The sequence below is a fragment of the Hemicordylus capensis genome, chromosome 6 (genome assembly GCF_027244095.1).
Source record: "Hemicordylus capensis ecotype Gifberg chromosome 6, rHemCap1.1.pri, whole genome shotgun sequence".
Lineage (NCBI taxonomy): Eukaryota > Metazoa > Chordata > Lepidosauria > Squamata > Cordylidae > Hemicordylus > Hemicordylus capensis.
The window spans coordinates 31439068-31561479 of NC_069662.1; the positions used below are offsets into that span (position 1 = coordinate 31439068).

A 122412-nucleotide genomic window follows, 5' to 3' on the forward strand; every position below is an offset into this window, starting at 1 on the left:
TAAAAAAATTAAAAAGCTGAAAAAGCCTGGGTGAAGAGCTGGGTTTTCAAATGCTTTCTAAAAATTGTCGGAGACAGGGAGGATCATATTTCAGTAGAGAGCGCATTCCACAATCTCGAGGCAGCAACCGAGAAGGCCTGTCCCTGTGTGGCCACCAGCTGAGCTGGCAGCAACTGGAGACGGACCTCTCCAGACGATCTCAATGGGCGGTGGGGCTCATAATAAAGAAGGCATTCTCTTAAATACCCAGGGCCTAAGCCATTTAGGGCTTTATAAGTTATAACTTAGTTATAATAATTATAACTTCTATAATTTAGAAGAAAAAGAGAAAAGTATATAAAACGGAATTATATCCTGAATTAGGATGGGCGAGTATGAGAATAGATTAGAGCAGAAATCATTTTGCAGAGCATATCAGAGGCAGACAGTTCTTGAAGCTTTGAGTACATGGTTCCAAGGGGGCTGGGGGCTGTCAAAAGCCCATAGTTTGGCAAAAAGCAAGTAGACACTGATTCCCCTGGATCTTCACCCAGACGTTCCGTGATGTCCCCTACTTTTGCAGCTGATCTCTTCTTGAACCCTCTTTCTTCTTTGAACCTGTTATAATTAATTGATTAAAATCCACCCTGAGCCACTTTTGGAAGGGTAGTATATAAATCAAGTAAATAAAGAGGCTATTCCCACGATCCATGGAAAGCGGGCTAAGGGAGCTTAGCCTGGTTTCCGTGGACCGTGGGAACCATTGGGCTCTCAGGCGAGCCCGGTGCTCCCAAGGCAGCTAGCCCATCTAAAGCATGCTCCCTTTAAATGAGGTTAACAGAGCAAGCATTCCATTTAACCGTATTTCGTTGCTTGTGTGTTGCTGCGGCATGCAGCGGCACACGAGTAAACCCCTGACCAGGAGGCTGCAAACAGTGGCCCCCGATCCCTGGAGCCCCCACTGGCTCCATGATGGGGCCGGCAGTCATCTGGGTGGCCGATCTGGCCACCCAGGTATGAGCGGCTGCTCATCTGTGGGGAGAGTGGGCTAAGCCCATTTTCTCCGCAGAACCCCTCAGGCACTTCACACATGTTGTGTGAAGCACCTCGGTAAGTATTATCATAGGCAGCAATTGTGTTTGTTAATGAAATTTTATACATTCCTGGTGTAAACCCATTAGTCTCAGAGTGCAAACTGCAGTGTCCTTGGGTAAAAAAGCAACAACAAAGAAACACCTGGCATGTCCATCTCCGTATGATCTTTGAACCATTAAGAGTGAGAAAGGGGAGGGAGTTAGGAGCTGAGTTAGCCGTGGTACCTGTGATTCAGCCAGGATTAAGCAAAGAAACATTTCAAAAGGCAATACATGATACCTTTAAAACAGAGGAGAGCAGGTGCAGGTGCATACCTGCTTCTCCACCACTCACTGCCACTTCATGTATCACTGGTGCTTCCCTCCAGCTATCACCGCACACTGGCAGTGCTCTCCCCTGTTGCCCTCGTGTGATGCTGGCACACTGTCACACTGCAAATCGTGACTTGTGCAAAAGCCAACTGGCCCATAGGCAGTTAAACAATTCTGAGATTCATTTGCAGCAATGTCTCCAAGCAAACAGGTTTTTTGGCTCATCCATCTCTTACAATCCCATAGTTCATAGTCATAATCAAAGTGGTTCTGTTCACATGTTGGTCAAAAATATGAGGCAGATGGACAGGCCAACCCATGGTCCATGCTAATATTAGATAGTTTTAAAAGCTCTGCTGTTCTAAGAACAGAGTACCATGTGATCAGTAATAATGTTGTGCAATGTCACCAATTGTTCTTGCTTACAACTTGTCCTCCATGTGTACCAGTAGACCCTCCTTGCCTTCAGGGGTGGGGGTCTACCAGTAAAGGGGAATCTTCACTGGATTCCCCTTTGCCAGTAAAGGAGTTGTGGGGCAAGAGATTAGGCTGGAGGGGAATCAGGGTTTCCTAACTCAATTTTTGGATGGAGCAGCAACAGCAGCCGCATCTCCTCCTACCCTTGATGCCCCTCCCCCCAGCAGACTGGGCCAGTGGCAGCCTGGTTTGGTCTTCTCCTGCCCAATCTAGTGACCTCCATGCATTAGAACGGGCCTGAGAAGGCTCAAACCAGAATGCTGTTGGCCCAGGCTCCCCTAGGGGAAGCCGGAGGGAGTGGGGGGGAGCTGCTGTTGCCCCTGCTGCCGCCACTGCCCCACTCTGAAAATTCAGTTACGTTCCCCTGACTCCCCTCCCACCCCAGCTCTAGCCTAAGGAAAGCCACCTTGCCCCTTTACTGGCAAAGCAGAATCCTCACTGGATTCCCCTTTACCAGTAGACCCCCGAACTAGTCCATAAACTGGTCCAAACTGATCCAGCAGTTGAACTACATTGTGTCAGAGCTCAATGGAGTTGGCTTGGTTAGAATCCAGTTTGGATTTTAACCGAACTGGCAAAACTGGTTCCATGCACACCCCTAGCAATGTATCTCATACTAGAGAATTTTTAACCAAAGTGGCCCATATTTGAAAGGTAGTGAAGATCACTGACCAGTGAGTTTTCCCACTGATCTCACTGAAGATCAGTGAGTTTTCCAACTGTAAAAAACCCAGACTACTTTGTTAAGCATGCTATCAGCAGGGGATTTTGGATGAAAAGGTTGAAAATGTTGTAGAAGTGATCGGACCAAATCCAGAGAACCACAGAGAGAACTAACTCTACACAGCCAGGAGAGAGCTTATTTTAAATGTCATACAGTAAATGCTCCCTTCCCCAATTCAGCCTTATAATGCTGTCTTATATGAATTCAGAACATTTCCTGGTAGGCTGGATTCAGAAAATTAACAAGATTAAGCACCACTGAAATCAACTAAATTAGTCATGTTAGTTATTTAGTCATGTTGCCCCATTCCCCTTTTCAACCAGAAGTGACAGGAACTACCATGCGTGCATTCATGTCAGGTGCGTGCATGCACATGTCACACTTGCTGACATGCTCGCACCAATGCACACTCGCACTCCGCTGGACCCTTTTGAAATGTAGCACTGGTGGGAGAATGCAGTGGGAGGGGTAAGAGCACCCTCCCCCACCCTTAAAGGTATCCCCCCACCTTCGAACTGGCCTCTGCCGGCTCCTTGCACATCCCTATCCATCACCCTCACAGTGAGCCATTATGCAGTTCTTTCCTAAACCTATTGTGTAACTACAGTTCAGGCTGAAAGCAACATCGCAGCTCTTAAACTGATCCCTGATCTTCTTAGTCTTCCCCAATAGGGCCAAGGTTTTGTACATTGGGTGATACCACCAGCCTTACCAGGGCTGCTGTGGTGGCAACTTCAGGGGCCAGCACAATGGAGGCCAGTGATGGTAAGGGCGGAGCAGAGCTACAGTCAGAGGTGCACCTAGGCAATTTAGGAGCCTGGACCTAAGGGTCTTTGTAGGACCCACTGCTGAATGTTAAGCATCATTTTTTATCACGTAGATTAAGGGCACAAACCACACCAGCCAGGACAGACTAAAGAAGATATGGGGCCCCCCAGGAGCTTTCCCACACATAGGTTCCAGCTCTCAGGGTAAATGTTGAGCAAAGCCACTTCAAATTACACTTACAGCATGAGGGAAGCAGCCCCTCCCCTCTGATCTCAGGTTTCCTTTTGGTACAGGTTCACATTGTTGCCTCTGGGTCTTTCTTCTAGCCAGTGGAGGGGGGAGAGAGAGAGAAAGCTTCTTGGGTAGGAACACAATGTGCCTTCAAAACCTTGTGTCCTAAACTGGGAGCATTTGTATACACTAACAGATTTCTTCCCTTTTCCCCAACACATGCATGGTGTTTTAACCAGCAAAAACCTTAAGCGAGCAGATTAATATTGTTCAAAAAAGTCAACTTGAGCAAACAAAGAAGTTTTAATTTTGTAACAAGAACTTAAAGAGTTCACCCCAGATTCAGACTAAAAAAATTTGGAGATTTGGACCTCCATTTTGTGGCAAATGTGGGTTGGGTGGTAGTTCTCAATGGGTAGAATTTGCCACCCAAATTTCAAATAAATTGGGCAAACGGGTGATTTTTAAATAATTTTTGAAGTTGGCACATCTTTAAACTTATAGTTCCATGTGGGGGGCACCAGGGTGTCCCAGAACAGGTTGTGGTGGGTGGTAGTGCCAGTGGGTGCAGGGAAGCTACCACTTATATTTCAAAGAAATTGAGCAAAGGGGTGTTTTTTATTTTTTATTTTTTACATTGGCATGTCTTTATGGCAGATTCAGGGCAGAAAAAGGGTTTCAGGGGTCTTTGTAGAGTGCGTCCAGTAGTAGTGCCCCATTGAGTGCCTGCTACTACCCAGATTTCAAATAAATTGGTGAAAGGGGGTGATTTTTAATTTCCCCCCTGAAGTTTTCACATCTTTAAAAAAAAAATTCCATAGGGAGTAATGGGGAATTTCAGCAGCCCAATAGCTCCACTTGGGGGGCACCAGAGTGGCTCAGAGTGGGTTGTGGTGTCATACACATAGGGTGCCAACCACCCACCCCGCAAACCACAAGCCCATGGGGCACTGAATTTTGTTGTTTTCAATGTCTAGAGTTCTGAGAGTTGATTCTCTGGTAGGAAATAAGTCATTTGCAGCTGGTAAAAAGCATTCAGCTAAATCTACAGCTTTAGCTGAGGCACCAGAATGAGACTCAAGTCCAAGACTGCTCCGAGCTAAGAACTTGTTCATTCTCTTCCCTCCCTCCTTCCCTCTCTCTCTCTCATCCATCCAAAGCAGGAGGTTCTATTCCATTATGACCCCCAACATTCAGCACCTCCATCTTGCTGGGATTCAGCTTCACTTTATTATCCCTCATCCAGCCCATTATTGCAGGCCTAATGCCATTTCCTGAAATTGATGACAAGAGAAATAGATTTGGGTGTCATCAGCATATTGATAATACTCAGCACCAAATCCCCTGATGACCTCACTGAGCTCATTCATGTAGGTGTTAAAAATCATTGGTAACAGAATGGAGCCCTGAGGGCTACTATATACACATAGTAGCTCCTGTTTAGAAGAGGAACTGTAACCAAGCACCACCATCTGAAATCTACCCAAGTCATAGTGGTGGAATTCTGTCAATTCCCTGGCAAAGGTCATCTATCAGGCCAACTAATGATATCTCAACCCCATAGTGTTAGGGGTCCCCAGCAGATAATCAGCAGAGCAGTAATGAAGGGCACCCACTCTGGTTATAGAGCAGTTTGCAGAGTTCGGTTGTTGCAGCTATTTAGAGTAAACACATGGAGATTCTTATAGAATAAAATACTAAGTAGATTTATTATTGAAGTACACCTTTGGATAGGAAAACCCTAACCCTAATCTATAGAACTACATAATGAATAGGTAGGGAGAGATATAGATATTTCCACCTGCTCTCTAAGAGGAAAAGAAGGGATTCTGACTCTCAACAGGAAATATCTGAAGAGTAATATCAGGGGTCATAGAGTAGAGACAGGTAGAACAGTTAGGGAGACCCTTACTCATTATCTCTACTCCCAATGGCAGTAGTGGTCATTAGGATAGTTGGTGCAAAAGGTCAATGCACTGGAAGTTCATCTCCAACACATAGCCCATCCTAAAGCCAGTTTGAAATGGATCTAGATAATCAGTTTCCTCCAAGACTGCTGGGAGCTGGTCAGCCCACCACCCTCTCAATCATCTTACCCATTCATAGGAGGTTGGAGACTAGCCTATAATTATCTACCTCCTTCAAACAAGGTGACATCCTGCCCTTCCTTAGTGAGGTATTAATATCAACTATGCCAACTCCAAAAATCTCCCTGAAAAATGAAATCAGCCATGTTGGGCAAGGGTCCAAAAGAACAGGTGGTAGGCTTAGGAGCGGTAGGCTTAGCCTGCTCTCCCTGCACACGAGCAGTAGTCTGCTCTGGGTGGCGACAGTGGCCACCCCCATGACTGCCGGCTCTGTCATGGAGCCAGTGGGGGCTGGGGAGTTTGGGGGTCATGCGGCCCCAACAAACTCCAGCATGACCTGCACGAGTGCACAGGGCATGCTGGAGAGATCCCTGAGCCGGGAGGCTGCTCTTTAGCCTCCTGGTTGGGGGTCTCCTCGTGAGTAGACATGGGACGGAGCCACACCGTGGTAACTCACGAGCAGAAAAAGTGGGTTTCACTGCCGGGCTATTTAAGCAGATGACCCGCTTAAGAACCACTAGGCTCGCAGCCGAGCCCGGTGGTTCTCACGATGGGATGAAATCTGGCTAGCTTCCCCTAGCCTGATTTCCTCCCATTGTGTGAATAGTCTCATTGTTTCTGGAAACAGGTTTGAAACAGAAGGGGCTTGAGTCAGTGACGTAGCTAGAGGGGGCTTGTGTTCGCTCCTCTCCCTAGCAGCCTCTAAGAGTCAGAGAGATAATGAAGAAAATGAGGAGGGGTGGAGCTGGGGCCCCCGAGTTCTTTGAATCCATCCACGCAATTATAGCTACACCCCTGGCTTGAGTTAAACTCCTAACCATCTGGAACAGAAGAATGAGAATTTGCAGATGCAATAAGCACAGAATAGAATTGCTTCCTTGCTGCACATATTGCCACAGCATAGATCTTCAAATGTGCAGATTTCCCCAGATTCCCTTTCATTAGTAGATCTCAGAGCCATTCCAGAACGTCTATGTTCAAACTCGAACCGGGTCCACTTTGAAGGTGCACGGAACCAAACCGGGCTGGGTCAGCTTGAATCTGGATTCAAGCTGAACCAGCTTTGCCAGTTTTGTGCACATCCCTAGCAGACATGAAGTGGGTGGCTAAAGGACAAAACTGTATTAACCATACAAGGCTGAGCTGCAATTTGATTATCCATTTCACTGCTGGATGAGAATGCAGACATAGCCTTCCTGATGCCCACACTGGTCAAGTGATCCCACCTGGCACAAAATCACAATTTGTTTTTCATTGCTCATTGCTTTCTGCCAAAGTTATAAGTACCCCTTGTTGGTAAGCTGGAAGGGAGACAATGAGTTTAGTTGGGCCCAATGATGTTCATTGCCCCATGCCCCTTTAGGCTCATGAACTGTGAAAATTTGGATTGTGTCAGCCATTGGTCACTATGCACTGGCCACAGGGCATTTATCATTTTAGTCTAATCTTTTCTCTACATTCACACTGAAACTGTCCTCTGTGACAATTTAATGCACCTCATTTAAAAATTAATTGCTAAAAGATTAAGGATAAAAATGGAGTATTTACTTGTGTAGGTTCTCCTAAACCATGAACTGGATGAAAACCATTTGTTCACTTCTATATCTACATGAATGATGATCAAAGAATATAAAGTATGGATATAATAAGAATGCCCCCTGGCACTTGTGTCTGGGAGTAAAGTCCTTTGAACTAGAATGCCAGCAGGAAGTCAAGCTGAATAATTAGTGGCAAGGCAGAAAGATTTCTAGGCTCCGTACTCATAGTAAAAATGTAGAGAAATACATTGAAAACAATTTTCATTATAAAGCACTGTAAAATCGTTGCTATATCACAAAGTCAGGAGTATTGTAGTTTATTTCTTGTTTTATTTATTGTTAAATTTATATACCGCCTTTCATTAAAAACAATCCCAAGGCGGTTCTTTCCGCACACCCTTACCCCCGATTTTTAATGGTTTCTATGTAGCCTCCTGAATGTTTTCTTTACTGCTTCCTTTACCTCTTTGTTTCTCAAGCTGTATATGAGGGGATTGACCAGGGGAGTGAGCAGAGTGTAGAACAGAGAAAGCAGTTTCTTCACATCATTCAAGGAACTCACATTTGGTAAAACATAAACAATCATCAAGGACCCATAGAAGCAAGCTACCACTGTGAGGTGTGAAGAACAGGTAGAGAATGCCTTTTGTTTCCCTGTAGCAGATGAAATTCTTAAAATGCTTCTGATGATGCAAATGTAAGAGGTCAGGGTTATTAACAATGGAGGCAGAATGCCGAAGGAGGAAACTATGAAGGCAGTCATTTCAACCAAATGGGTATCACTGCAGGAGAGTCTTATCACTGGGATCAAATCACAGAAGAAATGGTTAATTTTGTTGAGTCCACAGAAAGTCAGTTGAGATACCAAAAATATGACAACATTGATGCCAAATGAGCCAGTTATCCATGATACAGCAATCAACTTGACACAAATTCTGCCATTCATGAGCATTGTGTAATGCAAGGGTTTGCAGATTGCTAAATAATGATCATAAGACATCACTGCTAGGAAGCAACATTCTGTAGTTGCAAGATAGCCAAAGAAATAAAGTTGTGCAAAGCATCCACCAATAGAAATGGTTCTGTCCCCACTCAGAAAACTGACCAGCATTCTTGGCATGATGGTTGAGCTATAGCAAGTCTCCAGGCAGGATAGGTTCCCCAGGAAGAAATACATGGGGGTGTGAAGGTGCTGATCAGTGACCACCAGGATAATAATGAGGATGTTCCCAGCCATGGTTACTATATAGATTGGTAGAAACAAGATGGCAAATAAAAACTGCAGATCCTCACTGTTGAAATCCAGAAGAATAAATGCCAAAGGAGCTGTTTGGTTTCCCTCTTCTTGGTTGATAGTCAGGTGCATCTAAATAATAACATTTTTTCCAGGAAATAATTAATTACTGCAGATTAGGTAACTGCTATCACTTGTCCATGTCTTTCTCCCTCTTGCACTTTGAACACATGTCCAAGGATGTTAGGAAAGTGAAACAAGCAAAAGAAATGTACAGTAACATATTTTAATGTTGTTCACACAACCTAATTGCATGGGGTTCGGGAGGGTGGGTAGAAGGCAGGATTGGACCTACTTCCCCCTGCCAGATGATCTGGCCATCTTCTTTGGCCATGACTCTTGCATGCTCACATGGGCCACACTGCCGGGAGCAGCGTGGCCATCTGGAGGCAAAGGAAATGAAGCCTGGCCTCCAGAAATCCCACAATGCACCATGAGGCATCACTCAACACTATAATTTTAGTATTGATCTTTTTTTATCATTCTTCCCATGTCCCTTAAAGTAAACTGCAACCTTAATAGGTAAGATCTCAATCTGTATTTAAAATATAATTAACCCAGTTGTGAATCTGGCTGTCACATTGGTGTAAAAGAGTTTTTGGAATGCTTACCTTAAAGTCAGAATATCCTGGAAACTTGGTGATTTTGTTTTACTGATCACATAAACTTGTGGATTATGTAAGAAATTCTACACAAACCATTATTTCTGTGGGTCTTCAGAACGCATCAGCTCTCTAATTTATGGTACACAGAAGCCATCCTATTAGAGACAATTTGCATTCAGTAGTACCACATAGCAAGAAGATCTTGATGCTTTGGTGACCTTGCATTACAATGTAAATGTGGATGTCTTTCTCAGTTAGGATTCCATTGTTGAATGGAATCCTACAGCTTATATAAAGGTAAAACTCATTCAATCAGCCAGAAAAATCTCAGTGTGAGCTGAACATGGAGCAACAACATTCAAATCATAAGGGAAATTAGTGACTCTCCTGTGGTTCTTGGCAGCTTTTTCTTCCTGTGAAATTCCCATTGGTCAAGGTCATGAAGAACGTCCCCCCCCCCAAATGTCCTAAGTTAGAGCTAGGGAGATAGAATCCATTTATTATATGTTCATTTTCTGTTTCTCTTCTACTTTCTGCAGTGAAAATAAATATATATATATATATAGGGAGACTGCTATTCAAGCCAAGCTATTCTAACCAGACTGATGCTATCAATAAACTTGTGCCTGAAATAGGGGAAACAATTGCCTATATTCATGCCACAATTGGGCATTATTTATTTATTTATTTATTTATTTATTTATCTATCTATCTATCTATCTATCATATTTATATACTTTATCATACTTTTTATTAGTCTACTTTTCTGTAGGCTTATGAGATCACCCAGCATTGTGTGTGTGTGTGTGTGTGTGTGTGTGTGTGTGTGTGTGTGTGTGTCCCCGTGTGTCCCCCCCACCCTCAACTTTGCAATGCTTGGACCAATATGAACCAAATCGGGTACAGTTGTAGGGACACATAGGGACACCTCAATGGCATAGTATGTGATGATATCATCCACCCCAGTCCAAGATGGTGGATGCATAAACTTTTGATGTGCAGGTGGGCTAACTTGTGAACCGCTTAACCAATTTGAACCAAATTTGCTCCAGCTGCAGGGACACCTAGGGACACCTCAACATGACCACATGTTGACCACATGTAAGACACATCTTTTGAACTTAAGCCAGCATTCCCCCAGCCATTATGGTAGGTCAAGTAACCTTCTCTGTCTTAACCCTCATCTGCATTTTGAGGTAGATTTGTACTCCCAGGAGTACAAATAAAACATAAAACAAAAACAAAAAACACTGCACTCTCAGGTATGCTCTTGTTATCAGAATTTTACCTGCACTCTGGTATGCAAGACATCCACAAGTATGCCCCCTCACCAATTAGGATATTTATGTTCTTGATAAAAAATATGACACAGGATAGAAAACTACCAAAAATGAATGGGTTTTCTACAGTGGGGTGGTTTCTATCCCATTCCCATGTCAAGTCAATTGGAAGAAAAACCATCCCAGAAATGGGCATTCTATGGTGGGGGTGATATCTATCCCATGCCCATGTTAAGCGATAGTGGAATTTCTCTAAAGCTTATGGGGGGACAGTGCTGGCAATCCGACAGATGACAGTCTATTTTTATAAAGTTTTCTTTAACCATGGTGGTGGCACCCATAGCAGCCATGTGGGTGTACCTGATACAGAAATGAACACAGTTTGGCAGCCACTGCTATAACTATCCTCTTCCTAATATAGAACAAGACATGCAAATATTTAACTGAACAAATGCTTTTAAGTATTTACGATACTCTTTTTGGCTCATGGTTCAGGGGGCGCCAGGTAGGTGGGCAGCAACCGGATGTCAGTCTTCCAGGGGTCAGTCTCCCCCCCCCCTTTTTTGCCTGTCCCATCTTTAGTAGTGATGAATAAAAACATGGCTGCCACCAAGATGATGTGGGAAGTAAGTAAGTTTGGAAACCTCCACTTTTTTTTAATCCTCTTCAGAGCACAGAACAAGAGTTCTATTAACTGAATGACTGCTTTTTGACATTTAAGAAGAAAATGCTCTCTTCTATAACTGCTAATATTTGTCCTCCTGCAAATCCAGCAAAGGTTATGCTTATTGGGACCCCTACATATCGGCAAAGGAGTAAGATAAGGCTGTATACTTTCTCCTTATTTATTCAATATTTATGTTGAATGTATACTGAGAGAAGCTGGACTGGAGGAAGATGAGCATGGCTTTAAAGTTTTAAAGTTGGAGGAAAAAACTTCAATAACCTGTGCTACACTGATGACACCACTCTGATAGCTGAGAATGTGGATGATCTTCAAGCTCTAGTAATGCAAGTCAAGGAGCACAGTGAAAAAATGGGACTATGACTAAATGTAAGGAAGACTAAACTAATGACAATGGGTACAGCAACGAGCCTCAGAACTGATAATGAAGACATTGAAGTGATGGATAGTTTCTGCCTCTTAGGATCGACTATCAACAGAAATGGATCCAACTGTCAAGAAATACACCACACACTAGCACGTGGTAGGGTTGCAATGAAGGCCTTGGAAAGGATATTTAGATACTGTGACGTGTCCATACTTACAATGATTAGAATCATTTGGACAATGGTTTTTCCCATGACACTCTATGGATGTGAAAGCTGGACTTTGAAGAAGCAAGTTAGAAAAACTATTGATGCTTTTGAACTATGGTTCTGGAGAAGACTTTTGAGGATAACATGGACAGCCAGGAAAACAAACAAATTGATCATAGAACAAATCAATCCATAATTTTAACTCAAGGCACAAATGACTAGGGAGGTGTGAAACAATTTGAGTACAAAACTATTTGTACCTGAATCTGGCTGATTCGGGTGATTTGTAGACAAAACAAATCATGCCTGTGCTCAATTGCTCAATTGCCCAGATTCGGGTACAAAACAAATCACCTCAGATTCGGACCCAAAAAATTCAGAGATTTGGACATCCATTTTGTGGCCAAAGTGGGCTGGGTGGTAGTGCAATGGGTGCAAGAAAGCTACCACCCACATTTCAAAGAAATTGGCCAAAGGGGAGATTTTTAAAAATATTTTTGAAGTTCATGCATTTTAAGCTTTTTCCCATAGGGAATAATGGGGATTTCATCAGCCTTAGTTATAACTACCTGGGGGGTGGGCATCAGGGTGGTCCAGAGTGGGTTATAGTGGGTGGCAGTGCCCAATGGTTGCAAGGAAGCTACCACCTGTATTTCAAAGAAATTGGGCAATGGTGCATTTTGTTTTGTTTTGTTTTTTAAAAATGAAGTTGGCATGTCTTTGTGGGAGATTTGTGACAGAAAAGGGGTTTCAGGGGCAGAAGAGTGGGTCAGGTGGTTTTGCCCCAATGGGTGCCTGCTATCACCCAGATTTCAAATAAATTGGTGAAAGGGGTGATTTTTAATTTTTTCCTCAAGTTTGCACATCTTTAAGCTTTCCCCCATAGGGAATAATGGGGAATTTCAGCAGCTGCATAACACTACTTGGGGGCACCAGGGTGGCCCAGAGTGGGTTGTGGTATAGTGCATATAGGGTGCCGAACAATCCCAAAATGACAAGCCCAGGGGGCACTGGGTTTTGTTGTTTTCAATGTCTGAGGTGTTTTGAGAGTAGATTCTCTCATAGGAAATGAGAGAATCCACTCTCATTATAACTAAGGCTGATGAAATCCCTATTGTCCCCTATGAGAAAAAGCTTAAAGATTTGTGAACTTCAAAAATCTTTTAAAATCACCCTTTTACCTAATTCCTTTAAAATATGGGTGGTAACTTCCTTGTACCCATTGGGCATTACCACCCACCACAACCCACTCTGGGCCACCCTGGTGCCCCCCACATGGAGCTACAAGACTGCTGCAATCCCCATCATCACCCCTTTGCCCAATTACTTTGAAATTTGGGTGGTAGCTTCCACCCATTGGGAACTACCACCCACCCCACTCTTTTGCTCCTGGAACCCCTTTTTACCCCAAATAAATTTGGATTTGGATTTGGATTTGGAAAATCCGTGTACAAATCTACTCTGGGGTGATTCGGGGGGGGGGGGGCAGATTCAGACCCAAAACAAATAAGTGGTGCTTCAATTTGGGTAAAAATTGAATCAAAAAAATTGATTTGTGCACATCCCTACAAATGACCAGGCTCAAACTATCTTACTTTGGACACACTATCTGAAAATCCAGCTCCCTTGAGAAGACCATTATGCTGGGGAAAGTTGAAGCAAAGAGAAGAAGAGGATGACCAGCAGCAAATTGGATGGACTTGATTATGACAGCAATGAATGCACCACTGGCAGACCTTAAAGGCCAAGCTGAAGACAGATTATCCTGGAAAGAATCTATGTGGTCACTAAGAGTCGACACCAAATTGACTGCACTTAATCAATCAATCAATTAATATATCAGTTGGGCTCTATCAATTTGAACTAAAAGCACACATCTATGCTTGTTCACTTGCAAGTAAATTCCACTGCTTTCAGTGAGACTCACTCCCAAACCTAAATCCTATTCAATTGCTTTCATCTGAATGTATTCATTTTAAAAATTACTCTGACTTGTGCCCAATAGCTCTGCCTGTATGACAGGCTCGAGTTTGGGGTTGGAACTGAAATGCATCCAAAGAGAAATTGAAAGAGAATTTTAGGGTTCTGCCCAAGAAGAATTATCTGAGAATGTTACCAAAATTGTTCCATCTTAGCAATTGTATTTGTTTGTACATTTCTGACATTGTATTTGTTGTGCATGGTATGATTTCTATACTGCTTTTTTGTTCGTGGTATGATTTCTATACTACTTTTCATTAAACTAACCCCAAAGCAATTTACAATATAATTTTATATTATATACAACACACAGCAATATACAACACACAATTAAAATACAAAAAGTACAGATATAACATATACATGTAAATATAATATATCTCTACTTAAATGTTTAAAAACCTGTATAAAGCAGTAACACAAAAGACACAAAGCAGCAGTGTTAAAAATGCACTCATATAAATGCCTGTATGAATAGCCACATTTTTACTTGTTTTCTAAAAACTGTGATTGGACATAGCACCAATCTCATTACTAATATTCTAACAGATAGTTAAACAATGAGTAAATATTTTTAAAGGATCATAGAGAACACAATCCCATATCTCCTATTTATTTTAGTTTCTTGCTGGTTTCCTTTCACAGACTTAAAACAAATTTAAAAACATCTTCATTCTTGAATCGTTATACATTCTTAATGGCTCCACAGCTGTGCTGTGCTGTCATCTCCTTTGTACATTAAGAATGCTTGCGTTGCAGCTAAGGGCGAAACTGAATATTATGTATAGTTCCATAATACTTGGAGGTTTTTTAACATTTCATAAAGAATAAAGCTTCAGTTTGATGTGAGTGTGACACTGGGAGAGGGGAGCTTAACTCATTCACCACATCATCTTTTCCTGCTTAAAAAAACAAAACAAAAAAACCCAAACTAATTTTTCCCTCCACTTGCAAAAAAGAGGTCATTCAAGCAATCAGAAATTGTGTTCAAGGTTTGAGAGTAGTTTGTGCTCCCAGTTTTTGGCTGTGTGAAAGCAAGGTAAGAGGATAACCAAGGTAGGCATGGTAGTGTAGAAGCAAGGTAGGAGGGGACCTGGGGTAGCTTTTCCTCCTACGTTGCTCCCACACTAGAACTTCTAACCAGATTTTCCCCTTAACATGCTTCCACAGAACCAATGAGGCTATTCACACAAGTGTGCAAAACAGGGTGTGAACCACAGGATCTAAGCTGAGAATCTGCGGGGAAAGTAAGTTGAACCCTCCTTCCCCAAGGACAGCCCGCGTGCTTTTCTCACTGATCATGAGAAGAGTACTGCTAATAATAATTGGGAGCACACAAAGCTCCTAAACCTGGGTAGAACACAGCTTTTGATTTTGTGAATGACCTCATAGGCTTTCCTTCCAGCTTCTGGATAGACAACATTCATTTACATATCACATTCATAAACAATCTTTAAACATTCTGATCATGAACATGAATGAGGTTTACAAAGCATCTTGAAGGTTTTATTTATTGCTCCCTTTACTTCTTTGTTCCTCAAGCTGTATATGAGGGGATTGACCAGTGGGGTGAGCAGAGTGTAGAACAGAGAAGACAGTTTCTTCAGTTCACTCAAAGAACTTATGTCTGGTAAGCCATAGACAATTATCAAGGAGCCATAGAAGCAAGAAACCACTGTGAGGTGAGAGGAGCAGGTAGAGAACGCTTTTTGTTTCCCAGTGGTGGACGGGATTCTTAAAATGCTTTTGATGATGCAAATATAAGAGGTCAGAGTTATTAGGAATGGGGGAAGGGTGCCTATGGAGCACACTACAAAGGCTGTTATTTCAACCAAATAGGTGTCATTGCAGGAGAGTTTTATCACTGGGGTAAAATCACAGAAGAAATGATTAATTTTGTTCGGTCCACAGAAACTCAATTTGGACACTAAGTATATGATGGCACTGATCCCCAGTGAACCACTTATCCATGATACAGCAATTAGCTGGACACAAATTCTGCCATTCATTAGCATTGCATAATGCAATGGTTTGCATATGGCTAAATAACGATCATAAGACATGACTGCGAGGAAGTAACATTCTGTACCAGCAAGAAAGCCAAAGAAATAAAGTTGTGCAAAGCATCCACCAATAGAAATGGTTTTATCCCCACTCAGAAAACTGACCAGCATCCTTGGCATGATGGTTGAGCTATAGCAAGTCTCCAGGCAGGACAGATTCCCCAGGAAGAAATACATGGGGGTGTGAAGGTGCTGATCAGTGATGACAAGAAGAACAATGAGGATGTTCCCAGCCATGGTTGCTATATAGATAGTTAGAAATAACATGAAAAGTAAAATGCGTAGATCCTCACGGTTGAAGTCCACGAGAATAAATGCTGCAAGAGCTGTTTGGTTTCCCTTTCCTGCATTGATGATTAGGTGCATCTAAACAACAGCAAACAATTTCAGGATATAATTAGAGATATTATTGCTAGACTTTATTATTGATAGACTCCTTAATTTAAGGCCTATCAGTGGATGGTTGCCTGTCTATAGCGAAAACTGACAAAACAAGCTGAACAAACAAGCCAATGCAATCCCTTTCAGCCACTGGAAGACAGAGGTCATCCACAGAATCAAAATTGGTGTTCTACCCGGGTTTGAGATGTGTGTGTTCTCTCAATATTCTGTTAGGTAGAAACAAGGTTGGAGGAAGACCAGTGTAGAAGTGATTGTGTGGAAACAAGGTAGGAGGAAAAGCTACCCAGTGTGATTGATTTATTCAAAAGATACTTTTAAAAACAGCACTTCTCATCAGGTGAACACCGCCAGAGCAGCTAAAGAGCAGAAATACCAGCTCATGCCAGATAAATGTGATTGCTGGTAACTTGTGACTATTTACTTGTCACTGGTTGTCTGAACCCATCAATACACATTGATTTGGTGTGGGGAACTGGTTCATTTCTATTATGTTTATGAGCAGAGAGAAAATGATAGAGCATTCAGGTGGTACAACTTGTGCAAGGCTGTACACTTTAAGACTGTGTGGGGGCTGCAGATTTGACTCAAACTTTTTTTAAAAAAGCAGACAGTTTATCTGTTAAATTTTTTGGGAAGACTACTAGATGCTAACCATTTTTCTCTGGCTTTCTATATTCAACAATGATTTGTTTTTAAGGAAAAATGAGGAGGCCATTCCAGCATGCATCCTACCCCTAGAGACTGAAATGGCACAGAGTCTTGTGGTGCAAATTAGTAAACAGAGCCAGATATTCAGGTCTTTGACAGGACTTGCAAACTCCAGTGGTCTAACACAAGCCCATAGACGTAGATGCCACCACCACAAAGGAAAATAGGAAGCTGCATTCGATCATTGGTCCATCTAGCTCAGTACTGTCTACACTTACTGGCAGCAGTTCTCCAAGGTTTCAGGTAGAAGTCTTTCCCTGCCCTACCTGAAGATGCCAGGGATTGAACATGGGATCTTCTGCATGCAAAGTGATGCTCTACCACTTATATGCCTCCCTTCCTGGAAGCACGGATGAGATACAGCTGCATCCCTTTACAGCAGGCAGTGTTTGCATGTCAAGGTCCATCCAGATGCAAACCAAGTCAAACACTACTTAGGAAAGAGTACAATTCATGCTTGCTACTGCAAAACCAACACACCATCCTATTCCTTCACATATTTCCTTTCACTTTTCAAGAGTGAATAACTTAGGAGCTTTGAGGGACATAGCAGGGGTTTCAACCTGAGTACAATTCATGCTTGCTACTGCAAAACCAACACACCATCCTATTCCTTCACATACTTCCTTTCACTTTTCAAGAGTGAATAACTTAGGAGCTTTGAGGGACATAGCAGGGGTTTCAACCTTGAGTCCTCAGAGGGTGTTGATTACAACTCCCATCCTTCTCAGCCACAATGGCCAACATCTGGGGACCCAAGGTTTTAAACCCCTGGTTTAGCCACTTAGCTTTTTTGAGCCTGCTCCTTGAAATCAAACTGGAATCCATACCAGCAATACAAATCAAAATGCTTTAGCTTATCAGAGTGTGATGGATCACATCACCATATAGACAGAGAGTTAACAGGAGCCCTTACCTTAAAACCTTAATATCATGGAATCATGATTCGTTGATCTTTACCATACCAATCTCTGTCATGAAACCTCTTCAGCACACATCACTTCTCTAAGATAGGTTACTTAGAAGCCATTATATTAGTGATGATTCTGCATCTAGTGCTTCGGAACTTCCATTTCAACCATTTCCACAAAACCTTACTGATCTCATTCTAGAATGAACACTTGGCTGTGTCTATTGATTTGTGCCTTTCATTGCATTTATGAGTCATATCAACATCCATATTAATAAGCTTGAATAATCTCAGTGGGAAAGAAACATGGAGAAAACATAACATCCAAATAGCAAGGGAAATCTGTGACTCCCCTAAAAATTATTGGTGTATTCTTCTACTTGGAAAATCCCAGTAGGTTTCTTGAGGTAAATAAACATTTCAAGGACCCTGAAGAAATATTTATGAAAAATCCTCTGAGCTATCCAGAGCTGAGGATCACAAGAAAGTATTTGTTCTCCCCAGACCCTAGCCCCAAGAAAACACTGACAACCAAATTGTGGATATAAAGGGCCACAACTTTATTAACCAAATTAATTTGAGTTAGCAGACTGTAGGAGGGTAAGCACTGCACCACCACCCCCGACAGTGCGGACCTTAAAAGACCGGGTTCAGAATTCACAGTCCTGATGGCATCCCAGTACCCTCCTCGATGTCACATTTAGTGTTGATTCTAAAGAGACAGTGAATTGCATTATATTTTCTATATTTCTAAAACATTTCTAGGATATTCTGTCTTATAGTAAAGACCTATAATCATTGTGATATACTACAGTATTTACAAGAGTATCTTGGAAGGTGCATACAGAATGCTGGGAATTATACTCAATTATCATTACATTGATTTTAGTCTTTGACCAGCATAAAGTACAATACAACATATTTAAATATTTACACAGTTTAAATGTATCAAGATTTGAGCATCCTGGAAGATGCATTGGAAGATTGCTGGGAAATTGAGTCTTTCCCAGCTCATTCCCCATAAATTCTGTGGGGAAGATGCTGGGAAGGAGTACAATTTCCAGAGCTGTGTGTAAACCTTTAAAGATAGTGCTCAGCTGGACAGGGATGTGTTATTCTTACACCAACTTCTTGGCCAGCACTGGGGAAAGCACAGCACTATGTGGAGGTGAAAACAAACTGGAGTTTTTCCCAAAAGTTGCTCCCACTTGGATAATAGTGAATATCACTGACCTATGGATTTTTCTTGCTGTAAAAACAAAGATCCCCTTGCCCCAATGCAAGATTTAAGAGATAGAAGAGATAGATTAATAAAATGGGAATTGCAGGATGAATTTAGTTTTGTAAATAGGCAGGGTAAATTTCACTGAGATTACCTCAGAATTTGTTTTTTTTTAATAGTTGTAATAGAAGTCAATGGGACCTTCTTATCACCGAAATCAAATGCAGTTCTTCTGTCTGACACTAAGGATTGGGCAGCAGCACAATGACAGCTTAAAGAACTGAGAGGTAATTCTGAAGAAGTGTGAGGGAGTCATTGTTTGCCAGAAAGACAATAAAGGATGGGGGGGCAGGAAGGAAAGGATGCTTCAATCTTGGGCAATCTTACTCAGAAGTAAGCCCTTATGAACAAAGAGGGACTTGAGCTAAAATGTCTGGGATCCTTTCATTTCTACACATCCGCAGTCATGTGCACGTAGTGCCTTTGCATTGTTTGTTAGTGTGTTTGTGTCGGTGGTTTTGTCTCTTTGTACACATTTGTTTATGTTTCTGTGTGTTCTGTAAGTGTGTGTATGTTTCTGTGTATCTGTGTTTGAGATTGGGCAATGCATATGTACACGTGCATATGTACATGTGTATGTGTGAGCAGAGATGCATGTTTGTGTGGGTGTGCGTACACAGATGCATGCATGCATGCGGATGTGACCAGATGTGTGTGCATTCATGATCACACACTGTTTAAATATTTGTATCAAAAAGACGATGATATTGAGGTTCTCTATTTTCTCCTGGATTTTAATAAATTCTACAAAGCATCTTAAAGGTTTTCTTTATTGCTTCCTTTACTTCTTTGTTTCTCAAGCTGTATATGAGGGGATTGACCAGGGGAGTGAGCAGAGTATAGAACAGAGAGAACAGTTTCTTCAGTTCACTCAAAGAACTCATGTCTGGGAGGACATAAACAATCATCAAGGAGCCATAGAAGCAAGAAACCACAATGAGGTGTGATGAACAAGTAGAGAATGCCTTTTGTTTCCCAGTGGTGGATGGGATTCTTAAAATGCTTTTGATGATGAAAATGTAAGAGGTCAGAGTTATTACAAGTGGAGGCAGAGTGGCTAAGGAGGAGACTATGAAGGCTGTCATTTCAACCATATGGGTATCATTGCAGGAGAGGCCTATCACTGGCATAAAATCACAGAAGAAATGATTAATTTTGTTGGGTCCACAGAAACTCAATTTGGACACTAAGTATATGATGGCACTGATCCCCAGTGAACCACTTATCCATGATAGAGCAATTAGCTGGACACAAATTCTGCCATTCATTAGCATTGCATAATGCAATGGTTTGCATATTGCTAAATAACGGTCATAAGACATTACTGCTAGGAAGTAACATTCTGTACCAGCAAGAAGCCCAAAGAAATAAAGTTGTGCAAAACATCCATAAACAGAAATTGATTTTTCTCCAGTCAGAAAACTGATCAGCATCCTTGGCACGATGTTTGAGCTGTAGCAGGTTTCTAGGCAGGACAGATTGCCCAGAAAGAAATACATGGGGGTGTGAAGGTGCTTATCAACGACCACCAAAATAACAATGAGGATGTTCCCTGCCATAGTTGCAATATAGATAGCTAGAAACAACATGAAATGTAAAATTTGTAGATCTTCAGTATTAAAGTCCAGGAGGATAAACTTGGCAGGATCTGTGTGATTTCCTTTTTCTGGCTTGATGATGAATTGCATCTGAAGAAGAAGAGACAGTTGTAACATATTAAAGATATTTCTTGCAAGTATCAGTTTATTTCAAAATATATCAAAAGATGGTTGCCTGTGGGCAAAATTACACAACAAAGGTTAGATATGAGACTAGAGTTGGCTCTATTAAATGTATTTTCGGGAGCTAATTTGGCATTATTGTCTAAGGATCTTATAGTTTTTATGTTAACTGTGGCTAGATTATCCATCGCACAATACTGGAAGAATAAAACTATGTCTTTGACATCTTGGTACCAGTCTACGTGTCATATTGCCATATCTGAAAAAAATGACCTATATTATTTGTCTTTGAGTGGGTCAAGCTAATTCTAATGATTTTTTAATGATATGGTCAGATTTTATTCTGTTCACAAATCAAGATAATTTTAGTCCTTCTCCTCCATCTAATTATTTACATATCTGGAAGGATGGTTAATGGATGTCATTATGTATCATTTTTTAATTATTCATGTTTATGTATTGTCTTATTAAAATAATAATTAAAAAATTGATGGTTGCCTGACCATAGCCAAAACTAGCAAAACAAATTAAACCAACAAGCTAATGCAATCTCTTTTAGTTATTGGAAGATTTTGCATGCACATCACACCAAAACTTCATTTCTGCTGAGAGAGAAGAGGAACAAATTAAGGGAAGGGGGGCAAAGGTTGTATGAGGTTTACAACATTCAACACTTATTAGTGGTATTCCTGTGATAAATAACATTTGCCACATAATCCAGTGCATTTTAAATCAGAATTAAGTCCCACATTGTTCAATGGGATTTCATTCCTCATAAATGTGTTTATAATTGCAGCCATAGTTTCTCAGGGTTAGGTCACACAACTAGCACACAATTTTCTGAGGAGTGGCCAGAGCCTTCATGAGCACTGAATGGCAAGGCTTGTGTGAAGGCAACATTTTCTTAGTGTGCTGCATGTGACAAAAACATAATAGTATGAGAAGATGAAATGCAAGGGATTGGTGTTGCTTTTTTGTGTTCACTACATCTCCCACATGCAAGCTCAAGTTTGACCAATACACCAGCCACACAAAAATAAACATGCACCTTCCCACCCCAACTCCAGTCAGTCTAGGTTGTATACAACAACTTGGCTATCATTCTCTGGCAGTAGTTGGAGCTAAGTTCAAATTTTAGTAAAGAGAGGATGAAGAAAAGCTCTATTGACTATCATATCACATAAGGGTTGACTCAGCCTTCCATCCTTCCGAGGTCGGTAAAATGAGTACCCAGAATGTTGGGGGCAATATTCTAAATCATTGTAAACCGCTTAGAGAGCTTTGGCTATAGAGCGGTATATAAATGTAAGTGCTATTGCTATTGCTATTGCTATAATTGTGTGATTTATTTAGTTAAAAGATACCTTTCTTACTGTTCATCAGGTGAACACCTGCAAATCAGCTACTAATAATTAAAACACTACAATCTATCCAAATCCAATAACTTAAAAACTGCAAAATTCACATACAAACAAGCCTATCAGCAGAAAAGAAAAAATAGCCAAAACTGGATATAACTCAGTATTTCAAAGGCATGCGGGATTCACAGGATGCTCATCTGATGTCCAACGGGCACCTAGTGACCTCTCTGGGAAGAGCACTCCAACATTTAGAGGCCACACTCCTCTGCCTGCCTTACTTCTGAAGGCAAAGGGACCCCAAAAATGTCTCCAAGGAAGATCTTAGTAAGTACTATGCCATTTTTCCTGGTGTCCTTAACATGTTCGCATTGCAAGTGATCTAGGGCCTTAGAAATTAACACCAGCACACTGAAATAAACTTGGATCAAGGTGTCTCATAGTACAAAAAACATACATGCTATCTCACTAACAGATATGACTCTTCTAATCCTATTAAGGATTAGCATCATCCTGGAAAGGTTTACAAGTTCAGAAATATTAACCATTTGAATTCTGTGCTGCTCTCTGACGAGTTTCTACAAAAAGGATAGAGATATGGCCTCCTAGGAAATGCAAAGATTTGCAGTGAGTCTTTCTTGGATCATTTTAATCATGTATCAAGTTGTGTGTGGCTGATGTACAATCATGAGTACCTAAGGAATATAAGCAAGCAGCAGACTTGAGTGAAGGACTGGATAGTGATGTCCGAAATGATTCAGATACAAAACTATTTGTACTCAAATCCCCTCTCATTTCCTACCAAAGAATCAACTCTCAGAACAACTCAGACATTGAACATAGCAAAACCCAGTGCCACTTGTCATTTGGGGGTGGTTGGCACCCTATGTGCACTACACCACAACCAGCTCTGGGCCACCCTAGTGTTCCACAAGTGGAGTTGTAGGGCTGCTGAAATTCCCCATTGTTCCCTATGGAGAAAAGATTACAGATGTGCAAACTTCAGGAAAGAAATTAAAATCGCCCCTTTCATCAATTTCTTCAAAATCTGGGTGCTAGCAGGCACTCTTTGGGGCACTACCACCTGACCCACTCTTCTGCCCCTGAAACCCCTTTGCTGCCCCAAATCTGCCACAAAGTCATGCCAACTTTAAAAAAATCTAAAAACACCCCTTTGTCCATTTTTAAAAAAAATATGGGTGGAAGCTTCCTTTCACCCATTGGGCACTACACCCACCAGAATCCACTCTGGACAACTCTGGTGCCCCCCATGTGGAGCTATAAGGCTGCTGAAATCCCCATTATTCCATATGGTGAAAAGCTTAAAGATGTGCCAACTTCAAAAATTCTTTAAAAATCACCCCTCTGTCCAATTTCTTTGAAATTTGGGTGGTAGCTTCCACCCATTGAGCACTACAACCCACCCCACTCTTTTCCCCCCAGAACTTCTTTTTGCCCCAAATTTATTTGAATTTGAATTTGGAAAATTTGAGTACTAATTGAATCTTGGGTGATTGGGGTGGGGGGGTCAGATTCAAACCCAAAACAAATCAGGTGTGATTCGATTTGGGTACAAATCAAATTTTAAAAACTGATTTGTGCACATCCCTAGGACTGGTTCAGTTATATTGTGCCCAAAGGTGGAGGAGAAAAAACGCATTAGAGTATTCAGATGGTACAGCTTTTGAAGAGCTGTACCATTTCAGACTGTATATGGGGTTGCAGGTTTGAATTACCACATATTAGCAGGTAACGTGGAACCATTGGTCCAGTGGACGAGTGGATCCACTTCACCCACACAACCCTCCAGTACAAATTCAGACGTAAAAGAGAGCAGGGAGCCTGAAGTCAGTGAGACTGCAGGGAGGAGGGGGAATGGCTGTGTGTGCTTCCTTCTTTCATGAAGGATTGTCAGCACAGCCAATCACAGTCAAAGAGAAGCAAGAGCTTCCTCCCTCAATTCCAGTTTCCAAAAACACAGTCTGTAGTACCGCATTTGGACATATTGCAGGCTGTGTTCAACCTCGTGTTGGGGTGGTGAATTATTTGCTATTCAGTGTCCAAAAATAAATTACTACTACTACATTTGGATGTAACACAGGCCGCATTCACTCTCAGGTTGGGATGATGAAACTCACTACAACCTGATGGTTCAAACTGGAGTTTGAAGAGTGGAACCTTGGGCCACTTGCTTTGTGAAACCAGAGTTTGGAGCAGGTGTCCTGCATTTGGATGGTCAAGTTTGGCAACCTCCATCCCTTTCAACTCTGGTTTCACATTATGTACAAATGTGGCCAGGTTCTATGATTTAAGAGAGAGAGAGAGAGAGAGAGAGAGAGAGAGAGAGAGAGAGAGAGAGAGAGAAGCTTTTGTGTTCAGTAAGTTGAGAACAATGCTAGACTTCAAACATTTTTCTCTGTGTTTCTGGTTTCCTCCACATAGGAAAGATGTTTTAAAAACAAAAAATAAGGAGGACTATTCCAGCGTGCAACTCATCCCTAGAGTCTGAAATGGCAGGGTCCAGTCAGTTACAGATGCTTTAAATGTGATTTTTTTTTTAATGCTCTCAGACTTCCAAGTACTCGACTGAGTTCAGAAATGATTGTGTCAATGCAAAGACAGAAGGATTTCCAAGAAGCATAGATTAGAAAAGAAAGGAGTATAGGGGTGTGTGTGTGTGAGAGAGAGAGAGAGAGAGAGAGAGAGAGACAGACAGACAGACAGACATCTGGGTAACAATTTGATTCCTTGTAGAGGTAGCTTATACATAGAGTCAGGTGTTAAGGAAAAGGAGCCTGGCTTCCTTCCTTCCTTCCTTCCTTCCTTCCTTCCTTCCTTCCTTCCTTCCTTCCCTTCCCTTCCCTTCCCTTCCCTTCCCTTCCTTCATTGTGTATTTACTTAGTACATTTATATACCAGCCCATTAAAAAAAAGTACCGGGGTGGTTCAAAATATCTATTTATATATTTCTCCTGGGTGTGCCAGGGAAAATGTGTCCCAGCAGCCCAGCTGATTGGCTGGCACCCTCAGGAGGATGAGAATTGGCCGCTGCGAGCCATGGCCACTGGTGGGCCCGGCCTGGCGATTGATGGTGGTTGCAGGCCCGGACTGGCCGTGGCGAAGCGGTGGCGGGCCCAGCCAAGGGCCGAGGTGGTGAGGCGGGTGGCAGGCAGGCAGCAGGGGGTTGGCGGCTGGCCCCAATACCGGGGCAGAAGGTGAGGGTGGGGGAGAGGTGGCTGGCCTGCTGCTGGCCGCAAAGACTAGCTAGCGGTGGCAGCGGGCACGGCAGTCCGCGGAGGCGGCACTTGGTGTGGTGGGCCCACCAGCGGGACAGACCATGGAGGCGGCTCTCAGCCAGGTGCGCTGGCCAGGCCAGGAGGAGCCCGTGGGAGACTGGGGTGGGAGGGAACCAGGCGGCGTGACTTTCCTGTTCACCGCCCAGGAGGAGGAGCAGTGGCGGTGGCCTGGTAAGTAGAACTTTTAAAAATGCAGGGGGAGGGGGAGGGCAAGAGGGAGGGGGAGGGGAGGGCAAGAGGGAGGGGGAGGGCAAGAGGGAGGGGGAGGGGAGGGCAAGAGGAAGGAGGGAGGGGGAGTGGAAGGGGAGGGCGAGGGAGGGGGCAGGGGGAGGGGGGCAAGAGGGAGTGAGGCAGGGGGAGGGGGAGGGCAAGAGGGAGGGGAGCAGGGGGAGGGGAGGGCAGGAGAGAGGAATAGGAGGAGGGGAGGAAGGGCAGGAGAGACTGGGGCAGGAGGGTGAGAGGGAGGGGAGGGGGAGGGAGAGGGGTGGGAGGGGGAAGGAGGCCATGAGAGAGTGGGGTGGGAGGGAGGGGAAGAGAGGCAAGAGTGTGGGGCAGAAGGGAGGGAGGGAGAGTTGGGCAGGAGGGAGAAGGGAACAGCCAGCTCCAAAGAGCGCACAGATGCTCTGTGCGGTTTGGCTAGTAAAACCATTAAAACATTAATGTTATTGATAGCCCAAATGTTATACTCAATTCAGATCTTCCCTACAGGTAACTTTTCTATATTGGAAGCTGTTCAGGCGGGCTTCCTTTGGACTATTTTTCATCTTCCTAAATGTGTTTCCAGTCCTGCCTTACACCTTGAATCTGGCGTGATTAGAGTTGAAGCCCAAGCATGGTTATTTCTGATTAATCTTTGGCTTAAACTCCACACCCGCCCCTTGGGCCTTGGGCCATTACTGTTGGAAGCTGAATTCCAGTCATCCTGGCAAAAGAACTCACAGGTCATCCTTGGTAAGTGTGGGTTCTCATGGCACTATCTGTCACCTTTAACACCTGATGCTGCTAAAAAGATAGTTAAGCAAAGAGTGCTAGATATGGAGAAACAAAGAGAACTAGGTTTGATTACTGCAATGAACACCTTAGGCAGTTTTTCAAACTACCCTCAGCCAGCAGGATATTTAATATGCCTGACCACTTTCATAGAAGAGCTTTCTCACAGGCATGCTTTAATGCATTACCTTCTGCGATGCTAGAAGGGAGGTTTAAGGGAATTCCCTTAAGGAACTGGTTATGCCCTTGTGGCACTGGAGTTGTTGAGTTGGTAGCACACGTCCTTTTACACTGTGCTAGGACTATTCACCCTATATGGATAGAACCTCTTTTAAAAGATATACTGGGTTATTCTGATGATTATCATGTATCTTATTTTTTAATGGATCTCCACATGAGGTTACAGAGCGGATTGCAAGGTTTTGTGCTGCGGCACGTAAAATGAGACTAGATATTTATCGAGATATGAGCCGAGATATGTATGACCTTGCTACCTTTGTAACTCAGTTTTATCTAATTTATCCTTTTGATGTTGTATATTTTTACTGTATTGTATTGCATTGTTTTTATTCCTTGTTTTTCTTGGTCATGAGCCGTAATAATGCATTTGATTTTGATTGATTTTTTAATTAACATTATTGAAACAATTTAAAATACAATAAAAACTCTCAAACTGAAGCTTTAAATAAAAGACTGGCTAAACAGGTATGTTTTTAGATCCTTCTTTAAAAATATTCAGAGATGGGGAAACTCTAATTTAATTAGGAAGTGTGTTCCATAGTCCTGGGGCAACTCTAGAAAAGGCCTGGTTTCTAATCACCACCAACCAAGTCAGTGGCAACTGCAACCAGACTTCCCAGATGATCTTAACAGATGGTGGGGTTGATGAAGAAGAAGGCACTCTCTTAAATACCTTGGACCCAAACCATTTAGGGTTTTATAGGTAATAACCAGCACTTTGTATTTTGCCTGGAAACTTAAAGGCAACCAGTATAGGTTTTTTAAAATGGGTATAATATGATCTCTTTGGACAATCCCGGAGACCAACCTGGCTGCTGCATTCTGTACTAATTGCACTTTCCAAACTGTGTAAAAAGGCAGCCCAATGTGATTTGATTTGACAGCCTAGTGATCTGAGGGCAAATAAACACATAGGCACAGATTCCATGTCCTTCACATAATGTACTTCCTCTCACTCCTTCGGAGTTAACAACCTAGGGCCCTTCAATGGCATATCCCTATTAGAGACAGTCTAAACCAGGAGTTTCCAATCTTGGGTCTTCAGATTATATTGGACTACAGTCCCCATCATCCTCAGTCACAATGGCCAAAGGCCAGGGACAATGGGATTTGTAGTCCAATATATCTGGGGACAAGGACCCAAGGTTGGAAACCCCTGGTTTAAACAATTACTTTTTTTTCATCCTAACCATCAACTCCTTTAAATTAAACTATACCCAGCATTACAAATATTTTAAAAAATAAGTTTCCCAGAGCATATCTGACTATATAGATAAGAAAGAGTTAACAGGAGCTCTTACCTTAAAACCTGGATATCCTGGAATCTTGATGAGCTGATTGTTCCTTACCATAACAATGTCTGAGTCATTAAAATAACTATTTTCTCCAAGTCATGAAATAGTTATTTTATTTAAAATGACTTATTTTAAATAAATATAAATAATTTATTTTGCTTTTCAACACACTCTCTAAGATAGGTTACATAGAGGCCATTACATTAGCAAAGATTCTGCACCTAGTGCTTCAAAGCTTCCATTTCAAATATCTCCTCAAATCCTTAGTAACCCTTTTCTACAATGAACACTTGGCTGAATCTCTTGGTATTTGCTTTTCATTGCATTTATGGGTTACACCGACATCCAAATTAATTGTCGTGAAAAATCTCAGTGGGAAAGAAACATGGGCGGGGGGAAGACCCAAATCACAAGAGAAATTGGTGAATCTTCTAAAATTATTGATATATTATTTTGGTTGGAAAATGTCAATAGATTTATTAAGGAAAACAAATATTGCAAGGACCATGAAGAACTATCTTAGAAAAATTATCTGAGCCACCCAGAGCTGAGGATCACAAAAATAAATCTGTTCATTCCCCCACTCCCAGTTTCCTTTTATTTTCCAGGATGTAAATCACATCATAAGGGAAACAGCTATTAAGGCCAGGCTGTTCAAAGATTATTGCTAATGATAAACATGTGGGGAAAAGAAGTCCCTAACTAGACATTGCATTAAAAATATAATCTCTCTCTCTCTCAATATCAGGCACAAGGGGGTAGGGGTAGGAACGGGCACAAGGACTGACCACAGGAAAGGCTGTAAGGCAGGGTTTCTCAACGTGTGGGTCCCCAGATGTAATTGGACTTCAACTCCCATAATTCCCAACCAAAGGCCACAGGGGCTTGGGATTGTGGGAGTTGAAGTCCAATAACATCTGGGGACCAACACGTTGAGAAACCCTGCTGTAAGGTTTCCTCCCTAGCAGCTTGAGGAGCAGAATTTTCATTGGGTCCATTCTATCCATCTCCAGCACAGCATCCCTCCAGTGGTTGTTGTTAGTGTCCACCTTATGTTTATTTTTAGACTGTGAGCCCTTTGGGGACAGGAAGCCATCTTTAGTTATTACTGTTTTTCTATGTAAATCACTTGGATAACTTTTGTTCTCAAAATATATAACTATTTGTTGTTGTAGTAGCAGTAGCAGTAGCAGTAGTAGTAGTAGATGACTGAATAATACCCCAATCCATATAGAACAATCCTATATCATCAGTCTGAGTACCATCGCCTGCTGATCCCGTGCTGGCTGCAACCATGGTCTGAGTGCCCCAACTACCTTCAGCTGTGTGGGGGCTGTTGCAGCAGCCAGGTTCCAGAAGCCCATGTGAGAGGTGGGGTCTGGGGGCTCTTTGGCTTAAATAAGGACCAGGGCTAGCCAGAGGCACAGCTGCTGTCACAGGCCGCCTGCAGGCAGCTTTAGTGCCCCTCCAAGGGGGCCGGCCTTTGGTGGTAGCCTTCAGGGGTTGGACTGAGGGCTGGGACCAACTTATTGTTTTGGATCATTGGAAAGAAGAGTCCTTCTCACTTCATTGATGCTAAGTTTTTAGTTAGGCTTGATACAGGTATGTGTCTTGGGTTGAACAGAGATGGGGAGGTGGGGGATGACCATGGGGCAGCTATACCAGTGGTGGTGTGTAATCGATGAAGATATGGTGTTGGTAGGCCAGCGGGTCATTATAGGGGAATGGAATTTAGAAATTTAAGTTCTATTGCCTCTTCCAGCAGGCCTACCACCTCTTTGACCTTGGAGAGAAATCCCAACCACCCACAGAACCTCACCTTGTTATTACTCTATAATGCCAGGTCGGTTCACAATAAATCTGAGGTAGTGCATGTCTTCATCATGGATGAAGGAGCTGACTTAGTATGTATCACAGAGACCTGGTCAGGAGAAGCTAGTGGTTCAGTTTGGTCCCAGCTTCTCCCAGAGGGTTACTCCATGGTGGAGCAGGTGAGAGGATGTGGCCAGAGAGGTGGGGTAACTGTGGTCTATTAGAATACCTTCTCCCTTACTAGGATTCATGTCAGGGATTTGGCCTATGTTGAATGTGTGTACCTAAGTCTAGGGACCAGGGATAAATTGGGACTTCTGCTGGTGTACCGATCACTCCACTGCCCAATGGAGTCCCTAATTGAGCTGATGGACCTGGTTGCTGATTTGGCATTGGAGTGGCCCAGGTTGCTGGTGGTGGGGGACTTCAATGTTCATTTTGGGACTGGGTTGTTGGGAGCAGCTCAAGAGTTAATAGTGGCCATGATGACTGTGAGCCTATCCCAATAGGCTTCTGGACTGACACATGATGCTGGCCGCACACTCAATTTCGTTTTTTGCTCTGATCAGGGTGATGTTTGAGTGGGGACTCCTGTCATCTCCCCATTGTCATGGACAGATCACCATCTGGTTAAGGTAGAAGTTACAGTTTTGGCCCACCTCTGCAGGAGTGAAGGGCCTATTAGGTTGGTCTGCCCGAGGAGGTTATTGGATTCAATAGGATTCCAAGAAGCCTTGGAAGGGTTTAGGGTTGGCTCTGTTAGTGCTTTTGTTGATGCTGTGGTGCAGACATGGAACAATGAACTCACTAGAGCAGTAGACAGAATAGCTCCTAAGCATCCACTCCAACCTGCTTTAAAGACAGCCTGATGGTATTCAGATGAGTTACGGGAGCTGAAGCAGCAAGGTAGACAACTAGAGCGCAAGTGGAGGAAGACTTGGCATGAGTCTGATCGGATACTACACAGAGCACATTTGAAGATCTATGCTCTGGCAGTACAGGATGGTGAAGAAGCAGTTCTTTTCTGTCTGCATTGCTTCCGCAAACTCATGTCCAGTTGAGTTGTCTATGGTTGTGATGGGGCTATTATGTACCCCTCCCCCTTGAATTTAAACATGGAACCACCGGTTACTCGCTGTGACATTTTGAATGACTTTTTTGAAGATAAAATTTCTCACATTCAGGCCAAGCTGGATTTCATGGTTATTGCAGAGTCTACTGTGGAGTTGTCCAGCAACTCCTCTTATGGGATGAGATTGGACCATTTTCAGTTTGTGACTCAGAAGTGGACAAACTACTTCAGACCGTGCACCCTACAACCTGTCCTTTTGACTTTGCCCAACTTGGCTTACCTCCTCTGATAATTATATTATCAAAGAGTGTCTAGTAAATATTATAAATGCTTCTCTGATGGAGGGCAGAATGCCTCCTTGTCTTAAGGAGGCTATTATGAGATAACTTTTGAAGAAACCTGCACTGGATCACTTGGAGTTGGCTAATTACAGATGTGTTTCTAACCTTCCATGGTTGGGCAAGGTGATTGAACGGGTGGTGGCTTCTCAGCTCCAGGAAGTTTTGGATGATACAAATTATCTAGATCCATTTCAAACTAGCTTTCATGTGGGCTATGGGGTTGAGACTGCCTTGGTTGGCCTGATGGATGAACTCCAACTGGCTATCAACAGAGGGAATGTGACTCTGCTGATCCTCTTGGATCTCTCTGCAGCTTTCGATACCATTGACCATGGTATCCTTCTGGACCGCCTGAGGGAGGTGGGATTGGGTGGCACTGTTTTACAGTGGTTCTGCTTCTACCTCTCTGGTAGATTCCAGATGGTGTTGCTTGAAGACTGTTGCTCTGCAAAGAAAGAACTAAAGTATGGAGTTCCACAAGGCTGCATACTGTCTCCAATGCTCTTTAACATCTACATGAAACTGCTGGGCGAGATCATCAGGAGGTTTGGTGTGGGGTGTTATATATGCTGATTACACCCAGATTTACTTCTCCATGTTAACCTCATTAGGAAATGGCGTATCTTCCCTAAATGCCTGCTTGGAGGCGGTAAAGGGCTGGATGATGTATAAAAAACTGAAGTTGAATCCAAATAAGAGAGGTGCTGACTGTATGGGGTTGGGACTCAAGAGATGGTTTAGATATGCCTGTTCTGAATGGAGTTAGACTCCCCTTGAAAGATCAGGTACATAGCTTGGGAGTTCTCCTGGACCCAAAGCTTTCCCTGGTTTCTCAGGTTGAGGTGGTGGCTAGGAGCGCTTTTTATCAGCTTCAGCTGATACATCATCTACGTCCATTTCTAGAAATGAATGACCTTAAAACAGTGGTACATATGCTGGTAACCTCCAGGCTTGACTACTGTAATGCACTCTACGTGGGGCAATCTTTGTACATAGTCCAGAAACTACATTTGGTACAGAATGCGACAGCCAGACTGGTCTCTGGGACAACACAAAGGGACCATATAACACTGGTTTTGAAAGAACTGCACTGGCTGCTGATATGTTTCCGGGTGAAATACAAAGTGCTGGTTATTACCCAAAACCCTTAATGGCTTGGGACCAGGTTATTTAAGAGAGCGCCTCCTTTGTCATGAACCCTCCTGCCTTTTACAATCTTCTGAAGAGGTCTGGTTATGGTTGCCAACAGCTTGTCTGGTGGCAACTTGGGACCGAGCTTTCTCTGCTGCTGCCCCAGGGCTTTGGCATATGCTCCCGGCTGAAATAAGAGCATCTCTTTCTCTGTTTGTTTTCAGGAAAACCCTCCAGACTTTCCTGTTCTTGCAAGATTTTAGTTAGAATTTTAATAATTTTAATAATTTTTAATATTATTTTTATCATGTTTTATGTATTTTAACATGTGTTTTTAATATTGGGATTTGTCACCACCTAGAAATTTACATATCAGGCGGTATAAAAATATGATAGATAGATAAATAAATAAATAAATCCTGACTGCTGCTACCCCTATTAAACCTTAAAACACACACAGGACCAAACAATGTGTGACATCCAAATATCCATGAATTTCAGACTAAAGCAGCATGAGAAGGGGAAAATTTTGCTGATATGAACATAGGAAGCTGCCATATACTGAGTCAGACCATTGGTCCATCTAGCTCAGTATTGTCTTCACAGACTGACAGCGGCTTCTCCAAGGTTGCAGGCAGGAATCTCTCTCAGCCCTATCTTGGAGAAGCCAAGGAGGGAACTTGAAACCTTATGCTCTTCCCAAAGTGGCTCCATCCCCTGAGGGGAAGATCTTACAGTGCTCACACATCAGGTCTCCCATTCATATGCAACCAGGGCAGACCCTGCTTAGCTAAGGGGACAAATCATGCTTGCTACCACAAGACCAGTTCTCCTTTCCCTTTCCCTTTGAAACTCTCAGGGCTACCTGAAAATATGCTCTTGAGGGTTACAAGGCACTTGGGGACATATTTTTGGTGGCCCAAAAATATGTCCCTGAGAGACTCAGACTTCAGTGACTCTGACTCAGAGACACCATGTATCATGTGAAGCCACCAACCACCAACCCATGCTGAATTACCAAGATTATTCTAACGTAGCCTGTCAACCTTCCAATGTTCAGTGGAAGTTAATAGAACCTCAAAAATGCAGTGCAGGAGCTGGAGACTGGCAGCTTTGTATGACATACATGCCAGAAACTTGTGGTCACCAACTTGATGGCAATCATAATCTGCCCAATGTAAGCAATATTTCAAGAATTATCCATGGCACTGATCATAACTATCTCTTAATGCAAACGTTGTACTATTTAAAGACTAATAAACTTCAGTGTGCATTAAGATGCATTTATTTTCTCACTATTTTATTTGTTCAGCCTTCTACATGAGATCTATACCATCTCCTTGCAGGCTCTCTTCTTCTGCTTTCACCTTCACCCACATGTCTACTGCAATACAATTTTTAGCCTTTTAGATTGCGTCCTTGATCTTTCATTAGGTAGGCAAAACCAGAATGAGAGGCACAGTAAAAATAATCAATATAAGACAACCAAATGTGTGCATATTAATTAGATATTCCCTCCAGATGTGTGGCTCCATGTACAACTCTGCTTTCAACATCAGCCTATCCCCAACCATTGTGTTTTGCTAGCATGTGTGTGTTTTTATGCATATATGCTTGTGTTTGGGCAGTGTATGTGTGTACATGTGCACATAAATGTTTGCTTGTGTGTGCATGGGTGATGTGGGAGCACAAGCACAGATGCATGTTTGTATGAGTAAACGTACACAAATTCAGGTTTACATGGACACACACAGAAGAAAGTGCATTAATCATCAAAAAGTTGGTGGAATGGAGGTCCCCTATTTTCTCCAAAATTTTAATGACTTCTACAAAGCATCTTAAAGGTTTTCTTTATTCCTTCCTTTACTTCTTTGTTCCTCAAGCTGTATATGAGGGGATTGACCAAGGGGGTGAGCAGAGTATAGAACAGAGAGAAAAGTTTCTTCAGTTCACCCAAGGAATTCATTTCTGGTAGGACATAAACAATCATCAAGGAGCCATAGAAGCAAGAAACCACAGTGAGATGTGATGAACAAGTAGAGAATGACTTTTGTTTCCCAGTGGTGGATGGGATTCTTATGATGTTTTTTATGATGCAAATGTAAGAGGTCAGAGTTATTACGAAAGGTGCAAGCGTGACTATGAAGCAGACTACGAAGGCTGTCATTTCAACCATATGGGTATCATTGCAGGAGAGTCTTATCACAGGGGTCAGATCACAGAGGAAATGATTAATTTTGTTGGGTCCACAGAAACTCAGTTGTGACACTAAATATATGATGGCACTGACTCCCAGTGAACCACTTATCCATGATACAGCAATTAGCTGGACACAAATTCTACCATTCATGAGCATTGCATAATGCAATGGTCTGCATATTGCTAAATAACGATCATAAGACATTACTGCTAGGAAGTAACATTCTGTAGCTGCAAGAAACCCAAAGAAATAAAGTTGAGTAAAACATCCATTAATTGAAATGGATTTGTTTCCAGTCACAAAACTGACCAGCATCCTTGGCAGGATGGTTGAGCTATAGCAGGTCTCTAGGCAGGATAGGTTCCCCAGAAAGAAGTACATGGGGGTGTGAAGGTGCTGATCAATGACCACCAGAATAACAATGAGGATGTTGCCAGCTATGGTTGCAATATAGATAGCTAGAAACAACATAAAATATAAAATATGTAGATCCTCAGTATTAAAGTCCAGGAGGATAAACGCCAGAGGAAGTGTTTGGTTTCCTTTTTCTGGGTTGAAGATCAGTGGCATCTAAACAAGAGAGAGAGTTGTAGAATATAATTAGAGAAATTATGGCAAGGGTCATGTTAGTTCAAGCTATATCAATGGATGGTTGCCTGTCCATAGCCCAAACTGGCAAATCAAACAAACAAACAAAAACCCTTAACAAACAAGCTAATGCATTCCTTTTAGTTATGGGAAGACTTTTAATGTTAATCCCACCAAAATACAATTTTTTCCAGAAGTGGAGGGAAAAGGTTGTGTGAAGTTTACAACATTCGACACGTTTTAGTAGTATTCCTGTGAGAAATAATGTTTGCAGATTATTCCAAAGCATTTTTACACAAAGGTAAGCCCCATTCTGTTAAGTGAGACTTCCTCCCTAGTAAATGTGTTTAACATTGCAGGCAGATTCTCAGGGTAGATCAGAGATAAGGCAACTGACACACAATTTTCTCAGGAATGGACAGAGCCCTTGTGCTCACTGAATGGCAAGTATCATGTGAAGGCAATGTTTTCTGAGGGTTCTACATGTGACAAAAACAAATGTATGAGAAGATGAAATGCATGAGCTTTGTTTGTTTGTTTACTATATCTCCCCCTTGTAAGCTCAAGTCTGACCAATATACCAGCCACACAAAAATAAACTTGCATCTTCCCACTCCCATTCTGGTCAGTCCAGGTTGTACACAATCTCTGCTATCATTTTGGGTGCTAAATTCATATCTAACAAGGAAAGAGAGGATGAAGAAAAATTCTGTTGACTATCATATCACATAATGGTGTGATTTATATAGTTAGAAGGTATCTTTCATATTGTTCATCAGGTGAAAACCTCCAATGAAGCCACGGTTCCTCTTCCCACTGACCGACCCCTGCTATTCCAATTTGGATGTATGAGCGGAAGGAGCCTGCTGTCAACGAGACTGCAGAGAGGAGAGGAAAAAGGCTGTGTGGGCTTCTTCTTTCATGAGGGAGAGTCCACACAGCCAATCACAGCAGGAAGAGGGAGGCTTCCTCCCTGAACTCCAGTATCAGGGAACACAGCCTGCAGTCCCACATTTGGACATAATGCAGGCTGTATTCTGCCTCAGGTTACGATGGTGAAACTCACTACAACTGGAGGGTTCATACTGGAGTTTGGAGAGTGGCACCTCACGGCATTCTTGCCATGAAATTAGAGTTTGGAGGAGGTGTTCTGCATTCAGATGTCCAGGCTTGGGAACTTCTGGCCCCTTCAACTCTGGTTCTGCATTATAAGCAAATGCAGCCAGCCTCTCTGGTTAAAAGAAGGGAGAGAGAAAGCTTTTCTCTTCAGTGAGTTGATAAAAATGCTTGACTTCAGCCATTTTTCTCTGTGTTTCTAGTTTTCTCCCCATGGGAAAGGGTTTTGTTTTTTGTTTTTAAAAAGTGGACCATTCCAGCAAGAACCTATCCCTAGACTCTGAAATGGCAGAGTCCAGACAGTTGCCGATGCTTTAAATATGATTGTTTCTGCTCTCAGTCTTGCACAGTTTGACTTGAGAGCAAAATTGACACTTAGTGTCAAAGCAAAGACAGAAGGGTTTCCCCTCCCCTGAGAGAGAGAGAGTGCCATGGAACAACTAGATTCCTTGTAGATTCCAATCAACTCAGATGTTACATATGTTAAGGACAAATACCCTGTTTTTGACAGCCTAGTGATCTGAGGGCAAACAAACAGATGCCACTCCCTTCACATACTGTACTTCTTCTCACTCCTTCAGAGTTAACAAATTAGGGACCTCAAGTGGCATATCCCTAAATTAGAGACAGTCTAAACTAGGAGTTTCCAACTTTGGGTCTTCAGATGATATGGGACTACAGCTCCTATCATCCTCAGTCACAGTGGCCGAGGGCCAGGGATAATGGTGTTTTTCGTGCAATAGCATCTAGGGACAGGAACACAAGGGGGAAACCTGTGGTTTAAACAATTATTTTTCTGATCTTAATCATCAACTCCTTTAAATTATAATTTAATCAGCATTAAAGGTAAAGTGTGCCATCGAGCTGGTGTCAACTCCTGGCGACCACAGAGCCCTGCATTACAGATATATATATATATATAATTAGTTTACCAGAGTGTGGCTCATGCCACCATATAGATAAGAAGAGTTAAAAGGATACTTCACCTTAAAATCTGAATATCCTGGAATCTTTATGAGATTATTGTTCCTTACCATACCAGTCTCTGAGTCATGAAAATAAATGTAGCAAAATAATTTATTATGGTCTTCAACACACAACACCTCTCTAAGATGGGTTATATAGAAGCCATTACATTAGCAAAGATTCTGCACCTAGTGCTTCAAAGCTGCCATTTCAAATATCTCCTCAAAGCCGTAGTAATCCTTTTCTACAATGAACACTTGGCTGTTTCTTTTGGTATGTGCTTTTCATTGCATTTATGGGATATACCAACATCCAGATTAATTAGTTTGAAACATCTCAGTGGGAAAGAAACATGGAGAAAAAACAAGATCCAAACCACAAGGGAAATCAGTGAATCTCCTAAAATTATTGATATATTCTTCTTGTTTGAAAATGCCAATAGATTTCCTAAGGTAAATAAACATTTGCAAGGACCATGAAGAAATACCTTAGAAAAATTATCTGAGCCATTCAGAGCTAGGGATCACAAAAAATACCCACCTATTTATTCATCCCCCCCACCCACCCACCCACTTTAAACCGTATCAACGGGGAAACTGTTACTAAAGGCGGGCTGTTCCCAGACTGTTGCTAATGATACACCTGTGGAGGAAAGAAGGCCCAAACTACACATTGCATTAAAAGTATCGTTTCTCTACCTCTTCCCCACTCTTTAAAGTTAAACATCAGGCACCTGTGAGAGAGAGAGAGAGTGGGGGCAAAGACTGGCCACAGGGAAGGGATTTAAGCTTCCCCTCCTAGCAACTTGAGGGACAGAATATTCATTGGGCCCACAGCGTGATTCCTATCCAGCCCCAGCACAGAATCCCTGCAATGGTTGTTGTTTACATTTCTTTTTAGATTGTGAGCCCTTTGGGGACAGGTAGTCATCTTTAGTTGAGAACTTGTGTTGAAAAGTGGAATATAAATATTTGTTCTTGTAGTTGTTACTACATCCCAGTTTGCACATGCAGCCTAACATGGGCTGGGCGTCCCTAGCCTGGAATAGGCTAAATGTGAGAAGAGATTCACACATTGTTTGGCCCTACGTGTAGTATATGGAGAGGGAAATTTAGTCATTGACTAAATGACTAAATTTCCCTCTCCATATACTACAATTCTGACTGTTGCTACTGCTATTTAACCTTGAAACACACACGTAGGGCAAAACAATGTGTGAATCTCTTCTCACATTTAGCCTATTCCAGGCTAGGGACGCCCAGCCCGTGTTAGGCTGCATGTGCAAACTGGGATGGGGCTGCAGGATTATGCCCCATCCCGGCAGGCCATCTTAGCCAAAATTAAGGAAGGGAGGGTGTCATGGCCCAGACCTCTGAGTCAGAAGAGTCAGAGGAGGAGCGGGAGGACTTGGTTGGGAGAACAGGCTCAGAAGCACAGCAAGAGGACTTGGCTGTGAGAAAAGACTCTGAAGCTGGGGTGGAACGGCAGCAGACAGAACAGCTGGCAGAGATGAGGGCTGAGGAGACTGATCAGGAGGAAGCTGGAATTTCACCTGTGTTAAGATGTCTCAAGAGAAAAGCTCAGTGGGAGACACGCAGGCTTAAGATCTCACAGGAGAGGAAGTAGAAATGCTGAGTCAGGAAAGCCTGATTGGCCGCCGGTTATCTTGAGCCCTATATTAAGCAGACATGGTTCCTGGGACAGTACTGTCAGCAACGTTGCCTTCCGCAGACAGTGTTCCTCGTACTTAGAATCGTTCAACCTTTCGTGTTTCAGCCTGTCCTTGTTCTGTTCATTCCTTGCTCCTTTATTTCAGTTATTGCTCAGTTATCGTAGAGGGGGGTACGTAGTTCAGTTTCAAGGGACTTTATTTTGTTTATACTACTTTATCTTTGTGAATCATTCTTCGCTTTCATTCGTGCAGCTAAGCTGCTACTCTTATCTACAGAATTTCTATTTGACTCACAGAAGTAGAGCTGAAATCCTAAATTTCTGTAAATCCTGTTGGGTCAGCCGTGCCAACAGATTTATGACAGAGTGCTCCCTTAACCCATGCTTCCTGTTTGTGTGTTCACTGGGGCTATGTTTAGCCCCAGTGGACTCAGAGATGGGCGCCCGAGTGCCAGTCTCCATGGGAATCTTCCAATGCATCACACGTGTTGAGCAGTGAATTGTGGGTTCTCTGGAGGCCAGGTCGAATCATCCTGGCCTGTGGGACACAGTGGTGCATCACGCAGCACGGATCGTCTGGGAATGTGGTCTGTGCTCCCAGCAAGGTGCAGTGCCCATCTGGGGGAAGGTATATTAAAGTAGGCTGCTTCTCTGCCTGCCTGCTTCCATGCTTGCCTGGTCATGTGAACAACCTCTTCTGCCATCCAGACAGCCATGAAGCATATGTACAGCATGCTGAATTTCAGACTAAAGCAGCACGAGCAGGAGAAATTTTCAGTGATCAGCCTTTCCTTTGAAGCTCTCTGGGATACTGGGAAATATGTTCCTGAGGATTACAAAGCACTCAGGGACATATTTCTGGTGGCCCAGAGACAGCATGTGATTCAGAGAAACCATGTAATATGTGAGGCCACCAACCAACAGTTCCCATGCAGCATTAGCAAGATTCTTCCAACTTCATCGTCCGCTTTCCAATCTTGGTTCCAGAAATTGGGTGGAAGTTAATAGCATCTCAGTAATGCAGTGCAGGAGCTGGAGATTGGCAACTTTGTATGACACACATGCCAGAAAAATGCAGTCAACAAATTGGGGGCAATTTTACAAACTGCCCAATGTAAGCAAAACATTTATTTCAAGAACGCTTCCGGGCCCCGATCATAACTACCTTTTAATGCAAACGTCATGCTATCTTAAGGCTAATGAAACTATGGTATGCATTAAGATGCATTTATTTTCTCACTGTTTTATTTGTTCAGCCATCTGTATAAGATCCATACCATTTCCTTTCTGGCTCTCCCCTTCTGCTTTCAGCTTCACCCACATGTCTACATTACAATTTTTAGTTTTTTTGATTAGGTACTTTGATCTTTCCTTCTTTTCGCTAGGTAGGCAAAACCAGAATGAGAAGCACATTTACAATAAACAATATAAGACAACCCAATGCATAATGTTTATTTATTAAATATTCCTACAGGATGTGTTGCCCCATGTACCACTATACTTTTCAACGTCACTCTGTGGTCCCCCAACCATTATGGAAAATCAAGTAACCTTCATTGTGTCAAGTGTACAGAGCAGAGCTCCTTACTGGTTTTCTCAATGCACTTTTGAGAATAATTTTGGATTAGATTTTTTAAATGTCCCAGCATGTTTCAAAAATACAGAAATTCTGGGATTATTTATCCCAAGGGTCCCAGTAAGCAATGACTTAAAACAATAAAATAATAATGGCTGACATCCAGACTAATAAGCATGGGTGCTGTGTGAGAAGTTCAGTTCCTCCTGATATGTTCGACTAACCCAGCATTGGATTTCCCATGGATGCATGCTGTGCCGCCCCAAAATATGACAGTGAGCATCACCTTTCTATCATCCAGAACCAGCATCATTAGTGGGCTGCTTTCAATTGCACAAAAATGTAAAGACTCACACATTATTCATCATATAGCAAGTCTGTTAAGACATCATATTTACATCCCAATTTAACAGCTTTATGGCATTTGAGCAAAAATGAGATGGCTTAACTCATATCTTTAGGCAACAGACTTTTCACTATCTGATTTCAATAGTTTATGAAAAGCAAGTTTCTTTCAGTGATGGAAATCCAGTCCCCCCTCCCCCCCATGTCACATTAAGTGTTGATTCTAAAGAGACAGTGAATTCTTTTCATTCATTTATTCAATTTATTTAAATTTATATACCGGTGGACTCCAAAGTCTCTAGGTGGTTTTGCATTATATCTGATATATTTCTAAAACAGCAATAGGATATTTTGTAGTACAGTAGCATCTTAACATCATTGTGATATAGTAAAGTATGTACAACAGTCTTTTGGAAGGTGCGCATCAAACACTGGGAGGTTTAGTCTTTCCAGGGCCTTTCCCCATAAAACTATGTGGGGAAAGTGCTAGGAAGAACTACACTTCACAGAGCTCTGTTTGTGCCTTTGAAGATGGCGCCAGGGCTTGGCAGGATTCTTGTTATTTTTACAGCCCCCAGCCCTACCACCACAGGGAAATGAACAGCACTGCGTGAAGGTGGGAAATGGCTGGCTCTTATATTGGCATGTGTTCAGATTGGACCCTATTTGGAAAAAAGTGAATATCACTGACCTGTAGAGTTTTCCCACTATAAAAACAAAGACTGCTCCCAGTGTCTAGGAGATAGGAGAGAGAAATTAGCAAGCTGAGAATGGAAGGATAAATAGAAATTTGTAAGGATGCAGTAAATAGGGTAAATTTCACTTAGATGACATTTTTTTTTAAGGTCATATAAAATAAAATAATTGTTTTTCCCCAAAATTTTAATGACTTTTACAAAGCATCTTAAAAGTTTTCTTAATCCCTTCTTTTACTTCTTTGTTCCTCAAGCTGTATATAAGGGGATTGACCAGGGGGGTGAGCAGAGTATAGAACAGAGAGAAAAGTTTCTTTATTTCGCTCAAGGAACTCATCTCTGGGAGGACATAAACAATCATCAAGGAGCCATAGAAGCAAGAAACCACAGTGAGGTGTGATGAACAAGTAGAGAATGCCTTTTGTTTCCCAGTGGTGGATGGGATTCTTAAAATGTTTTTGATGATGCAAATGTAAGAGGTCAGAGTTATTAGAAGTGGGGGCAGAGTGCCTATGGAGGAGAGTATAAAGGCTGCCATTTGAACTGAATGGGTTTCACTGCAGGAAAGCCTTACCACTGGCATAAAATCACAGAAGAAATGATTGATTTTGTTAGGTCCACAGAAGGTCAGTTGAGACACCAAAAATATGATGGTACTAATGCCCAATGAGCCAGTTATCCATGATCCACCAATTAGCAGTGTGCAAATTTTGCCATTCATGAGCATTGTGTAATGCAACGGTCTGCATATTGCTAAATAACGATCATAAGACATTACTGCTAGGAAGTAACATTCTGTAGCTGCAAGAAACCCAAAGAAATAAAGTTGAGCAAAACATCCAGGAATAGAAATGGATTTGTTTCCGGTCAGAAAACTGACCAGCATCCTCGGCATGATGGTTGAGCTATAGCAGGTCTCTAGGCAGGACAGATTGCCCAGAAAGAAGTACATGGGTGTGTGAAGGTGCTGATCAATGACCACCAGAATAACAATGAGGATGTTTCCAGTTATGGTTGCAAGATAGATAGTTAGAAACAACATGAAATATAGCATGTGTAGATCCTCAATATTAAAGTCCAGGAGGATAAATGCTGCAGCAACTGTTTGGTTTCCTTTTTCTGGGTTGAAAATCAGGTGCATCTAAACAAGAGTAGAAAGTTGTAGAATATAATTAGAGAAATTATGGCAAGAGTCCCTTTAGTTCAAGGTGTATCAATGGATGGTTGCTTGTCCATAGCCCAAACTGGCAAAACAAACTTAACAGATAAACTAAGGCAATCCTTTTGGTTATGGGAATCTTAAAATGTTAATCCCATCTAAATACCATTTTTTGCCATTAGTGGGGGAAAGGTTGTGTTTGGTTTGCAATATCCAGTGGATGTTTGTGTGATAGATTATTGTTGCATTATCATCATTGAATTTTTACACAGTAGTAAGTCCCATTGTGGTCTGTGGGACTTCATCCCTATTAAACATGTTTAAAATCAAAGCCAGTTTCTCATGGTTCAGTGACACATAATACAACTGACACACAATTTTCTTATTTCTGGACAGAGCCCACAAAACATCCATGCCAGTTCAGTAACCGATATGACTCTTCTAATCCAATTAAGAATTAAAGCAATCCTGGTTAGGTTTACAAATTAGGTATCCTAAAATATTAACCATTTAAATTCTGCTCTTGTTTAATGAGTTTCTACAAGAAGGGTATCAAACAGCCACCTAGGAAACAAAAACAAAGGCAAAGGTTTTCAGGAGGTTGTTCACATGTGGCTCTATACCTCAAGGCATCTGAAGAGTGAATCTGTTTCACAGCAGATTCGAGGCATTTTAATTCAAAGGATTAGATAGACCATTCACATAGCCATCAACACCTCCATCAACACCTTTGGATAAAGCAGGAACCCTGGAGTTGTTTTTTTTTTCAAAAGCTGGCTCCTCAATTCCTTTAAGTCAAACTGGAATCCACATCAATGTTACAAATGCAAATATTCTAGTTTACCAGAGCTTGGATTGTACCACCTTATAGATAAGACGGAGTTAACAGCAGCCCTTACCTTAAAACCTGAACACCATGGAATCTTGATGCATTGATTGTTCTTTTCCATACAAATCTCCGAGTCATGGGAATAACTGTATCAACATACCTTCATTAGGTTTTCAGCACACAATGCCTCTGTTACAAAGAAGGAATTATGTTAGTGACAATCCTGCACCTAGGATGCAGAATTTCCATTTCAATGATTTCCGCAAAGCCTTAGCAATCCTGTTCAACAATGAATACCTGTCTGTAGTTATTGGTATGTGCCTTTCATTGCATTTATGGTTTATATCAACATGCAAATTAATTAGCTTGAAAAATCTCAGTGGGAAAGAAACATAGAGCAGCCACAACAGTGTAATCAAAAGGGAAATCTGTGGCTCCCCTAAAATTATTGGCAGAAAAATCCTATTAATAGAAAAATCCTCTGAGGCATCCAGAGCGGGAGATCACTAGAATCTATTTGTTCATTCCTTCCCCTGAAACCCACCTACCCCCCTCCCCACCAGCCCTGCACCAGGATGTAAACTATTATATCAGCAAAGAGACTGCAACTAAGTCAGGTTGTTCTCACCCTGCTGTTAGACTTGTGGGAGAAAATGGAGCCAAATGGCACACTGCAGTAAAGAACAGGCATGTGGGGAGCAGGAAACTTAACAATTAGCCCACAAGGCATTTCTCCCTAGCAGCTTTAGGGTTACAATTTTCACTGGGACCACAGTGTGAGCGGTTAGGGTGAGGGTGAGGGTTAGTGTGAGGTGAAATAATAAAACATCCCTTTCATCCACTACAATTCTGACTGCTGCCATCCTGTGGTTACTGTTTTACCTTAAGAACACATACTAGGGATTACTGTGGATGACATCCAGACTGAGGACATTTGTGTGCAGCATGCTGTATTCCAGACTAAAGCAGCACAGGCAGGGGCAATTTACACCAATCCCCCCTTCACCCTTAAGTTCATTATGTCACAAAAAATATGTCCCTAAGGGTTGCACAGCCCTCAGGGACATATTTTTGGGTGGCACCGAGCACTTTCTTAGGATTATAATGAGGCCACTCAATGTATTTGTTTATTATTTATTTTATTTATTATTATTATTATTATTATTATTATTAAAACTTTTATACCGCCCTTCCAAAAGGCTCAGGGCGGTTTACATTAAAACACCTTAAAATCAGTTAATAATAAAAATAAAAATTATAAAACATAACAATGATTAACAATTAAAAACATCATAAAACTACAATTAAACAATCAAACAATTTAAAAACAAATTTTTAAAAAGCTGAGAAAGCCTGGCTGAAGAGATGTGTTTTCAGGTGTTTTCTGAAAATTGCAAGAGATGGGGAGGATCGTATCTCAGCAGGGAGTGCATTCCACAATCTCGGGGCAGCAGCTGAAAAGGCCCGTCTCTGTGTAGCCACCAAACGAGTTGATGGCAACTGGAGACGGAACTCCTCAAGTGACCTCAGCGGCCAGTGGGGCTCATCGCGAAGAAGACGCTCTCTTAGATACCTGGGGCCTAAGCCGTTTAGGGCTTTATAAGTAATAACTAGCACTTTGTATTTTGCCCGGAAACCTACTGGCAGCCAGTGTAATTCCATCAACAAAGGAGTAATGTGGTCTCTCCGAGATGACCCAGAGACCAACCTGGCTGCCGCATTCTGAACCAACTGAAGTTTCCGGACTACGTACAAAGGAAGTCCCACGTAGAGCGCATTACAGAAGTCCAGTCTGGAGGTTACCAACAAATGTACCACTGTTTTGAGGTCACTGATCTCAAGAAATGGGCGCAGCTGGCGTATCAGCCGAAGCTGATAGAAGGCACTCCTGGCCACCGCCTCAGCCTGAGAAACCAAGGAGAGACGTTGATCCAGAAGTACTCCCAGACTGCGAACCTGTTCCTTTTGGGGAAGTGTGACCCCGTCTAGAACAGGCAGATCAAAATTGTCTCTAGAGTTCTGACCCCGCACAATAAGTACCTCCGTCTTATCTGGATTCAGCTTCAGTTTATTCTCCCTCATCCAGCCCATTACTGCTTCCAGGCAGGCATTTAGGGAGGATATGCCAACTCCTGAAGAAGTTGACATGGAGAAGTAGATCTGGGTGTCATCAGCATACTGTTAACACCCAGCTCCAAATCCCCTGATGATCTCTCCCAGCGGTTTCATGTAGATGTTAAAAAGCATTGGAGAGAGTATGGAGCCTTGAGGAACACCATACCTAAGCTCAGATTTTGAAGAGCAACAATCTCCAATCGACACCATCTGGAATCTGTCCGAGAGGTAGGAGCGGAACCACTGAAAAACAATGCCTCCCACCCCCAACCCCCTCAGACGTTCCAGAAGGATACTATGGTCAATAGTATCGAAAGCCGCCGAGAGATCCAAGAGGACCAACAGAGTCACACTTCCTCTGTCCATTGACAACTGGAGATCATCCATCAGGCCGACCAAGGCAGTCTCCACCCCATAGCCCACCCGAAAACCAGTTTGAAATGGGTCTAGATAATCAGTTTCCTCCAAGACCGCCTGGAGCTGAGAGACCACCACCCTCAATTACCTTGCCCAGCCATGGGAGATTGGAAACCGGCCTATAATTGCTCAACTCTGAGGGATCTAACGCAGGCTTCTTTAGAAGAGGTCTAATAATTGCCTCCTTAAGACAAGAAGGCATCCTGCCCTCCCTCAGAGAAGCATTTATGATTTCTACCAGGCCGCCTACAACAGCCTCCCTGCTAGATAGAACAAGCCATGTTGGACAAGGGTCAAGAGGACAAGTGGTAGGCCTCACCGCTCCAAGCAGCTTGTCCACATCCTCAGGAGTCACAAACTGAAATTGATCCAGCCGAATCGTATAAGAGGGGTTGTCGGACACCTCCAGTTCAGACATCAGATTAATTGTGGAGTCTCCATCTAGGTCAGCCCGAATCTGAGAGATTTTGTCTGCAAAAAATTCATTAAACACACCACAGCGGGTAACTGATGCTTCCAAATTCTGGTTCAAGGGAGAGGGAGCAGATACTAGTCCCCTGACAACCCTGAACAACTCCGCTGGACGTGAACTCGCAGAGGCAATACGGGCAGAAAAGAACCGCTTCTTTGCTGCACGTATCGCCTGAGCATAGATCTTTAAATGTGCTCTATGTCGCAATCTGTCGGATTTGAGTTGAGTTTTTCTCCACTTGCGCTCCAGTCGCCTAGCTTGCCGCTTCAGCCCCCGTAGATCTTCCGTATACCAAGGGGCCAATTTTGAAGCAGGTAGGAGGGGACGCTTAGGAGCAATCGTGTCTACTGCCCTGGTAAGCAAGTTGTTCCAGTTTTCAACCAGGGCATCAACAGGATCACCTGCAGAGCCAACATTAAATCCCTCCAAGGATCCTCGGAATCCTACCGGATCCAGTAACCTCTTCGGGCGGACCATTCTAATAGGCCCCTCGCCCCTGCGGAGGTGGGAAGTGGTTGTAAGTCCAACCTTAACCAGATGGTGGTCCGTCCATGACAACGGGGAGATCGAAGGAGTCCCCACCCACGGAGCACCACCCTGATCAGAATAAAAGACCAAATCAAGCGTGTGACCTGCAATATGCGTCGATCCAGAGACCGCTTGGGATAGGCCCATAGTCGTCATGGCCGCTATGAACTCCTGAGCTGCCCCAGACAAATTGGTCCCAAAACGAACATTGAAGTCCCCCAGCACCAAAAGTCTGGAAGACTCCAACGCAAGTTCCGCGACCAAGTCCGTGAGCTCAGTAAGGGATTCCGTTGGGCAGCGGGGTGATCGGTACACCAACAGAAGTCCCAATCTATCCCTGGTCCCCAAACTCAAGTACACACATTCGATATGGTCCGATACCCTAACAGGGACCCTGGTAAGGGAGATGTTATCCTTATAGACCACAGCAACCCCACCTCCCCACCCACGTCCCCTCACCTGCTCCTCTACAGAATATCCTGGCGGGAGAAGCTGGGACCAAACTGGACCACTAGCCTCCCCCAACCAAGTCTCAGTAATACACATCAGGTCGGCCCCTTCATCCATGATCAAATCATGGATGAGTTCTGATTTATTTTGGACCGACCTGGCATTGCAGAGAAGCAAGGTAAGGTTATGTGGGATGTTGGCAGTGCTCCCCGAGATCAAAGAGCTGGCAGGAGAGCCGGAAAGGGGGACAGCTATTAGATTTCTGACCACCCTTCCCCCGGAACAGCCTGCGGACCTGCCAGCGTTTCTTCTTCTATTCCCCACCACCACAGGAATAGCAGCCCCACCTTCAACGAAGGCATTCCCTGGCTCCCCATCTCCAGACAAACCCACACACATTACAACTTCAACCCAACCTCAGCACAACCTAAAACTGATTGAGCAGAAGCCTCCCTCTATACAAATGGTTGGACAAGGTATCCAGCCCTTGCCCTCATTTCTCCCCCAAAGTGGCTCCCCCAAAGGGGCAACCCCCTTTGGTGTCGCCCCTTCAGTGGCGGACCCGCCGCCACTGGCAGTCTTCCTATATAGGCTGAGCAGTAAGCTCAGCAGGTGGAACCAGGAAAAACTGCCCACTCACCCTTACAACCCCAGTCCTGCAAAGCCTCTCCACAAGCAGTCCTGGGAGAAGCAGATGGCAACCAGGGAGGGCAGAAGAGAAGAGGCAAACACCCCAGTCTCTCACCCTGGGGGAGATGGAATCCTCTTCTCCTCTTCTCCAGCAGGCTTCTGGGGGCTTTGGCTACTGGCAGTCTTCCTATATAGGCTGAGCAGTAAGCTCAGCAGGTGGAACCAGGAAAAAACTGCCCACTCACCCTTACAACCCCAGTCCTGCAAAGCCTCTCCACATTTATTACATTTATATCCCGCTCTTCCTCCAAGGAGCCCAGAGATGTGTACTACATACTTGAGTTTCTCTTCCTCACAACAACCCTGTGAAGTAGGTTAGGCTGAGAGAGAAGTGACTGGCTCAGAGTAACCCAGCTAGTATCATGGCTGAATGGGGATTTGAACTTGGGTCTCCTCGGTCCTAGTCCAGCACTCTAACCACTCTAATTTGAAAATGTTCACCAAAATAAGGCAATCTGGTAAGAATTAATCCAACAATTTCCCTTTCATTATAATTTTAATTGGTATTTACCACCTTCAAATTCATTCACTTTTTGTTCTTACACACCAAATGCAATATGCAGAGTACAGTGAATCAGGAGTTTTCAGAACTTCATCTTTAAGAACAGGGTGAACAATGCATAGATGGAGGATGGCAATGAGATAATGACATCACTATGAAACACACAATTGAAATGTCCCTATGGGGCACCACAAATTTAATCAATTTGATCCAAATTGGTCGAAGCCTTGCAGAGATCTGGGGGGCAGCACAGACAGAGCTGCCGTCATGAAATGGGTTCTAGAATTCATTTATGGGATATCAAGGTTTATATTATCTATAATCTTAACATGTATGCTAAGTTTGATGCAAATCAGTTTGACCGTTCAAATGTTTGCCCACTTCTACTAGAAATGTCCACGTGTCCTCTGTCTTGAATTGGGATGGATGAGATCATCACAAAATATGTCATTGAGCTGTCCACATGTGGCAGTACAACTGTACCAAATTTGGTCCAAATCAGTCCAGACACTGCAAAGTGGTAAGGGACACACACAAACAATAAGGTGATCCCATAAGACTACTTTCCATGAGGAAAGTAGGCTAAAAATATCTAAATACTAACCAACTGCCCCAAGAAATTAATGTGTTAGGATGGTAGGTGAATTCCAATTCATTCATATATATATATATAAAACAACAAAATTAGAAACAAATAATTAAGAAGTGATTCTACCACATTAGAGAGATTATTCACATTTTCTACATCTAGTAAAGGGATGCTGAGTAAGTTGTACCATATGATATTGGATAGATAAATACAACATTGTGAATATTGTAATATCAATTGAATATACTTAGAAAGGAAATGACAAAACAATTTTTTCTGAAAGTATTGTATCAATGGTATAATAACATTGCATGGATGTTCTGTTAGTCTTCATGTCAGCTGATATAATTAACTTAATATGTAATTTGGTTCTTTGGGAAGGCAGTGCAATCAGGATGTGTCTGTTTGTGATGTTGAAGCAGGGGCATAACTACTATTAGGCAAGGGGAGGCAGCTGCCTGGGGGCCCCCACGCCTCGGGGCCCCCCAGAGGCAAGTCACATGACTATATATTGTGAAGTGTGTGTGTGTATCGGCGAGGGGCCCAGTTTAAAATGTTGTCTCTGGGCCCACTCCAGCCTTGTTACGCCCCTGTGTTGAAGTTTCCATTCCTGCCAGTTGGAGAATGAGACATACTCTTAAATGCCTTTGAACAATCCTCTTCCTCCTCTTTCCTAGCAGACAGGTGATATTTTCATTGATTGGATGGTTTCTCAGCTCTATCTCTTTTAAATAACATGTACTATCTATTTATTGCAGCTTCCTCTCAAGATGAGATTAATCAAACTTTCATTGGTATTTTCCCATTGATATTGAAAGACTGAGTTTCCTAAATCTCTTTGGTGGTTGTCATATTCATAACCAGGACTCATTCAAATTTTAGCAAAACCTGATTAGGAATATGCAAAACGTTCTACAGCTAGAACGTTCCACCTTGAAATGGGCTGCTCCTAGTGTTCTGAGCTTGGAACAGAACACCTTTCAAATGAAGGGCCTGTTCCAAGCTTAGAATGGAATGGACCCAAGGTGGAACATTCCAAATGTTTCAGGAGCCATTTTGGAACAATGGAATCACAATGGAACAACATTTTGTTCCATTGGAACAACAAGCTCAACTGGTTGTTCTGACAGAATGTCCCAGGGATTTAGTATTCCATTCCAAGCTTGGAATGGAATACTAAATCCCTGGGACATTCTGTCCAAGCTTGGACTGGAATACTAAATCCCTGGGGCATTCTGTCCAAGCTTGGACTGGAATACTAAATCCCTGGGGCATTCTGTCCAAGCTTGGACTGGAATACTAAATCCCTGGGACATTCTGTCCAAGCTTGGACTGGAATACTAAATCTTTCATGCACACCCCTACACTTGATACCATCTGCCAATTAGAGCTTTGGTCATTCAGATGAATGGCTCAGATGACCTGCTTCCATCCTGAATAAAACTACAGAACATGTGCTATGCACATCTCTAATCATGTGGTAGGAAGGCTTGCTTGCACATATTATTTGACCAGCCCAGTGGGGACAGTTCAGACTTTTTGTATGTTTAACTCAAGGAATATTGTGCAAGACAAACTGATTTGTATCATTGAAATGCTCTTGCCTCCTAGTGGCTGAAACATGGAAGAGATACAGGAAAAGACGTCAAATTTAATCCATTTAATCATTCTAGTTTTGGGATACTTTGGCCACATATAGACTGCAATTTATGTTTTATCATTTTTCATCTTCAGTCCTGATTATTTTTCCCCCTCCAGCTTACTTAGCAATTCCCGCTTATGCATTTTCCTCTCGCCTTCAACCACCTGTTTTGTTAGAAGTTTCTACTACAATCAGTATTTTCCCTTATGAATTGGGTGTTGACTGTTTGTATATTCCCTACTGAGGTTGTTCAGGCTGTTAAATCAATGTGAATCAACCAATACAGTCATTATACTCAGCAATGGAATACACATACCAAAGGACACATCCAAATGTTCATTGCTGCAGAAGATTGCCAATGCTTTAAGGAAATATTCCAAATGAACAAACTGAAGCACTAGATGCTGAATTCTGAATAAGGTAATGGCTTCTATTGAACACAGTGTAGATTAGGGAACTGAGGTGTGTTGAATATCTGCAGGAAGTACATCAACTGTGCAGCTATTTCCCATGAGCCATAATTTGGTATAATGCAATTCTCTTAACCCAGTTTCTAGTTTTTGACCAGAATTTTAACACCTTTCCTCTCCCTTTTTCTCTTTCTTTCTCATCCCACTATATAAACACACACTCTTTTCCTCAAATCGCCCTAAAGTTTCATTTTTAATAACTGATCGGTCTCTACACTGGTTACATGAATCCTCAAAATACCCAGGAAAATGTCTCTTGCTATCATTTAAAGAGTCTCATTGAGAGAGAGAGAGAGAGAGAGAGAGAGAGAGAGAGAGAGAGAGAGAGAGCCCCACAGTCTAAACACTTGCAAGTGTTACAGGCATGGGAGTGCACATGATCCCCCTGTCCCCCCCCCCAGTGGATAGTGGTGGTGGTGGCAAAATAGACATACAGATATTAATCTGGCTATGAATGCATGGGTGGCAACTGCTCCCCCATAGAGACTCATGCTTGTTGGGCTCCACCATTTTGGATTGCAGATGTAAGCAGCATGTTTAAATTTTTCCTCTCAGAAAAACTTCCATATGCATGGAAAATTAATATCTCTGGGAAAAGAGTTAAGGCATTTTGAATGGCATTTTGGACTGATTTTTAAACACTTTTTATCAGCCACACTTCAGCATAAGATCCCAGGATAATATACAATTTAAAAAGGAACTTCAGCTTAAAACGGTACAGCACTTCAAAAGCGATACCTGCTGAATGCTGTCTTATGTTTTAATCCTGGTTTTGAACAAAATCAAAGTGAGCAAATACCTTCCACCCAAATCTGAGTCACTATTTTGTTCAGGCACTCAAAATTGGCATGTTTAGAACTAAAGCCACTTCATGAGATTCGTTTTACATGTTACCTTGCAGTAGGATGAGCAATGCAAATGGGACAGGACAAGAAATGCAAACATATTTTTGCATCACTGATGTACAGTCTATAACTGAACATGCATAGCGGAGATGGTACAATTTCTTTATGAAAGTCACATCAGCCACACCAGGCAACGTTATCAGGGCAGCTGCATGTATCTTATCCCTCTGGAAATGACAGCCCACATGAAAAAGCTCTCTCAAAACAAGTTTCACCTGGCAAAGAGCTGGACAGTAGCTTAGTCTGTCCTTGACGCAATTGTGTGTGACCCACCTCTTGCATGAACTGATCCTGATAAAAATAAATGACATATATTATAGAAGGATCCTACACCCACATTTGGAACACTATAGACCTCTCCATAAGTCCTGGCCTCTGTTTGCCCACACTGCTGGGAGCAGTGTGGAGATTCAGCTTGTGTGCCTTCAGAGCTGTGAGCGGTCATGTGGGGGAAGGTAGGTTGAATCCTGCCTTCCCCCTCCTACCCACCCAACTGTGCTCATGCACAGAAGTGTGTATCACTCTGAGCCCTGTGGTTGTCTATCCCTGTACATTCTTGTCAAAAAAATCACTTGCATTGATTTTTAAAGTGCTCCTGATTGCAAGTTCCTCAAATGTATGGTAGAGATAGGAAGTGAACTGCTGTATCCTTATTAAAGATAATTTGAGAATTATTGTGACTGTGTACAGATCAACAGCTGTGTATACTGTAAGCTCATTATACATGTGGTGAACATAATATTATTTTATTTATTTAACATATTTAACATATTTTATACTGCCCAAAACTTACATCTCTGTGCGGTTTACAACAAAATAAAAACAGAAAAAATAAAACATTAGTTAAAACAAAAACAAAAAGTTTAAATCATTACAACAATTTAAAATTTTTAAAACAATATTTTAAAACAACATTAAAAAAATTAGAAGAATATTAATTAAAAGCCTGGGTGAACAGATGCATCTTTAAAGAGGTTTTAAATGCTGCCAGAGATGGGGAGGTTCTTATTTCACTAGGGAGCACATTCCATATCCTCGTGGCAGCAGCAGAAAAGGCCTGTCCCCTATATTAGGAGGGTTTTTGTTTTGTTAGGCACTAGGGTACATTTTGGGGCAAGCAAGGCCTGTACAAAAAGGATGGGCTGCACTTAAATGAAGATGGAACCAGACTGCTGGATCTTAAAATCAAAAAGGTTGCAGAATGATGCCTGAAGTAAAAACCATCCAGGAAGAGAGTTCATGATTGTGCTCAGGATTCTCCTCATGATCGGAAGAGTCCATAAAGAGGTCACTGGAACAGACAGACCACTGCCTCTCAGACTTTCTTAGAGTCTCCTCCCCACAATGCTGCATAACAGGGGAAGAGTCAAGATGTATCAAATTTGGAGTAGTTGATTGTTGCTGGTCAACCTCCATAACACTTCTACTAGAAGGAGAATAGGAGCCTGGAAAGATTTGTGATAATAATTCATCCTTAGCCTCTCTTAGAAATTGTCTGAGCTCATCCCATTTTTTTGGTCCAACTCCCCACAAGAGGGAGGAAATTTATAACTTGGTTGAGTTGAACAGATTGGCTGAGATGATGCCAGTCTTTCAGGCTGTAATTGAATCCTCCCAGCAACCCTATCTTTCTTAAGAGCCAACTGGGAATTCATAGGAAGAAGAGGAGTAGTACAAACGTTGTCTAAAAAAACTCTTTGTAATCCTAAACCCTAGATATTAAGCTTCTCTCTATGCTTGCAAAGTTCCCTCACACAAAACTGGGATGCAAATGAGATCAGAATTCTCCTAAAATTCTGAATAGATGGAAGGTAGAAAAACTCAGCAACTCTCACCCCAATAGCTGAAATATTAAGAAGATATGCAAGGGAGTCAGCTGTTTCCTACTGTTCCATCTAAAACAAGTGTATTTAGGTATTTGTAGAAGAATCTTATTTCTCTGTAAAGTCAAAGCTCTAACCAAAGTTTGAGATAAGGGAATTGGCTTTAGGGGTTTGTTTAATTCCCAATTAGCAGGCAACCCGAGGTCACTGTCTCTTTCCAGGCCTTTAACGGCAAGGGGAAGAAAAATTGTTTTAAGTTCATCAATCTTAGTTTCAATAAGACTAAGCCTGTCCAAGATATGAGTGAGCGTTTTACCAATTAGAGCACAAACTTTCCCCAAGTTAGCTTTGTCCTCTGAAGAGGAAGAGACAGCTGTATCACACACCTAACCCTAACCCTACCCATTTTTGGATGTCCAACCAGTTTGAACCGGTTTGAACCAGTTCGTGTCACACCCTCGATCTCCGACAGCGAGGAGGAAGGGGAAGCTGTCAACTTTCCAGCCGAGTCAGGAGTGTCTGAGGGGCAGAGCCTGGCTGTCAGCGTTCATGAAACAGCTGTGGTAGATCCAACTAATGATTTAGAGCAGGCACAACAACCTGAGTCAGTAGAAAGCGTGAGAGACCAATCGGAAGAAGAACTAGGCAATGAAACACTGACACCACAACAATGCAGGCGCACTAAACGCAGAACGCAATTAGAATCTATTAGAAGGAGCAAACACCTCTTGCTGAAGGCTGATAAGCCGTGAATTATTGCCAGCTGGGAGCTATCGGCTTCCACTATAAATCCTGTCACCAGCCGTCTACTCCTTGCTGAAAAACAACGTACGTCATTCAGTCGACAGCTTTCAGCCAAGCCGTGAACTTCCCTGGCATTTGGCCAGACCTTGACAGTTCGAATCGAACCACCCCCTGGTTCAGTTCGAATTCAAACCTGCAGCTTGAACCTGATGGCTGGTTCGGTTCAAATTCGAACCTTCAAACCACCCCGGTTTGAATTCGTACCGGTTTGAATTCGAACCGGTTCACACATCCCTATTTGCACGTACACCCAAGAAGCCATGAGACACAAGATATGGTGAAAGAAGGGCCACAATTTCATTGGACAGTTTTAAAGGAATAGGGATTGGCTCACCACCCCTAGAGTGCAGAAGTTACAGGCATTCCAGCTTTGGTGCAAGACTCACCTACATGTCCCACGGGTAACACACCTTGGCTCCAGGCAGCTCATAGCCTTAAGGTTAGAGTTGCCAATCTCAGCCGACCCAAAGTCAGGTCTCTGTCCTCAGCGTTACCCCCATGAAGCCACCAAGCCTTTCCTGGAGGTGCCACGCCCACTAGATAGAGATGAGCAGCCAGGTCAGAATTCCCTGAGCCACCAAGCCTCTAAGGATTGACCAGGCTCCTCTACGACCAAGCATGTACCTGAAGGTGCTCACCAGTCCTAGCATCTTAATTCCCATGGCAACATACCTGCCATTGTGACCAAGGAATTGCAAACCACTGGCTAACTCACTCAGAGATACAGTATGAGGCAGGCAAGAAAAGGATGCTTACCAAGTGCCAATCAGGTAATCACCTCACAAATTCCTGCCCAGCCCCTTAAAGGGCAACCAGCTAAGCCCTAACTGAGCTGACAGACTTGGCCGCGGACTTGGTGTTGGAGTCCCCCTGGCTTGTGGTGCTGGGGGACTTCAGTGTTCACCTTGGGACCGATTTGTCTGGGGCGGCTCAGGAGTTCATAGTGGCCATGACAACTATGGGCTTGTGGTCTTTGGACTGATGCGAATTGCTGGTCACACACTTGATTTGGTCTTTCACTCTGATCAGGGTGGTGATCCATGGATGGGGAATCCTATGGTTTTCCCATTGTCATGGATGGACCAACATCTGGTTAAGGTTGGACTCACAATCACTTCCCACCTTTGCAGGGGCAAAGGGCCTATTAAGATGGTCCGCCTGAGAACGTTATTGGATCCAATAGGATTTCAAGAAGGCTTGAATGGATTTAATGTTGGCTCTGCTGGTGATCCTGTTGATGCCCTGGTGGAGAATTGGAACAGCAAACTTACCGGAGCAGTAGACATGATTGCGCCTATGTGTCCTCTCTGATCCACTTCAAAACTGGCCCCTTGGTATACAGATGAACTACGGGGGCTGAAGCAGTGAGGTAGACGACTGGAGTGCAATTGGAGAAAGACTCAGCTCAAAATTGCAACATAGAGCTCATTTGAAGACCTATGCTCAGGCAATATGTGTGGCAAAGAAGCAATTATTTTCTGCCCGTATTGTGTCTGTAAATTCACATCCAGCGGAGTTGATCAGGGTTGTGACAGAGCTGGTATGTGCCCCTTCTCCCTTGAACCAGAATCTGGAACCATCAATTTCCTGCTGCAATGTTTAACAAATACTTTGTGGAAAAAATCTCTCATATTCAGGCCAACTTAGACTCCATTTCCAGAATTACTTCAGTGTCTGATGTGGAGGTGTCCAGCAACTCCTCTTATGTGATTAGGTTCGGTCAGTTCCAGTTTGTGACTCCTGAAGATGTGGACAAGCTGATTGGTATGGTGTGGCCTACCACCTGTTCTCTTGACCCTTGCCCAACATGGCTTATACTATCTGGCAGGGGGGGTTGTTGTAGAAGGCCTGGTAGAGATTATAAATGTGTCTCTGAGGGAAGGTAGGATGCCTCCTTGTATTATTGTGGCAATTATTAGACTTCTGAAGAAGTCTACCTTGTATCCCTCAGAGTTGAGCAACTACAGGCCTGTCTCCAAGCTTCCGTGGCTGGGCAAGGTAATTGAGAGGGTGGCGGCCTCCCAGCTCCAAACTGTCTTGGATGAAACTGATTATTTTGACCTGTTCCAAACTGTCTTTCAGGTTGGTTACGGGGTGGAGAGTGCCTTGGTCAGCCTGATAGATGATCTCCAATTGCGAATTGACGGAGGAACTGTGACTCTGTTGATCCTTTTGGACCTCTCGGTGACTTTCGATACTATCGACCATAGTATCTTTCTGGAGCATCTGAGGGGGTTGGGAGTGGGAGGCACTGCTTTGCAGTGGTTCTGCTCCTACCTCTCAGGCAGGTTCCAGATGGTGTCCCTTGGAGACTGCTCTTCTTCAAAATCTGAACTTTTGTATGGTGTCCCTCAGGGCTCCATATTGTCTCTGATCTTGTTTGACATCTACATGAAACTTCTGGGAGAGATCATCAGGAGACTTGGTGCAGGGTACTATCAGTATGGGTGGCAGGTACCCCTGGGTGCCAGCTACCATCTCACCCACTTTTGGAGGTCCGAACCGGTCCAAACTGGTTCAAACCGGTTCAAAATGGTTCAAGTTTGAACCAAACCAGGGGGAGGTTCAAGTTAAACCAAAACCAAACCATCCCCTCTTGGTTCCAACCTGGTTTGAATTCAAACTGAACCGGGCAAACCGGTTTTGTGTACATCCCTACGTGCAAAGGTAATGCACACTGGACATGTCTCCAATGATGCAGTAGGCATGCCAACGTAGACGTATCGTCTGCAGCCCAGGGAGGCTGGCTTGGACATATCCAAACCAGCCCCAGAAATATCCAGCAAGACAAAATAGTATGCTTAGTTCAAACAATAATGCCACCAAGTAGCTGAAGCATGGAACGATCTAGTAATAGCTGTTTGAATAAAGAAATAAAAATATACATAGCAAATGGAGCAGTCTTCTGATTACTCATTTAATCATTCTAGTCCTTGAATAGTTTGGCCATGTAAGTATTATGCTCTTATGTTTTTCTCAGCCAGGTCATTTTTGAACTTCAAGCCTGAATAATAATTTTCCCTCTAACTTATTTAGCAATCCTCTTTTCGCATTTTGTTGAGTATACTCCTTCAAAATGGTGACAATTTCCTTTCACCTTCAATCAAATTTGGTAGTTAGAAGTTTCTACTACAGTCACTAATTTCTCTAAGGAATTGAGTGTTGTCTTCACGTTTATTCCCTACTGGGATTCCTCAGGCTGCTAAATTGATGTGGATCTTTATACAGCCAACACGGTCTATTATATTCAGCGATGGAAGACACATACCAACAAATACATCCAAATTTTCATTGCTGCAGAAGACTGCCAACACTTTAAGGAAACTTCCAAATCTATAATCTGAAGTACTGGATACTGAATTTTGAATAAAGTGACGGCTTCTGTGTATCACACTGTAGATTAGAGAGTTGATGTGTGATGAATATCTGCTGAAAGTACATCAACTGTACAGCTATTTTCCATGAGCCATACTTTGGTGTAATAATGCAACTTACTTAACCCAGCTTCTATCATATTCTTGCTTTAAGGTAAGGACTCTTTCTAGTTTTTGACCAGAATTTTAACACCTTTCCTCTCCCTCTTTCTCTTTCTTTATCATCCCAGTAACATTTCCCAGTCCAGGGTGGATGTTCTGGGCACAATCAATGCCTTATTGTTCCAGCAAACATGCCCTCCCCAACCCTGGACCTCCATGTAAAAGGGCTGTGAGAAATTCTGGTGAAGCAGGTGAGTGAATCCCTGCTATTGTGGGATCCCATCCCATTTATTTCTCAAATGTAAGACCCGTCATCCTCTCTCCTATGAACACACCAGTGGGAAAGAAATCTTCCCAGTCCACCAGGACCTTCCTGAACTCCATTGCCTCCCACAGCCTTTCCTCTGCCTCCTTCCCCAGCACACCTGGGGTGGAGGAGATACATTTTCCATCTCTGTGATGGCAAAAGTTCATGTTCACCGACAGGCACAGGCACACACTTTGCTCCTCTCTTGTTGCCTCTGATACAGTTTTGTTTCTTTGTTGGGGCTGGGGGGAGGGTAGAGAGACAGGGCTGGCATGATTGGGGATTTGCCATTTCTAAATCTTCCCATTTACTGGTCATCGGTAACAAATGTTCTTCTACCCCTCAAAAATACTAATCAGTTACAACTGGAGCGGATTTCATGTCAGAAATGTATGTCTTTTGATGAGCAGGGAAGGGGCTTCAAAATGTGTATGTGTCTTTTCCTTTCCTTTCAGCCACTGTTTGGAGTGCAAATTTTGGGGGGTTTCAAACTGATTTGGCTATGAACAAAATCCAGACTTTCTAAAATGCTGCTCTTAGAATTCCAGACACTTTTATCCACAGCCACCTTTTAGGTGGGATTGTGCTTCTTGGATCTATGTGATGTGCTGTTGAAGAATCCAGTCTCACAATGAGACTCGGTCCTGACAAGCCCTGGAATGTAGGGGCTACAGCTTTACTTTTGGGTTGTGTCTTCTTTGCACTCCAGAGTGTGGGTGCCACCTTCTATATTTCCCTCCTTTGCTCACTGGTTTCAAGGATTGCTTTTATTACCAGCCAGGTTTATTTCTCTCTCTGTGTGTGGACCTGTCCATCTAGAAATTATGTCTCGTGTTATTCGAGACTAATTTGCTTTTGAGTGAAATAATTGGCAGCTCCATTTGGAGTATTTTAGAAACAAACAAAACAAGATTTCTACCTTAAATTAAACATAGATCTGGAGTCGTCCCCCCCCCGCCCGACATTTTGACATCTTTCCCTACTTCCTCTGCATTCTAATTTCCTTTAGCTTTAGCCTCTGCTTCTATCTAGATGGGGGGAAAGTGATCAATGAAGAAAAACAAGTTTCTGACCCCTTCTGAAATCTGTCTTAATCTTTACTTAGTATTTCTGTCCAGCACATTAAAAGAAATCATGTTTATTATATTAAATCATGATAAATCTTTTTTTAAATGAAAAGTGTATATTCTTAGGAGGGAAGGTGGGGACATCATGTAATCCAAGCCTATGGATGTTCACTCAGACATAAATCATGAGTTTGAACAGGGCTACTCCCAAGTAAGTGTGGGTAGGGCTGGAGCTGAAATCAGCCTTGCAGTTGCAATTGGGACTCAAGCGGCAATTCTTCTGGAAACACTGCTTTGCTGTGCAGGAGCCTCGCTTCTACTTCCTCACCCCTCCCCAAACCTTCACCTCTTCATTTTAAAAAAATGAGTTATCAGTGTCCCCACATGAACCTGTTGGATGCTTAGACACCAAAGGAAACTCTACACTCAAATGAGCTTCTGGGGCTTGTTCGTCACAATCCATTCTGGGCCATGCATAGCTCAATCATGCAGGCACAACCAAAATGGCCGTCTGCTGCCAGGAGAAGGCAGGAAAGCGGCTGAATAGTGGGTGAACTGGCTGGAGGGCAGCATAAGTAAAGCCAGCGGGGGGGGGCACATCTGCAGATCCCCCCTGCCGCCTCCAGGAACTCCCGCGAGGGGAGTACAAGGTAGAAAAAAATTATTTTTTAAAACTGCAATACTTTCGCAACCCCTGCCCCCAGAACGCAACCGAATGGGGCGGGGGTCGACAGGGTGCCGGACCAAACTGGTCCGGTCGGGTTCAAGTCTGATCCGGACTCGATCTAAACCAGGCCTACCAGTTCCATGCACATCCTTAGGGTATAGGTGTCTATATACAATGCAAGAGGCCTCCAAGTAAAGATGGGTGAGCTGAAATGCTTGGTTACTAATGAAAACATAGATATAGTGAGCAAAACAGAAACCTGGTAGAATGGTGAGAAGCAGTGGGGTGCTTTTATTCCTGGAAATAAAATCTTCAGAAGGGACAAGGAGTGGAGGATTGGGGGAGGAGTAGCACTGTATATTAAAGAAGGGATAGATTTCAACAAGCTAGAAAACCTAGGTGGAATGGTACCTTCCACAAAATGGTACCTTCCACAAAATCATTATGGGTAATAATGTGAGGACTAAAAGGAAATGTGTTACTAGATGATATGCTGTCGTCTTCTGGATGAAAATGCTGAGAGTGACCTGGAGTTGGAGAAGCAAATAAGAGACACAGAGCAGTAATAATGGGCGATTTCAACTACCCACATATAAAGTGGGTAAATTCACATTAAGGTAATGATAGAGCGGCCAAAATTCTAGACATGCTAAATGACTGTGCCTTAGAACAGATAGTCATGGAACCAACCAGAGAGATCGTGACCTTGGACTTAATCCTGAGTGGTGCCCAGTACCTGGTGTGAGATGTCAGAGTTGCAGAACCATTGGGGAACAGTGACCATAGTGTGATCCCATTCAGCATAGGTACAAGTGGAAAAATGTCAAAGAAGCCCAACACAGATGTCTTGCACTTCAGAAGATGAAACTTCTCAAAAATGAGGGGACTGGTTAAAAGGAAGCTGAAAGGGATAATCAAATCACTCCAGAAAGCATGGAACTTATTCAAAACCATAGTACTAGAAGCACAGTTGGAAGGTAGACCAAGAAGGAGGAAAGGTACTACCAAGTTCAGGAGGAAGCCAGCATGGCTAAAAAGCAGGGAAGCTATAAAAGGAAAGAAGACTTCCTTGAGAAAATGGAAGTCTTGCCCAAATGAAGAGAACAGGAAGGAACATAAACTCTGACAAAAGAAATGCAAGGAGACAATAAGGGATGCAAAAAAAGAGAGTCTGAGGCGCATATAGCTAGAAGTTTCAAGTGGAATAGCAAAAACTTCTTTGAATATATTAGAAGTAGAAAATCTGCCAGGGAGGTGGTTGGTCCCTTAGATGATGCGGGTGTGTTAGGAATTATTAAGGAAGACAAGGAGATAGCAGAGAAGCTGATTGAGTTCTTTGCATCTGTCCTCATGGCAGAGGATACTGACCATATACCCTCTCCGCAATTGAGCTTTTCAGTTTTAGAGGCTGAAGAACTGGGCTAATTTGAGGTGACAATGGAAGATGTTCTAAACTGTCTAGAAAAACTGAACATTAACAAATTGACATGTCCAGATAGCATCTATCTGAGTGTTCTGAGGGAACTCAAATGTGAAATTGCTGATCTCCTAGCAAAAATATGAAACTTGTCCTCACAATCAGGCTCTGTAGCAGAGGAGTGGAAAGTAGCCAATGTAACTCCGATTTTCAAAAAGGGATACAGGGGGGATCTGGGAAATTACAGGGTACTTAGCTTGATTTCAGTGCTGGGTAAATTGATGGAAAGCATACTTAAGGACAAAATTGTGAAACATATAGAAGAAAAGGCCTTGCAGAAGGAGTACCAGCATGGCTTCTGCAAGGGAAAATCTTGCCTTACTAACCTTTTGGAGTCCTTTGAGAGTGTCAGATGAAGGTGATCAGGGACAGATTAAGCTTTTTGCCACCCACAGGCAAAAAGGCTTTTGCTGCCCTTTTACCTTAAACAAGAAAGGTTTGCGCTTTTTTTAAGGTAAAAGGGGGGATTTTCTCCTCGCCCACTCCACCCTTGCTGCAGCCGCCACTGCCCACAGAGAGGCACGGCCAAATTTGAGGAGGGGCAAAATTTGCTGCTCTTCAAATTTTGCCGCCATAGACAAATGCCTACTCTTCCTCTCCATTAATCCACCACTGAAGGTGATCTTGCTGGAGAAGTATACTGTGACATCTGCTGGTAACCTCCAGCCTGGATTACTGCAATGTGCTCTATGTGGGGCTGCCTTTGTACATAGTCCAGAAACTACAGTTGGTCCAGAATGGGGCAGCCAGGCTGGTCTCTTGGTCATCCAGGAGAGACCACATTACTCCCGTATTGAAGGAGTTACACTGGCTGCCAATATGTTTCCAGGCAAAATACATGGTGTTGGTCATAACCTATAAAGCCCTAAACAGCTTGGGCCCTGGGTTTTTAAGAGAATGTCTTCTTCATTATGAACCGCACTGCCCATCGAGATCATCAGGAGAGGTCCGTCTGCATTTGCCACCAGCTCGTCTGGTGGCTACTCAGGGACAGGCCTTCTCCGTTGCTGCCCCGAGGCTTTGGAATGCGCTCTCTAGTGAAATAAGAGCCTCCCCATCTCTGACTTCTTTTAAAAAGTCTCTAAAGACGCATTTCTTCACCCAGACTTTTAAATGATATTATTTTGATTGTTTTAATTTTGTTTTTAGAATATTGTTTTAAAATTTTAAATTGTGCTTTAAATTTCTTGCTTTTAAATTTTTTGTTTTTGTTCTTAATTAATGTTTTACTTTTAATCTTGTTGTAAACCACCCAGAGATGTAAGTTTGGGGAGGTGTAAAAATATGATTGATTGATTAAATAAATAAATAAATAACTTTTGATAAAGTTCCCCACCAAAGGCTCTTGTGTAAACTTAGCAGTTATGAGATAAGGAGACAGATTCATTTTTGGATCGGTAACTGGTTGAAAGACAGGAAACAGGATTTCACAATGAAGGGAAGAAGGAAGTTGAGTCCCCCAGGGATAGGTACTGGGACCAGTGCTCTAACTAGTTCATAAGTGCTCTAGAAGTTAGGGTAAGCCACGGAACGGCCAAATTTGCAGATGGCTCTGAACTTTTTAGGGAATTGAAATCCACAACAGATTGTGAGGAGCTCCAAAAAGATCTCTCCAAACTGGAGGAGTGTGCAACAAAATGGCAACTGCGGTTCAATGTAAGCAAGTGTATAGTGCTTTTGGCACATAATGGGGTGTGTGTGTCACAAATTCACATATACGCTGATGGGGTCTGAGCTGTTGGTGACTTATCAGGAAAGAGCTCTTGGGGTTGTGGTGGACAGCTCATTGAAATTGTCGACTCAGTGCATGGCAGCTATGAAAAGGGCCAATTCCATTCAAGAGATCATTAGGAAGGGGCTTTAAAATAAAAATGGAAATGTTATAATGCCTTTATACAAATTTATGGTTCAGCCACGTCTGGGGTATTGCATGCAGTTTTGGTCACCATATCTTAAGAAGGATATTGTAGAACTGGGAAAGGTACAGAAGAGGGCAGCCTAGATCAGGGGCCTGCGGCACCTTCCTCGTGGGGTTAGGCTACAGCATCTGGGGCTCTTTACCTTGGAAAATAGGTGACTAAGGGGAGACATGATCGAAGTGTATAAAATTATGCATGGAGTGGAGAGGGTGGACAGAGAGAAATTTTTCTCCCTCTCTCACAAAACTAGAACCAGGGGTCATCTCATGAAGGGAACAAACACAGCAAGTCTGCAGGCAGACTCTCACAAAGAAAGTTTTATTCTAGATTTTGGGTTTAAAAAAAAAAAATCTGGAGCAGTTGCTTTTCTTTGTTAACCCTTTTCTTGCTGTGCTTAGAAAACTGCCTGCTCCAGATTACTCCAGCAGCAACTCCCACACATCCTTTTTCCTTCCCTTTCTTCCCCCCTCACGTATTCCCCACAGCCCCTTTTCGCCACCAACTTTTAATTTTATTTTTATTCAGTGTTTATTTTAATTTGTTTGTCTGGGTGGGCGTGCAGCTGGAAGGTGGCTCATTCTGCCCTTCCCCCTCCCCAGCTGTGTATCCCCGCCCACCTGCTGCCAGCTTGGCACTGCTCAAGAAACCTTTTTTCCCCTCCTGACCAGTGTGTGGGGCAGAAGATCTTCAAGATGATGAGGAGCTAAGTGCTTTCTTTTCGGTACCCCCTTTGTCCTTAGCTTTTTTTAAAAAAGGGCCTCCTTTCTGGTTTGGGTTGGGTTTTTTTCTGTGTCTTTTTCTTCACAGGATGTTTCTGTTTTTTTACAGGTTCCTGTTTTTACAGGTTCCCCCTTAGTTGCCCCCATTGTGTATTTTACTGTTTTGTATTATTGTTTATTAAACCAGGTATTATTTAAATATATTTTTAGTGCCCCCTGCCGTCATTTTTTAAAAAGAATTCCACATTTAAACATTAGGAATGCCTGAGCAAAGTTCATAGCAGGGTAGCAGGAAGAGGTGGGAGGGGTCCCCAGGCTGGTTCGGGAGGACAGGGTGGGGGGCAGATTAGATGCTATGGGGTCCTGCAGGTTCCCATAGCTGTGTTCTTTGGCCCAGTTGAGGCAGTGGCATGAAGGCTCTCCTATCTGGAGGAGCCTGTTGCTGCCAAACCGGGTCCAGGACCAATGGCAGGTCCATCAGGTGGTGCACCACCGGTGCTGGTTCTGGGTCCTCCCAGCCTGGATCCAAGGGCGAAAGGACTGCTGCTGAGGTGCAGGGGGTGCCCCCTCCTCCAATGAAGCCCGGCCCTGCTTCTTCCGTGCAGGGTAGAAAAGCTTATCTAACAAAGTTGCTTTGTTTCAACTATGATCAGTCAGACAAGATTGGACATTTCCTGAACAAAAGTGAATCCTACCATCACTACTCAGATCTAATTGTTCGGTGAATTTTTTTGCTGTTGTTTAGATGCACCTGAACATAGAACCAGGAGTCGAAAACCAAACAGCTCCTCTGGCATTTATTCTTTTGGACTTTAATAGTGAGGATCTACACATTTTCTTGTTCATATTGTTGCTAGTTATCTACATAGTAACCATGGCTGCGAACATTCTTATTGTGATATTGGTGGTGATTGACCAGCACCTTCACACCCCCATGTATTTCTTCCTGGGGAACCTATCTTGCCTGGAGACCTGCTACAGCTCAACCATTGTGCCTAGGATGCTGGTCAGTTTTCTGAGTGGAGACAAATCTATTTCTGTTACTGGATGCTTTATGCAATTGTATTTCTTTGGGGTTCTTGTAGTTATAGAATGTTACTTTTTAGCTGTGATGTCTTATGATCGTTATTTAGCAATATGCAAACCATTGCATTACTCAATGCTCATGAATGGCAGAATCTGCAGCCTGTTGATTGCTGGGTCATGGATCATTGGATCATTACCTGTCAATGTTGTTATAACTTTAATGTCTCAGTTGAGTTTCTGTGGACCCAACAAAATTGATCATTTCTTCTGTGATATGACCCCAATGCTAAGACTCTCCTGCAATGATACCCATTTGATTGAACTGACAGCATTCATATTCTGCTCAATAGACACACTTGCCCCATTTCTAATAACCCTCACCTCTTATGTTTGTATTATCAAGAGCATTTTAAGAATCCCATCCACCACTGGAAAACAAAAGGCTTTCTCTACTTGCTCCTCTCACCTCACTGTGGTTGCTTGTTTCTATGGCTTCTTGATGATCGTCTATGTCTTACCAGAGATGAGTTCCTTTAGTGAACTGAAGAAAGTCTTCTCTCTGTTCTACACTTTGCTCACTCCTCTGGTTAATCCTCTCATATACAGCTTGAGGAACAAAGAGGTAAAGGAAGCAGTAAAAAAAAAATTGAAGTTACTTTATACAATTCAGTAAATATTTGAGGATTCAAAAAAATCACATATACTTCATGGTAGGACAATTTTTCAGTACCTGCTGCTTGTTGATTTTCCCCTATTTGTTCTACATCTATTACACATTGTAAAGAAAACATCATCATCATCAATTTTATTTGTTATCCGCCGCCACCACCCCGCCCCCCAAAAAACAAATTGCTCTCAGGGTGGCTTATTACACAACATTAAAACATTAGATTAAAAAACATTAAATCAAAAAAGGGTCAGGGAGAAAATACAAAATACAAGACAGAAGCAGTTTTTAAAACATATTTTAAAAACCACTTAAAATCAGATCAAAACTTTAAAAAACCTAAATTTAAAATTTAAAAGCCTGATTGAACAAATCCCCTGGCATGTTAAAAAAAACAACAACCCTCTGCCTAGTAGACCCCCACCTCACCTTGTTTGGTAGGGTCACCCAGAGGAGGCCCCTGAAGACAATATTAAGGATTTCATCTAATATGCAACACAAGGCTTCATAATGCAATGCAAGGCTTCATAATGCACAAGTAGAATGCACAAGTAGAAAACCTAAGAAGTCATATTGATTTGCCGAGAGGGGAATGTTTTTGTCGCGTGCTTATAAAAAAAACACTTGGCCAAAAATGTAGTGCGCATGAAACATGTGTAATTCTGTTTTTTATGCTTCTTCAAGATGTTCAGTACTGTTCTAAACTATTTACTTCTCAGAATATTGGTAATGGGCTGGCTTGGATGTATAATCTGCCAAAGGAATAATGTGCAAGACAAAAAGCATTTGCATAGTTCAAATGATAATGCCAACTAGTGGTTGAACAATAGACTCTGTGAATAAAGAGATATAGAGATCAAATTTGCCAGTCATCTTATTATTTATTTAATCATTTTAGTTCTTGGATATTTTGGCCAGGTAAATAAGGCGTTTAAAGGTTTTTAAAGTCAGATCATTTTTCATCTTCAGGCATGATATCCCACTCCCTGCTTCCAGCTTACTCAACAATTCTCCCTTTTCTCATTCTCTTGTGTATACTCCTTCACTATGCAATTACTATTTTCCTCTCAACTTCAACTACAGTTGGTGGTTAGAAGTTTCTACTACAGTATCTGATTACCCTTATGAGTTAGATGTTGTCTTCATGTTTATTCCCTGCTGAAATTGTTCAGGCTGATAAACTGATGTGGATGTTTATGCAACCAACACAGTCATTATATTCAGCAATGGAAGACACATGCCAATAGATAGTAGATACATCCAAATTTCAACAAGTTGACAAGAGCTTTACAGAAGTGTGAGGCACTGGACGCTGAATTAAAATTATGACTTCTGTTCATCACATACATTAGGGAGGTAGTGTGTATTGGAGATCTGTGGAAAATACCTTGATTGTGTGGTTATTTTCCATGACCCATAATTTGCTGTAATAATGAAATAGTAACACAAGCTTCCATAATATCTGGCTTTAAGGTAAGGTAATTTTTAGAGCAGACTTCTTAATGGCTTTCCTGTTCCTATCTCTCATTCTTTCTTTCTCATGTACCCATATAAACAAATACACCCTTTGTTGAACTCTCAAAAAGATGCTTTTTAAACATCTTTGAATCTCTGCACTGATGGAATGAATTCTGAACTCCACATTCAAAGCATCTAATTTACTGAAAGGAAACATGAGAACATTAGCAAGTGTTGCTGGCATGAGTGTCTGTGGGCATTTTCAGGGGGTGGGGTGGGGGCAAAAAATATGCTTACCAATGTTAATTCAGCCATGAATCTATGGGAGGCAATCTCATCTCTTGCCGCCTGGTACAGACTCCACCATTTCAGGCTGTAGATGTGGGTTGCATGTTTGAATTCTTCCACTGGAAAAAACCCTCCATATTTATAGAAAATCAGTATCTTCAGGAAAAGTCTTAAAGCCTTAGATGGATTTTTTTAGTGCCTTAATTTAGGAAGCAATCCTTAAGCATAACTTCCTAAGGGAGTTTACAAATGAAAACTATATAACTGCAGCCGAAAACAGGGCAACATTTTAAAAGCTAAACTGAGTGCTGTTCTATGTTTTTAATCTTGCATTCTTGCATAAAATAAAAATGAGCAGAAACTCACAGCCATGAATCTATGGGAGGTAACCTCATCTCCTGCCCCCTGACAAGGACTCCACCATTTCAGGCTGCTGATGTCATTTGCATGTTTAAATTCTCCCTCTAAGAAATATCTTCATATTTATAGAAAACTACTATATTTGGGGAAAGGGTTAAAGCCTTTCTATGGCATACATATTTGATTTTTTTAGTGCATTAATTTATGAAGCCAATTTTAAAATTAAATTCCCAAGGGAGGGTACAAGTAAAAACTTTATAATAGGAGCCTGAAATGGGACACCATCTAAACTGAGTGCCATTTTATGTTTTAATCCTATTCTTCCATAAAATAAAAATGAGCAAAACCTCCCAGCCCAAATTTGGGTCACATTTTGGCTCAGGGACTCATGACTGGCAGGATTGGGACTTCCATTTATTTAGTATTTATTTATTTTACATTTTTCTATCCCACTGTTCCTCCAAGGAGCTCAGAGTGGTGTACTACATACTTCAGTTTCTCTGAACAACCCTGTGACGTTGATTAGGCTGAGAGAGAAGTGACTGTCCCAGAGTCACCCAGCTAGTTTCATGGCTGAATGGAGATTTGAACTCAGGTGTCCCCGGTCCTAGTCCAGCACTCTAGCCACTACCCCACACTGGCTCTCATTTGTACATTTTGTCATTTGTTGCACACTTGCTCTCTAAATGTTTTGAAATTGATTTGATGCCAACTGCATATCAGTATATGAGAGAGATTTTACATGTTACCTTGAAGCAGGATGAGTAATGAAAAATTGAGACAGGACAAATATGCAAATGAGTTTTTGCATTACTGATGCATCATTCAGAATGGAGCATGCACAGAAAGCAGGGTGCAAGCTCATTTAAAAAAGTCAGACTGGCCACACACAAACAGGAGATACAATTCAGTTGACACTGACAGACAGAAACCACTGACTTCTAAAGTTGCTGCAATCATGCTGTCAGAGCTGCTGCAAACATTATTACCCCTCAAGAGGGGAAAGTAATACAGTACATAGATACAGTGTTGACCTGAGAAAGAACTGGACAACAGAATTATCTGCTGGTTAGTAATTATGTGTGACCTGCTGCTTGCAGGAACTGATCCTGAGACAATGAATGGCATATGTTAGGAGAGGACTCTGCATGGGCATTTGCAACACTGTAATCTTTACTCAAAATGTGTGTCAAACACACATTACCCAGGTGGGATTGTCATTTTTAATTTTTTGTGATATCGCCAAAATAGGTTGTGTTGGCTTATTTGATTAAATTGTTCAGTTTCAAATATAATCAGACTACCTTCAGCATGTATTGAATTAAGGTGACTTCTGCAGTCATTACTCGATTATAATTGTTTGGTGATAATTCCTGCTGCATGGCAAGATTTTGTGCAGCAGCTTGCAAAATAAGATGTGAACAAATTAGCTTGAATTTTCTTGTTTAACACGATACTGTATTGTTTTAACAACTTTATTCTGTATTTAAATGTTTGTGTGCTGTGTTTTGGTCATAGATCATAAATAAGCTATCTATCTATCTATCTATCTAATTCCTGCTTCTGTTTAGATGCTCCTGAACGTTGAACCAGAAGGTGGAAATCAAACAGCTCCTGTGGTGTTTATTCTCCTGGACTTTAATAGTGAGGTTCTACACATGTTATTGTTTATATTGTTTCTAGCTATGTATATTGCAACGATGGCTGGCAACATCCTCATTGTTATTCTGGTGGTCACTGATCAGCACCTTCAGACACCCATGTATTTCTTGCTCGGGAACCTATCCTGCCTGGAAACCTGCTACAGCTCAACCATCATGCCGAGGATGCTGGTCAGTTTTCTGAGTGGGGATAAATCCATTTCCATTAGTGGATGTTTTGCACAACTTTATTTCTTTTGCTATCTTGGAACTGCAGAATGCTACTTTTTAGCAGTGATGTCTTATGATCGTTATTTAGCAATATGTAAACCATTGCATTACTCAATGCTCATGAATGGCAGAATTTGCAGCCTGTTGATTGCTGGGTCATGGATAATTGGAACACTACCTGTCAATATTTGTATACCTTGGGTGTCTCAGTTGAATTTTTGTGGACCCAACAAAATTGATCATTTCTTCTGTGATTTGACCCCAGTGATAAGACTTTCCTGCAATGATACTCATTTGGTTGAAATGACTGTCTTCATATTATCCTCCATAGACACTCTGCCCCCTTTCCTAATAACCATTACTTCTTATATTTGCATAATCAAGAGTATTTTAAGAATCCCATCCACCACTGGGAAACAAAAAGCATTCTCTACCTGCTCCTCTCACGTCACAGTGGTTGCTTGTTTTTATGGCTCATTGATGATTGTCTATGTCTTACCAGACATGAGCTCCTTGAGTGAACTAAAGAAAGTCTTCTCTCTCTTCTACACTTTGCTCACTCCTCTGATCAATCCCCTCATATATAGCTTAAGGAACAAAGAGGTAAAGGAAGCACTTAAAAAAACTTTCAAAATCCTTTATGGAACTCATAAAATAATTGGAGTGGGGAATAGTTAAGACTCTGCTCCAACATATTGGTGCAGATTTGGGGTAGAAGTCAGCAAAAACATGTTAGAAATAAATCCTATTAAAAACCTGCATCCCATGCACATTTACCCAGAAAAGGCGGAACTCACACCATGTCCCTAATTATGCAGTTTGCAGGTCAACTCAGATATCATTCAACTTGCTGAAAGAGGCTGCCTCAGATGTATCAACTAAGCCAGCCAAAGCAATATCGGGCACGACAATGTGATTTGCTTTATTCAAGTGATAATTAGATAGTCAAAATCATTGTACAACTCTACTATACCCCAGATCATACTATAATTATTTTAGAAATATACTTGTATAAATATAATGTGATTCACTGAGGCTGTGTATACCAGCAGCCCTAACCAATTAGGACAGCCCTACTTGGATGGGGCCTCCTGAGTGTACCACTGTGATCGAGGCCGATCTTGGGTCTGTCTCCACCACAAGCCCGGGTTTTTAACTCTTTACCCCAGATCCAGGGTTTGGGTTATGCTCAGTCTGCATGCAGCCTCAGAATACACAGAGTCAGGTGCCTAGAGCACCAGACTCTGGGATGAATCCCTCAATGCACTGTGCTGCTTCAACCATGTATTTAGGGGTTCTTGGAGGATGGGACTCATTCTCTTGAAAAAGAAAAAAGAGGAGCCTGATGATCATCCGGTGGTAAGATAGGTTCATCCCGTCCCACCCTCCCCACCCTCTCATGGCCATGTGCTTAACTTCAGTGTCTCCTTAGAATCAGCACTAAATGTGACTATCAATGTAATGATAAATTTTCTTTTCACAAACCATGGAAATTAGATAGTTCTAAAGCTGCCCATTTAAGACCAGGGTTAAGTTATTTTGGCTCAAACTGTACAAAGTCATGAAACTGGAACCTGATATCTAAATGGACATGCCATATACAAATATGAATACAAATACAACAGATATGTATAGTGTGACCATTAATTATGTTGTGCAATGTCACAATTTGTGCTTGCTTACAACTGGCCTTCTGTTGGCAATGTGGGGCAACTTTGCTGGTGCCAAGCACTCTATCCTCCCCATCTTGAGTGGGCCTCAAATACCAAGGAAAAGGGTTGGTGCTTGGTGGGATATTTATTCATCAACTCAATTTGTGAAATTTCAAAACATCATTACTGATCATGTTGAACATCTTTTAAAGCATCAGCCTTAGATTCCAGCTTCCCGGCATTCTGGATTTTAAGCCAAAATAAGAGGGAGTCACTCTACCTGACAAATAAGAAAGGATGTGGGAGGGAAAGAACATAAGAACAGGCCTGCTGGATCAGCCTCAAGGCCTATCTAGTCCAACATGTTTCACACAGTGGCCCACCAGATGGCTTTGGGGAGTCCACAGGCAAGAGGTATATGCATGCTCTCTCCCCTGCTGTTGCTCCCCGGCCGCAGAATCATGCCTCTGAACCATTGTGCCTCTGAAGCTGGAGGTGGCCCACAGTCACCAGACTAGTAGCCATTGATAGACCTGTCCTCCATTAATTTCTCAAAGTCCCTTTCAAAACCATGAACCCCACAAGGCTTGGGGCTCCTGGGGGGAGTTGTTTTTTTTTGCCCCGTGCAGGCGTTTGAGCATTATGTCACCCTATGGGGGATGAGCGAAGGGTGCCTTTTTGTGCACAGTGATGGGTGGCCTCTCTCTCAATATCAGATTTGGGCAGTGGTGCATAGATCCATGGCAGCAGCAGGGGTTCCCCTCGAGCGCTTGTCACTCCATTCCTTCCGCATCCATGCTGCTACTGCCGCTTCCCAGCTGGGATTTCTGGGCAAGGCCATTCAGCAGCTTGGCCACTGGTGCTCGGGCATGTATAAGTGCTACGTGCGCAAGGAGCCTTGACCTCCATAACTGGTTGTTCTTCTCCTTGCAAGACCGGTGCAGCTTGCTGATAGGGCTTGGGTCCTCATCCTGGGTCATTCAATTGTGTTCTGGTCCCACAAGACTGCATGTGGGACACAGCCTGGGACACAACTAGGATTCGGAAAGTGGGCATCAATCTACTGGTAATCCATGGCAGCTAATCCACCACCAGACATTCTGGTCGTGCACATGGGGGAGAAGGACCTAATTATGCAGTCAGTGTTCTCCATCGTCCATAGAGCTCAGACAGATCTGACACAAGTGCAGGAGTGGATCCCTGTGGTTAGAGTTATTTGGCCTGACATGTTACAGCACAGAGTATGGAAAGGGGCCAGACACTCTCCTAAGATTGAAAGGGCCCACCGTAAGATCAATGTCCATATGGCACATTTTGCCCAGACCCTCGGAGGCGGGGCCTTGTTGCACCCTGACATCATATTTTCAGCTCCGATTTGTTTAGAGGTGATGGAGTATGCCTTTCCCCTTGAGGGACTAGTGTTTTTTTCTAGAAGATTTTAAGAAGGAATTGGCTGCTGTTTTGTGTGGTTGGTGGGCAGTGTGGGGTGTTAAGCTAGGCTAACCCTTACTGTGGCAGGTACAGTGCAGTTGGGGATAACAACTGAATTTGGTGAGCACCTTCAGGTAAGTGTTTGGCTATAGATCGGACAGGTCAACTCACTAGGTGCTGTGTACAGCTCAGGGAACTCCATCCTGCACCAATCTACTCTATCAGGCTAAGCTCCCTGGACATGCTGGGCAACTGCCAGGGGTGGTGGTGCTGCTATGACAGAGGCCTGACCTTAGGTCGGCTAGGATGGGCAGCTCCTGCTTTAGAGCACTGGGGTTGTCTGGAGCCAAGGTTATGTTATAGGCTCTGAGTGTGCATGCCTTTAGCTTCTACACCGTAGGGATGGAGAGCCAATCGCAGTTTTTTAATTTAATGTTACATTTGAATTTATGAATAAATTGTGAACTTATAAATAAATTGTGGCTCTTATTTCCACCATACATATGTGTCTCATGTCTTCTTGGGGTGTGGGGGCAAAGTGGAGATATTGCATAGAAGCCAGCATAAACATGTTACAAATAAATCCTGTTAAGAAACCTGCAGCCAATGTATGCTTACCCAAAAGAAAGGGAACAAACTTCATGCATGCCCCTAATCATGCCATAGGCAGGCTGGCTTGGATGTATTCTCTGACCACCACAAAGAAGCCAGCTTGGATGTATAATCTGAACCAGCCAAAGGAATAAAGTGCAAGACAAAAAACATTTGCATAGTTCAAATGATGATGCCAACTAGTGATTGGACTACAGAGTCTGTGAATAAGGAGATATAGAGATCAAATTTGCCAGTCATCTGATTATTTATTTAATCATTCTATTCTTGCATACTTTGGCCAGGTAAATAAGGCATTTTAAGGTTTTTAAAGCCAGATCATTTTTCAACTTCATGTCTGATTTTTCCCCCTTCTACTTTACCTAACAATTCTCACTTTTCTCACTCTCTTGTGTATACTCCTTCACTTGTGCAACTACTGTTTTCCTCTCTCCTTCAACTACCATTTGTGGTTAAAAGGTTATACTACAGTTTCTGATTTCCCTTATGAAATAGATATGGTCTTCATGTTTATTCCCTACTGAGATTTTTCAGGCTGATAAATTGATCTGGATGTTTATGCAAACAGCACAGTCATTATATTCAGCAAGGGAAGACACATGCCAATAAATACATCCAAATTTTACATTGTTGCACAAGATTACCAGGGCTTTAAGGAAGTGTGAAGTATTGGATGCCGTATTGTGATTAAAATTATGGCTTCTGTTCATAATATACATTAAGAATGTGTGTTGGAGATCTGCGGAAAGTACATTGATTGTGTGGTTATTTTCTGAGCCATAGTTTGGTGTAATAATGAAACATAAGTACTCAAGCTTCAATAACTTTCTGGTTTTAAGGTAAGGACTCTTCTTAGGGTTTTTTTAGCAGACCTCTTAAGGGCTTTCCTGTCCCTATCTCTCATTCTTTCTTTCTTATGTACATATAAACACATAGTCCTTTGGGTTCAACTCTACATAAAAGATTATTTATAAACATCTCTAGATGCCTGACTGATGGAATCCATTCTAAACTCTGCCACACACCCAGAAAATAATTCTATGGCCATTATTCAAAGCATCTAATTACTGAAAGGAAATATAATAAGAACATTATTGTTGTGGGCATGAGCAGGCATTTTTCAGGGTGTGGGGGTGAGGGAAAAGTATATGCTTACAAATTTGATCAAGCCATCAATATTTGGGAGGCAATCTTATTTCCTGCTTTCTAACATAGACTCCACCATTTCAGGCTGCAGATATGAGTCCTATGTTTGAATTCTCTCACTGAGAAAAACATCCATATTTATTTAAAAAAACCTAGTATCTTCAGGAAAAGGCTCAAAGCCTTTCTCATGGCATACACATTTTAATTGCATTTTAGTGCATTAATTTAGGAAGTCACACACAAGCATAACCTACCAATGCAGTGTAGAAGTAAAACCTATTTATATCTATCATGGTACACAATTTGAAAAGTTAAACGGAGTGCTGCTCCATGTTTTAATCCTATTCTTCCATAAAATAAAAATAAGCAAAACTTTCTAGCCCAAATTTGGTTCTCCGTTTTGATCAGAGACTCATGACTGCCAGGACTGGAACTTCCATTTCTTCACAAATGCCTCTCTTAATGTGTTGAAATGGATTTGATGCCAACTGATGTCAGTTCATGAGAGGAGTTTTGCATGGTACCTTGAAGTAGGATAAGCAATGCAACTGAGACAGGACAAACATGCAAATGGGCTTTTGCATGAATGATACATCATTCAGAATTAGACACACATGTATTTATATTATTTTATTTATTTTATTTAACACATTTATATAGTGCCCAAAATGGAAGTCTCTGCATGAATGGAAAGCATGGTGCAAGCTCCTTTATGAAAGCCAGAGTGCTCAGACAAACAGAAGATGCAACTCAGTTGACATTGACAGGCACAAACCACTGACTTTTAAAGTTGCTGACATCATGCTGTCAGGGCAACCATTCATACATCACCATTAAGGAGGCAACTGCCCACATGAAAGTAATGCCTAGAAACAATGTTGACCTGACAACGAACTGGGCAACAGCTGTATCTGTGGGTTAGATCTTGTATGTGACTGGCTTCTTGCATGAAATGATCTGGAGAAAATAAATGACATTTGTTATGAGAGGACCCTGCACTGGCATTTGGAACATTGTACTCCTTACACAGAATGCGTGTGAAACACACATTACACAGGTGGGATTCTCATTCTTATTTTACAATATAGCCAAGATAGGTTATGTTGGCTTCTTTGATTACACTGCTTGTTCAGGTTCAACTATGATCACACAGACAACCTTAGCCTTGAACTAAAGTGAATTCTGCAGTCATAACTCAATAATAATTGTTTGGTGATATTCCCTGCCTCTGTTTAGATGCACCTGAATGTTGAACCAGAAGGTGGAAATCAAACAGCTCCTGTGGTTTTTATTCTCCTGAACTTTAATAGTGAATATCTGGACATTTTATTGTTTATATTGTTTCTAGCTTTGTATATTGCAACTATGGCTGGCAACATCCTCATTGTTATTCTGGTGGTCACTGATCAGCACCTTCAGACACCCATGTATTTCTTGCTTGGGAACCTATCCTGCCTGGAAACCTGCTACAGCTCAACCATCATGCCGAGGATGCTGGTCAGTTTTCTGAGTGGGGATAAATCCATTTCCATTAGTGGATGTTTTACACAACTTTATTTCTTTTGCTATCTCCTAACTGTTGAAAGCTACTTTTTAGCAGTGATGTCTTATGATCGTTATTTAGCAATATGCAAACCATTACATTACTCAGTGCTCATGAATGGCAGAATTTGCAGCCTGTTGATTGCTGGGTCATGGATAATTGCATCACTACCTGTCAATATTTGTATACCTTGGGTGTCTCAGTTGAATTTTTGTGGACCCAACAAAATTGATAATTTCTTCTGTGATTTGACCCCAGTGATAAGACTTTCCTGCAATGATAGCCATTTGGTTGAAATGACTATCTTCATATTATCCTCCATAGACTCTCTGCCCCCTTTCCTAATAACTGTTACTTCTTATATTTGCATAATCAGGAGTATTTTAAGGATCCCATCCACCACTGGGAAACAAAAGGCATTCTCTACCTGCTCCTCTCACCTCACAGTAGTTGCTTGTTTCTATGGCTCGTTGATGGTTGTTTATCTCTTACCAGACATGAGCTCATTGAGTGAACTGAAGAAACATTTCTCTCTCTTCTACACTTTGCTCACTCCTCTGATCAATCCCCTCATATATAGCTTAAGGAACAAAGAAGTAAAGGAAGCACTGAAAAAAAAACATTCAAAACCATTAATAGAAATCATTAAATTGAAGAGATGAATAGTTAAGAGACTGGTCCATCGTACAGGTGCAGAAATTGGGCAGAAGCCGGCAAAAACATATTAGAATTAAATTTTGTTAAAAACTTGCATCTTATGCATGTCTACCCAGAAAAGGGGGAACACACACCAAGTATGGCCCTAATTATGCAGTTTGCTGGCCAACTCAGATATCATCCAACTCGCTGAAGGAAGCTGACTCAGTTGTATCAACCAAGCCAGCCAAAGCAATATTGGGCAAGAGAAAATGATTTGCTTAATTCAAGTGATAATTGGATAGTGTGTGTGTGTGTGTGTGTGTGTGTGTATTATATATATATATATGGCAAATCACTGAGGATAGGGCTTAGCAATAGCAATAGCACTTACATTTATATACCGCTCTATAGCCGGAGCTCTCTAAGCGGTTTACAATGATTTAGCATATTGCCCCCAACATTCTGGGTACTCATTTTACCGACCTCAGAAGGATGGAAGGCTGTCAACCTTGAGCCCCTGGTCAGGATCGAACTTGTAACCTGCTGGTTACAGGGTGGCAGTTTTACCACTGCGCCACCAGGGGCTGTTATGGTGTTATACCAGTTATGGCAGTTATGGTATAACTGTTATACCAGTGATGGCAGATCCACCTGGGTAGAGCTGGCTGTGTGCACTGCTGGGATTGAGGTGCTGCCTCCATCAAATGCCTGAGTATTTTACCCAGGCTTTTACCTGGATTAAAGGGCACGAGTGCAGCCTTTACCCCCGGTCTGCGGGTTTGTGTATGATTGGGCTATACGCAGCCTGAACATACGTAGAGTTAGGAGCCTAGAGCACCTGACTCAGGGTTGAATTTCCCAATGTTCTGTGCTGCTCATGTGATGCATTTAGGGGTTCCTGGAGGCCTAGACTTGTTTTCCTGACCTCCAGTGAGCCACACTGCTGGGAGAAGCATGGATCATGTGCACACATGAGGAGCCCAGTGATCATCTGGGGCGGGGAGGTAGGTTCATCCCTGCTGTCCCCCCACTGCCTTCCCTCCCCACACTCTCATGGTCATGTGCATGACCTAACTGTCTCCTTAGAATCAACACTAGATGTAACATCGAGGAGGGTATGGGATTGCCATCATTGTAATGATGAATTTCCTTTTCACAAACCATGAAAATTAGAGCTGCCAATTTAAGGCCATAGTTAAATCTATCTCTCTTTGGTTCAAACCCCACAGCATCATAAAACTGGAACATAAAGATGCTGTCTTAACAAACATGCCATATGATCATTAATGATGTCATGCAATGTCACAATTTGTGCTTTCTTACAACTAGTCTTCACTTGGCAATGTTGAGCATCTTTGCTGGTGGCAAGCACTCTATGCTCCCCTTCTTGAGCTGGTCCTCAGATACCAAGGAAAAATCTTGGTACCTGGAGTGCAATTTGTAAGTTAGCTCAATGTGTAATTTCAAACATCATTACTGATCATGTTGCGCATCTGTTAAAGCATCAGCCTTAGATTCCAGCTTCCTGGCGTTGTGGAGCTTGAGTCAAAATAATATCAACCTGCAGTATCTCTCTCCTTAAACCAGAAGCTTATTGAAGCTTGTTTTCTTGACTAAACTGTCCTCATCTCCTTTATATGCCAAATAAAACTACTTGACATAAAAAATAAGCAACTTGTGTCTCCCCTCAGTCCATTTTGATGCACATGTAATTGTGCCTAGATGTGTAAGAAAATATGTTCTGTAAAAATGGGCAGCAGAGACAGAGTCAAATGAGAAAAGTGTGAGATAGTGAAGTGTGCTGGAATCATTCTCTGCTTGACAAAGAAGAAAGGATGGGGGAGGGGAAGAAAAGGAATGTTGCAATCCTGAGCAAGCTTACTCAGATGAAAGCCCTCATACTACTTCTCCCCTGAAATGCTGTAAATACCTTTCTGGCTTTCCTCAAATGTATCTGATTCTAGGGATGTGCAAAGAGATTTGAATCTGAACCAGTTCAAAGTCAAATGGTTTTGTTCAATGGCTTGATGTTGAGCTGAACTCTCATCCCCCAGGTTCAGCTTGACATCGGACCAAACCTCCATGGTCATTCGGAAGGGTGGGGGTGGAGGATATTTTTTCTTTAAAAGGTATTTTTTTAAAAAATAAATAAATTGCACTTAGTCTGTAGATGTCCCCCTCCCACCACTGGCTTTCATTTCACTAAAAAGTGCATGGTCCGGGTGATCTTTGGCTCTTTCCGGGTATTTTTGCAGTGGCCATTTGGGAGGCTGCTGTGCATGCACAATGGGCGCATGCATAGCCTGGGAAACGACTCAGCCACTCAAGGCCAATTACGCATGTGTGGTGGCCTCCAGAATAGCCACCACTACCAGGAAAAGGCCTGGAAAGGGCTGAAGACCTCCCCAATTGGGTGTTTTTTAGCACAATGGAGACTGGCGGTGGGGGGAGGACATTCATGGACCTCCCTCTGGCAGCCTCAAAAAGGCCCCCCAGAGGGGATATTTTTTTAATTAAAAAAAATCCATGAACCCCCCTGAGCCGAATCGAACCGAGGGGGCTCGAGGGGGCCAGAATCGAACTGGCCAGGTATGATTCGAGTCCAGTTTGGCCTTTCACCGAATAGTGACAGACAGTTTTGTGCACTCCCCAATCTGCCTCCGCTGCTTCCCTGAGAGTTCACATTGCCTCACTAACAGAGGAGGCATAGCACTTGCATTAGAATCTACTACGTTGCTCCTCTGCCAGTTTCAGAGTACTGGGCAACGTGTCAGCATTCTTGCTTCATTGTCAAACAGCCTCAGTCTGTATAGCTCTGCCAGGACTAGCTAGCCATAGGCTTTCATGGAGCACCAAAACCTTCATAGCCTTGAACCACTGCTCAAAACTTCACCAAACCACTAAAGGGCACTCTTCCAGGACAAGCCTGACAGAGTACATAAATCATTTTCACCAAATTTGAATGACTGTTCCAGGAAGCAGGCATCATAGTAGGTGGTCCTCCTCACTCTCTTTCCCCTTCAGGACTAACTTCATGATATGAATGTTTCACAGTGCCTGATTGTTTTTGTTTTAAACCTATTTTCTTTACATTTCTAGTTTGTATTTTTAGTGGGTATATTTCCTAGGATACAACACAAGGCACCCCTACTAACTGAGCAAAGAGGCACCTTTTAAAAGTAGTAAATCTCCTTCTTTCGCAGGGAGTGAGCAACTGGCCCTATCCATCCCCAGTACAGCATCCCTCCATGGCTGCTCCTGGCATCGACTTTATTTTCCTTTTTTAGATTGTGAGCCCTTTGGGGGCACATATTATTTATTTATTTATATCAATGGAAATCACTTGAGGGTCTTCTTAAAAGCAAACAGAGAAGGAGATGTTCTTATTTCAGCTGGGAGTTTGTTCCAATACCCCATGGCAGCCACAGAGAAGGCCCGGTAAGGGTCAGGGTTAATCATTGCTATTGCTGATGCTGAAAATGTAGTAAAGAAAAGAGTCAACTAGTGGAAACTTTTCCCCAACAATCACCATTGCCTCAAAATTGCCACCAGTTTCAACGTTGCCAAATTTTGTCCACCACCCCAAATTTAAGTTTCAAAATTTCTCAAAAAGAATGTTTGGCTCCACACTACATCTGAACTTTTTCTCTCTCTTGCGCTGGTTCTTTTTTCTGGTACAGCAGGATCAGCCTATCAGAAAACCACAAAGGAATATACTGAACTAATAGAACTAATAAAATAAACCATCAAAAACAATTAAAATTAAAACAGTTCAAAACCATGCAAAAATCACTAAAGGTAAGGTGAAAAAGATCTGTTTGTAGGTCTCTTCTAGAAGCTGGTAAAGACCTTAAGCCTCAATTATCTATAGATATTGCCTTCTACAGCACAAGAGAAGCTACAGAGAAGTCCCAATTCTGAACCACCACCAGGAATGGTTGTAGTAGTAGGAGATGGACCTCTCTCAATGCCTTTAATGTGCAGTGGGGATCATGCTGATTTAGGCACTCTCCCAGATAATCTAGTCCTAGGCTATAAAAGGGTAATTTAGGGATATAAAGGGGGTAATTACCAGTACTTTATATTTTGCCTGTACCAGTACTTTATAATTTTCCTCCTGATTTTCACCCCTTCCTAGCCACCCGACCCCACCAAAGTAGGGGTGTGCATTTTGGAATTTTCTTGTTTAGATTTGTATCCGAATCGAAACACCCCCGTTTTGTTTTGTACTCAAATTTTCTGAATCCGAATCAGCCCTGTTTTGTTTTGTAGCCGAATTTTCCGAATCTGAATACGAATCGATTTGGATTTTTAAAAAGGGTACCAGGGCAAAAAAGAGTGGGTGGTGGTGGTAGTGTCCAATGGGTGGAAGCTACCACCCACATTTCAAAGGAATTAGGCAAAGGGCTGATTTTTTGTGAATTTTTTAAGTTTACACATCTTTAAGAATTTTCCCATAGGGAATAATGGGGATTCCAGCAAATGTATCACTTCAAATCAAGGGGAAAGGGATGACCCAGAGTGGAGTGTGGTGGGTGGTAGTGCCCAAAGGGGGCAAGGAAACTTCCAGAATTATCTCAAAAGAATTAGGAACATAGGAAACTGTCATATACTGAGTCAGACCATTGGTCTATCTAGCTCAGTATTGTCTTCACAGACTGGCAGCAGCTTCTCCAAGGTTGCTGGCAGGAATCTCTCTCAGCCCTATCTTGGAGAAGCCAGGGAGGGAACTTGAAACCTTCTGCTCTTCCCAGAGCAGCTTCATCCCCTGAGGGGAATATCTTGCAGTGCTCACATATCAAGTCTCCCATTCATATGCAACCAGGGCAGATCCTGCTTAGCTATGGAGACAAGTCATGCTCAACCACAAGACCAGTTCTCCTCTCCATCGGGCAAAGGGCTGATCTTTTGTGAATTGTTGAAGTTTACGTGTCTTTTAAGATTTCTCCCATAGGGAAAAATGGAGGTTTCAGCAGCCCCTGGGGTTTCCCAGAGTGAGGGGTTGTGTAGTGCACATAGGGTGCCAACCACCTCCATACCCACAAGCCCTTGGGGTACTGGGTTTTGTGTTTCTGAGGTGTCCATTGTAGATTCTCTGGTAGTATATGAGATTTTCAGTGAAAAACAAGAATCCACTCTCATATGCTACCAGAGAATCTACACTCAGAACACCACAGAAACAACAGAACCCAGCACCCCATGAGTTAGCAACCCTTCCCCTGGCCAATGTGGGGCCAGTAAAGAGTGGCAAGAAGCAAAAGAGCCAATGGGGAACAAGGAGGGAATTGTCAGCAGGTCAGCCCATGATTTAGGTCACCGATCAGAAGGCTGGAAGGGTGGGAAATTCAAAGAGATGTCAAACACAAAATGGAGACTGACTCAGAGATCACCACAAAATGGAGGTCCAAAACAACAAAACGTTTTGTAGCCGAAACAGGGACGTTTTGTTTTGTATACAAAACTTCTGGATCTGGAAAATGGGTGTTTTGTTTTGTCTACAAAACACCCGAAACAGGCTGTTTTGGGTACAAAATGTTTTGTATCCGAAACGTTTCGCACATCCCTACACCAAAGCCCACTCTGGACAATACAACCAAGACCTCATTCGGCCCTACACAGCTGGGATGACCAAAGCTGCTGGAGCTGCTGCTAGAGCTGCACAAATTTAAGGCCTGCTGCCTTCCCGAACACCGTGCCACCACGAGGCCCAGCTATTCCTCCGCAACATATTCACCCTCGCCAAACTCATACACATTGTGGAGAAGAGGGAGGGGCTGCCAAGCCACAAGGTCATGCTATGGCTCTCATCCCCATCATTGGCTGCCAGTCCAAAGGAGCACAAGGCCAGGGATGGGCAGGGAGCTGTCTGTTCTGCCTCCCTGAAGCCCAGGAGCAAACCCTGCACCATCTGGCAGCCTTACAGTTCTGGGTGGAAAAGAATTTCTTTCATGATCTAGCAACTTTAGTCCAACACCAACGTATAAAACATGGTCATCTGTATATTTCTGCTACAATAAGACAAGTATCTATAGAGTACAATTATTGCCAATGTTGGGGAGATTCTACTGTAAGTTAGGGCAAGATTAAATATTATCCATATCCATTCCATGTATATGTGATTTAGGATGAGTGTGATATTGATAATGCCAACTATTTGTTGAACTATAGAACCTGTGAGTAAAAAGATATAGAGATCAGATTTGCTAACTATCTGATCATTTATTTAATCATTCTAGTCATTCAAGAAAATTAATCATTCTCTTGGATATTTTGGCCAGGTAAACAAGGCATTCTAGAGTTTTTAAAGCCAGATCATTTTTCAACTTCAAGCTTGATTTTTTTCCCCCTTCCAGTTTGTTTGTTTTTTGTTTGTTTGTTTGTCATATGTGTACACATCCAACTTCCATCTCTGGGTGGTTAACAACAACATAAAACAAGTTAAGATATACCTAAAAATCTTAAAACAATTGACGCAATCTAAAAATTGAACACAGATTAAAACTTAAACATTTAAAAAGCTGGAAATGCTTTTTATGCTGAAATGCTGAAAAGGTGAGTTTTCAAGTGCTTTTTAAAAATTGTTAGAGATGGGGAGGATCGTATTTCAATTGGGAGCGCATTCCACTGTCTCAGGGCAGCAACTGAGATGGCCCGTCCCCATATGGCAACCAGCCGAGCTGGCAACAACTGGAGATGGACCTCTCCAGAAGACCTCAATGGGTGGTGGGGCTCATGATGAAGACGATGTTCTCATAAATACCCCGGGCCTAAGTAATTGTTTACTTAACAATCCTCACTTTTCTCATGCTCTTGTATATACTCCTTCACTTATGTAACTACTATTTTCATCTCATCTTCAACTACCTTTGGTGTTTAGAAGCTTCTTCTATAGTTTCTGATTTCTCTTATGAATTAGGTGTTGCCTTCATGTTTATTCCCTAATGAGATTGTTCAGGCTGATAAAATGATGTGGATGCACCACAGTCATTATATTCAGCAATGGAAGACACATACTAATAAATTCATCCAATTCTGCATGGTTGCACAAGATGACCAGGGTTTTAAGGAAGTTTGAAGCACTGGATGCTGAATTGTGAATAAAATTATGGCTTCTGTTCATCACAGACATTAGGGAGCTGATGTGTGTTGGAGATCTGCAGAAAGTATAGTAATTGTATGCTTATTTCCCATGAGCCATAATTTGGTGTAACAATGCAACTCAATTAATCAAGCTTCCATAATATTCTGGCTTTAAGGTAAGGATTCTTTCTAGTTTTTTGTCCAGACCTCTTAACACCTTTCCTGTCCCTATCTCTCATTCTTTCTTTCTCATGTAAATACATGCTCCCTTTGGTTCAACTCTCCCTAAATCATGCTTTTTAAACATCTTTTTAAACATCTCTGCACTGATGGAATGAATTCTGAACTCCACCACAGGCCCAGAAAAACATTATACTGCCATCATTCTTATCATCTATTTTACTGAGAGGAAAAATAAGAACATTAGCAAGTGTTGTTGCCATGAGTGTCTGCAGGCAGGGCGGTTCAAAGTATATGCTTAAAAACGTTAATCCAGACATGAATCCATGGGATGCAACCTCATCTCCTGCCCCCTAACACAGACTACACCATTTTAGGCTGCATGTGTGAGCTGTATGTTTCAATTCTTCCACTGAGAAAAGCCACTATTGAAAACTATTGAAAACTAGTATGTTCAGGAAAAGAGTTAAAGCCTTTCCCATGGCGTACATATTTTTGATTGATTTTTAGTGCATTAATTTATAACCCCACAGTTAAGCACAACTTCCCAAATGAGGATACAGGCAAAAACTATTTAACTGCAGTCTAACATGCTACATCATTTGAAAAATTAAATTGAATGCTGTTCTATCCTGTTCTTAGAGGTGCTCTTTACCCTGGACCTCCAGCCCAAAATCCAGGGCCTCCACACCCCCACCATATCATCTTTAGTCTGTCCTAGGTGGTGTAAATATACCTGTTTTATATTCTTACATGTTTGTGAGTTCAGTTGCTGTTTGAGCCCTCAAAAAACCAATATGTTAAAAACACTGAATATGTAACAGGGTGTGTGTTTATTGGGGGATGGTGCTTAACTTGCAGCAGGAGGTGGATGGGTACTTCCCAAGGCCTTTAGGCCCAGGCCTCAAAAATTACCTACATGTACTCTATGTCTGCTCTTGAAAAAAATTTAAATGAACAAAACCTCCCAGCACAATTTTGGGTCTCCTTTTTGCTCAGGGACTCATGATTGGCAGGATTAGAACTCCCATTTCCCCACAAATCAATCTCTTAATGTGCTAAAATTGATTCCATGCCATCTGATGTCAGTTCATGAGAGGTATATTGCATGTTACCTTGAAATAGGATGAGCAATGCAAATGACAAAGGGCCAACATGCAAATGAGTTTTTGCATTACTGATGCATCATTCAGAATGAATTGAAGCCAGACCACCACACACAAACATAAGATGCAACTCTATTGACACTGACAGATATGAACCACTGACATTTAAAGTTGCTACCATCATACTGTCAGGGCAGCTGCTCATACATCAACCCTCAGGAGGCAACAGCCCACATAAAAATAATACCTAGAGACGATGTCGACCTGACAAAGAACTGGACAACAGCTGTGTCTACTGGTTGGGGATTGTATGTGACCTACCTGTTCCAGGAATTGATCCTGAGAAAATGAATGACGTATGTTATGAGAGGATCCAGCACTAACATTTTCAACTTTGTAACCCTTACTCAGAGTGTGTAACAAACACACATTGCCCAGGTGGGATTATCAATCTCATTTTTACAATATAGCCAAAATAGGTTGTGTTTGCTTCTTTGATTACATTGCTTGTTCAGGTTCAACTATGATCTGAGAGACGAAACTTGAACTAAAGTGACTTCTGCAGTCATTACTCAATAATAATTGTTTGGTGATAATTCCTGCCTCTGTTTAGATGCACCTGAATGTTGATCCAGAAGTTGGAAATCAAACAGCTCCTGTGGTGTTTATTCTCCTGGACTTTAATAGTGAGGATCTGCACATATTATTGTTTATATTGTTTCTAGCTTTGTATATTGCAACTATGGCTAGCAATATCCTCATTGTAATTCTAGTGGTCACTGATCAGCACCTTCAGACACCCATGTATTTCTTCCTGGGGAACCTGTCCTGCCTAGAAACCTGCTACAGCTCAACCATTGTGCCAAGAATGCTGGCTAGTTTCCTTAGTGGAGACAAATCCATTTCCATTAGTGGATGTTTTGCACAACTTTATTTCTTTGGCTGTCTCCTAACTGTTGAAAGCTACTTTTTAGCAGTGATGTCTTATGATCGTTATTTAGCAATATGCAAACCATTGCATTACTCAATGCTCATGAATGGCAGAATTTGCAGCCTGTTGATTGCTGGGTCATGGATAATTGGATCACTACCTGTCAATATTTGTATACCTTTAGCGTCTCAGTTGAATTTTTGTGGGCCTAACAAAATTAATCATTTCTTCTGTGATTTGACTCCAATGATAAGACTCTCCTGTAATGATACCCATTTGGTTGAAATTACCACCTTCATATTATCTTCCCTAAACACTCTGCCCCCTTTCCTAATAACGGTGACTTCTTACATTTGCATCATCAAGACCATTTTAAGAATCCCATCCACCACTGGGAAAGAAAAGGCATTCTCTACCTGCTCCTCTCACCTCACAGTGGTTGCTTGTTTCTATGGCTCATTGATGATTGTTTATGTCTTACCAGACATGAGTTACTTGAGTGAACTGAAGAAAATCTTCTCTCTGTTCTACACTTTGCTCACTCCTCTGATCAATCCACTCATATACAGCTTGAGGAACAAAGAGGTAAAGGAAGCACTTAAAAAAACTTTCAAGATCCTGTATGGAACTTATTGAATAATTCGAGAGGGGAATAGTTAAAACTCTGATCTATTATATATGTGGCAATATGGGGTAGGAGCTAGAGAAGTGCATACCAACTTGAGGTCATGCTAGTTTGCTAGAATTGGTTCAGTGTGCCCTCGAGCTGAACTGGGCCTGGTTCAGCTCAACCTTCAGCTGAGCCTGCTCACAACCCCGGCTGGCTCAGGGCCAGTTCAGAGATTCTAAACCTTAAAAAAAATTTTTACTCAGCCCTGCAGCACTGTGGGTCCATCGGCCTTGGGGGATGCTGGAGCAGCACATGCTCCCTGGCCATTTGTCATGCCATGCAAATGACCATAGAACATACACAGCAGCCTCCAAAATGACCGCTGCCACCATGACAAGGGTCAGAATGGCCCAGAAATGGGCAGAAACAGTCCTTGCAGGACCGGATGGAGGTCAACAGGGTGAAGAAAGAGACTAAGAAGACCACCAGCGGGCTACACCAGCACCTCCCCAAGGCTGCGAGACCCACAGTGCTGCAGCAGTGAGTAATTTTTTTAAATTAAAAAAAAATTAGAACTCCTGTATCGGCTCAGATTGGAGCCAGGCTGGTGGGGTGGGATTCGGTGGCATAAAACCAAACATGCTCAGTTTAGTTCATGTTCGACAAACCGGTTTTGTTCACACACACCCTCTACTAGAAGCCAGCAAAAACATGTTACAAATAAATCCTATTAAAAACCTGCATCTTATGCATGTTTACCCAGAAAAAGGGAAACATGCACCATATACAGGTTGAGTATCCCTTATATGGACATCCGAAATCCAGAATGCTCCAAAATCTGGACACCATGCTGTGACAAAAAACCAAAAACAAAATGTCTCAGCTCACTTTAAAAATGCAGTCAAACCTCCCTCTTCAGGGCCAGGGCCATCCCACCACCGCCTCCCTCAGGGCCAGGCCAGGCCGTCCCACCACGGCCCACCCACCCACACTACCGCCACTGGAGGCTCCTGCCTCCTCCAGTCACCTTTTCAGCCATCCACCTCCTTGCCGCCGCCATTATTTCTTGCCACTGGAACTTTCGCAAGCTCTCACGAGAGTTCCACTTCGCATTCCAGACCCCCTGCTACCAGATATATATGCCTGTATATAGAAGATTCCAAAATCCAGAAAAATCCAAAATCTGGAACACTGCTGGTCCCAAGCAGTCCAGATAAGGGATATTTGACCTGTATGTGCCTAATTTGGCAGTTTGCAGGCCAGCTTGGATATATTATTCAACATGTCCAAGAAGGCTGGCTCAGCTGTATCATCAGGTGCACATGGTGTGCACATGAGAGCAAATTGTACAATGTCACAACGTGCTTGCTTTCAACTGGCCTTCAATTGGAAATGGGGGCATCTTTGCTGGTGCCAAGGATTCTGTCCTCCCCATCTTGAGCTGGGCCTCAAAGACCAAAGAAAAGTGTTGATTCTTGGAGGGCAATGTGTACGTCAGAACAATTATTGGAATTTCAAAACATTATTTCTGATCGTTTTGTACGTTAGGGTTGTGCGTGTTGTTGTTTTTTCTGTTTTGTTTTTGGCCCAAATCCAAAACACCCCCATTTTGTTCTTTGTTCAAAATCAGCCAATTCGAAACACCCTAATTTTGTTCTTTGTTCAAAATAGCAAAATCCAAATCTGAAATGTTTTGGATTTTAAAAAATGCCCCTGGGGCAAAACTAGTGGGTGGCATTGGTAGTGCCCAATGGGTGGGAGCTACCACACAAATTTCAGAGGAATTGGGCAAAGGGCTGATTTTTGGTGAATTTTTGAAGTTTAATATTTTTCCCATAGGGAATAATGGAAGTTTCAGCAAAAGTATAGCTTCATGTCAGGGAGAAAGGGGGTGGCCCAGAGCAGAGTAGGCTGGCTGGTAGTTCCCAGTGGGGGCAAGGAAGCTGCCAGAATTATTTCAAAGGAATTGGGCAGAGGGCTGATTTTTAAAGATTTAATGGAGTTTATGTGTGTTTAAGGTTCTTCCCCATAGGAAATGATGGAGGTTTCAGCAACCCCATAACTACACTTGGGGGCACCAGGGTGGCCCAGAGCGATTGGTGGTGTAGAGCACATAGGGTGTCAGCCACCCCCATGGGTGGTTAACCCATGGGGTACTGAGTTCTGTTGTTTCTGAGGTGTTTTGAGTGTAGATTCTCTGGTAGCATATGAGAGTGGATTCATGGTTTGTCAATGAAAATCTCATATGCTACCAGAGAATCTACACTCAGAACACCTCAGAAACAACAGAACCCAGCGGCCCATGGGTTAGCAACCCATGGGGGTGGTTGGCACCCTATGTGCCCTACACTACGAATCGCTCCAGGCCACCCCAGTGCCCCCCAGGTGGAGCTATGGGGCTGCTGAAACCTCCATTATTCCCTAAGGGGGAAAATCTTAAAGACCCGTAAACCTCAAAAATTCCTAAGGAATCAGCCCTTTGCCCTATTTGGAATCTGGGTGCACCACCCCCTTGGGGCACTGCCCTTGGGGCACTCCCTTGGGGCACTGCCACCCAACCTACTGTTTTGCTCCTAAAGACCCACATAAACAATTTGAAAGAGTGAAGAGAATGAACGACGACGACACTTAATTTTTTTGGCACAGTTATTTGAGAATGTTACAGCGGGTGGGAGCATGTCCCTTTGGCATTAGCACAGGAGCACACCCCATTTGTGGATTCAAGCAATCTTGCAATAAAAATTCTCCCTCCCCATAGAACAGTGACCACAGGTCACTTGAGATAGCAAGATAGACCAATGAACTGCCTTGGTAATATGGAACAGCTTCAAATGTCTATTTAACTGAAGTGGAGTGATCAGTAGCCCAAACAAATCAGCCTACTGTTCAGAATTGTTGGGATTTATCATCACTGCATTTAAGAAAGTGCAAAACCATGCACCATGGTTACAAGAAAGAGAGAAGCAACTAAGATTCCTGGGGATGTCAATAGATTGACAGAAATATTCCCTCCCCTCCTTTTGTCTCCTGTAGTCCCATGTGGATGACCTGTCCCTGCAATGGCAAAAGCTATGAACCACTGGCTTAGACATCATGTCCCACCAAATCACTTTGTGGCCTAAATTACATTAGACTGCTCAACTTGGGCAACAAAACTTACACACCACTATAACTCATAAAAATCAGAAGAAAAACAAAATAGCTCTTCAAAAGACCCCATAACAAGTCAAGAGATTCTTTCTAAACCTTTGGAAAGAAAAACCTAAGTAATTTCAGAACTTTCCTAACCAGCTTCTGGAAAAGCTTCTCCACACAACTTATACCATGGCTTTTAGCAAGAGCTTTGGAATTGCATTGAGCTCCCAGAGATATTTGGGTATTTCTGTCTCCAAATGCTCTCCTCCAAATCCCTTTGCAAGGTCAGTTTGCATTTCAATCACACTGAATACAACACATACTGTATTTAACTAAACCATTCATTCCCAACAGGGAAGCTCTGCCAGCTTTTTGCATATCTTATCTTCTGCTAATCACTCAGTGCCTCAGCTGGATTGGAGAGGTGTCACAGAAGTCAATTTCAATTGCAATGTTTTCCCAAAGAACAAAGCATTTGGTCAAAACAGAGTCATTTCAATTTGGAAACAAAAATCTATGTTTTTTAATTCTTTATTTCATTTTGGTTACAAAACCTCCAAAATTGCCATTTTCGGGGACAAAACATTTTGTACCCGAATCAAAATGCACAAGCCTATTGTACGTCTGTTATAGCATCCGCCTTAGATTCCAGCTTCCCGCTGTTGTAGAGCTTGAGCCAGAAGCTTGTTAAAGCTTGTTTTCTTGATGAAACTGATCTCATATCCTTTATATAGCACTTACAATAGCACTTACATTTATATACCGCTCTATAGCCAGAGCTCCCTAAGCGATTTACAATGATTTAGCATATTGCCCCCAACATTCTGGGTACTCATATGCCAAATAAAACTACTTGATTTATCAAAATAAGCCAAAATAAGCTTGTGTTTCCCCTCAGTCCATTCTGAAGCATAAGTAACTGTCCCTATGTGTGTAAGAGAACATGCTCTGTAAAAATGGGCAGCAGAGACAAAGTAAACTGAAAAAAGTGTGAGGTAACAAAGTGTGTGGAAGTCATGCTATGCCTGACAGAGAAGAAAGGATGGGGGAGGGGAGGAAAAAGAATGCTGCAATCCTGAGGAAGCTTACTCAGCTGAAAGCTTTCATACTACTTCTCCCCTGAACTGCTGTAAATACCTTCCTGACTTTCCCCAAATGTATCTGCCTCCCCTTCTTCCCTGAGCAGGGGCGTAGTAAGGTTGGAGTGGGCCCAGAGATGAGATTTTAAAATGCCCCCCCCCCACACTCAAAGTCCAGGGCCTCCGCACACCCCAGGCCCCCAAGGATTTAAGTCTGATATTCCAAAATAAGTATGCTGCCTGGAAATATATTTCACTGAATACACACACGCACACATCACAATATATAGTGATATACATTGAGTACTATACATTTGTTTTACTTTTAATGCCTAGAACACACTAGAAAGATGAATGATTAAAATGGCCCCCTCGCTGCAGATTAGCAAAGGAGACTTTCAGCCATGCAGGGTGAGCCTATGTTTGTTTTCTCGGAATTCTGAACAAGTTCAGTTAAGTTCGATTCCAGGAGGTTTTTCACAGGAGGCTTTTAAAGCCCTTTAACACACATCTCCTCTGGAATAGAGGTGCTGCATTCACATGTTGGCCAGATTTACCCTGAAGTCCCTGCAAGTTATTGGGGAGCAGTTCACACACAAGAAAAATAAAATAAAATAAAAGCACAAGACATGCTTCACAGTTCTCACTCAGACCTTCTGGGTTGCAAAACAACTTGAACATAAGTGCATTTATAAATGAATGAATGAATGAATGAATGAATGAATGAAATATAATACTGTTTCTTCCAGAAGTTTTTGTAATTTTCTGCCATGAAACAAGCCACTTATAGGACTTTTTAGATAGTTTTTTTTTAAGCCAGCAAATTTTCCAAGCTGTTTAAAAATAAATATTCAGAGACTTCTCAGTCCCTGCCCCCCCCCATATCAAAGCCCTATGGCAAGCAGATGCCTATATATGGGGGGGGGAGGTAACTACAAAAAGGAGTTCACACTCTACCTGGCAAATGCTGGGTTTGACAGGGCAGCAAGGGGTCTTCTGCTGCAGAGAACAGTGGTGGCCACTCTGGCTGCCTCCTCCTTCCTGGCTGGCTTGGGCCCTACTGGAGTTCAGGCTTCACAGAAGCCTACACAAGGCCTCCATGGAAGCCCCGCCCAGGAGTTCTTTGCAGCTTGTCTGCTGCCTTGATTGCCGGCCAGGAGAACAAGCTGGAGAGACGGCGAACAGGGCAAGTGGCTGAGGGGCCTTGGGGCTGGGCAGGGGGCAATGGGGAGTCACGTGAGGTGCCTCTGGAGGGCCCCTCCAGGCAGTGGGGCCCCCAGACAACTGTCTCCCCTTGCCCGATCGTTGTTACGCGCCTGTCCTTGAGAGTTCACATTCCCTCACTAACAGAAGAGGCATTGCACTTGCATTAGAATCCACTAGGTTGCTCCCCTGCCAGTTTCAGAATACTGGCCAATGTGTCAGCATTCTTGCTTCATTTTCAAACTGCCTCACTCTGCATAGGTTTGCCAGTTCATGCTAGCCATAGGCTTTAATTGAGCAGCAAAACCTTAATAACTTTTGAAGCAGCCCTGAAAACTTCACCAAACCACTAAAAGGCACTCTTCCAAGACCAGCCTGACAGAGTACATCAATCATTTTCACAAGAATTTGAATGAATTTTGCAGGCAGCCAACATCATAGTAGCTGGCGTTCCTCACTCTCTTTCCCCTTCAGCAAATAATGGAAGAAACATATACTTCCTGATATGAATGCTTCACAGTGCCTGATTGTTGTTCTCCTAAAAGGCAGAAGCTATCCACAAATAGTTCATTGACCAATATTCAAATTGCACTGTCAGGATCATATTTTCAGGAGCCATGGGTGACTGTAGGGGGAAGTGGGGGGAATGTTGTAAATTGGTGTAGATCCCCCCTGCCACACACAAACATAAACATTATTCTCTGCCAGCATGACATGGGTCTAGATGTATTTTTGCAGCATTAACCTTGTTAAAAAGGTTAAGTGTGACATCAAGTCGATTCTGACTCCCGGTGCCCACAGAGCCCTGTGGTTTTCTTTGTTAGAATACAGGAGGGGTTTACCATTGCCTCCTCCTGCACAGTACGAGATGATGCCTTTTAGCATCTTCCTATATCTCTGCTGCCCAGTATAACCTTGTTAGGACAGCAAAAAAAAAGACATTTGATTCATCAACAGGTTTGAATCTTGTGCTGATTATAAAAACAAATTACTTTTATGAAAATTAGACAGGATCCAGACTAAGTTAGCCATGACTCAGCAACCATCTAGTGGCAAGTTGTCCCCAACAAGCCTCAAAATTGCCAGTAGTTTCAGCCTTGCCAAATTTTGCCCACCACGCCAAATTTAAGTCTGAAAATTCCTCATATAGAATGTTTGGCTCAATACTATATCTGAACTTTTATCTCTCTTGCTGTGGTTCTTATTCTGGTACACCAGGATCAGCCTATAGTAGTCCCAATCTCAGCCTATAATAAACTAGTCCCAATCTCAGCCTATAGTGGGTATGGTCTGTCGTTGACCAGGCAAGGTCATTTTGCATCGATTATTTTAATTCATTTATTTGTGTTTTTTACCATCCCACCTAGATGGCTAATTCCAAGATAGGAATCATTAGGAAGGGGGTTGAAACTAAAAATGCTAATATTATAATGCCCTTATACAAAATGATGGTGCGGCCACACCTGGAATACTGCGTACAGCTTTGGTCACCGTGTCTTAAGAAGTATATTGTAGAACTAGAAAAGGTATAGAACAGGGCAACCAAGATGACCAGGGGCCTGTAGCACCTTCCTTATGAGGTTAGGCTACAGCATCTGGTGCTCTTTACCTTGGAAAAGAGGCGGCTAACGGGATACATGATTGAGGTGTATAAAATTATGCATGGAGTGGAGAGGGTGGACAGAGAGAAATTTTTATCCCTCTCCCACAACTCTAGAACCAGGGGTCATCCTATGAAACTGAAGGTCGGGAAATTTAGGACCGACAAGAGGAAGTACTTTTCCACACAGCACATTATTAATCTATGGAATTCTTTGTCATGAGATTTAGTGCTGGCCACCAGCTTGGATAGCTTTAAAAGGGGCTTAGACAAATTCATAGTGGACAGGTCTATCAATGGCTACTAGCCTGGTGGCTGTCGGTCACCTCCAGCATCAGAGGCATGATGCCTCTCAATACCAGTTGTAGGGGAGCAATAGCAGGAGAGAGGTCATGCACATACTTCTTGCCTGTGGGCTCCCCAGAGGCATTTATTGGGTTAGGGTGACCAGTCTGGATGCTGCATTTTGAACTGAAGTTTCCAAACTATATAGAAAGGCATGTAAGGATTACACTTATAGGAAAGTTCAAGGAATTAAATATATTAATGTGATTGCAAAAGAGAAATAAAATAACGGTTTGAAATTTGTAGGATATCAACATTAATTTTTATTCTCACACAACATTCTTGCACTAGCATGGTTGCTGATCACACAAATGGCTGCCGCACATGGGTGGAAGCCATGTGTGTGCTGCCACTCTGCTGCTGCCATGTGAGGGGTGCTGGGGGGTACGTCCCCTCAACTGGAAGCAGCAGAGAAGTAGGTGTGTGAATTGGCGGGAAAGTAGTTATGGACCTGCTCTCCTCACTTTTAAAGGTACCCAATCTGTGATACGTATCTGTGCATGGATTGGATTGGTGCACATCACCAGCGATGCAGTTGCAAATTCAGAAGTGCTGAGCTCTCCATGACAGCCCCCATGGCCATGCCCACTCCAATAGGCAGAGAAACAGAGAGGTACCAGAGTTCCATCCCTGCATGTCCCTCTTGCACATCCTTATCACACTCCTGCTCTGCATAATTACAAGAGAATAATATTTTTCAAGGATTTTTTCCCTACCACTATCACTTTTCTCACTAAGGAACTCCAAGTTAGATTCTGATGATCACTTAGATTCCCCACAACATAGTCTGAGAACCACAGAGTTAGGGAAACAAAAATGAATAAGATACTCCATTGACAAATAATATATATGTTTCTAATTCTAAGTTATTATATGAATCTTCATTATAAATAACCCTGGGTTTTCTGCATTTATGAAATATACCCCTTCTGCTGGGAGTGTGTATCAACTGGGCCTTCTTAAAATGTTCTTAAGGCAAAGCTATTTTATCTCAAAATCTCACAAGGGAAATCTGTACTGTTATAAAGACCAAATGCTGTTAAGGCCCTTGGAGCATTTTGAAATGGTTGAAGCCGTGATGACTGAAATGCATGGCCCATTTCATGTAATCATGTAGATATTTCCTTTTGGACTTCAGAAGTGTGGAGCACACGGTTTATATCTAATGAATATACTGTTAAGAGCTTGGCCACTGAGTAACAAATGGGTGACCAGAGGCATAATAAAAGGGGCCAAATGTTCCTTAAAGGCTTCTGCCATCAAAATGTCACATTCATGAGTTATCAGAAATTCAGACTATGATCCAGCTCTTCTGTGTGTGATAGCCAGGAAATGCATGTTGGCTGATGAGTGAGGGGGATGAGCAGAGATTAATGGAATGGGCCAGGCCAGATCTTTTTCCTTCTCCTTCTCCTCCTTGCCTCTCCTCCTGCTGGCTGCTCAGCAGGCTCTTAACCAATGTCATTTAATGTCATGTTTTTCCTCTAGGTGCTGTCAACAACCCATTCTCCCTTGAGAAGTGGGCCTGAATTACTGGATATGTCCAGAGAGGGAGCATCAGCTTCATGGCTAAATCTCTAATAACAATTGTGGTGTCACACAATAGAAGTTAGTGAGTTGAGAGCAGTTTGGGTGGATCTTGAGAGGCCATTTTCTTTCTGGTAACTTTTGTTCAGTAAAATGTATAAAACACAGTCTTCTATATATTTCTGCTACATTAAGGCAGGTCTAAAACTGCAAAGTTGCCAATATGTAACTGATCTATAGGGTACAATTATTGCCCAGTGTTGGGGAGATTCTACTGTAAGTCAAGGCAAGACTAAATATTATCCATATCTATTACATTTATATGAATATGTTATTATCTAGGACTAGTGTTATATTTATTTAATTATAATAGAGAAGGCATACAATATAAATGCATCATTATTATTCTTATTATTACTTCCGGCACATACAAACAGCATTCTTGGTCATATACATTAGGCCCTCAAAGCTAACACAATAGAACCTTTGAATTGGAGCAGGGGGGACTGCAAAATGAAATGAATGGAATTTCAATGGGAAGTCTATGCAACATGTTCTTTAGGTATGAATGAATAAAATTATCTATTGTAGAACTAATTATTATTATAACAAGTATTTATATACTGTTTCACAACAACAAAAAGTTGTCAAAGCCCTTTATATAGCAGCACAAAATATAAGATATTTCTTGATCCCAAAATGGCTTACGTCTGAAAAGAAGACGCCAAGAAAGATGGCAAAAGATGACTTACAAAGAACCACCACTGTAAAATAAGCCTTTTTGCCCAGTTAGCAGTGGCAGATGTAATGAGGCGCACACACAGATATGCCAAAATGTATAGACAACTTAGACATTCAGCCTCAGTTATGAGTCCTTACCTCTATAGTACATTGTGTCATTTTTTTTAATGAATCGCATGAGAAAACACCAACTTGCATATTACTTTTGCAAAAGCTTCCTTGACTTCTTTGTTTCTTAAACTGTAGATGAAGGGATTTGCCATAGGAGTCAGCACTGTGTACAAGAAAGAGAAGACCTTGTTTATGTCTTTGAAGTTCCCAGTTGTTGGTAATATGTAGACAAATGTTAAGGATCCGTAGAATATTGACACGACAGTGAGGTGAGAAGAGCAGGTGGAAAATGCCTTTTGCCTCCCGGTGAAGGATGGAATTTTCAGGATTGTGCCAATGATAAAAACATGGGAAGTCACAGTTATGAGAAATGTGGGAAGAATTCCTATGGACGAGGTTATGAAAGCAGCAGTTTCAATAACCCAGGTGTCACTGCAAGAGAGTTTTACTAGTGGTGTAAAGTCACAAAAGAAATGGTCGATTTTATACTGGCTGCAGAAAGTGAGGCGTGATAGCAAATATGTTAAGATGGTTATAAGCAACAGCCCAATGATCCAAGAAACTGAAACAAGCAGAAGACATGTTCTCTCATTCATGAGTGTAACATAATGCAATGGTCGACATATGGCCAGGTAGCGATCATAGGACATAGCTGCCAAGAGATAACATTCTGTAGCTGCCAGAGTAGAAAAGAAATGCATCTGCAAAATGCAGCCCCAAAGAGAGATTGTTTTGTCTTCCATAAGAAAACTGTTCAGCATTCTGGGCAGTATGGTTGAAGTGTAGCAGGACTCCAAGAAGGACAGATTTGCCAGGAAGAAGTACATAGGAGTGTGGAGATGCTGGTCTGCTATAACCAGTCCAACAATTAGAAGATTACCAGAGAGCGTAACAATATAGATGGCTAGGAATAACAGGAAGAGTAGAATGTTCCAGTCCTCAACATTCCCAAATCCTAGAAGGATGAACTCTGCAATGCCTGTTCTGTTTTGCTGTTCTGAGTTGGTCACAAGCTGCATCTATAACTAACAAACCATATATTCAATAAAAGTAAGTTAGGGAACCCTCTAAGAACTGGCTGCCAACCCCCATTCCATGCTAATCAGCCCACATAAACTTCCACAAGTCTATAAAACGTCAATATTTGCAAAATTGCATGGGGCAGAATGTAGAAACAATTTGCTGCACAATGTGCCCATTTTACAGAATCTGAGACAAATGTTGAGGCAAGGGGGGACCTTGAAGCAAATTAAGAGATATGGAAACAGACATGCATCCCACAGAAAATACAAATAGTTTGAGTGAGCAAAAGAGTTGCTAAAGTTCTGCACATATTGAAGATTAGTAGGAGTGGGCAAGATGCTTTCAGGACAACTTGCCCACTTTTTTTCTTCTCATCGAAGCATCCCTGATGCATTTCAGAGGACCTCCAGGATTTCCCAGAAGAAACACAACTTGAAAACCATTGGCTTAAGTAACTGTATCCCAATTCTAACTGTGCCATTGCTAAAGGTAGAATTATTCCATATCATTTTCTAGAAGATTTCTTCCATTTTGATCCTTTGGAAGACCGGGTGATATCTCTTTGGTTTACCTGTTGATGGATATCTTCTGTTAAGAGAAAACAATAGTAAACAGTGAATCATCATGTATATACACAAACATCTACATACTGAGCTCAGTTACATCATGCTTTTATTCTGCATGGGGGAAATGATTATTCAAAAACAGCATAAATTCCCCAGAGCAATTGTTGATTGTAAATGTATAATCTGCCCAAGGGGGATCTCAGGAGTGGGGTAAGAGAGAAAAAATCCAAGTGCGGAACCGCAGGTCCAATGGATCCATGGTTCCACCCCCGACCCCACCCCACTCTCCTGTCCACATTGGGACAAAATGGAACACAGGTTCTCTGTAGTCAGGGAGACTTCAGAGAGGAGAGGGGAAATAGCTGTGCAGACTCCTTCTTGCTTGAAGGACAGCCTGCACAGCCAATCAATCATGGCTTCTTTCTTCAGTTAGAGTGGATGCAGCCTCCAGTTCTGTATTCACTTGTAACACTCCAATACACTAGCCCTGGTTATGAGCAGCAGAACTCACTACAAGCTGAGGGTTCAAACTGGAGTTTGAGGAGCACAGCCACAGGCCATTTTATGATCAGAACCTGAGTTGCACGCATTCAGACATAACGGTTTGGCAATCTCTGGCCTCTGCAACTCTGGTTCTGTGTTATGTGCGAATGTGGCCATAATGTGGAACCAGTGGTTCAGCTGAGCTGCTGCAGTCCCTGGTAAACATGCAAGCCCTAATTCCAGTCTCTGTGGGTGTTTGAAAGACAGCTTGCCAATTCCTACTGATTTCTCCTGGCAAAGTGCAACTGTAGGGGTTGGTTAGCTTATATCTAATTTGACCTAGGGATGTGCACGGACCAGTTCGGAGGCCATTCTACTGGCCTCCGGACCGGTCTGGACATGGGGTGGTTCGATTCGGAAGGGTTAGGGTGGGGGGTTCCATTATGGGGGGGGGCTTTACATACCCCTCCCGCATTTTCCCAACTCCGGCGCCATATTTAGTGTAGAAATCCGGTGGCAGGATATCTCCTTGCCGCCCGCTTCAATCTCCGCTTGGCTTCTCTGTGGTTAACAATCAGGCGGCAGGATACCTCCCTGCCGCCCCCTTCAATTCCCGCTTGGCTGCCCCCTTCAATCCCCCTGCCGCCCCCTTCAATCCTGCTCCGCTTGCTCATTAGAAATGCTGCCCATTTCTGGATCTGCCGCCCATTTCTAATGAGCAAGCGGAGCGGGATTGAAGGGGGCGGCAGGGGGATTGAAGGGGGCAGCAGGGAGGCATCAAATTTATTGATTGATTGATTGATTGATTGATTTGATTTGATTTGATTTGATTTGATTTGATTTGATTTGATTTCTATACCGCCCTTCCAAAAATGGCTCAGGGCGGTTTACACAGAGAAATAATAAATAACTAAGATGGATCCCTATCCCCAAAGGGCTCACAGTCTAAAAACAAACATAAGATAGACACCAGCAACAGTCACTGGGGGTAATGTGCTGGGGGTGGATAGGTCCAGTTACTCTCCCCCTGCTAAATAAAAGAGAATCACCACATTAAATTAATAAAATTAAACAAGTTAAAAGAGCAAGCTAAAACTACATTTAAGATTACAATTGTTTAAGATTTCCATATTAAGCTATTAGTTTTTAAAAAAACCCCTCAAAACAAAGAACTAAAAATAAACTAAAATACCTACAGATATGAGCAGATATCTTTAATAGTTTTTTTTTTTTAAAAAAGAAAAACACTGAGGGAGGGAGCATGGTGAAGCTCTTCCAGGAGGGCATTCCAAAACCTAGGGGCCACAACCAAAAAGGCCCTGTCTCTAGTCCCCGCCAACTGGATCTTTGTTAGTGGCAGGGCCATGAGCAGTGCCTGAGATGCCAAGTGGAGGGCCCTGGTAGTTTCATATGGGTGAATGTGGTCCAACAGGTACCCTGGCACCAAGCCATATAGGGCTTTAAAGGTCAAGATCAACACCCTGAATCTAGCCCAGAAGTGGACTGGTAACTAGTGAAGCTGCTGCAGGATGGGTGTAACACTCATGAAGCGACTTTCACCATGAGCATCCTTGCAACAGCATTCTGGACCAGCTGAAGCTAATGAATTTTCTTCAAGGGCAGCTCCACATAGAGCACATGGCAATAGTCTAATCTGGATGATGTTACCAAAGCATGAGTGACTGTGGTCAGGTCCAACTTTAAGTAGGGTTGATGCTGGGGTACCAGCCCTAACTGGTAAAAAGCACTTCTGCACACTCTGCCACCACCTGTGCCTTCAAGGACAGTGTTGAGTCTAGAAATACCCCCAAGCTGCAGACCTTGTCTTTAAGAACATAGGAACATAAAAACAGCCCTTCTGGATCAGGCCCAAGGTCCATCTAGTCCAGCATTCTATTTCACACAGTGGCCCACCAGTTTCAGGGGGATTGTAACCTCATCCAAGACCAGATTTACCTCACTACTCGGATGATCAGTTATACCAACCTAGAATACTTCCATCTTATCTGGATTAAGTTTCAGCTTGTTTGCCCCTATCCAGTCCAGGACAGCCTACAAATCCTGGCACAGAACGTTCACAGCCTCCCTGGTGTCTGCTGACTTAAAAGATAGGTAGAGCTGGGTGTCATCCATATACTGATGTCATCTCAGCCAACACCCATGGATGATCTCTCCCAGAGGTTTCATGTAGATGTTAAACAGCATAGAGAACAGAACAGATAACCATTGCACCCTATAGGCTAAAGGCAAAGCAGTTGAGCAGTCATCTCCCAACACCACCTCCTGAGTATGACCCTCCCAGCATGGTTATACATATAACCATACCAAGTCCCATCTTGGAGAGATGACCCAGAAGGATACCATGGTCAATGGTATCAAAAACCACTGAGAGGTCCAGGAGAATCAACAGAGTCACATTCTCGCTGTCTATCTCCCAGAGTAGGTCATCCACCAGGGTGACCAAGGTAGTTTCTATCCTGTATTCAGGCCAGAAGCCAGACTGGAAAGTCAGACCACTGGTCCATCTACACTGACTGGAAGTAGCTCTCCAAGGTTTCAGACAGGAGTCTCTCCCAGCTCTACCTGGAGATGATAGGCATCGAACCTGGGACATTCTGGATGAAAATCTATTGAGTTATGGCCCTACCCCCTAAGGGGAATATTTTACAGTGCTCACTTGTAAGTCACCCATCCAAATGCAAACCAAATAGAACCTGCTTAGCAAAGGGAGGAGCTAATGTTCACTATCACAAGACCAGAGCTCCTCCCCATGTTGATTATCTATATATACATGCTGTTTTTCAAGCAGTCGGATCAGTATCATCAACCAATAGTATGTGTCAGTCACTGAGAGGAATTTTGGAGTGATGGGCAGAGGAAAACCTTTCTCAGGAAGATGCAATCAAGCAAACAAGTTCTGCCTATTTCAAGGTAACTTTTCCTGGATCCACATAATAGTTCCAAATTGTCATCTGAATGAAGACTAATTTCCACTTGCATTATATTTCCCCTCTTACAGCCATGACTACACACATGTTTCTGGGCTGTTACTCATTTCAGTTTAAAAGTCCCGATAGAAGGATGTGGGGATATGCTTAGTTAGTTCTTGACGTTTGGCGAGAGCTGAATTGGGCATTTTTGCATTCATCAGTCAAGCAGATTTATTTTATTTTATTTTATTTTGTAGTGAGGGAAATTCTTATGCACATGGAAGACGTTTGATGAACAAAAATCAACATCCTGATGAATGATGCACTTGTGAAATGAACAAAGTTGCTACTGCAATAGGGATGTCCATGAACTGTAGTTCAAACAATGGTTCGAGCAAATTGTGGGAAATTTCAATGGGAAGTTAAAGGAAAAGGAGAGAAGGTTCAGGTCCTTACCTGAACACCTGGCATTCAGCTTCCTGCTGGGGCGGCACACATCCCAGTAATCTCTGTGTAGCATCAGCATGCAAATTGTGGTGCCATTTGCGAAGCATGGTGTTGCTGGCCACACAAATGGTGCCTATGCATGCACAGACCCCATGTGCATGCTGACACCATGCAGGGATTATTGGGATGTGTGCTGCCCCATCAGGAAGCTGAATTTAGCGGTGCAGAGCAGGTAAGGACCTGCTCTCCTTTTCCTTAAAATTCCCATCTGAATTTCCCAAAATGTTCGAACTGTGGTTCATGCATATCTCTATAGTACAAGACGTTCACATAGCTGTGCAAAGTCACAGGGGTTTTTGGAACTGTGTTCTTGCATTAAAAGTTCCCATCAAAACATATGAAGCATGCCACAGCGGAAACTGTAGTAGTCAGGAATGCAAGCTCCAGACTGAGTGTGACTAGCTAGTGAAACAGCCTTGTGCTTGTGTGACATCTTTGTGCAAGTGCAGTGATAATCAGGATATCGGCCACTTGGCTGATACACACAAAAAGAAATTTGAAACAGCCTAAAATAAGATTCAGGTTCTTCTAAGTTCAAGACTCAGGTTTTCCCTGGATGGTTCCAAAGTGTTTCTACGATTAAATGCAAAAATATCCCTGGTCTCAGAACTCACTGTGTTTCTTCTCTCACAATGCAATCATTGCTACTAATTTACAGCTACCCAGTTATTTTTTATTATTATTATTTCATACGTTTTGGAACTGTAGGTTGTGGCACATCCTACTTTATAACCTTCCTCTTGTATTTATTAGTTACATTTATGTCCCACCCTTCATACACAGAGCTCAAGGTGACATGTACATACTTATGTGATCTTATCCACATAACCTCTTGGAGATAGTCTAGGCTGGCAGTGATTGGCCAAAGTCAATGAGTAAGTTTCAGGCTTCAAACTAGGGTAATGTATACACTGGATATGTGTGTGAGCATCTGGACATAAGTAAATAGGTATGAAATATCATCTGAAAATAAGGTGCTATGTAATACCTACAAATCTGACAGACAGGCTTACAATCTAATACAGATAAAAAGCAGGGGATGGGAGGAAGAAGGACCAACAGAGCAAATAAAATGTACTGTAAATGCAAAACTGCTACTATAAAAAAAGCAAATCTAAACAACTAAGGCTTTAGATACTTGTAAAACAAAGAAAAATAATTATAACTGAACTTTCACTAACCAGTTACCCACAGAGAATATGTTAACTTATATTCAGAAAGAGTTCCTTCAGAATAGTAAAATGACCTTGCTGATGTTAAAAAGACTGTTACATGTTGATACGTTGTTCATATTTAGAAACCAGTTCTATGCTATTTTACCTCCAGATGCAGACTTCTTCTTTCGAGAAATGGCCAAAGCAAACAGCCATCACAGAATTCATCCTGTTGGGATTTGGAGAGCTTCAGGAGTACCACCTTCTTCTTTTTCTTGTGTTTGTTGTGATCTACATTCTGACCATGAGTGGAAACATCCTCATTGTAAACCTTGTAGTATTTAACCAGAACCTTCACACACCCATGTACTACTTCTTAGCAAACTTATCCAGCTTGGAGGTCTTCTATAGCTCCACCATCCTGCCTAAGATGCTCATAATTTTTCTAACTGGTGACAGATCAATTTCTGTCTGGGGCTGTTTCACACAACTTTTCTGCTTTGGTCGCCTTGTCAGCATTGAATGTTACCTTTTGTCAATAATGTCTTATGACAGGTATGTTGCAATATGCAAACCACTTTATTATGCAACTATTATGAATGGCAGGGTCATTTGTCACCTCATGGTGGTGTCTTGGCTATGTGCAGCATTCATTTTAATTGTCATCATATCTCTGGTGTCACAGTTATCATTTTGTGGCCCCGAGGAAATTGACCATTTCTTTTGTGATTTCAGTCCACTACTCCAGCTCTCCTGCAGTGACACAAGCCACGTCAGATTGTTATCTCTCATATTTGGATCAATTGATATCCTACCCCCTTTCTTAATAACCATCACTTCTTATGTTTGTATCATTGCTACAGTCTTGAAAATTCCATCTGTCACTGGAAGACAGAAAGCATTTGCCACCTATTCCTCTCACCTCATTGTGGTCACAATTTTCTATGGGACTCTAATGATCGTCTACATCTTACCAGACACCAGTGCACTGAGAAATCTTAAAAAGGTGTTTTCTGTCCCATACACAGTCCTGACTCCCATGGTCAATCCTCTCATATACAGTCTGAGAAACAAAGAGGTGAAAAAATCTTTGAAAAAGGCTTTGAATAAATTCATCAGTAAGGATGCGAAGAGATGGGACCCATTATTGTTCAAAAGGGGATGAGTGGTATGATGACTTTATGCCAATTATACATTTGTACTGCATTTTTCCATGGAAAAAGTGATTTGCTCTTGTGTCTTTTTGATCAGGTGTCTAATGCACATATTAAACCCATCCATGCTGAACTTTTGCTTAATTGTTCTGCTTAGTGCATTACTTAGCCACCCAGAGACATAAGTTTGGGTGGGGTATAAATTTAATAAACAAACAAACAAACAAACAAACTTCTGTAGAAATGCTTACCATACGCTACTGCTGCTTAACTCTTTACTACTACTAGATAATTTATTGACATACTTTATCTTTGTAAACATGGGTCCACATGTTTCGCAGCATAATGCAGGCAGCTCTGTGGGATTGGTGCGGGCATCTAAGAAAGTGCCAGCAGTCTTGGGCAAGAGTGCCAATACTTTAAGGACATCTACATTCCATCTGGGTATAGGAAGGAAAAGGTCAAACAAAATTAAAATGATGTAGTTTTCTTGCCATAGAAATGCAGATGATGAAATGAAAAGAAGGGTTATGGCTTTGCAAATGGATTTCTGCAAGCTGCTATTTAAAATTTGGTTAGCATGTGTTACCTGCTTTAGAGCATAGAATAATATTTTAACCTGGACCTTAACCCATAAGAAAGGGTGGTATGCAAGTCTTAATAACCAGGTACTTAACATGGTATGTGCTGGTGCTCTCCATTCAGTGCTGCAGTGCACAACCATAACTCAAAAAATGTCCTTGAAAAATGCATTGTTTTTGTATTGTCCCCATCGTAATTAAAGTAAGAAGTGTGCTAAGCAGACTGCACAGACCATTCCATCAGTCATATGAACAAAGAGAGAGAAAATGGTATGAAAATACCATAAAAGACTTCCTCCACTAGATATTTTGCTCCAGAGGGCTTGTAGGCAAGAGCCATAGGCCCTGTCTTGGAACCATATTTGGATTTCAGTAGACATCATGGCACTCCCATGGAATGTGCTGCCTCCCTTTGGGTCCATCAAGTATCATCACCTCTTGAGAACCTTGCTTGCTTTCATGTACTTGGACCGATTTTGAAGGGTCTACTTTACTAATGGCACCAGATGTACTGAGACCTTAATGGCATCCATTTCTCATACACTTTCCAATTCATTTCTTACATTTCTCATTTAACAGATCAAAACAGATGGGCCAGCAGTAACACCCCATTTCTGATACCTGGGACCATTCCATTCATAAATAAAAACAAAATGATAAAAAGCTATAATAACCCGGTACTGATTGAAGAGCAGATCAATTAAGAATATTTAATTGGTTGAAAGCCTTAATATAAAATAATGGCATGGATTCAGATGGATCATCATCTTAAAAAAATATCAACTTAAAAAATCTGCCTCTGCTTAATTTTCCTTTGGGACTGGAGATTTGCTTAAGTCTAGAAAGCTCCCCTGATGTTCTCTTCTCGCCCTCCTTCCACTATTTCTATTCCCATTGAAACACTACTGCCACTGAATAAAAAGTGTAGGAAAATCAAGCTTCTCCTAGTGAAATTAATTGTCCATCAGTTAACATACAATGGGACAGCTGATACCTAAAAGGACTGAAAATCATTCTATAATCTGTACATACATTCACATTTCGTTTTAGTACTAACTTGGTTAGTCCTCATAATGTTGTTATACACTAAAATGCTGGAAGAACTGCTTATTGGATGTGTGTCGCCAGGCACTTGACTTCATTGGCTGCTTCCAGAGGTAAAAATCTTGGAACACAATCAAGGTAGGTTGAGCAATAAAAGAAAAGATGAAATTTTGATCCATTTAAAGACATGCACATTTTAAGTGAATTGAAGAAATTTGAGCTATATTGGACCAGAAATGCTAAACATGGAATGTATCAAGACAGTGTTTTGAACTGAAACGTTCATTTCACTTATAATCCTGTTTTCTTTTTTGGGGGGGGAGGGGAATGTAGAGCTCATGAATATACATGAAGTGCTATGTTAAAAATTGATATTTGTTTTAATAGAAGTAACAAGAACAAAATTATTCTGACAAATACAAAGCTCTATATGCAGGTGGAAGTAAAATTGTAGGCCAGTCCAGCCAAAAAATCATACTCTTAAGCCTCCTTAATTTCTTCAGTGAGATAGTTAAGCATGTGTTTATTCCCCCCACCCCCGCAGAAATAAGTGGGCCTAATTTTGGGATATATAATTTTGATAATAAATTATGTTCTTGAGACTTTCTTCGTTGTCTACTAGATATATAGTGGGCTTTGACTGTGGAGGCCTGCGTTCAGGTCCACACATAACCATGAAAGTCACTGAATAGGAATGTGTACGAACGGCTCAGGCAGCCACTAGCGGAGCGGGGAGCAGTTCCCTTAAAAAGCAGGTAAGCAGCAACTTTCCTGTTCATCCATCACCATGCCACTTTTCCGGTGGCAGTGCCCACTCCCCAAAAAGCTGTGCACAGCTGTGGCACTGTTACCTCCAGTCTCTGTGTGGTGTCAGCACATACGTGGCCAGAGTGCATGCAGAGGTTGCAGGGAACCACATCTCTGTTCTACATGGCCCTTTGGAGAGCAAGCATCACCACCAGAGCTGTTTACCTGCTTTTTAATGGAACTGCTCCCTGCCCCACCAAACCGGTTTGAATGCTGGTGCCTGAGCCGATTCGGCGCTTCCCTGAGGAGGTGTCAAACCGGCTTGTGCACATCCCTATAACTGAATGACCTTGAGTTCTTCACTAGCTCTCTTAATCTGTGAGAATACTTGTGAGGCTATAGTAAGGGGAGACAAACTTGGGCACCCTTAGATCCCTGAAGAAAGGATGGGATTAAATACTAATAATACTATTAATAATTAATAAATAAATCCTCATTGGGGCAGTGCCTCAGAGAAAAAGATATTCGTCAATAATTCAATGGGCAGATTCATGCATAGTGCCAAACCTGAGGTTCGGTGGAGTGGCTTGAGTCTTCAAAACATATCTGTGCCTTACTTCTGGTCTCAGGAATGATATGCCAAGATTGGACATGTCGTATGTACCCAGCAATCTCTGCAACTGCTTCCTACTTGTGATACATAATCCAACATCTATAACGAAGATATGAAGTGAGGAACAGTTGTTGGGTTCCATACCTCAAATAGGGCAGAATATGCCAAGATTGGTGGTATGTTCATACAACATGGCCAATATTGGCATATCCTTCCTGAGACTGGAATTTAGGGTTCATGAGGTTCAGTGCTACATGAGAACCAGTCCAATGTGTGTAATCTGAAGATTTGGGGTATGATCCAGATAATGTTAATGTGTTTATACATTGACTATAGTGTGTGTGTGGGGGGGGGAGAGAGAGAGAGAGGGAGAGGGAGAGAGACTCTAATGTATAGCTTGATCTTAACTGTGATACTAGGCCTTATTGATTTCCATCTCTGGATTACATTCATTGATGTTCTAGATGGTGGATTTGTGCTCTCTGAGTTGCAGTAAAATAGAGCAATTGCAAAATGGACTAATCTGTATAGATATACGAAATGGCTAGGTCAAGAATGACATAACAACAGATGGAAGATTATGTCCATGGAAAGCAAAACCATAATGTTTGCTATTATCTTTATTCTAACCAGATTATGTTTCAATACATTTTATCCACAGATGCATCTTCTAAACAGCAGAGAAGACAGAAATCAAACAAATGTTTCTGAGTTCATTCTTATAGGATTCAGAAATCTCCAAGAACTGCAAGTTCTTCTCTTTCTACTCTTTCTGTTTATCTACATGGTGACCTTGGTTGGGAACATCCTCATAGCTGTGCTTATTGTAGCTGATAAGCACCTTCATACACCCATGTATTTTTTCCTTGGGAATTTTTCCTGCCTGGAGACCTGCTATAGTTCTACCATCCTGCCCAAGACTTTGGTCAGCCTTCTATCTGGGGACAGATCTATTCCCTTTAAGCTTTGTTTTGTACAACACTATTTCTTTGCATCTCTGGGGGCAGCTGAGTGCTATCTCTTATCCGTTATGTCCTATGATAGGTATTTAGCTATATGCCAGCCCTTGCATTATGTGAACCGTATGAATGGTAAGTTCTGTGTGCAGTTAGTTAGTGGCTCTTTCCTTAGTGGGTTTCTGGCTATTTCTACAACAATAATATTAGTGTCCAGGTTAGCTTTTTGTGGACCAAATGAGATAAATCATTTCTTTTGTGATGTCTTTCCACTCATAGAATTGTCCTGCAGCGACACTCGTCTTTTGAGAATCATCATTTTTCTTGTTGCCTCTGTTTTAACCCTTCCACCATTTTTGTTGACACTGATATCCTATGGTTGCATTATCTCTGCCATCCTGAGAATATCATCCACCAGTGGTAGACAAAAAGCCTTTTCTACTTGCTCCTCACATCTTATTGTGGTTACCATTTTCTATGGGACAATAACAATTGTTTATATCTTACCAAATACAGACACTCTGAGAGATCTCAATAAACTGTTCTCTGTTTTTTATGCTGTCTTGACCCCCATGATAAATCCACTTGTATACAGCCTCAGAAACAAAGAAGTACAAAAAGCACTGAGAAGGCAGATTTGCCGGCTTTTTTCAAAGATGTAGAACACAATAAAAGAACCACTGAGGTGAGCTCAAGTACCCATTGAGACACTTGACTCATTTCATTTCATGCCATATCACAAAGAAGTCACAAAGTATCTCTTGAATTTGAGATCAGAAATGTCTCTTCACCATGGGGGTGCAGCAGAACTAATCTCACCATTCTTTGAATCTTGGCCATCATTATTATAGAATGTTTAATTCTTGCTCTTTCCACCCCTCCTCATAAAGCCACATCAAAAAAATTTCAGAATCTTTTCAACATATCTAAATGTGTTTTAGAATTTTGTACACAACAAATTGTTATTTTCAAAAAACAGAGAGAAAGAACAAAAAATGTTCCAGGATCCAGCCCTGGCCTGCTCAGCTTTGCCCCCTCAAGCTGTTTTTGGACTACAACTCCCAAAGTCACAATCCTCACTGGCCAATAGCCAGGGATTATGGGAGTTGTAGGACAAAATCTGTAGGGTGAGCCGCCCTGATCTAGCCCTTACACTTCTCCAGATATAAATGACTTCAGTAGATTCAGCCGTTGCCCTCCTCTGCTTCATCTGATGCTTTCAAAAGTTCATTATACTATTAGAGCTTGTTGAATCTGTGTCAGACATGTATGGGCAATAGAATAAGGGGGTGAGTGTCTCTCCACTGAGTGGGCTGGCAACCTCACTCAAGCGACCTCATTTCTTTCTGCCTCCACTGCAGCTGTGGTGACATTTCCTCCCATGCTGCCACCTTGTTCCTCCCTACACCGTGCTTCCCACCAAGAAGGCTCGGTGCGCAGGAAAGGGAAGCACAGTGACCTGTTCACCCTCTCCAGCCTATGAAGTAGTTGCTTTGTGCTGGCTGGATGTTTCCTTTCACCCAGCCAGGGCAAATCAAGCACTTGGCAGCCTGAAGAGGTGAGGGGGCTGCTGGACTCACCTTTCTAGAACTGGCCATGAAGATCTGGAGTGTGGCCAGTGCAGACCTACACACTGGCCTCTGTGGCTGGAAGCAATGGCAAGCAGCAATGAATGCAGCAGCAGTGGCAAGCAGGAAGAATGCTGCCCTGGTGTTGGGGGCGGCAGAGAAAGAAATGCGACAGTGGTGGGGGCAGGGGAAGAGAAATGGGGTGGTGGAGGGAGAGAAACAGGTGGCGGAAGCTTCTCCCTGGGCCACTGCCCAGCTGGTTACACCCCTGATCTGCATTCACATTACATTCGGTAGGTGTATTTGTTTATTTATATCTATGTAAACAACTTTGGGACCTTTTTTGTTGAAAAGCAGTATATATATATTCAGCGTATTCTTATATAAATATCCATCATAATCATATTCGTAAATAAAGAAGACAAGTTTTATAATTTCTGTTTCTCTGTCTCTGTTGCATTGTATAACTAGATAGTGTCCAGTGTGCTGGGGAAATACAATTCCATTCTTGATGACATTCCACATTTTGTTGCATTGGTTTGGTGTCCAGCTGTGCTGCCTTTGCACTTTCACATCTTGTGTTACTCACTTCCCAAATGTCCACCTGGATGATACAGCTGCTCATGCATAGCTCCTGGACATTCCAAACTCAACACATAGACCTGTTTGTCTGCAGACTACTGCCATGGCCAAGATGGCCAAACAGCAATGCTGTTACACCTGTGCATCCAAATGCTGCTGCACTCACCTAGATCAGGGGTTCCTAACCTGTGGTCCTCCAGATGTTGCTGAACTATAACTCCCATCATGCCCAGCTACAATTCATTGTGGCTGGGGATGATGGGATTGTAGTACAGCAACATCTGGAGGACAACAGGTTGGGAACCCCTGTTCTAGATTATTGCTGTTGAATCCAGAGAGAGAAGTGTGTAGCACACAAGGATCAGGCAGTGGGATACAACTGACATCACTACAAATTTAATGAATTAAGTCTTTAGTACAGCAAGGCGATAGAGATTGATTTTTATTCTTTTGCTGATTATCTGTCCTACCCACAGTCTAGGACTGGACTAAACTTTAACTAACCTAAAACTTATTCAAAAGCTGGCCTGGATCAAGAAATGGATTCATTAGAAATACCACAGTTCAATATATTCAACCTGTTATTCAACCCGTCATCAAAATCTGCTTTAACAAAAAAGCTTAATTTTGTCTTTATGATTTTTAAAAACTCTCTTGATGAAAATTCACTAACTCAAGGGCAGCTTAACTGTTTTATAACACCAGTGAATATTGAAGAAGATGATCTAGGACTTCTGAAGAAAAAGAGAAGTCCATGATAATGGTTTTATTTTGTCACATCCCAATAAACAGCTGACTAGTAAACAACCCAGTGCAAAACATTAAATCCAAAGCCCTACCATGTGATGCCAACTATTATTTGATAAAGACCCACAATTTTCATGGAGCCCATGAAATCCTGAACTGACATGGAAGAGACAGACCTAGCCAATATATTTTCCCCATATTTAATGACTTACAAAGCTAATATCAACAGTCCAGCACAAACCTAAGCAGCCTTAAAGAAACTGATTTCAGAGTGAATCTGTGCTGGATTCCAGATTGACTCTGCCATGGATTATGAGCAATTCTTTTAACTAGAGGCTCTTCATATATCCTTTTATTCACCAAGGGATGAGATTCTATGTGATGTCATGTCTCTGTGGCCCTTTTCAGACATGAAGTTGAGGTTAAATTAATACACATGAAGGGATGTGACATTGTAGTTGTAGGCTTCTTCCCATGATTGTGTTTATTAGGATGCTACAGGGACCTTTGTGCATATATATATGTTTCTGCAGGAACTCCATTAACATGTAGATCAGAGATTCAGTCTGCCAACACAAAGCCACCCTCCCATGTATATGGCTGCATTCACACATAACACAGAACTGAGGGTTCAATGGGCCTGTGGTTCCACTCTGCCCCATCCTCCTTTCCACATTCAGACAAAACAGAGAACATCCTCTCTGCAGTCAGCGAGACTGGAGAGAGGAGGGGGAACTGGCTATGTGGGCTTCCTTTTTGCTTGAAGGACAGCCCACACAGCCAATCATGCAGGGAGAGAAGGAGGAGCTTCCTCCCTCAACTCTGATCCAGGAAATGCAGCCTCCAGTACTGCTTCAGATGTAACAGAGGCACAGTGGAACACTGTTTTTGAGCAGCAAAACTCACTACAAAGTGAGGGTTTGAACTGCAGTCTCTGGAGCAAAATCTCAGGTTGCAGAAGGAGCGGGATCGGAATTGCACACATTCAGACATAACAGTGGCACCTGCAGCTCTGGTTCCCTGTTATGTGCAAATACAGTCTATAATTTAAATCCACATCTGAAAACCTGATTCTCACGTTATTCACATCACACAAACTGAAAGTTCTCACAAGCAAAAAAAAGTCCCTTTTCATTTGTGGCCCAATATCATCAGAACTTGACCACCTGTGAATATGTGATGGGTGGGTGGGTACTTTTTAAAAATGCTTAAAGATTCTTCTTTCTTTTATGCTCAATAAGAGATGACAAATTCTGCCTCCATCAGCAAATTCCCTTGAGATTTCATGTGGTTTCCCTCTAAGTCTCTGTAGTGTATATTTAATTCCCATTGAGTTGGTGATGCTGTCAGAAGTAGTGTAAAACAGAAATTGTTTTCTTCACAAATGTAATGCCCATAAATGATATAAAAATAATGGAGTGGGTTGTTTAAAGACACAAATTTGCCTCCAAGACAGTTGTAGTTTTATTCCTTTTGTTTTCAAGAATAGAGTAAAACAACAAAGGCATTAATTAGGTTATTTTCTGGACAGGAAGTTCAGTGACTGTGTTGAATCTATGAATTCATTAAGAAGCAATTGCATATTGGTGCTTTCCATATGAAAGAGTAAGTAAAGCAAAAATTAATATAAGTTAGAAATTAACTTTCTGAATCAACTTGTCTGGTGAACATTTGTGCAAGCTGTTACAGAGTGGGTTTGTCTACACACATAGGGATGTTTTGACTAACAGTTACTTATTATTATTATTATTACATTTATACCCCGCTTTTCCTCCAAGGAGCCCAGAGCGGTGTACTACATACTTGTGTGTTCTCCTCACAACAACCTTGTGAAGTAGGTTAGGCTGAGAGAGAAGTGACTGGCCCAGAATCACCCAGCTAGTTTCATGGCTGAATGGGGATTTGAACTCGGGTCTCCCCAGTCCTAGTCCAGCACTCTAACCACTACACCACGCTGGCTCACTTGTGCATCAGAATGGATGGAGGGGAGACACGAGTTGCTAATTTTAATAAATCAAGTAGTTTATTTGGCATATAAAGGATATGAGGTCAGTTTCATCAAGAAAACATGACAATATAGTGGCAATGATATTCACATTCTCTCTTACTCCAGAAGGATATAAAGACCTCTTTAATGTGTAAGTTAAAAAATTTAAAAATAAAACCATTAAAAACAAAGATCTTACTGAACTTGAGCAAATGTGTTTTAGTGTCAAAACATCATTCTCAATGCTTTATTGGTCATTTAGTTATTTAGTTATTTATTGGATTGGTTTTGTAGTTTGGGTTGCTGTATTTAATCTCAAGAGTTTCCAGTTGTTTGAGGTAGAGCTTTGAGATTTATGTTATAACATTGAAACACATTTGCTCAAGTTTGGTAAGATCTTTGTTTTTTATTGGTCTTTTTACACACAGGATGAAGAACATCCTGGCTGAAAAATTTGTGGGAATAGAGCAGCAGCATCCAAAGTCAGAATAGCATTAATGATAGCTAACCTTCAGTAGGAGATAGCACTTGAAGAAGAAGAAGCTCTTTACACCCACAGACAAAACATCAGTGGCCTCCAGTGAGGGTGGTGCTGGGAGATCTGTGAGAGGTACCATTAAAAAGTGATTATTTATTTATTTATTTATTTATTTATTTATTTAATCCTATTTTTATATCACCGGATACCAGCAGCACCGCCAGCACCTGCAAGATGCTGTGAGCAGCGGCTCCCCACCTGATATCCCACTCAGCTGCTGCTCCAGTTCTAGCACTCACCTGGCTTCTGAGCATGTGCAGAGGCCATTTGCATGGTCAGCAACACCATGCTGACCACACAAATGGCCTCCACACATGTGCTGAGGCCAGTGAGTGCTGGAACTACAACAGCCATCATGAAGGATGCTGGACAGGGCGCCACTGCTCGCAGTGGCTTTCAGGTGCTGTCGGTGCTGTCGGTAATCACTTTTTCTTGGTACCTCTTGCTGCCCCCCCCATGCGTCGCTGCCACTGCCTGCCACTGCAAAATATAGCTTGAGCTCAAAGATATACCTTTCCTAAATCTGCTGAGCTGAGCTTCCCTTGTCAGTGGGGTGAAGCTGGATAACATTGGAGACTGAACTTCACAGCCCCCAGGAGAGAGAATCAGCGTTACACAGAAATCTGTGTAAGTTCCGCTTCCTTCTTCCTTCCTTCTGCTCCAAAACTAACTCCAGCTATAGTAAAATCTTAACATTGTGGTGTTCAGGAGACAACATTTGTGAAATGATTTTCTGGAGGTGCTAAGTACTCCTGAATGGGCCATTGAGAGTTCAGATCAAAGTCTTGGACTTGCTTGAATAGGGGATGTCTGCGAACATCTTGGGATAGTGAGACATTTCAAAAGAGAAATCCTCCAGAGTAGATGCAGTAGGTTTGCATGCCTGATAAAACTGTTTGATCTAACAGCTATTTCTTTCTGTCTCCTGAGGGATTATGTCTCTTTTGGAACCATACTGTTGGAGATGCTCAACTTCAGTTTACCTTAAAGATTGCAAGCTCTGAATTCTCAATCCTGTTTGGTTCCAGGTGCAAAGAGAATAAATAAATTGCCATTCTTCCTGTAGCTCAAACAGTTTCTAGTGGCCCTTGACTTGAGTTTGATTATTCCGGGGATGGTGGGGAGCATGAACTAAGGAGAAGCCTCCTCAACAACGCTTGTTAAATTCATGGCTATGTTTTGTAAGAAAAACATTGAATAAGCAAATAGACTTATAAGAGCCCCTTTTCTCTGTATACTGCAGTGATAGAGTGTTTTGTGGAATGGGTAAAGAAGTGCAGACCTATTGAAATAGTTTATTTTTGAACTGATTAGCTTAATAGCAGGCCAGCTTGAAGTGGGAAGCTGGCCATATATATTCAGCAGACCATTTTTGTAGGCCCTGGGGGTGAGAGGGTTGAGCAAGGAATGTGCCCATCCATCCTTCCTTTGTTAAGTGGAAGTTCCCCAGGTGTCACTGGTTGCTTGCCCTTTATGGGGAACAAGAGGAAATTTTTCACCTTGTGGAGTGGGCATGTTTTGCCCCCCTTAGGAAAATTTCATTATGTTGGGTTCTTTGTTACAACTGCATAGGAAAATTGGGTAGTATGCCAGCTTTTAGCTGAGATGTGAAGTTATGGATGGCAGGGCTCAAAGGATTGTAGCTGTAGAAGTTAGTGAAGATGGAGACCAAGCATAACATTGGGAGAAACCAGTCTTTGAGGATGGGCCAAACAGTGAGTTTCTGTTTGGCCCTGGGTTTTTGCCTTTGGTCCTTAATTCCCTTGAGTTTAAGGAAGCCAAGACCCAGTGAGGGTGTAGTGGGCAACTTCAAACATGAGCACCTTCATAATGATCCTAGAACATGGTCTGAAGGCATAGGAACATAGGAAGCTGCCATATAATGAGTCAGACCATTGGTCCATCTAGCTCAGTATTATCTTGACAGACTGGCAGCGGCTTCTCCAAGGTTGCAGGCAGGAATCTCTCTCAGTTCTATCTTGGAGATGCCAGGGGGGAAACTTGGAAACTTCTGCTCTTCCCAGAGCAGCTCCATCTCCTGAGGGGAAGATCTTACAGTGCTCATAGTTCTAGTCTCCCATTCATATGCAACTAGGGTGGACCCTGCTTAGCTAAGGGGACAAGTCATGCTTGCTACCAGAAGACCAGCTCGCCTCTCCAAAGCACACAATACAGAAAGAATGCAGAAATGTGCATGGGACCGCTTCTGGTGGTTTGGTTAGAATTTGAGCTGAATTCAAACTGGACTGCCTGTCTGCTAACTGGTTAGTCAAACTACCCCCCCAGTTCGGTCTGAGGGTCAAACCAGCTCAGAACTGGTTCAAACTGGCTGAAAGGGGCATGCCTGTAAAGGGGAATCCAATGAGGATTCCCCTTTACAAGCCAATGTGGGAACACTGCCTACCTCATAGTCAGAGGCAGTGTGATAGCGGTAGTAGTGCATCTCCTCCAAAGTCTCTCTACCAGGACTGGCACTACAGCGCAGTCCAGCTCTGGCCTCTGCACATGCGTGGAGGCCAATTGTGTGACCTCCACATATGCACAGAGGCCATTTGCATGATGGCCATTTGCATCACACAAATGGCCTCTGCATATGTGCGGAGGCCAGAACCGAGTTGCACTGGAGCTCTGGTCCCAGTCCGGAGAGTTCAGAGGATCTGTACCATCCCCACCTCTAACTATGAGGCACTTTCTCACCACCCCATTAGAAGTTTTTTTAAAGGTGGGCAGGGGTCCCCCCACTTTGCTTGTAAACAGGAATCCTCACTGGATTCCCCTTTACAAGCATGCTCCTTCGAACCGCCAAAAAAGTTCTGAACCAGTTCTGAACTGGTTCCATTAGAACTGGGACCAGTCTGGCTCAAATTCAGGCCGGCACCCCTTTTGGGGGGGTCTGCCTTGGCTCAAGTTTGAACCGGTCAACCAGGCCAGTTCTATTCAAACCAGATGTGAATAGAACCAATTCTACACACCCCTGGAAGAAACTCAGTAGGTCTGGATCTGGTCAGTGCCTGATGGGAGACCACTATCCTGTGTTTGTTAGGTATATTTCTATTACATTATGGAATAAAAACTGAATAAAAATTAGAGATTAAATTGTTCCATTTTGTTTTTTGGTTGCACAGATGCAGGCAATTGAAATTACAGAACTGAAAAATCAAACAGTCATCAAGCAATTCATACTGTTGGGATTTGGGCATCTTCAGGGTGTGAACGTTATTCTCCTCTTGGTTTTCCTAGTGATCTACATAATGACCATGTCAGGAAATGTCCTCATTATTGTGCTGGTTGTGTCCAATCAACACCTTCACACTCCTATGTATTTCTTCCTGGGGAACTTATCCTGCTTGGAGACTTTCTACAGTTCAGCTATATTGCCCAGAATGCTGGCTACTTTCATAACAGGAGACAGAAAGATTTCAGTCAGTGGTTGCTTTGTGCAACATTATTTTTTTTGCATACCTAGCCGCTGTTGAGTGTTATCTTCTTTCTGCCATGTCCTATGATTGGTATTTGGCTATATGCAATCCTCTTCGCTATGCATCTCTTATGAATGGCAAGTTATGCCTCCAAATGGCAGCTGGTTCTTGGATAACTGGGTTTCTGGCTAGCACTACAACAATTATATTGATGTCAAGGCTAGTCTTCTGTGGCCCCAATGAGATTGATCACTTCTTTTGTGACACCTTTCCACTTATGCAGTTGTCTTGCAGCAACACAGTTTTTCTAAAAATATTGATTTTAACGTTTGTATCTCTATTCACCATCCCCCCATTTACACTAACCTTAATGTCCTACATATACATTATCACTGCCATTCTCAAAATCCCATCTACTGGGAGGCAAAAAGCCTTCTCCACTTGCTCCTCCCATCTTATTGTGGTAACAATTTTCTATGGCACAATTTCAGCCGTGTATGCCTTACCAGACTCTACTACTCTGAGAGACTTGAACAAAGCCTTTTCTGTCTTTTACACTGTCCTAACACCTCTGGTTAACCCTCTTATATACAGTCTGAGAAACAAAGATGTACGGGAGTCTCTTCAGAAATCTGCAGTTGTAGCATGGGTCAGGAATCAGATAATGAATCCTAAAAATAGAATTCTGCAAAATAAATAAATAAAAACAAGACAGGAGAGCCAACCTTTTCCCCAAAACAGTTGAAAACATTAGTCCTGTTCAGGCATTATGTTGTACATGGATAGAGGTGTCTGTACACATGTGCAATGGTGTGTGAATGATTGTGCATGCATTCATCTTGAAAGAGAATGCTCAAATTCTGGGTACAGATAGGAACCATACTCCTGTACATGTGTTCAACAAAGTGCTTGAAAAATAGTACACTGAACATAGATTGTATATGTGTTGAACATAAGGAGGATCTTCACACAATTCGTGTGAAGAGCTGAAAGTGGGGGCTGCAGGGAGAGTGGGTTTGACCCGCTCTCCCCGCAGATGATCACTAGCCCATTGCTGGCAGGCGGATTGCCCACCCAGATGAGTGGTGGCTTTGCTCCAGTGCTCCAGGGGGTTGTGTGAAGGGAAGTGCCACCACACAGTGCCCCACCCCAAGCCCCAATCACATGCAGTGCTGTTTTTGTTGGGTCCCCCCACACACACACTGAAAGTTAAAGAAGAGGAATTTTCAGCAATCTGGTTCAATTTTAATGAATTGTTCATATTCTGGGAAAAAAATCCTTTGAAAAAGGTACCCCCCCTTTTTTCTTTTGGCAAATTATGTTTATATCCAGTTAAGGTTAATGTTGAAGGGATTTTCTTTTCCTTCTTTTTAGTTGTGCATATACATATTTCATGTCCTTGATTGTATTAAATTATCTTGTAATGTTCTAATCTTGCATTGAAATAAAAATAAAAAATTGACATTAACAAAAGCACTTAAAATATCATTATGGAAAATTATTTTTTCAAAAAATATCAGTACAAATTAATAAAACAACACTGTCCTTCATAGGAAAAAGTCAGTTTGAAAAACATTGTTTTAAACATGAATGATTTTTTTTTGGTATTTTCATTGGTACTTTCAATTTTGAAAATAAATCTGAAAGATTAATAGAATATTTGTTTAGATGGGATACCTATTCCATACAATCCATGAGGATCATGTCAGGTTATACATATTTAGAAGGTTAGCTTTATTTAATGAGACTGAAAGTCCACCACATCCCTAGGACTTGTGTGATGTAAAAATTTACTAATAATTCTACTACTCTGTCCATGTCCATGTCCACCAAGAGCCTGGTTGGATAAAAATGTCTTAAACTGCTTCTGAAAAACAAACACAATCAGAAACTGGAAAATTTCCAGGAAAAGAGTTTTATCTTGGAGCACAGAACCAACATATAGGTAGGCAATATGTATCATGCAACATTCCAGCATGCTGAAATTGAAAACCAACTTTTCCCTGGACAAATTCATAATTCCTTGGACACACCTAGTTTCAGACTGGACAAACCTATTTAATTTCCAAAGCAACCTATAAGAGAACATAACTCATTTGTTTTTCACTGCTGCCAGTCATTTCAACAAGCTACTGCACTGATTACTCATTAATCAGTTCCATAATCTCTATTAAATATTACGCTATACTTAAGTATAGAAACTGAAAATTACCCAGCGGTTTCATGTAAACTTACTGATCCGGCACAGAGCATCTGTGCCCCCACTGCCGCTGCTGCTCTCTCCCCACAACCCCCTGCCACTTTTTGGCCTGCCCACCCCCATTGCATACTTAACCTCACCTGTCTTCTTCCCTGCCAGCCCCCTGCCCACTGTCTTCTTCTTCTCCCCTCTCCCGCCCACTCTCAGCTGCCTTCTTCTTCCCTGCCCACCCATCTTCTTTTGTGCCACCCCCAGCTGCCACCGCCCCACTGCCCACCACAACGCCATTTTCTGGCTGCCCACCTGCTGGCCATCCATCCAATTGCCGGTTGCGGCTGCTCAGCCTATCACAGCCGCCTGCCTGTCCACACCCGCCTGCCCGCCTGCCACTGGTTTTTTTGGCTGGCTGGCCACCACAACTGCTGCCATATTCTTTCTCTACCCCGTCCCTGTCGCTATTGGCAGCTGCTCCCAAACTCTTGCAAGAGCTGCCATGCATGAGATTAACAATGGGTACATCTAAGAGAGATATATATAAAGGTGTTAAAAAGCATTAGTGACAGAATGAATCCCTGAGGGACTCCATATAGTAGCTCCCGTTTAGAAGATCAACTGTCACCAAATGCCACCATCTGAAATCTACACAAGACTTAGGAGTGGAAGCACATAAAACCCTTCCTCTTATCCCCAAATCCCTCAGACAATCCAGGATAGCATGGTCGATGGTATCAAAAGACACTGAGAGATCCAAACAAACCAGCAGAATCACACTCCCTCTGTCAATTCCTTGGTGAAAGTCATCTGAGACCAACAAAGCTTTCTCAACCACATAGCCTGCCCTAAAGCCAGCTTGAAATGGGTCTAGATAATCAGTTTCCCCCAAGACCACTTGGAACTGGTCAGCCACCATACTGTAAATCAACTTACACAACTACACAAGGTTGGAGACTGGCTTACAATTACCCATCACCAGGGATCCAGAGTGGGTGTCTTGAGAAGGGGTCTAACCACTGCCTCCTTCAAAAAAGATGGCACCCTGCCCTCCCTCAGTGAGTTGTTAATATCAAATAGGCCAGCTCCAACCACCTTTTTGCAAGATGAAATCAGTCATGTCTGGCAAGGTTCCAAAGAACAGTTGGTTGGCCCTACCGCCAAAGTAGCTTGTTCACATCCACAGGAATCACAAAATGAAATTGATCCAATCCCATGTCTCCCTCTCCCTCTCTGAAATTTTATTGTATTTTCAACAAATACAGCCCATGTGTAAAAACTGTGCAGCAATGGAAAAGAAGACAGAATTAAAACTTGACTATAAGCCAGAAATTAAGAACCATTTGAGGTTATATGCAAGTCCAGTGTTAAGAAGAGATTGTCGGTTGCTGAGCATGCAGGTACAACTTGATAGGAGACAACTGAAAACAAAATTCAAGAAAGAACATAATTCCAACATTTGATTTGAGTGGATGGAGGGTTACAAACTGACCATCCCATATTGACATATTGAGGCTTTTCTCATGATCGGTGAGAAGAGCCTGGGAAGGGTTTGCGAGGAGAGCGGGCTAAGCCCGCTGTCCCCGCAGACGAGGGACAGATGAGGGGCTGGGGAGTTTGGGGGCAGCGCACCCCCTGGTAGTTTCAGTATGCCCTGCGTGAGTGCGCAGGGCATGCTGGAGAGACTCCAGAGTTGTGAGGCTGCTTTTCAGCCTCCCGGTCGGGGGTCTCCTCATGATTTGCCTCGCCGCAGAGCCGCGCTGTGGCAACTCACAATCCGTTAACCCGTTAGCGGAGCACTCGCTCCACTAACTTGGGCTAAGGGGCGGGCTACTCAAGTGGGCTAGCTGCTTGTAAGCCACCGGGCTCGCCTGTGAGCCTGGTGGTTTACATGTGCAGTAAAAATCGGGCTAGGCTCTCCTAGCCCGATTTTTGCTGCTCATGAGAATAGCCTCATTGAATAAATGGAAACCATATTTCCCAAAACTTCTCTTGTTTTGTTACTCCTCTAGTTAACCTGACTTAATGGGTTAGCTTTCTGGATAATGTAGTCTTCCAGACCCTATTGAACCAATTTTCAAAGCATTGACCCTTCGAGGATTTCCAGTGTTTAGCTACCTCTGTCTTGGCTGCTGCCAATCCCATCTCTGATACAATCCAATGTACTTTGAGAAACAAAGATGTTAAAAAGGCCTTTAAGTGTCTGTTACTTGGCAGAAATCAGAGGTAGCTAAATTGGATTTAGAAATGTTAGGATGTATCAAGCCCACTGCTATGCTAATATTGAGTAGGTGGGTGGAAACTAGTTGAATCTAAATTGCTTCAAAAACCCAGGTTTTGATCATCTCACACCAGTTTAATAAGCTATTGTTTTATCCAGTGATGGCCGGTGAGGGCAATGCTGAGGGGTGGTGTCAGTGATAGGGGCCTTTACAATTAAATTAGAAAGTACTTACCAGTGGTACCACCATGAGTGCAAGCCACTGTGAGTAGCAGCACTCTGCACGGCATCCCGTGCAGTGGTGGCATGGCTCCAACCATCACCTGGCCTCTACACATGTGCAGAGGCCATTTGCATGGTCAGCATCCCCATGCAAATAGCCTCCATGCAAGCACAGAGGCCAGGTGAGTGCCAGAGTGACACCACCATCATGCAGGCTGCAGGATGGAGTGCCACTGCTCGCAGCAGCTGGCAGGTGTTGGTGGGACTGCTGGTAACGTAAGCACTTTCTAATTTAATTTTGAAGTTACCTCTCACTGCCCCCACCCCGTGCCACCCTCACCTGCTGCCACTGGTTTTATCCAATGTTAATATCTTCTCTGATACTCTGTATACTCTGTAGAATCA

General features: G+C 42.4%; 12 protein-coding genes and 1 pseudogene across 14 annotated transcripts; 7 read left to right on the plus strand and 6 right to left on the minus strand.

Annotated features, from left to right (window-relative positions):
• Window positions 1-7622: 7622 nt before the first annotated feature.
• LOC128331187 (olfactory receptor 10A2-like) lies at window positions 7623-8576 on the minus strand. The gene has a single exon (XM_053264538.1). The coding sequence runs from the start codon at window positions 8574-8576 to the stop codon at window positions 7623-7625; it is 954 nt and encodes a 317-aa protein (XP_053120513.1).
• A 6519-nt stretch (window positions 8577-15095) lies between these two features.
• LOC128331188 (olfactory receptor 10A4-like) lies at window positions 15096-16058 on the minus strand. Its single transcript, XM_053264539.1, has one exon. The coding sequence runs from the start codon at window positions 16056-16058 to the stop codon at window positions 15096-15098; it is 963 nt and encodes a 320-aa protein (XP_053120514.1).
• A 3670-nt stretch (window positions 16059-19728) lies between these two features.
• Window positions 19729-20709, minus strand: LOC128331189 (olfactory receptor 2AP1-like). The gene has a single exon (XM_053264540.1). The coding sequence runs from the start codon at window positions 20707-20709 to the stop codon at window positions 19729-19731; it is 981 nt and encodes a 326-aa protein (XP_053120515.1).
• A 13291-nt stretch (window positions 20710-34000) lies between these two features.
• On the minus strand, window positions 34001-35102 carry LOC128331516 (olfactory receptor 2AP1-like). Its single transcript, XM_053265029.1, has one exon. The coding sequence runs from the start codon at window positions 35017-35019 to the stop codon at window positions 34066-34068; it is 954 nt and encodes a 317-aa protein (XP_053121004.1). The 5' UTR covers window positions 35020-35102; the 3' UTR covers window positions 34001-34065.
• Window positions 35103-40980: 5878 nt separating this feature from the next.
• On the minus strand, window positions 40981-92218 carry LOC128328835 (olfactory receptor 2AP1-like). 3 transcript variants are annotated; one of them, XM_053258957.1, is made up of 3 exons: window positions 92205-92218; window positions 43465-43583; window positions 40981-42547 (listed from the first exon to the last, which is right to left on the minus strand). In XM_053258957.1, the coding sequence occupies exons 2-3, from the start codon at window positions 43513-43515 to the stop codon at window positions 41594-41596; spliced, it is 1005 nt and encodes a 334-aa protein (XP_053114932.1). In that variant the 5' UTR covers window positions 43516-43583; window positions 92205-92218; the 3' UTR covers window positions 40981-41593. The 3 variants fall into 3 exon arrangements, with proteins under 3 accessions (XP_053114932.1, XP_053114933.1, XP_053114931.1); XM_053258958.1 differs by lacking the exon at window positions 92205-92218 and adding an exon at window positions 55188-55313; XM_053258956.1 differs by lacking the exon at window positions 92205-92218 and adding an exon at window positions 46246-46342.
• Window positions 65179-66132, plus strand: LOC128331190 (olfactory receptor 6B1-like). Its single transcript, XM_053264541.1, has one exon. It carries the CDS (start codon window positions 65179-65181, stop codon window positions 66130-66132), a length of 954 nt encoding a protein of 317 aa, XP_053120516.1.
• LOC128331191 (olfactory receptor 10A4-like) lies at window positions 69804-70781 on the plus strand. Its single transcript, XM_053264542.1, has one exon. The coding sequence runs from the start codon at window positions 69804-69806 to the stop codon at window positions 70779-70781; it is 978 nt and encodes a 325-aa protein (XP_053120517.1).
• On the plus strand, window positions 76181-77149 carry LOC128331192 (olfactory receptor 1361-like). The gene has a single exon (XM_053264543.1). The coding sequence runs from the start codon at window positions 76181-76183 to the stop codon at window positions 77147-77149; it is 969 nt and encodes a 322-aa protein (XP_053120518.1).
• LOC128331193 (olfactory receptor 6B1-like) lies at window positions 86106-87059 on the plus strand. Its single transcript, XM_053264544.1, has one exon. It carries the CDS (start codon window positions 86106-86108, stop codon window positions 87057-87059), a length of 954 nt encoding a protein of 317 aa, XP_053120519.1.
• Window positions 92219-96827: 4609 nt separating the features above from the next.
• Window positions 96828-97793, minus strand: LOC128331194 (olfactory receptor 2AP1-like). Its single transcript, XM_053264546.1, has one exon. It carries the CDS (start codon window positions 97791-97793, stop codon window positions 96828-96830), a length of 966 nt encoding a protein of 321 aa, XP_053120521.1.
• A 5816-nt stretch (window positions 97794-103609) lies between these two features.
• LOC128331195 (olfactory receptor 11A1-like) lies at window positions 103610-104602 on the plus strand. Its single transcript, XM_053264547.1, has one exon. The coding sequence runs from the start codon at window positions 103610-103612 to the stop codon at window positions 104600-104602; it is 993 nt and encodes a 330-aa protein (XP_053120522.1).
• Window positions 104603-108237: 3635 nt separating this feature from the next.
• LOC128331196 (olfactory receptor 5B21-like) lies at window positions 108238-111307 on the plus strand. Its single transcript, XM_053264548.1, has 2 exons — window positions 108238-109156; window positions 111279-111307. Exons 1-2 carry the CDS (start codon window positions 108238-108240, stop codon window positions 111305-111307), a joined length of 948 nt encoding a protein of 315 aa, XP_053120523.1.
• Window positions 111308-114309: 3002 nt separating this feature from the next.
• On the plus strand, window positions 114310-118073 carry LOC128331197 (olfactory receptor 6B1-like; annotated as a pseudogene).
• Window positions 118074-122412: the final 4339 nt, after the last annotated feature.

What these genes read in the sequence shown, in the direction of transcription:
- LOC128331187 (XM_053264538.1), bottom strand. Translation starts at nt 8,576, where the DNA reads ATGCACCTGACTATCAACCAAGAAGAGGGAAACCAAACAGCTCCTTTG.
- LOC128331188 (XM_053264539.1), bottom strand. Translation starts at nt 16,058, where the DNA reads ATGCACCTAATCATCAATGCAGGAAAGGGAAACCAAACAGCTCTTGCA.
- LOC128331189 (XM_053264540.1), bottom strand. Translation starts at nt 20,709, where the DNA reads ATGTTACAACTGTCTCTTCTTCTTCAGATGCAATTCATCATCAAGCCA.
- LOC128331516 (XM_053265029.1), bottom strand. Translation starts at nt 35,019, where the DNA reads ATGCCACTGATCTTCAACCCAGAAAAAGGAAACCAAACACTTCCTCTG.
- LOC128328835 (XM_053258957.1), bottom strand. Translation starts at nt 43,515, where the DNA reads ATGGAAAAGAACAATCAATGCATCAAGATTCCATGGTGTTCAGGTTTT. An exon ending in CATGGTGTTCAGGTTTTAAG is followed by an intron (nt 42,548 to 43,464) that starts GTAAGGGCTGCT and finishes ACTCTTGTTTAG; the next exon opens with ATGCACCTGATTTTCAACCC.
- LOC128331190 (XM_053264541.1), top strand. Translation starts at nt 65,179, where the DNA reads ATGCACCTGAACATAGAACCAGGAGTCGAAAACCAAACAGCTCCTCTG.
- LOC128331191 (XM_053264542.1), top strand. Translation starts at nt 69,804, where the DNA reads ATGCTCCTGAACGTTGAACCAGAAGGTGGAAATCAAACAGCTCCTGTG.
- LOC128331192 (XM_053264543.1), top strand. Translation starts at nt 76,181, where the DNA reads ATGCACCTGAATGTTGAACCAGAAGGTGGAAATCAAACAGCTCCTGTG.
- LOC128331193 (XM_053264544.1), top strand. Translation starts at nt 86,106, where the DNA reads ATGCACCTGAATGTTGATCCAGAAGTTGGAAATCAAACAGCTCCTGTG.
- LOC128331194 (XM_053264546.1), bottom strand. Translation starts at nt 97,793, where the DNA reads ATGCAGCTTGTGACCAACTCAGAACAGCAAAACAGAACAGGCATTGCA.
- LOC128331195 (XM_053264547.1), top strand. Translation starts at nt 103,610, where the DNA reads ATGCAGACTTCTTCTTTCGAGAAATGGCCAAAGCAAACAGCCATCACA.
- LOC128331196 (XM_053264548.1), top strand. Translation starts at nt 108,238, where the DNA reads ATGCATCTTCTAAACAGCAGAGAAGACAGAAATCAAACAAATGTTTCT. An exon ending in CAAAGAAGTACAAAAAGCAC is followed by an intron (nt 109,157 to 111,278) that starts TGAGAAGGCAGA and finishes TTCAACCCGTCA; the next exon opens with TCAAAATCTGCTTTAACAAA.